The following is a 125,452-nucleotide window of genomic DNA, read 5'->3' as shown; positions in this document are numbered from 1 at the left end:
AGCACCTGTGAAGTGTGATCAAGGCTCTAGAAAAGGTCTTAAACAATTGCACCGCATCGATGCATCCCCAGCTGCCCTAAGCATGCCAATTTACCAGACATTGCCTTCCTTCCACTTTAGTATGGTGTAATATGCTCTGCATCCATCCAGCTCCACAGGTCCCAGATAAAGTGTGGTTTTAAAGAACCTAACTAACAATTTCAATTGCATCGAAAAGCAAAACAAAACCCAAAGAAGAACATACAACAGCTGTGTGTTGTGCTGTTGGGTACCCAATTCACTCTGCAGGATTCTTCTGCACTAATTGAATTAAATTCTGCACTAATTGAAGCTTCTAAATGGTCTTCCAAGGTAGCACCACAAGTAGATTATTGCAGTAATCTAGCTGCAGGTTAAAAAGGGATCCCATTAAAAATAAGTTGTGACCTCAGTCCAATTCCTAATAGGCGTTCATATTGCCAAAGAAATCCTTTTGGGGAGTCTCTTCAGAAGATTGACCCAGAATTTTTTAGATTTAAAACAAGGTTGAGACAGGCTGGGTGAAATTCAATCCCCATTGAAGTTCATGGAAGTTCAGCCATTGTCAGGAATGTGAGAAGAATACATTGCTGCTGCCCTGACTGTATGTAACCTGTTCCTGGTCACCAGTGGTCAGTCTTTCACCTTTCACAAACACTTTATATTTAATTTAAAAAAAAATTAAACTTCTTAGTTGAGTGTCCATGTGCCACAAGCTGTACCTTTAGAAGGCAAACAGCGAGAAACTGAGAGTACACTAGAAATTATCTCCAGAACACCCTCGACCTCATTGGAAGCTGACCAAATGAGAATGAAGCAGGATTATCTTCTTCCAATTTGGCAAGGCTCTATATTTTATGAACAAACATATATAAGAGCATCTTCGAAGTTTGACTCTTATCTTGTTTTGCCTCCTCTGTAGGATTTTTTTCCACTGCTTGCCTTTGACTCTTCTGTTGCATCTGGACTAGCTGAATGGCCAAAAAGGTTGCAAGGTTTATGGTAAATCATGACTTTTGTTCCTGCTGACCATATGTGTGGGTAAGTAATGACTTTATCGCCTCAGAATTCTCTGCTGGTTTCAATAATCACCTGTCTCCCATTAAAATTACCTTCCTCTGCAGCATACAGGGTGGGTCACGAGATTATCTGGGTATATCTCACTTAATTTGCTCCCTGACATTGCAAGGACCTTGGGCATTGTTGCACCTCAGTGTCTCCTATTCTCTGCCTGCTGCACATAAGAGTTTATTGTCGTATGATTTGTAATACTTTAGTCTAATTTTGGTTGTTGGGTTTAGTGTGTGTGTGTGCTGAGTGATATTGGTGGTCTGTGATATACAGGAGGTCAGACTAGATGATCCTTTCTGGACTTAAACTCTATGACTAAAATGGCTGCTGTGAGGATCACACTATCACACAAAACTTTAACTCCAGCTTCATATTTCCTGCTGAGAAAACAGCACATAATACAGTGCACGGATGCATGGCTGCCTGACAGACATGGATATTGATTTTTTTGAAGTCAGAGTTAAGATTTCATGATATAAGACAATCATGAAGAATGCAGCATATTCATTGTGTTGCTGTGTTGAAGGTGTATGTATAGAGCAGTTGAAGTCTATCACTGAAAGTGAGGAAGTGAAGGTATGGTAAAGAAGAATACTAAACTGAATACTTTCTTGCTTTTAAGGGGTTGTGAGGTAGGGCTGTTCTTCTTATGCAGCCTTGACTGTTTTTTAACTAAAATTTTTCTTTGCAGAATATATATTGATGAACAGTAAGCATTGGTGTGGCACCTCAGGCAAAAAGAAGAGGTGAACACAAGAGATTAAAAATGATGTTTTTTTATATTAAAAAGTTGACACCTCTCTGCAAAATTTCAAAAGGAACATTAGCCTTTATTCACAATCCAATTCATAGATTTTTTTTTCAGCTAGAAAGAGCCAAATCTTGATGCCAGTTGACAAAGCAGTAAGGGTTATATAAATCCTCCGTTTCTGTAAACCTGTTGCATATTAGTCTGACCAGCTCTGAAGAATTCTCAGAAGGGGCAATGAGATATGAAACTCAGCTTCTCACTTATGTCTCATCTCCTCCAGGCGTGACAAAGACTTAAACCATTTTTATAAATTTATTTGCAAGATGGCCTATGCTACCAAACTTCTTAGTAATTTTTTTTAATGGAGAGATTATTTTTCTTTTTTTTTCTTTTATTGCTATCGAATGCACAATCTGAATGAAGATATTAGCCCCTGACGTTAATGGCCTTTCCTCATAGCGATCAAATGAGGTTCACAAAAGGGAGACTTACATCAAACTACATTTGAAAAATTGTTCATGTCATTCATCAAGTTCAAATGACAGATCACAATCACAGGATAATTGATCTATCAATGGACGCAAAACATGCATTCAATGAAAGTAATCACCTTTGGCAAAGATCAAATGGAAAATCTCAGACTCAAATGTGTAAATTTCAGAAAGTTACAAGCATGTTGACTATGATCAATTGTTGTCCATATCCACCCTGATGGAGGTGTGGGGGTATACCTGGCCTTAGCATCTCCCTGCAGGAGGTCCCATGAGCCTACTACACCTTGCCCCAGGAAGCAGTGAAATAACAGGAAAGGAGCAATGAAAGTGTATCCTTCAGGCCTGCCTAGTGAGGTCTCATGGAAGCAACCAATCAGAGCTCAGCAGGCTCAGATAGAAGGAACTGCAGGGCCTTAGCTGACTGGGACCAGAAGGGCAAGAAAGGGTGGTCCTCTCTGGCCACAGGGCTTGAGGAGTAGCCAGAGTTTTTTTTCTGGCTGCATTTGCTTAAGCTGGGTTTGCAGGGAGAGAGAACCTAAGAAACTTAACCCTTAGCTAGGGGTGAAGTTAAAAAGGGCCAGGTAGGAAGAGGTTCAGGGAAGAAGCAGCAATGAACTGAAATTGAGAAGTGCATACTACTTGCAGAACTGCGAAACGCAGGTCTAGACCCACCCAAGACTGAAGGCCCGCCCCCTCATCTAAGGGGGAGGAACCTTTAAGCCCAGGCTGCAATTAAGTACGAGGCACAACGAAGGAAAAATCAGGTACAGGAATGAGGTCAAAGGTTGAAAATCAGGGAACCAGAAGGGGATACCAATCAGAGAAACCCGGACTGCTCCCACCATTCCTCAATGATGTCTTAAGGACTCAGTAGACACTGACCAGAGGAACTCTGCCTGCAGATATGAACAAACAAGGGAATGGAAATAGGCCCCACTGTTGCAGAGTACCTCCTTCACCCTGACCAGCTGCATCCTCCTGGAGTGATGGGTAGCCATCTTGGCCAGCATTGAGCCAAGGAGGTTCCATGACTTTGTGGGCCATAGATGGAGTGAGCAAGAATTAGGCGATATAGGGAAAATTGTAGCCAGAACCTCAGTAAGAGTTTCTGGAGGAGCTGGAAGAGGGGCTACAGCCTGATATACTCTCTGTAGATGTGTACCAGAGTCTCCCTCTCATCACAAAAGGGAGAGGTTTCAGGGAGTTCATGAACTTCACCAGTTACATGTCTTTGCTCATGGCTCCATGGAGGAGCTGCCAACTAATAATCCCAGCAGACTGTGGAATCAGACTAGAGTACAGACCGGCCCACCAGTGTTCCTCAGCCTCTGCAGGTCACAAGTCCCACCACTTGGTGTTGGGATGGGACACAAGGGCAAGGAAATGGGTAGTATGAAGCACGAGCATGTACAGATGTTTTCAGGATGAGGTGTGGAGGCACACCAGCTGGATGTCATTCAGTCAGCTCCAGTGGTGTGTTGGGAGTGGCTAGGGAGGCACACAGGACAGGAGCCTGATGTTGAGTTGTGGAGGGCCAGTGATGAGAGGTGGGAAGGGAGCACCCTCCTGTTGGACCTGCTCAAGGAAAGTGAGATAAGCAGGAGGCAAAGCTGCCCTCACCTTCTGAAGCACACAACAGGAGATGTGCAGGATGAGCAGCCCCATGTGCTGGCCAAGCTCTATGGGGTTCACTCAGTCCCTCCGATCATAGTCTAGAAGGTCTCTGAGTCTGGCTCACCCTTGGGTGCCCTAATGGAGACATGCCACTTACACGTGAAGATGGGGGTTGTGCAGCTAGGGCTCCGTGAGGAGGTCTTCTCCTTTGGAGGTCACTACAGACCTGGTTGCTGAAACGAGCTTCCAAGTCCTGAGGGGGTCCTGGTAAAAGACCAGCAGCTCACAGAGGTCTCAGGGAAGACCTCTCACATAGAGAAAAAAGAGCTGCCCATTGCATTAGAGCCCTTGGAGGCAGTAGCGGAAGGCATGCGCCAGCATGCTCCATGCCAGACTACCTGCATTGTGAAGGAGTCTCTGCAGGGCCTAAAGGTGGAAGATGTGGAGCTGGCTGTGGATGCAGACCAGGCTCTGTCCACCCTCCCCCAATAGGATCAGGACACCCACAGCAACCCAATGCAGCCCCAGCCAGAAAAATTCCAGGATCATCCTCTGGAGACTAGCCAGGTATCTGAGGGTCAAGGTGCTGAACTGGTGCCACAGCATGAACAGGACTAGCTGATTGAACACCAGGGTTCTCCTCCAAAGGGAAAGAGGCAGTGCATAGCTGCTGTTTATAGGGCCCTCTGGGTGGGAACCTGGAGTAATGAGCCCAGGTTGCCCTACCGACCACAGGTAAAATGGTATAAAACCCAAGATGGGGACAGGCCTTATTTTGGAGCCTGATCAAAGGGCCAAATTTAAAGGACCCAGAGCCTAGGCTGAAAACCCGAGCAAGGGCAAATATTGTTAGGTATTGGACTCCTTACTTCAGAAGGGGTTCATTTGGACTTTGTGACTCAGCCACAGTGCAAAGCCACTGAAGACCCACCAAAGTCAACAGGTAGCCTGCAGGGGTGAGAAAAGGACTGCAGTACCACACTCAGTCACTAGGACATGCTCAAATGGTGTGTCTCTCATTACAGTAGGACAAGAAGTAATGGGCTTAATCCGCAGAAAGGGAGATTTAGGCTAGATATTAGGAAAAACTTTCTAACAATTAAGGTAGATAAGCTCTTGTATTGGCTTCCAAGGAAGGTGGTGGAATCTCTAGCTTTTTGCAGGTTTTTAAGAACAAGTTGGACAAAAACCTGTCAGGGATGGTCTAGGTTTATTTGGTCCTGCCTCAGCACAGGGGCTAAACTTGATGACTTCTAAGGGTCTCTTCCAGCCCTACTTTTATATGAATCTGTGTCAATTAAGGGGTGAGCTATAAAGAAGTCTATTTTGCAAACATAACTATAGTGGTTGTTACCAGCATGAATGGTCTAATACACATGTTAGTAAATTAATTGGTACATTTTACTGTAATGTTACTAATTTGGTAACAAAATATTTCAGTACGGAGAAAAAGTTTATTTTATCACTGCTTTTTTTTTATATAGCATAAAACATAGGTGGACAGGTAAATGAATAACCATGTAACGACCCACATTTTAACTGTTGCAGATAGATCTTATTTGTGGCTTACAGTATCCAAATCAATTTCTCCAAATATGTATTTAATGCTCTTCAGTGCATGCTCCTTATTAGATGATCCATGAACTGCATTGCGCAAAATATCTTGTGCAAATTGAGCTCTAAGTGAATCAGGAGAGGACTCTTTTGCAATGTCTGGATTTGTTGGACCCATTAATTGCCTCCACTCCTCCACAGCATTTTCTTTAGTTAGGATCATTATCATTGATGGACCCCTGTAAAAGATATAGAAAAATCACACGTATTACTAGAGCTTTGCAAATACAGAACACACCATATCACTGAACTCTTTACTGAGTAGTTTGCCAAATTTAACTCCTGGGGGGGAAAACAGTGTTCCTTATTTATCGCAGGAAGGGAGCATGTTTGGCTTTGGAGATGGGTGAAAATTAGTTTTAAGGATGAGTGGATGAATACTGTCAAAAATCTCCAATATATAATGTTATAGGTTTAACAAGATAGTCACATTTCCCTCATATGCCTCTGTGGTTCTGCATTTGAAAGGTCACCTGGAGAAATGAATAGCAAAAGATTGGGGATGCAGAAAGAGTGAAGATGGGAAAGTGGTTTTCTATTGGAAGAGGCACACATTTAAAATAAGATTTGGATTCCTAATACCCTTTGAACAGAAAAAGCCTCATTTACTGTTTATCCAAGTGGAAGACAATGGCCTTAAACACTTTCAGTGGTTAGATAGTTAGCCTATTTTCCCATTATGCTTCTTTAAGAGGCCTGCACTGTAGGTCAGTTCCTAATCCCAAATCCTCTCTAAAGCATATTCTGGAGAGAGGAGCATCTCCACCTTACCTTTCCGCTAGGTTTGCTTAGTTCAAGTGTTCCAACCCTTTAACATTCCATGGTTAAGATGTCTCATGGTGGGCTGGATTACTGGGAAACTCAAATCTTGAACTACGGACTCTATTGAACTGGAATAAAGTTGTTTGGATGGAAGCTATTTGTTCTGAGGTACTAGTAATCCAGTTATGAATGTTGATACAGACAGACAGTTTCGACAGAAGCTGCACTGAGCATTTAGAAGCCAGTTGGCTTGTTAAGGGAGGCCTGGGGTTTGATTTTTAATCTCTTTTACAATGGTATAATTTAGAAGTAACTCCACTGAAGTCAATGGAGTTCCACCTGTGCAAAACTGGTGGAAGGGAGATCAAAATCAGGCTCTTGGATACCTAACCTATGGATATTAGCTGCTGGCATAGCTACAAATAAATTGATGGTTACAACTGTATGATGAAAAAGTTAGCTGAATATCAGAAAGTGCTGGGTGTTTTCTTGCTTTTGGTGATACTGATACATGGAACAATCAATCATATAAAAGAGAACTGGGAATAAGTGAATAGAGATATGCAGTTACTATGCAAAACAAACTCTCAAAAATTCATCTCTAGTTTCAAACAGGGCAAGAATCACTATAACTATAAATATAAGTGAGTCCTTTTGGGGGAGGCAGGGGAAAGACATAACTCTCCTGTGCTTGGCAGTAGAGGAGAAGTCAAGGAGCTGGTAACTCATTCCATTATCAGAAGAAGAAATGGAAACAAATCCCTAAAGAGAGACAAATTCCATATATCAGGGGATATATTGTTTAGTGGACACTAATGTAGGCACTGTAGCAGTTTGGCACAACATGAAACAAAATACACTTTTGATTCATTTTAGGACAATGTAATCCACCCCAAAACTCAAGCCTGAAGATGACATTTAAAACTATTAGGCCTGTACAGTAATTGCAACATTCTGAAGTTTTTTCTTTGATTATGTATTAGGCTTGTCATGACAAACTAGGATTCACATTTAACTTTGAATGTGACTATAAGAAAGGTTACTCACCTGATGCAGTAACTGGTGTTCTTTGAGATGTGTGTCCCTGTGGATGCTCCACTTTAGGTGTCGTCATGTCCCATGACCTTGATCAGAGATCTCCTCAGCAGTACTTGTTTGGGCCACGCGCGCACAGCTCTTCTCTTGCAGCACCGTTGGCACATCTTCTATCGCACGCATGGCCCAACCCCCTCAGACCTTCTCCACTACAGAGTCCACGGTCAGAACTTCAAAGTAGAGGGGAGGACAGAGGGTAGTGGAGCACCCACAGAGACATACATCTTGTAGAACACCAGAAGAGTAGCCCTTTCTTCTACTTCGAGTGATATCCCTGTGGTTGCTCCACTTTAGGTGACTGTAGAGCAGTACCCTGTATAGGAAGAGGGACTTCGGAATTAATTGTTTTGTACAGATGACAGTACTGTTAGTCCTAGTGAGGCATCCTTGTCCGATGCCTGATCAATAAAATAATGTTTTATAAAGGTATGAGCTGATGCCCATGTTGCAGCCTTGCATAGGTCTGTTAAAGGAACATCATTCAAGAAGGCTACAGAAGTGGATATTGCTCTTGTGGAATGAGTTCTGGTCCAGAGGGAATCTGTAAGCCTTTTTGTTCGTAGCATAAGTCAATGCATATTGAAATTCACTTAGATAGTCTTTGGATGGAGATGGCCTTGCCCTTCGAGTGCTCCGCTAGTGACATGAACAATTTGTCTGATTTTCTAAATGGTTTCATTCTCTCCAGGTAGAAAGCTATGGCCCTTCTGACGTCCAAAGTTTGTAGTTCCACCTCCTGTGGATTGGAATGCGGTTTCGGATAAAAGTTAGGTAGGTGTATGGATTGGTTAATATGGAAATCCTATCTTTGGTAGGAATTTAGGGTGTGGTCTAAGGGTGTTTTTATCTTTGTGAAATATCGTGTAGGAGGATAAGCCATCAGCGCACTAATCTCTCCTACTTGTTGGGCTGATGTAATAGCAACCAGAAATGAAACCTTCATGGACGTGTGGAGAAACGAACATGTTGCTAGAGGCTCAAATGGTGGTCTAGTAATGGCTCTGAGTACTAAACTTAAATCCCATGATGGTGTGGGGGCACAAATGACTGGAAACACTCTCTGTAACCCCGCTAAAAAATCTTTTTACTGTTGGGTGAAAGAATACTGTCGTATCGGTTATTTTGTTGTGGAAAACGGTGATTGCTGATAGATGTACTCTTACGGAACTAATTATAACCCTGATTTCTTTAGTTCCATTATATATTTGAGAATCATCGGAATAAAAGAAGATGACGCATCAATTCGTCACTCTTTACACGATGATTGGAATCTACGCCATTTCTGCAGGTAAGTCTTTCTTATTAGCTTTCTGCTGTTTAATAATATCTGTCTCACCTGTTCAGAGCATTGCAATTCTTCGGGACAGAACCACTTATTAGCCATGCTGTGAGGTGAAGTTTTCATATCTCTGGGTGATAAATTTGGCCCGCATCATGATAGGGGAGATTGTGTCTCCCGGGAAGCATGATCGGTTTGTGTATTGTCATGCTCAGGAGATCTGAGAAGCATGTTTGTCTCGGCCAGGCTGGTGTTATCATTATCATGGTTGTCTTGTTGGCCTTGATTTTTTGCATAGTCTTGTGTATTACTGTTATGGGTGGAAACACTTATAGTAGTCCCTCACCCCAGTTGAGTATGAAAGCATCTTCCATCGATCCTGGAGCAGAAAAGGTGGCATTTGCAATTCTGTTTCATGGCAAAGAGCTCTATCGTTGGATGTCCCCATTGGTGGGTGGAAAATTTCTTTGATGACTTCGTTGTTCAATTCCCACTCATGATTTCATGCTAAATGTCTGCTTGGATTGTCTGTAATGATGTTTTGTTTGCCAGGCAGGTATGCCGCCAATATGTTGATATTGTGTTTTATACACCAATTCCATAGTCTCATTGATTCGCTGCATAGGGAGTGGGATCTTGCTTCCCTCCCCAGTGGTTTATGTAGAACATGCATGCTATATTGTCAGTCATGATCTTTATTGATTTGTTCCTTATGTGCAGTAGAAAGTGTCAGCGAACGTTGAACACTGCCTGAAGTTCTAATATGTTTATGTGAAGGTAAGTTTCTGATTCTGACCATCTGCCCTGAATTGTGTATTCCTGCATGTGAGCTCCACATCTTAGGAGTGAGGCATCGGTGGTGATCATAATCGATGGTGGCTTCTGGGAAAAATTAATTTCTGTCATATTGTTTTCCTGAGTCCACCATATCAGAGAGTCCTTTACCATGTTTGGTATTGTTAAGACTCTCTTCAGGCTGTGTCTGTTCGGTCTGTATACTGAAGCGAGCCACCCTTGGAGACATTGCATGTGTAGACATGCATGACGCACTATGAACATTGTAGCTGACATGTGACCCAAAAGCTGTAGGGCTACATGCGCTGTTACAGTATGGCTGTTCCTTATTAATGATATCAGGTCCGTAATAATGTTGAACCTTGGCGTCGATAGTGATGCCCTCGCTATTGTTGAGTCCAAGGCTGCTCCTATAAATTCCAGATGTTGAGTTGGATTTAAAGTGGACTTTTCTATGTTTATCCTTAGTCCGAGTTTTTGAAATATTTTTATGGCTTGATTGGTACCTTGTTTGGCTAGGTTTTGGGTAGATGCCTTTATCAGACAGACAGTCATCCAAGTATGGGAAGATGGTAATTCCCTGTCTCCTTAAATGTGCCGCTACCACTGCAAGCACTTTGGAGAACACTCTCACTGCTGTGGAAAGGCCAAATGGTACAATTCTGTATAAGTTGTGGTTGCCAGAGAGTGTAAATCTTAGGAAACACCTGTGCGCCAAGTGGATAGTAATATGAAAATATGCGTCTTGTACATCGAGGGCTGAGAACCAGTCCCCTCTTTGCAGTGCCGGTATTATTGTCGTTAGAGTGACCATTTTGAATTTTTGTCTTCTCACAAATTTGTTTAATGCCCTGAGGTCTAATATGGGTCTCCATCCCCCACTCCTTTTTTATACTATGAAATAGTGGGACTAGAATCTTTCCCTACATGCTGAGGCGGTACATGTTCTATTGCCCCTGTTTGTAGAAGATGTTCTATTTCTTGTAGCAATACTTGCATGTGAGATGAGTCCTTGAAAAGGGACAGGAAAGGTGGGTGGGGGGAATGGATATGAATGGGATGGTGTAACCTGAGTTGATTAGTTCCAAAACCCATTTGGATGGAACGGTCTTAAGCAGAATTTGAAATTTTTCTTTAGTGAGGCTGGCACTGCATGCTGAATGGTGTTTCTCAAACCCTTGACCAGCTTCTCAAAACTGTTGCTTAGATGGTGTAGGTTGAGAAGTGGTAGATGAATGTTATGGTTGTCTGCATCGTGATCTTTGTCTTCCCCTTTGAGGTTCGTACTGTTTATACTGGGGTTGGAAAGGATATCTGCGAGTGTAGGGCTGAAACCTGTGTTAGTTTCTTTTTATTCCAGGTGTATATATGCCCAGTGTTCACCCTGGAACCTTTCACTGAGTGGAGGACTTCATCCGTCTTCTCAGCAAAAAACTGTGTTTTGTCAAAGGGCAGGTCTTGTATTTTTGTCTGCAGCTCCCTCGGAAGACCTGCGGAATGAAGCCAGGCAGCCCTACACATGACGATGGCTGTGGCTATTGTCCTAGGCGCGGTATCTGCCACGTCTAAAGCGGCCTGCAGGAATGTCCGTGCTGCAAGTTGTCCTTCATTAATCAGTTTTTTAAACTGATCTCTTTTAGTGTCTGGGATGTCATTGGTAAATTGTGACAACTTCTCATAAATGTTGTGATCATAATTAAATAGGAGTGCTGCATAATTAGAGACCCTCATTAACAAAGTAGAGGAGGGGCAAACCATGGTAGAACATAGCAGGGATATGGCTTGTGTTCCCTATGGTAGGCATAATCAGGAGGTGGTAGTGAGGGTCTGGTAGGGGAGGAGTGCTCAGATGAGAATTGAGCTTCCTCTGCATCACTATCATCAGCACTGAGGGAGAGTATTGGTGAAAACGCCTCATCATGTGCAAAATGTATTGGAGACTCCGGGGTGCCTTCTGATCTTGGAGATGAAGACTGCACAGGTTGTATGTGATGTTATTTGCAGCTCCTTTTGCCTGAAGGTGCCAGGGTCAGTGCCATAGTTTCCATTGGTTCCACGGTGGTAGTCAGTGCCAAAGACGGAACTGCATCAGAGGTAGGCACAGTGAATGGTGCGTCACTAACTGTCGGTGCCACTGTCAGTGCCTTCCAGATCATCGGTGCCGTGGTTGGTACCTTACTGGCTATCGTTGCTTCAGCCTGCATATTATCTATTGCCTGTGCCGTGACCAGTATCAGTGTCAGTGTTGGTGCTGATGTGTCTTTTGGCACCATACTTTTCTTCAGTGCTGCTGAGTCTGACAGTCTCAAAGTCGCCGTTCACTGTTCGTCAGGCGGTTTCTGCACCGTGTTTTTTATGTGGTGCCGTATTGGAGGACGACAGGTTTTGAAAGTCGTTCAACGTCTCACCAGGATGTTTTCAATCCTTAAGTGGCACTGACTGAGTTGTACCTGAGGATCCTTTTGCCTCTTTAGTATTGGGTTTGGGGGACAGCCTCTTAAGTGGACACTTTCTTTTCGCCGCAGAGCTAGAAGTAGGGGAAGAAACCCTCTTCTTTGGTGTTTGTTCTGGTTCAGGCTTGTCTGTTCCCAGGTCAGATGAGGGTCTGAGGGATTTTTCCATTAGAATTAGCTTCAACCTCAGGTCTCTGTCCCTCCTGGCCCTTGCTTTGAGATTTTTGCAGTGTGTACACTTCTGTGGTACATGGGTTTTGCCCAAGCAGTGTACGACAGAGTGAGTGTCCATCGGACACTGGAATAGCCTCTCTACAAAGGTATACCTCTTAAAACCAGGGTAACCTGGCATGTCTTATTACTATAAGCTCCGCTACTCAGAGAAAAGAAATATATATATATATATATATATATATATATTTTTTTTTAAACCAGTAAGTAACTAACTGACTAAATTAAACTTAACTATGACTAAACTATGCTAATAATTAATTCTAAAAACTGTCAACGACGAAAACATTTCTGACTGCTGGTAACACTCCATCTTGGCCCATGGACGGTTGAGAAGGAACTGAAGGGGTCAGGCCGCATGTGCGATACAAGACGCGCCAATGGTGCTGCGAGACAAGAGCTGCACAAAAGCAGCCCAAGCAAGTACTACTGAGAAGATCTCCGATCGAGGCCGCAGGATGCGACGACAGCTACAGTGGAGCACCCACAAGGACATCACTCGAAGAAGAATATGAAGGATTATAGAAAGCATGTATGCAATATGGTATTTAAGTGGCTTCTGTTTAAAAATGTATTTCAAAGTGTTTTGTTTAAGACAATGGAGTTGTCCGATGCAGCTGCGCCACTGTAGTGCTTAAATGAAGATGCTCCCACTCTTCCGTGTAGTTGCTCCAGCTCCGCAAGAGGAGGTAGCTATATCGATGGGAGAAGCTCCCCTGCCAACATAGTGCTGTCTACACCAGGAGTTAGGTTGGTATAACTACATTGCTCAGGGGTGTGGATTTTTCACACCCTGGAGTGATGTAATTATACTGATTTAAGTCTGTAGTGTAGACCTAGCCCTAGTCTGACCTCCTGCATAACACAGGACAAAGAACCTCACCCAATAACTTTTGCCTCAAGCTCATAATTTCTGTTTGAGCTATAGCTATGCTAATGTGTAACAGGGAGAAGAATTTGGTTCAAAGTCAAAGTCAATTTTAAAAAAAAGTGGGGGAGGAGCACAAGATATTGCCCAGGATTCTCTCTTTTTGAGGAACAAATCCAAAGAGGTGGTCACAATTCAGTTTGGTAGAATTCATAGTTTCTGTAAGTCAAAGAGTTTTGCAGGACTTGTAAACTCACTGCCTAATAAAGAAAAGATGCTGTATGCTAAAAAGGTAACAAATATTTAGGTTCCTTTTATAAAAATTTTTAAAATCCCCTACATTTGACACAGAAAATGACAAAAGTGCAGAATTCCAACAGTCTACTTAAGTTCAGCAAAAATGTTTTTCCTTCTCTATACATTCAAAGTTATAACTGCTACATTTACATGGCACAATATTGCAAAATCAGGCACTTACTCAGACATATAATTTACTAACTGATCAAAAAACGGTTTTCCTTCATGAGCCTTATAAAACTGTGTTGCCATTTCATGGGTGAAATTTGTTTCTTTCATCTGTGACACAATAAAGCCAGCTTTTGTAACCTTCTGCATAATGTCATCTAGGAGAAAAAAAAATTGGTCTTAATTTTTAAAAGTATTAAACACCTGTAGAAATGACAGTCTTGAAAAATCCCAGAAATTGCTAGATATGTTTTTTTGAAAATTCATGTAATTATGACTATTAACATGCTATTTATAATATGGAACAATTAGGAGTGATATCTTGAATAGATCAAGATTCCTTAAAAACCTGCAACAAGTCATTCTCTAATACATTTCCATAAAGGTGACATAAAAAGTATGAATACTATCAACAATAACAAAAAAAAATCATCCCATTATCTCTAATTGGACTGTTGAATGTGAAATCACACACTAGCTGGCCGAGTAAGATCAAACTGCATAGTTTCAAGAAAGGAAAAGAGAGATTCATAAAAACGGGACATATAAAAATCAAAATAACTACTACAGCTATTACTATAAAACAGAGAATATTTCTAGTAGTGGGGGTTCTAGATGAAGAGGTAAAACCACTGGCAGTAACAAGCTTAGAAAGACGACTCCAAATTTCATTTTATGGCTATGGGGGTTTTACCCTGCCTTTGATATGGCTTCCTCTTTCTCTATATCTCATAGTAAAACATTAACTCATCCCATCTCCGTGGCCTGTGAGAGGAAGGAACCATAGGCAATTTTGGCTAGTGAAATGTCTGTTGTGAGGCAGCTTCAAGAATTACTTCATGCCTATAAGGTGCTTTTTAAGTGTAGCAAATGCATTTAAGAAAACCAAAAAGAATTTATCTGATATGACTTATTGCAAATTGTATATTGTTAATATTTTGCAGGATTGAGGTCCAGTTATTTTGGAATGAGATCCACGGGCTTGGTCTGCATATTGTAGAATGTTTACCTTTATGTTCCAGAAGAGCAGTGGGTTTGATAACTGCCAAAGTGTGTTCCATAGGGAAGAAGAACTTAAGTTCCTTTTCAGCTTCACCAGGTGAAGCACTGCCATGTAACTGATTGAGAGGTACACTGTCTACTGCATACTCTGAACGTAAACTAACAATGATTAAAACAACAAGGTAGTTCAATGAGGTGACATTTTCATGCATAAGTATTAGAATCCTTATCCCTATGGATTTCCTAAATTAATGTTTATTCTGAGGACACTGGAAAAACAAAAGATACTTACAAAACTTTTGAAATGAATAGGTATGTTCTAAACTAATCATTTCAGCTTTCAGTGGGATTTGTGAGTTTTTTCAAGCACTTTTGAAAATTCCACTCTTGACTGCTGCCACCAATGAATATTCAACTACTTCAGAATGTTCCTGCCTCCTGTTTAGCTATGTGATACTAATGCTACTAATGCTATGAGCTAGGGATGTGATTCTCTGCTCATGTACACATACTTAGGCTAGTTCTCATCAAGTTAGCACAAATATAAATAGCAGCATACCAAGGGTAGCAGCAGCAGGGGCACGACTGAGCCATGCCGAGTACAAATCCTCCTGAAACTGGTGGGAGGCCTCTGTTGCTGCTACCCACGCTACCACAGCTACTCTGCTATTTATACTCGTGCTAGCCCGATAAAAACTAGTGTGAGTATGTGTACATGAGCAGGGAATCACACTCTTTACTTGTGGTATAGACGTAACCTAAGACACTGGACTTGGAAGATTAACTGCATTTTTACCTACTTTTAGCTATAAATATTCCTTACTGCAATCTTTTAACTATTCACTAACTCCCATTACACCCAATAACTAATAATAGGTATTTCTAAATGACAAGCAATAACATGGCTATAGATATCAAATACTGTGATAGAATGTCTTAATACCACAACAGTTACTTAAAACAATGTTACAAACACTATCTTAAGTAACATCATAATTTATAAGATATTTACAAGAAATTAGTGTATCAGAAAAAGAAATTGAGCTATAAATAAAATACTATGCTTACAGAAAAGTACCCAAATTTCAGTTAGCTAAAACATAGGACACTTTTCAAGGAGGAGAATAAGTAAAACAGAAAACAATTTCAAGCAGATATATCATCAACAAGAGTAATATATAATCAATGAACAGTTCACTCACATAGAAAATAATTAGCTGCCAGCTGTGTAAATCACAGAAATAAATCAAACTGATCATTAAGACTCAAGAGATCCCTCTCTTCTCTTCAACATCTCCCAAACACTGTTCTTTTTTAAACTGAATTTTCAGCTATGTTTACTAGCCACATGTTTTTTTTAAATCCAGTTGACCCTGTATGTACTACATTATATAATCAAAGAAATCATAAAAGCTTTTAGGAGCATATATAACTTTTCAGATGATAGCACTATAGTTAAATGGTTTATAATGTGGTTTAAATTTAGATGTAGATTATGGATGTATATTGTAGATTATGAATAATGTATAGCTATTACAAATACTACCTGGTTGGACTTTTCTCTTTAGCCTCTTCAAGAGTCTTTGGGCCTAGTAAATCTCTCCAGTGTTGAACAGCATTCTCTCGTATTAAAGCAAGTGCAAGAGTTGGACCACTGTTAAATGAGATGACTGGTATTAAAAAGCAATTGAAAAAAATCCTAAAATATCTGTGATTTGTTAAAAGAATTTGATTAAATTCAGTGTAGCCAGGGAAAAATAGTCTTGATATTGGAGAAATTTTAAATCCAGTATACATTTAAATAGCTGAAGTTCTGGTGATTTTTTTTTAATTTTTTGTGGGCAAGGTATTGGGTGAAAGTAATTTAAATACAAAACTACTGAACAGGGGGATGCCATAGACTTACAGATCAGGAGTGAAATCCTAGTCTCATGAAGTCAATGGGAGTCTTCAGTGGAGCCAGGATTTCCTCCCAGATCAGGACCATAGACCAGGGTTTCCTCCCAGATCAGGACCATAGCGTTGTGCGGATCTTGGGGAGAAGTATCTTGGACAAACTCTTTAGAACTGAGGTTCTCAAACTTTTTTTGGTAGGACCTCCTTTAAAAATATTTCAGGCTATGATGGCCCTCCCCCCCACCAAAAAAGTGAGGACCCCCCCATGCCATGCCACTCTTACTTCTGTGCTGGTGTTGGGTTGATGCTGCTCTCAGAGCTGGGCATCTGGCCAGTGGCTCTTTCATCACCCAGCTCTTAAGGGCATGGGCTGTCAGCCCCACTCATTTCTGACAACCAGAGCCTCGGCATGCGTGGGGTCTAACAGTTCGCGACATCCCCCCCCATAATAACCTGGTGACCCCCAGAGGCCATACAAACCCGAGTTTGAGAACCCCTGCTTTAGAAATTGTAATTGTTTCTGCCTGAAATGATTGTTGTCATTCTGCTTGAAGAAAAATTTTCAGTGCAGTGACAGCCATGCCTACTTACCATATTCTGTTGACAAGAGAGAAGGATGAGTGATATTTGTCAGATATTTGGGAAAAAATAAGAGTGAGTGGGGGAGGGTTACTGTGCTGAATTACAAAAATCATTATTATTTTTCATATACCATTGATAAAAAATTTTGTTTTTTTTCAAATACTGTTTTTGCCATGACTTACTTTCTTGGGACATAATTATACCTCAAATCTATAGTGAAATTCAGAAACATAACTATTCTTAAAGTCTGGAGCTAGTTAGCTACAGTGGGTGTGCTCATTCCTTGAGTGAATTCTATCACAGGATAGCCAATTTCTGGAAGGTCTGTCTGATGTACCTGTAAATGTTCTCATTATCCATAAAACTCATTTCTCTCCTACTGAACTCCTGGACACAGCGGTATCTTGTGGCAATGAGTTATACAAGTTAATTATGCATTGTGTAAAATATTGCTTCTATTTCTAAGTTCAAACTTGTTGCCTTTCAATTAATGTACCTTGTCATATGTTCTAGAAGGGTTGGGAAAAAATCTTCATTTTCATGCTCCTTGTAAAACTGATGTGCTTGTTCTTCAGTCAGAACTATTTCTTTTTGCATTGCTATTGTAAAGCCATCATCCTTAATCCTTTTCAGAATAGAATCTACATATAAAACGTTGAAATAGTACTGCATTGTCATCATTTTGTTCATTTTATACTGGTTGTATTTCCATATTTTAGTTTTTCCAGTGATATCATTATAAAGCTTTCCAAAAGCGTTAACTTGTTCACTTTGGAATATGAAAATTATAATTCATAGCAACTGTCAGACGGGTCCAAAAGCCATTGCTCGAATGCTCAGAGAAATGATTTTGGCCTTTTTAAAATCAGCCTTAAGGAAGAAATGTCAGAGAAGTCTCATTTAATTTGATTTAGCTCTATCTTTGCACCACGTTCTGAAGATGTCACTGACTAATATATAGGAAAGGTAGACTGCTTAGCTGTATGTAGCATGCATCACAGTTAAAACTCTTCTACACACATACCCTCTCGAGAGCAAAGCATAACCAACAAGCAGCCTGAACCAATTCATCATGAGGACTCCAAAGTCATGAGTTTGAAGAAGGTGGATTTAGGTACCTAATTTTAGACATTCAAGTTTGATACCTGCTGCTATTTTATTTTATTTATATATTTATTTAAAGGAAAGTATCATGGATTTCTCAGTTGTAACTGATTTTCATTTGTTGTTGTTTGTTTTTAACAGAACCTCATTTTTTTTTACCTGTAACTGTTTTGCTAATGCCGGAGCTGTTAGGGCATAGTGTAGCTCATAGTATATCTGATAACACTATCCTAGATCAGAATGATTGTTCACTGCTACAATATCAAAAGTCATCCTTATCTGAGAGACACTCATATTGGGCTCCTAACTCTCAGACAAAGGTGGCTGGTAATATGTATATAAATAAGTTACAAATATCATTTACAGAAACTTTATCCAGTCAAATGGGTGTTAGTCATTGGGAGTGTCAATGAATTTGCTAATGGCAATACAATGTTAATATTGTAGCACTGATCACTGAAGGTGGCATGTAAAAAGGCAACGCAGTCTCAGCTGACCTCCACTCAATCAGAGAATCACAAAAATACTTAGAATAAGTGGGGGAAAATTGGGTTGAGACTGTGGATCTGCCAAGTCAATAAACTTGAGGAACTACAACTGCTATCAAGTAACCATTTTTTTCCACTTATGAAATGTCAATACAGATTCTCACTTTGAAATGAGCATTTTTACAGCTCCCAAAAAGGAGGGCCCAGGAGTACAAATAGAAGGCATAATTATGACTGAGTTCTATGTGACTATTCTTGTAAGTAAGCACTATTTGACATGAGCAAAGATGGCAGAATCAAGCCCTATATAAGGACTTCAGAACTGCTTTCCCAGAACAAGCATGAGACCTAGATGTCAAATCAAGAGAGTAATGGCATGTACATGTAAGAAGAGTGCTCCAAGTAATAATTTTTCAAATCTGTGTAATAGACATTATTCAAGCTAGACATAGATGCTGACTTGGACCTGGCAGAGAGTGCTCAACCACTCCATAATGATACCACTAAATTGTTTTAGCAGACAGTATAATCCATTTAAATATGTTTTAAATTCAATTAGACCCTCTTATTGACTTTTCTAGAAACCATAATTATATCCCAGAAAGGGGATCTATAGAGGCAATTTTTGAAGAACCGATCTAGGAAATAAAATGATATTCACAGAAAAGTATGAAAAGACAGAACAGAATGAATACATGGTATTTTTCTGATATACAGTTCTGTCAACTTAGAGCACAGAAAATAATTTCAAAACAGCATGATCTACTGCACAGAATGCTGGACTTCTGGCTTCTGTTCCTGGCTCTAGTACTGGCCTGCTGGATGACCTTGGACAAATCAATTCACATCTCAGTTTCTCCATCTGTCAAATGGGGATAATGATACTTTTCAAAGCACCTTGAAGTGTATTGAAGAAAAGTGCTAGATGATAACTAGGTATTATTATTAATGAAAAGATGCCAGGATTTTTAAAATCCAAAATATAAGACTTTCTTTGTGTACTGTAGATGAAAAATGTAATTATTATCACTTACTTCTTCTTTCCTTTAATAGAGAAGGTCTAATTAAGGCCAATGTTTTTTCAATATTTTGGCCGGTCTTCTTTTTACCAAAATCTGGGAAAAAGAAAGCAAGTTGCCTGCTAGCCTCTTCTACGCTGTCTTCCACATCACATAAATTTAACATATTCTCAGTTTCCAAAACTTCTTGCAAGCTAATAAGAGACAAATAATACGTCTAAATTAATGTATCCTTTATTTTAATTAATTTACTATTTTACACAAATGAATCAATAATTGACTTGATGAAAACATATATTGAATGCTTTAGTAAAACATATAATAGAATGCCAGTTACTTTATGATTCTGCATTCCAACAAAAATCAGTATTGTCCTTTCCTAATAGTAGCAATCTAACCAAGTGTTAGTTAATTGCTATATCATACCAAAAAGGTTGTTAAAAGGAGGAGGGAGGTAAATTGTTCTCATTAACCTCCAGTGGCGTACTGAGGGGGGGAGGCAGGCCCCCGGCACTGGTCTGCAGGGGGGCTCCGGGCCGGCCCCTCACAACACACAGGAGGAAGGGGGGGTGCAGGAGGCTTGCCCCGCTCCCTGCGCATCATGAAAGGCCAGACTGGCACCCCCCCAGCAGGTAAGTGTGGGGAGTGGGGTGGAGCCAAGCCTGCATTTGTACCCCCCCCCAAGCCTCATGCCCCCCCCCCTTCTGCAGGTACAGACCCCCTCTCCCCAGGGCAGCTGGGGGGTGGTGCAGGAACCCCTCCTGCCCTGCATGGGGGGGCATGAGGCCTGGGGAGCATAAATGTAGGCTTGGGCCATGGGAGCTGGAGACCCTCGGTATGTCACTGTTAACCTCTGAGATAGGACAAGAAGCAGTGGACTTAAATTGCAGCAAGGGAAATTTAGATTGGGACATTAGGAAAAACATCCTGTCAGGGTAGTTAAGCACTGGAATAAATTGCCTAGTGAGGTTGTGGAATCTCCACCATTGGAGATTTTTAAGAGCAGGTTAGACAAACACCTGTTAGGGATGGTCTAGATAATGCTTGGTCCTTGCATTTGTGCAGGGGACTGGACTAGATGACCTCTTGAAGTCCCTTCCAGTCCTACGATTCTATGATAACTACTGTGCAAGAGAAATCTCAGTCATAAAATGTTTGTTTCCACTTGTCTGCCTTTGAATAGACTCTGTGCATTTCACTGGACAAAAATTAACACTGACAATGACAGTTTATAAAGAAGACTTGATAATGGGATCATGCTTTATATATCTAAAAGCATGACCTTTGAAAACACAGCACTATACAAATTCTTTGAAAAAGAAATAATTTTTATTGTGACATGTTTATAATTGTGAGGATCACCCAGTTACCTATATGTGATCACTCTAATATTATGTCATACAAAATTCATCCAGGGAAAGCTGTAAATCAAAAAGACAAATGATAATGACTTGTTCTTTTTTTAACAATATCTTTACATTCATGTCAGTGCTGGGTCATAAATTAGACTGAATTGAATCAGTGCAGGTACTTATAACTAGACTGTAATAGGACAGTGCAGGCTGCACCAACCTTTAGTGTGTGCAGCCCTCTTTGCAGGCCAGTTCAGGGGGAGCAGATTTATGGCCCCTACTTGCCCTCTTCCTTAGGAATACACTGATGGGACAGTTCCTGCACTTCCACAAGTGCTGGGACTGCACTTGTGATGGTAGGTTGTGTGGGCCACACATGGTGAGGGAGACTCTTTGCTTACTCTGTGCACCTGCATAGCTGTGCATATAAGGGCATGTGACGATATGGCTCTCAATATTTTGTATTAGTCATGTAAATGCATAAAACATAAGTGTCATTTGAATTTTTCCAGTTACCGGTTTGGCTTTTCAGGCTGAGGCTCTCCAGCTACATACTCAGCTGATTCACTTAGTTCTTTCCATTGAGGAACAGCATCAGTTACTTCCTTTGGTTTAGAAACTATCAGAATATGGGATGGTCCACCAGTCATGAATGTAACAAAATCTTCAAAATCAGGCTAAAAAACACAATTTCTCACATATATATACTACAAAGAGAACTGTTTGACCTCATCAGCAGAAATCAAACTATACATGTGCTGCATAACTTGCTTTCATCCTGCTATGGTATTTACACTCACCTTACAAAATTCTATTAAATATATTATAAGAACTTGTGATAAGTTCATTTTAGCTCAGGTGAGAAAATAGTATTATAAAATATGTCCCAGCCTTTGCAATAAATAGAAGATCTTGAGATAATTGAAATTATTGTACTACATACAACTTGTGTGTCACAAGTTCTCCCAACCTAAAGTACCAATAACTCAGAGATGAGATCAAATGCGATGCATGCAGTATGTTGGACTGAGGCACATGATGTAAAGCAATAAAATATATTGCATTTTCTGACATGATTTTTAAAGTTCTGTAAATTAGGCAAGTAGTCTATGACTGCATTCCTGATTTTCGGAACGTTCTTGGACACTTACTTTCTTTCCGTTCTTTTTTCCCCTTTAGTCTTGGTCTTCATCCACATAAAGAAACACTTTCATGGGAAGCAACCTCCCCATGTCTCCATAGCTTGGAGTCACTTTTCCACTAGTGCTGGAATTTTCTTCATTTCCTCTAAGCCAACCATTTATTTAATTGCAAATATTTCTTTAAAGCTTTATTCTTTCCTTTAACGTATGACTAAGTCGGTCCCCTGTCAACATCTCCCGTCTCTTAACTTGCATAATATATTTCTCCTTTCATACTAACAGGTTAATAAGCAAGAATATTTTATTTGTATTTTACTGTTTTTAATTTGTAGTTTTTCTCTTTTTGTATTCTGATTAATCTCTATACATTATTTTACTTTGCTGATTTTACTAATATATTGTAAGGACACTCAATTCTACAGTAATTTTTTCTTGCTGTAAAACATTTTGGACTATGGTAGTTTGCATGATAGATATATAAAAAGAAATTAAATGAAAGTGAATAGATAAATATATTTGGTACAATACAATACATGAAGTGTGACTCTACACTGAAAAGTGACTGCAAAAAAAAAAAGCATTAATGGGTTCCATGTTTACTATCTCAGTGATTTCAAGAGTTAATTTGCTCCATCAAAAAAAGTTTTATCTAACTGCAAGTCCTACACAAACAACCTGGTATCTGAAAGTCAAGCTGTGTTCTTTCTGGTTCATTCAACATCCCCATTACAAAGATTCTGCAGGCCAAAATCTGCTCTTAACTAAACCTAAGAAACTCTGTTATCTTCAAATTCTGTTTTCAGTTACATTTATGTAATCTCATCATTTTCAATAGGATTGCACAGTTGTAAATATATAAATACTCTAAAAACCAACGATACATACATATTGCTGTTGTTATTTAGAGCAGCAGTTCTCAACCTTTTTTTCCTGAGTACCACTCGGGAAAAAAAGAGGGGGGGACTTTCGGCGGCGGCGGGGTTTTGCGGCAGCGGCGGGGGGGGGGCTTTCGGTGGCAGCGGATTACATGGGGGGAACAATGCCCTCCGCCGAAATCCTTCCGCCGTTTGCCCCTTTTTGGCGGCAGAGTTTCCCAGCGGTGGGTGGGTGGGCACTTCCAGTGGTGGATTCGGTGGCGCGATACGGGTTGTGTACCACCCAGCCTTCTGCGAAGTACCACTGATTTAGAGTATTTACCTTATGTTATTCTGACTATACCACTGTTGGCTAATGAGTTGGTTGTGTTAGGGAAAATGAACCTCTGGTGCTTCAATATGTAGCAAGGATTGTATGCTATTCCACTGCTATTAAATACAACATTGGAACACCATCAACCACAGGCATCATACAGGAGCTGGACTAGAGAACCAACAGCAAAGAAGGTGAGACAATCTTTTCATTTATTTTCTTTCTGTGTCAAATAATTTTTATTAACTGAAATCAGTTACATTTTATAAAAAGTTTTACAACCCACATAAATGATTATTATCAATATAGCCACCTATATTTGTGTAGCCTTTTTACCTGTTCTGTATTGCGACTGTAGAACTCTCTAACTTGCTCCTCAGTTAATGTCTTCTCTTCTTCTGCCGTAATGCCAAAGCCTGCTTCTGTAATCTTCAGTTCCAGATCAGCCATCGGATTCAGCAGCATTTGAGGGAGACATATACCAAATCACCAACATTACTTTGTTTACGTATTTTTGCCATGATTCTAAAAAATGACCAATTTTTGTGCAGAATCTTAAATTTGAGGTAATCTGAAGTATCACAAATATGGTAACGTTTTTGTTCAACTAAATTTTCAGCTTTCCAAAGCACTGCACTGAGTTCAAGTGTGTGACTCCCATTAAAATAAAGAAAAACCAGGTTACTTACCAGGAACTGATGTTCTTCGAGATGTGTTGCTCATGTCCATTCTATAATAGGTGAGTGCACGCCACTGTGCACGGTTCCTGGAACTTTTTTCCCCTTAGGAGATTCTGTAGGGCTGGCTCTGGTGACCCCTGGAGTCCCGCGCACATGCCACGGTATATGAGGCACTGCCGACCCTATGCCCCCTCAGTCCCTTCTTTCTGCCAACTCCAGCAGCAGGGACCGGGGGTGGGTTGTGGAATGGTCATGAGCAACACATCTCGAAGAACATCAGTTACTGGTAAGTAACCTTGTTTTCTTCTTCGAGTGATTGCTCATGTCCATTCCACTATTGGCGACTAACAAGCAATACCTTGGAGGTGGGTAGGAGTTACTGGTGAGCTGCCCTCAGCATGGCTCTGCCAAATCCCGTGTCCTCTTTCGCCTGCTGGACGATGGCGTACTGGGATGTGAAGGTATGCACCGACGACCACGTGGCGGCTGGCACTTTTTCCGGCAAGGTTGTAGACGAGGCTTGAGTTCTGGTTGAGTGCGCTGTGATGGTTCCCGGAAGCAGCACTCTCGCCTGCTTGTAGCAGAACTTGATGCATGATGTAATCCACGAGGAGATGCGCTGGGTGGAGACAGGTAAGCCAGTCAGCCACTGCGACGAAGAGCTGCGTCGATTTCCGGAATGGCTTTGTACGCTCGATGTAGAAGGCCAGGGCTCGTCTCAGGACCAGCGAATGCCATCTCCTCTTCTCCTCTGAACCGTGCAGTTTGGGAAAAAACACGGGGAGAAAAATATCTTGTTTACAATGAAATTGGGAAACCACTTTGGGCAGGGAGGCTGGATGCAGCCTCAACTGCACCTTATCCTTATAAAATACTGTATAAGGGGGCTCCAAGGTCAAGGCCCTAATTTCGGAGACCCTCCTGGCTGAGGTAATGGCCACCAGGAAGGCTACCTTCCATGAAAGCAAGAACAGAGGGCATGAAGCCATGGCTTCAAAGGGGGGCCCCGTGAGTCTCGAGAGGACAAGATTGAGATCCCAAGGAGGCACCGGGTCACGGATCTGTGGATAAAGCCACTTCACACCCTTGAAGAATCTGACCGACATGAAATGGGAGAACAGGGATCTCCCCTCTAGCAGCTGGTGGAAGGCCAAAATGGCCATCAAGTGAACCCTCAACGAAGCCAGCACCAGACCCTGGAGCTTTAGCTGGAGCAGGTACTACAGGACCGCCTGTATAAGCAAAAGCCTGGGCGGAATACCCTGGGACTCCACCCAACATGTAAACCACCTCCACTTAGCCCGATACATGACCTGTGTAGAAAGTTTACTGCTGCCAAGCAGGACTAGTTGGACCTGCACCGACCAGGCTCTCTCTCCCTCCGTCAGCCACAGAGCCTCCAGGCCCTGAGGTGCAGAGTCTCAAGGTCTGGGTGCAACAGGCGACCATGTTCCTGGGAGGGAAAGTCGTGCCATCTCGGGAGCTTCAGGGGCGGGTTGATCGAAAGGTCCAGCAGCATGCTGAACCAATGCTGTCTCGGCCAGGCTGGAGCGATGAGTATAACATCCGCCCTGTCCCTCTTTATTTTCAGCAGGACCTTGGACAGGAGTGGAATAGGCGGAAACGCGTACATGAGGGTCCCCATCAAGTTGATCAGGAACGCGTCAGAAATCAACCCAGTCTTGTGACCCCGGAGTGAGCAGAACCTCGGACACTTGGTGTTCCAGGCTGACACGAATAAGTCCAGTTGGGGAACACCCCACTTCTGGAAGATCGTAGTCACGACCTCCAGGTGCAATGACCAGTTGTGGCGGGGTAGAAACGACCTGCTGAGGCAATCTGCCTTGTTGTTCCTCACTCCCAGGAGGTGAGAGGCAGTCAGGTGGAAATCGTGCCTCACGGCAAAGTCCCACAGACAGGCAGCTTTCTCGCAAAGAGCCGAAGAGAGCGCTCTCCCCTGCCTCTTTATAGAAAACATAGCTGCAGTGTTGTCCGTCAGCACCTGCACCACTCTGCCTGTCAGGAATCGGAGGAACACCCTGCACGGTAGGCGAATAGCCCTCAGCTCCTTCACGTTGATGTATAGGTGCCTCTCCTCCCCCGACCAGATCCCCTGAGTTCTTAGTTTGGCACTGATGTGGGCTCCCCATCCCACATCTGAGGTGTCGGAGATGAGGGTGACCAACGGGACCAGTTCTCTGAATGGAACGCCCTTCAACAATGTCCTGGGAGACCTCCACAGACTAGGGAGGCTAGGATGGGTGGGGGAACTGTGACCACCCGATCCAGTGGGTGTCTGCTCGGCACATATACCAAGGCCAACCACGCCTGAAGCGGTCTGAGCCTCAGGCGAGCTAGGTCTCACCATGTACATGCAGGCTGCCACGTGGCCTAACAGCTGTAGGCAGTGCCTGGCTGTTGTCATGGGGCATCGGTGCAGCTGGAAGATGATAGAGACCATCACCTCGAAAAGTGGCTGAGGCAGGAAGGCTCTGGCCTGGGAGGCCCCAATGAATTCTATATGTTGCACTGGAATTGGTGTGGACTTCTGCTCTTTTAGGAGCAATCCCAGCCTGCTGCACGTGGAGCAAGTGAGGGTCATGCTCTCCTGCACTTGGGACCTGGACCTGCCCCTGATCAGCCAATCATCCAGGAAAGGGAAGATTTGCACACCCTTTCGTCTCAGGTGGGCCACCACTACCGCCAGGCATTTGGTGAACATCCTTGGAGCCGAAGATAGGCCAAAGGGTAGGGCTGTAAATTGGTAGTGTGAGCTAGCCATCATGAAACGGAGGAACCACCTGTGGCTGGTGAGGACGGACACATGAAAGTATGCGTCCTTGAGGTTGAGGGCGGCACACCAATCTCCTGGATTCAGGGAAGGGATTATGGAGGCTAGGGAAACCATGCGAAATCTGAGTCGTTTGACATATTTGTTTAGACAATGCAGGTCTAAAATGGGTCTCAGACCCCACTTTGCCTTAGGGATGAGGAAGTACCTCCAATAGAACCCTTCCCCCTTCTGCCTTGAAGGACCATATCCACCGCTGCTATGTTGAGGAGGGTGTCCACCTCCTGCAAGAGGAGTTGCTTGTGAGAGGGGTACCTGAAGAGGGACGGAGGAGGGGTTGTTGGGGGGGGGGGAGGGGTAGAAGTAAACTGTAGGGCGTAGCCCCCTGAGACTATCCCGAGGACCCAATGGTCCGACGTGATCTTTGCCCATTTGCGATAGAAGGGCCTTAACCTGTTTAGGAAGGGGTGGGGCAAATCCAGGACAGCAGTAGGGACGCCACCCTCGGGCGCACCATTAAAACTGCCTCCTGTGATTGCCAGACCCCCTGTGGGGCTCCTACTGGGGGACTGATTTCATCTTCTAAACCCCTTAATTCTGTCCCTATTTCTGTAGGGTTGAAAAGGCCTATGCGGAGGCCTGGGTTGCTGCTGCGCCTGGGGCCGTGACAGCCGCCTGGAAGCCTGGGGCGTGTAGAGGCCCAGGGGGCGAAGCGTGGCCCTGGAGTCCTTCAGACCATGCAGCTTCGCATCGGTCTGATCGGAGAATAGGGCCGACCCATCGAAGGGGAGGTCCTGGATTGATTGCTGCACCTCCTGGGACAGGCCCGAGGATTGCAGCCATGAGCACCTTCTCATGGAGATGCTGGAGGCTATGGCCCTACCCGCCGAGTCAGCAGCATCACTGGACGTCTGGAGCTCTGCCCTAGCCACTGTGATTCCTTCGTCCAGGATGATGGTAAAGTCTGCGGCCTGGTCCTGGGGCAGGGCCTCAGCAAACTGCCTGAGGGAGTCCCATGAGTTAAAATTATATCTCCTCAGGAAGGCCTGATGGTTGGCAATCCTGAACTGCACAGCTGCCATGGAATAAATTTTTGTCCCAAACAAATCCAGCTTTTTGTTGTCTTTGTTCTTGGGAGCAGATCCTGGCTGACCTTGACTGTCCCAATTGTTGGCCACATCTACCACCAGGGTTCCCAGGGCCGGGTGAGTGAACAAATACCCGAACCCTTCGGCCGGGACATAATACTTTTTCTCGGCCACCCTTGATGTACGGGCGACCGCGGAAGGGGTTTGCCACAGGGCCTTTACAATTTTGAGGACCCTATCGTGGACTGGTAGGGCCACTCTTGCTGGGGCAGCCGTCGCCAGCACATTGGAGAGGGTATCATCGGCTTCCTCTAACTCCTTCACCTCCAGCCTAAGTTAAAGGCCACCCTCTTGAGCAGCTCCTGGTGCGCCCTGAAATCCTCCAGTGGTGCCATGTGGTCCCAGGAGACTGCCTCATCTGGTGAGGAGGAAGAGGACTGCTGAGGCGCGTCCTGCGGGTGCTCCCCCATCTGACGAAGGGATGCGCCGGTAGAGGGTCCCTCCATGGGACTCGTCCGAGGAGTGGTGTCTATGGGCATTCTTCTGTGCCGGAGGCACAGACTGAACCTCCGATGACAGGATGGATTGGGGCCCTGGTCCCATCTGGATTCCCCATGGGGCCCAATAAAGCCATTGTTGTGACCACTGCCCCTGGGGCCAGCCTGGGGCTGATTGTGCCACCTATTGTGATGCCTTGTGGGCACGTCGGCTGTCCCAACCTGGAGCAACTGCTGGGGGAGCGTCCTTGCTCTACCCCTGGTGGCCATCTGGTGGGAGATATTCCTCCCCGTCCCAGGGATCTCCACAGCCCTTCAGGGGGACCCAACGCGGGCTTGCCCCGTCACACCAGACCCTTCTCCCTCAGTGGATGGAGGTGGCGTAGGCAAGGCCAACAAGGCTCTTGCCTCCTGAAAAGCCTCTGTTGTCGACAGCATCAGCAAGGGCACTCTCCCACTCCCAGGAGTCGGGGGAGGCTCCCTGTGCGGAGATGCAGGCTCCGGAGAAGACTTAACGGGCCGAGCTCAGTGCATCTCCACACTCAACCCTGCCTGTACCAATGGCGCAGGGTAGTGTCCTTGTTCCGTGCGCTGTTTCTTCTTTTTTGGCACTGGGGATGTTGCTCGGTGCCGAGTTGTGGCGGCAGTGCACTCTGCACCGAAGTTACACTTGGTGCCAAGGTGGAGCGGAATGGCTTGGACTCCGGGAAGAGTGCTGCCTCCATGAGGGCTTTTAACTGGATCTTTCTGTCCTTTAGAGTCCTCGGTTTAAAAGCCCTGCAGCTCTTGCATTTATCTTTCCTGTCCTCTTCCCCCCAGGCACTTAAGGCACCAGTGGGGTTGCTGAGTGGGAAAGCCTTCCCGCAGAAGGCACACGGCTTAAATGCAGGCAACTGGGGCATGGCCCGGCCGCTCTAAGTCCCTCAGGGGCTTCTTATCTAACTACACTTAACACTACTTAACAACTACTTAAGACTAACTATAGTACTTTGAATAACAAAGAGTTCAAAGAAGGGGAATAGTACTTGCAGAGAGCAAGTCTAGTTCCAGCAACCGTCACGGGTGGAAAGAAGGAGCTGAGAAGGCGTAGGGCCGGCAGTGCCTCATATACCGCGGCATGTGCACGGGACTCCAGGGGGCACCAGAGCCAGCCCTACGGGATCTGCTAAGGGGAAAAAAGTTTTGGGACCCGTGCATGGTGGTGTACACTCATCTATGGTGGAATAGACATGAGCAATCACTCGAAGAAGAACTTTTGTTACACATTATGCAACTCAATATATATATTTTATTACATACATACTAGTGACTATTGTGAGACATGTTTTACTATTATTGATTCCAGTAGTGCAAATAAAGCAAAGCTATGGGAAGGCAGCACATAATCATTCCTAATGACTGATGGTAAAAAACTTTATTATGCAGCAGTCAGTCATGTCCTTGTAAAGTATTTGCACATACCTAGGAAAGATTGCTCTACCACCATTACAAAGCAAATATTAAGTTTTTATTATACTGTATTTGGTCTTTGGTTTTACTATATAAGTATTTATTTTAATGTATTTGCTTTTTATTTTTGGTATGTAGAAATAACGTATTTTTTAAAATTTCCACTAGCATGGTAGAAATTTTTATACATAGAGTAGCTATACGTTGATAAGATATCTCTCTCTCTCATCGTGTGTACTCCCTGTATAGCATACGCTATATTTGTGTGTGTCCACAAATCAACATCTCTGGAACTGAAATGAGCATTACTCCAATATTACATTCAGGAGGCAGAAATGATGTCTCCTTCACTGTGTTTAACTTAATGTAGTGTCTGCCTATGCATCTAAATCATTACCTGTATATATTCTGTGACTTTACTTTCCCACTGTATATGTATGGGTTTATGCATGTCTTCGTGCACACACACACACATGTAAATAACTGGCTAATTTGAGCTGGTTTATTTGTATGTCTAGAATTTTGAAAGATACTACTGTGGCAAAGAAAATATTTTCCACACCTGTAAAATTATTTTCTCTGATTCATCTAAACTATCCCAGAATTGATGGTTAACTCTTACTCCTGCCATCAAATGCAGAAAAAATAAGAAACTGTTGGCAGGATTTGTAAGCAACTTATAATGCTTCAGTTGGAATACTTATATATCAATCAATGATCTGCATAGTATACTTCAGTACATACCTCTTCTAGTAACACAAGACGTTAAACAGTGTCAACTTGAAAATCGTATTGCTTCAGCCATAACCAGTTTACATTTGTCAATTTTACAGGATAAATATTAACAGATCTGGCTGTAGAATTTTGTCCTAAATTAATATCCAATTATATTCCCATCTCACTATCTTGGCACTTAATCAAACACAATGGTTGGGGGGTTTTAAAGTTTTGTTTACCTTTTGTTTAATTTCTTCTACTCTTCCACCTGCAACTGCATCAGGTTTTATAATTGCAACCGTGTATATGACTCCTATAGGAAAAGGAAGAATACATACATATATTTATAAATATATTTACTGAAATATATATTCAGAATAATTTACTTTCTGTACTTACCACCTGAGTTCTCTACATTCTTCCGTTTAATAGATTACTAATTTTGGATTCTGCTCATCATGACATGGGGTCCTGGGAACCAATAGCAGTAGAGGTTCAAATGTGGATTATAAACCTCTGTACATGAATCACACACTGAGATGCAATTCCTTTTCCCAACTGCTAAGACCTTAATACTACAGATTTGAAGGCAGAGATATGGGAGAATGAGTGTATATATATGAAGTAGATCCATTAAGAGAAAGGAAAGCAACTTATCTGTAAGTGGAGTTCCCCTGTACAATACAGATCTGCCTCATCAGACTCACATACCTCAGCACTGCAAATCCTGGAATCATTTACAACTATAAATGCTGGGGCAGCACTAATACTTGTTTATGGAGTTCAACATTCAAAACAAGGTTATAAAGAGCTCATGGTCCCAACCACTAACAGTTCCATTCTGTCATTTGTAATGGAAAGGACTCTGAAAAAAGTCAGGAAAGAAGGCAGATAAGTAAGAATCTGCAGAGGCAAGATACTTGCATAACACCATTTAGAGGTAAATAGACTTCTTTTTTTTAAGCTTTAATTTTATGTTTTAGGTTAACAGTTAATGGTCTGACCCAGAGTCTGCACTTGGAAAAGTCTGTCCATTGGATCTCCAGCACTAGATCTCCAGCACTGCTGTATCATGACATAGTCAATAAGGTTCTTTGTCATGCTATCATGTGACTTCCATGTATATAAATATCAAGAAAATTATAAAGAGAGTAATAACATGAAAGGTATGTTCACAGTGGTCAGACTTCTTAACAAAAGGTTTTTCCCATGATCAAATATTATAAAAGATGATGATGGCAGAGTCATCACTGAAGGTGATGATATTAAATGCAGGTGGAGAGATTACTGTGCCAGTATGCAGTCTCCGCATAATACAGGATGACAGAAAACAATATGAAGCCAGAGCCGGAGCCATCAATCCTGCGAGAGGAAATGGTGCATGTTATTATGAAAATGAAGGCTGTGAAAGCACCAGAGGTAGATAATGAGCTTGAATAATTGTTAAAACAATTGGCGAACGTGGCACTGATCTTATGTGGAAAACTTATAACGATGTCTGGATGACTAGAAGTTGGCCGGAGGACTGAATGAAGGGAATTTTTCTTCCTTACCAAAGAAGGGAAATATTACAGAGTGTAGTAAATATCATACCATCTCTTCGACATTGTACACAAGCACAGTTCTGCCCTACATAATCTAGGATCCCATGAAAGCAAGGATAGAAGCAGAACTATCACCACAACAAGCTGGTTTCAAAGAGGGTTAAGGCACAGGTAACTGAATAGTGAACATTCATCACATCATTGAAAAATGCAGATACAATCACCCACAGATCATATGCTTCATTGACAACACAAAAACATTTGATATGGTCCGACAGGACCATCTTTGGTGGATACTAGCAGACATGAGGATTCCAAAGCATCTTACTGAGCTACTGCATGTCTCTACCACCACCACTAGACCACAGTGCATACAGCAGTAGATGAGTGGTTTTCCACTGGGCAGGGTGTGAGACAGTGGTGTATTTTGAACCCAAGCCTCTAACATATGCACAGAATTTGTTACGAGACAAGTGTTGGAAGGTTTTGGCAAAGTGGAAGGAGCTAGGATTTACACTGGTAGACCTCTCTTAATCAATCTCAGACATCGTGGTGACACAACACTCTCTGTTACAACCACCAATGCAGTGCAACAAATGTTTGGGTCTGTAACAAAAACAGGATGCAAGAGGACAACACAATTAACAGACAAGTTGTAGAGTATATTTAGGATCTATGTCTCTAGCCCAGGAGGCTGCTCCAAAGAAATCAGAAGAAAAACTAGGAATGGCTTGCTCAGCTATGGCGTCGTTTGAGAAAAACTGTGGCATTTTGAAATGTAAGAATATGTAACTGGTGAAATGCTTAATTTTTTCCAGAGTGGTTTATTAATGTGAATGGTGGAAAGATAATGTTTCTGACCAGAAGAAAACTGAAGTTTTGGAAATGTGATACTAGTGAAGACTTTTGTGTACCTCTTCAGCATTTGCCTTTTGTCCATGTTAGAAATGTTAGTGGAGAGAAGCAGACCCTGGTGTCAGAAATCAACAGATGCAAACTTAGTACTTTGGTCACATTGGGCATAACGATGGAAATAATTTTGAGAAAGTGGTTATGGAAGAAATGGTGGAGGGTCATTGTAGTATGGAATGACCAGTGAGGAGGATGGTCATGTGACAGGATGGTATGTGACAGATCACTGGAAGGTTAGCTGCTGAGTGCTCAAAGTTAACAATGGATCGTGAAAGCTTCAAAAAGTTCTGCTATCTTGTCATTGATATTCAGATATGAATAAATGGATTTACTTAACTGCCTTCTTCGAGATTTGCCTTTGCAGAATCCTATTTTTGGAAGAATGACAAACATTTACAGCCCTCCGAGCTAGGGCTGAGGAGTGATACATTTAACAGAGATTGAAAAATACTACCTTCCCGAAACAAACAACTGCCCCAATTCTTCCATGAAAGCTTTGAAGCTGCATTTCAAACATGTTGTTTCAATGCTTCAATGAAGAGAAGCTGAATAGAGGTGCTAAAGGGCTGGAAATATTGTATCACTGTTGTTAGTCTATAAATTGCCTTTTTCCCTGATCTGTTTTGCTTTTTGCTGATACAGTGGGCTCCCAGATAGTTGGCCTGCAACTGCTTGGATTGCAGATGGTTTCTAATTTGATGTTCTTCTTTCCTCTTTTAAGTCTTGTAAACCCAGGGATCTGGTAGTTTTACTCATCTCTTAATTTCTCTATTGGGTCACCAGGAGTTAGGACAAGTCTGTGCTCTAAATACATGAGCAGTCATTCTAGCTTGCATTTCTTGTGTAAGGCCAGATGTACAAAACCACATGTGAACATCTCAAAAAAGCAATGCAGCTACAGATCTTGCAGTTGCTGCACTCATAGCATATTTGGTGGCATTTTGTCCTTCACATGTACCACTAACAAAACAAGACTTCTTTCTGAGAGACTCTGGATAATGCTGTATGCCAAACAGGGCTCTCATTTGTTCCCCAATGAAATTCATACTCTTAGGCCTTTAAAAGATGCACAGCTTTTAGGTGCCATGTCATTCTTGGTCACCAGAGTTTACCATAACTATTTTGTTCTCCCTTCTTGTTGAGCAGTTATAGATGCTAGATTAGGTTAGAAGACAATTCAAAATTTAAACTACACCCTTTGCTACAGAAATTGAGAACTCCATGATGTTAAATCTTCATACAGTTTGATCCAGATCTCAGACATAATATAAATAATTAATAATGATAATGTAAGCATATCTGTTATTAATTTGACCACTTTACAATATTCATAGGCACCTGCAGCTGATAATTTCTACATTAATGTAATTTGCTGTTACAGTGTGATTTCTTGATTGTCTATAAGACAAAAGTGGCCTCCAATTTGACTCTTTCCTCAATAATCGTTCATGTTACCAAGTGAATCAAAGGAAAGTCTTATGACTGGATATATATAATCCTATAACCAAATAACTAACAAGTTACTTGTTTGTTTTTCCTTCATACTAGTAATTTTAAAATAATTAATATATCATTTACCTTCAAGTTGGCTTACTTCAATATATACCTCTGATGTTTTCTCTTCTAAAAACACAAGCTCTTGTACCTAAGAAAATCACAGTTTTCATGTTGTTTTTCTGATTAAATTATACAGTCAGTGTAAAGTTAATATTGAGGCAGTGTAGGCCAGTGGATAGCCCTCTGGAAATTATGAGACCTGGGTTCCATTCCTGGCTGTACCAGTGACCTTGAGCAAGTCACTCCTCTGTTCTTTCTCTGCTTCCCCTCCCTGCAAAACTCCCTGCCACGTTAACTTAGTGCAAAATAATGCAACATCAACTTTTCACATGCTTCTTTTTCTGCTTCTAAACGTTTTTGCAGATTTTGTGGAATTTTGTGCCAGCTCGGACCTGCAAATCTTCTCTGAAATTGTGGGGAAATGCCAACACTTTTATGCTTTACAATATGAAAAAATCCCTCAATACATTATTTTTAAAGAAACATAAATATGGGCATAACTGTAGAAATTTCCAACCTATTTCTCTGCTAAATGTAGAATATAAAGTAAACACCAGATATTCTAGCAATCCAACTAAATTATTTAATCTCAGTTATTCCCAAAGTTCAAGTGGGTTTTGAAACAGGCAGGCTTGCTGCTGCTAACACAAGAAAAATAATTGATTTTAAGTCACCAAGCTCAGCTACCAGTTATCTCTTCAGCATTTTAATCTCTAGAAACTAATAATACATTTGATAGGGCATAATGCTATCTCATCGCAGTACTAAGACAATTTAGGTTTGGTTTAATTTTTCTTAATTGGGTTGTAGTTCATTACAATTTCTCTTTTGCATCTAGACAGATAAATGGAATTCTTTGATCTGAATTGCAGCTGGAAAGAGGCATGAGGTAAGAATTGTTCCCTCTCCCTTACTTATTTTATCTTTTGAACCCTTAGTAAAATAAATAAGAAAAAGATCCAGCATTGAAAGTATAAAAATAAATAAAGTGATAAATACAAAATTAGTTTTTATGCTGGTGATATTTGTTAGTGAAGGATCCCTCTTCTACATGCAGATCAATTTGTAAAATTACCAGTATCATTTGGATAAGTACCACTTAATGAAAGTGGCCAGATACATGCCAATTCACAGTAAAGATGGTGTCCGCAAAAATAAAAATGAATTATGAACAGTAAAAGAAATAAAAAACCACCACCACGTGCATAGAAAGAGACCATGCAAATGTAATAAAAATATTGCATTTAAACTTGATAAGAAAACAGTTGTCTAATGAGTACCTCAGGGCGTTCTATTTCCCCTGCTAAAATTTTCCTCTCTTCTTCTATTAGCTCTATTACGTTCTTATTGAGAAGTGGTGCATTTGCACCTCTCACTATTGCTATAATTTTTCCATCCTGTAAAAAATAAATGATAAAATAACATTCTCAGTAAGATCTACTAATTTAGTTTTGCACATTTAATTGACTTCTAATACAATCAATTTTTCACTAGCAATAGACAGTTACCATGATACTGTGTTCTAAAGCTAAAGGTTGTAGCAATGTATCACTGCAGATAGACTGATTTGCAAAACAGGTGATGAATCAAAAACACAGAGCTGAAATTAGTGGTATCAAAGAAAATTGACTGTTATTCCCATTATTCATTATTGCTCATCAGAGCTCTTATCTCAAAAGTTTCAGAGAGTTTACATTTTGGAACCTGGCATTTTGTTATCGAAGGGGCTTGAACTGAGATGGAGTTCAATGGCAAATTCAAGGGATGAGTAAAGGCATTTAGAGCATTTCATCTTCACCATTTCAAATATAGCTTAGTTGGGTGACAACCTAAAATTATCATCCAGCTGTTCAACAGCGTCCTACATGAAATGAGTTGGTGGTCTCAGTCAAGTTCCAATTGAACACTTGTCTACTTTGCACAGGCCATTGTCACAATTAGCAATGACTGGACTGTTACCTGTGTTGGCATCTCTGCAAAGCCTAGCAGTTGAATGGGTATACAGCAGTGGTCCTCAAACTGTGGGGCACAGAGGAATGTTCAGGGGGGCGCATGCAGACCCTGCACCAGCTTCAGCGCCACTCAATCCTGCTCTGCCCCAGCCCTGCTCTACCCCCCGTTTTATTGGAGACCACAAGCATTTTGCTCAATTAGGGACCGCAGAATCTGGCCCTCAATAAACAGTGCAATAGAATGTCCAGGGCTAGCAATCAGACACCTTGCACAAATTCACTTACAATTAATTTACTTAAAATTCAAAAGAAATTTGAAGAAAAGAATTTAGAAGGCCTGATTCTTATTTACACTAAAATCTCTTTACACTGTACTAGCTATATAAATGGGCCTTAAGGCATGTGTAAACATAATTTATATTCACATTAAGGCCAATTTACATTGCCAGAATCGTGGAAAAGAACCCTAAATATAAATGAGAATCAAGCCTAAATTCTCTTTCTCTCTCTTCTCTGTCCTTGTTTCCATCTTTTCCCATTCCCCCCTCCCCATTTTTGACTACTCTTGATTTTTGGTTGATCTCTCCTTCCTTTGTGGTTTGAACCCAAGTTAACGACAAAACTTCCATTTATTTCACTGCTACCGAATTAGATTTTTCGTGCTTTCACTTCCTATCCTCGTTTCCAGGTTTTCTCCCTCCACTGTTTGCCTCTCCTCATCTCAGTCCTAGTTTCTCCATTTCCCCACAGCTTCCTTTACTACCCTCCCTGTTGTTCTCTACTCTTCTGCTCATTGCTCCACCACATATGTGCATGAGCAGCACATAAGAACAGCCATACTGGGTCAGACCAATGGTCCACCTAGCCATGTATCCTGTCTTCCGACAGTGGCCAATGCCAAGTGCTTCAGAGGGAATGAAGAGCACAGATAATCATTAAGTGATCTATCCCTTGTTGCCCATTCCCAGCTTCTGGCAAACAGAAGCTAGGGACACTTCAGAGCATGGTTTTGCATTGCTGCCCATCCTGGCTAATAGCCATTGATGAACCTATCCTCTATGAACTTATCTAGCTCTTTTTTGAACCATGTTATAGTCTTCACATCCTCTAGCAAGGAGTTCCACAGGTTGACTGTGCGTGGTATGAAGAAATACTTCCTTTTGTTTGCTTTAGACCTACTGCCTATTAATTTCATTTGGTGACCCCTAGTTTTTGTGTAATGAGAAGGAATAAATAAACTTCCTTATTTACTTTCTCCACATCATCATGATTTTATAGACCTCTATTACATCCCCCCTTAGTCATCTCTTTTCCAAGATGAAAAGTCCCAGTCTTATTAATCTCTCCTCATCTGGAAGCTATTCCATAACCCTAATAATTTTAGTTGCTCTTTTCTATACCTTTTCCAATTCCAACATATCTTTTTTGAGGTGGGGTGAACAGATCTGATTGCAGTATTCAAGCTGTGGGCATACCATGGATTTATAAAGAGGCAATATGATATTTTTCTGTCTTATTATCTAGCCCTTTCCTAATGATTCCCAACATTCCGTTAGCTTTTTTGACTGCAGCTGTACACTGAATGGGTGTTTTCAGAGAACTATCCACAATGACTCCAAGATCTCTTTCTTGAGTGGTAACAGCTAATTTAGACCCCATCATTTTATATGTATAGTTGGGATTATGTTTTCCAATGTGCATTACTTTGCATTTATCAACAATGAATTTCATCTGCCATTTAGTTGCCTACTCAGCCGGTTTTGTGAGATCCCTTTGTAACTCTTCACAGTCTGCTTTGGACTTAATTATCTTGAGTAGTTTTGTATCATCTGCAAATTTTGCCACCACACTGTTTACCCCTGATTACAGTGAAACTGGCTAGATTTTTGTGAAATCCAAAATGCTGTTAATTTCATTTGGCTGCATTCATATAGAGTGGAGCAGACCTATTATCAGTCCCCTAAATGCACCCTGGTTATTATCTCCTAGCTGCTGGAATCCAAATCTCAAAACTTCCTAGTAGAAAAAAACACTTGCCTGCAGAGTTAGCAACCATGCCTGGCATAATGTACTGTAGTATAATGGAGTATTTTCTTCTCCTGTTAGGAAAAGTATTGTGCTAATACTCTTTCTTCTCTGCATGCCAAGAACATATAAAATGTGATTCACTGTTAAAATGGCTAGTATGTACAATATGCAACAATATCCTATACACTAAAACTTTAAAGCTGTACTTCATGCTTGTACAACTTTACATTTATTTTCAATATACTGAAAAAGTAAAACAAAAATAGACAGCATGAAAATAAAAGCTGATAACATATGTTGCACTTACAACACAAAAGAGAAAAACAGGTTCACATTTGTCTCTAAATGTCTGCAGGGTCACAATGTTGTCAGCCTCTGCCTAAAATAAGGGCAAATAGATTATGATAGATAGACAGACAGACAGACAGACAGAACTTTTACATAATAATTCTCAAACCGTGGTTTTGTGGACCACTAGCAGTCCTTAGAACACTTGCTGGCGGTCAATCTTGTTTGTCACATGGGGCAGGCTTTCCTTCTTGTTTACAGCTGCTAAATCACATTAAATATTTTATCCTAATATTGGTTTTTGATGCAAGTAATAGCTGTAGTTGACATTGCAATGTCATAAGATCACACATAGGAAGGGAGATGATCCATGGAATTATTAATGGGAAGGAAAGTAGTTCTTTTGCATCAACTCTTTGGTAAGATGTGGTCCACACTATATAAAGATTTAAGAACCCTGTGTAATAGAATGTATTAACAGTAACTTCTTATTTTATGAATGTATTTTACATATACAATAAAGCAAAACCAAGAACCATTTGATCTAACACTGGTAAATGATATTTGACAAGGTTTTATTACAGTATTTATTTTAAAATAATTTGATCACAAGCACTATATTATTGTTCAATTTATCAATGATAGAGGTACTAATTAAAGGGAGACCTGAATGGAAATGAATTGAGTGCTTACACTTCTGGACCAGCAGAGTCCTGAATTAATACAATCACTCTTGGGCAAAAGCTATGACATTAATGGTACAGTAGAACAACCCATATAATAAGATTGCAGATGTATACATTTCAATATGCTGGCAGAAATAAATTATGGATGTCAAAGTAAGTGCACATGAAGGGACAGCAGACAGATGTATGAAAACAGATGGTTTTAACCAAACTTGATCTTATCTTATTTTAAAAGCTAAGCAGGGATGCAAATAGCCTGGTCAGTAGAGGTATGGCTGAAAAGCTGGGATCTGATTCTGACCTCAAAAAGGTTTTGCACTGGTATAATCTCATGGACTTCAATGGTATGAGATTACAATCGGCTGTTTGGTGTTTTGAGCTTGTTGCTATGTTTTGTATATAAACTTACACATACCTCTCTATGTATTATTTTATTTTAAAAGCTTTCAATATTTGATATATATGGAGTTGGATCCTTAGAATCTGAGTTTAATAGGAAGAGATCTGTATGCAAAAGATCTGTAGGCTAAAAACCATGCTGACTTGTCTGTTGACATAATAGTAGTGCTCTGCATTTGTATGTTGGAGACCTACAATGATTCCCCATTAAAAGATCATTTGCCAACAGTCACCCGATAGTGGTATCTGCAATTAGATAATGGTTATTGCCATAGGCAGAACTAGTTGCTTCAGTCATCTTGCTCTCTGAGGCTTCAGAGAATGCAACAAAACAATTTGCAACAAATATTATAAGCTTGATAGTTCAACATCTGGATGGGAGCTCAGAATGAATCAGTGAAACACATATCTTTAGTGCATTAGATTGTAGCTGCCATTTTATCCTGCTCTTTTGGTTGAACTTTTTCTCAAAAACATTATTATTTTTTAATCTGTTTTTCAACTTTCCCCTATTTGTTTCTTATTAAATATAACATAGGAAATTATATGGAAAAACGACAAAAAGAAGAAGTTATTGATCTGATTTTCAGAGTTGCTGAGCTCCCACGACTCCTCAGTGGGAACTGTAGGTGTTTAGTATCTTTGAAAGCCAGGCTACATGGTTATGCAATGTTAAGACTTGGATTTTTAAACATGCAAGTTAGTATATTCAGAGATAAGGTTCCTCCAGTAACCTCACCTCTATCCCATAGTATATATGCATTATAAGGGAGTCCATCATTACACTATTGTCTAGTACATGTTTTCCATATTTAACTTGTTTGATTCTAGCTTATCCCTTCTCTTATTATAGATACTTCCCTATCCATTACAAACTTGGATCTTCCTTTTTTAAGGAGACATGCAGAAAAAGAGACAAGAAAGCCAAATTCACTACTGACTTTACTGGTACTTACATACTATGGTGAGAGGTACCCCATAAGTAGATAGATAAAGAAATAAATTTGGCACTGAAGTTCTAAATAGAAAGTACATCCTTACCACAGCAAAATGCAAAAGGTCATCTTCACCATACTCATTTTTTAGTTTTCTGAATAAATTTACCACAGCTTTGCAAGGCCCACACCAAGCTTGATAAACGTCTATTACTGAAAATATACAAAATTAGAATGAATCTCATCTGTTTCATATAGATTATAAAATAAACCATTTTGGTGTATAGGGGCAGTCCTGGAGTGGCATTGGCATACATATATTTCTAAATCTATTGCTGTTCTCTTTTTCTTCTGAAAACTTTAATTTTTGGTATTATCTCTTTCACAAATTAGGTTTCAACTTAAATATCTTAATTTGTAAGACTATCTATTTATTTAGTGGTGGGGTATGCAGACATCTAAATTTCTCCTTCCTCTATCCATTTATCTCGGTTGCTTTTCCTTTCCAATACCCAGTTAGGTCTCTCTCCCTCCCTTGGCCCTTTCATTGGTTGTCTCTTTCCATGCCCTGCTCCCTCTTTTTTGGGTTGTTTCCCTCCTTCTTAAGATCATGTATGCAGTCTCTCGCTCTCTCAACCTTACTCAAAACCCATTGGTTCTTTCTCTTGTTCCCCTACTCACCTCACCCACTCTCTCTTCTCCCTCTTTAGACAGCATTCCCTAGTAAATTTAACAGATATTGATGCTAGCTTACATACGGAAGTAGCAAAAAACTGAGGGGAGTGGAGAAAATACACAGTATAGTATGTACACTCTTGAAAGCACACAATTTATAACATAATTGATTTTCTTATGCCAGATACAACTGTGCATGAATAGGAGCATAAAACTCATTTTGCTGATTTGTTCAATTTTACAGGGTTATTGAAAAAATTGACCTATCAGAGCTTTCATCTACCCTTTCCCAGATGAAGTCATTTCAGAATGTTCTTTTCTAAGTGCCCATGCATGATATCCAGTGTGGTCTAAATTCACTGTTTTGCAAGAGGTATGTGAAAGGCACTCATCACTAAAGAACCCTTTGGGGTTTGAATTGCATGGGGTCTTTGTATCTTTTGGGCGATTGGAATGATAAACATTGTGACAATTTCAAAATGGCCAATGTGGGAGGCACAGTTGGGTGTTATTTGGAGGAAGGGCCATGAGATCTGAGCTCACATGGAATAATTTGCCAAGAACTCCTCACATACTAGAGGTGGTATGAAGTGCCAGTGTCCACAAATCCAGACTTTAGGCCAGCGCAGCAGCTGTGGAGAGGCTGCACTGAAGCACTGTGTTTCCCCCCCCAGTTAGAAATACAAATTTCAAATCCTTCAAGTCTTCATGCTGAATATACACACAGGCTATATTTACTTAGGCTTTATGTAGACTTCTAGAACTCTTTGTTTTGAGGGACAAGCTGCAGGATGTGGCAATTAGATAAAGTGTGTGCACAGTAAAAAGTAACTTGGCAGGAAGGGGTCACAAAAATAAAAAGATTGATAAAAATGTACACACAGTTCAGTAAGTGAGATTAATAGAAAAAATAATAGTACCTGTTACACCTTTAGTCAGCAACATTTCATCCCATTGACTTTGGTTGGTTATTATTGCCTGAGATAAAACAAACCCAGAATTTAATATTTCTAAAAATGTCAATGTCTATTGAACCCTAGAATTATTCAGGTAACAAACAACATTTATACCTGTAGCTGAATTTCTTTCTTCTTTCCTGCCATTTTCCTGTGATTACATGAAACACAGCAAAATATAAAACACTTCTAAAAGATACTGTTGTTGCTCTGTAAGTTTAGTTCCATATAAATTGTGGCTTGGGGAACTGATTTACACAAAATGCTTTTTCCATACAGTAGTGTTCTGTGGGCCAGATCTTCAGCTGGTTTAGATCAGCATAGCTCCATTAAAGTCAATGGGGTTAGGTCCATTATACCAGCTGAGGATCTATCCCTAAGTATAGCCTACTTCACTAGAGCTAAACTGATTGGCACCAACTAAGGATCTTATCTGGACATTCATTATTTATTTAAAGAATTAGGTATAGTACAGGAAGCCACATTACAAAATTCACAGTTTCAACATATTGTGGTCTTCGTGACATTTCAGTCCCCTTGTCATTGTATCTCCCATTGCTCTACTGAGACTGCCTACAAGGACACTTGATGGAATGAAAGTTGCTGTGATATGAACATATTTTCACAAAATACTGGAGTAAGAGCTTCAACTCAAAGGGCATCAAATCAAACCTTCTGACATATATTTAGCCTAATGACTTCTCATTACCAGTCTACTAACTAAACTATCCAGACCTGGCCTTTTCCTCATTCTAATGTTAATATGTATCCTTATTCTTTGCAGATGATTTTTTACAGATATCTGAATAGTAAACTTAACTTGGTTTATTTATTAGTGAGGTTCTCAGTTAAGTTTCAATTTCTTTTCAATTAATGGATGAGAGCCTTTTCCAGACCATGATGTACTATACCATTTTTGTTTCTTTTACATTTGAAATAAAGTTTTTAGGTACAAAGCCACTGTTTTGAGGGAGAAAATAGGTATCAACATTTTAACTTCAATTTTAAAACTAAAGAGGAATGAATATCTGCCTGGACAGGTAGTGAGATACAAAAGATTTCACTTTCAGGCCACTGATTCAGATTAGTTGTTTCTGTCTCATGGCAGTTGGGAGACCTACATGAAATGAGCTGGTGGGCCCAGTCCATTTTCTAGTGGATAAGAGTCCACTTGACAAAATCACCACATGATTGTCATTCTTGTTGACAGTATCCTCACAGAAGTCTAACAGTGAATGTGTATGCATGCTGAACTGTCCTGTCACTTCTATGGTCAGTCTCTTCAGATCAGGAGAGAGGCATATTGGCTGATGAAAGAAATTTTGTCCTCTTGCTTGTCTGTGCTGGTACCTGTTCTGTGGAAAAGAGAACTTCACTTTCCAGGGGTGTCAGCCTGGAACTTTTCACCTAAAAAAAAGATTAATTAAAATTAAAAAAGTAAAACAAAGTATAGGGTTTATTCAAAAAAATTCAAATCTGGAACTGGGACAGCACCATTGGCATGTAGCAATATATTTGTATTTAGGTATTTTACCTCCCTCTTTAAACTATCTCAAATAGCTTAGGAGGGATGGTACATAAGAAACTGCCAGGTCATGACATGCTTTATAAATTTCCCAATATTAGTAACTGGTATTCAACAGATTTGGTCTCTTGCTTGTCAGCCCCTACCACAGAGATCAGGAAAATCACACTCTTACAACACTAACATTAATTGCTCCGTAACACATTACACACACACAATAGCACCACGTCTGTATTCCCCAACTCAAAACACATGCTGTTACATATTCCCAGATTGCAATGTACACAGTCTGCTACCACACACAAACACATACACACTGACTGGCACATTATGCAAAGGAAACCCAGTGCTGATATGACATGAATACACACAATTTCCTTTACACATGCAGATACACAAAATGTCAAGTCACAAAGCCAACACAACACGTTCCTACACTAACACACAATAATATCCTGACAAAACATACCATGTGACCAACAAATTCTCCCTCTGAGACACCCCAGCAAGGAGACCCACAATACCCTAAAATCCAATCATTCTTCTAGGTACAACATGCATTGCTGCACACATCCTCTCACCAACACAAACAACACATCAACACACACACATGCTCAACATCACACATCCATTGACAAATTCACATGCAGACAACATTCTGACACATAATAATGCACCCATCCACTCAGTGTCCTCAGCATGCACTGACGGATAAATCACCACGCACACATCCACAACCACCCACACACATCCATGCACATGCCCACACACCTGGGGACTGATACACACACACTGGTACACACATCCATACACCTCTGCACACATGCTGTTGACACACACCTTTATACACACATACACAAAACGACTCTAAGCAGACTTAGGGTCCCAAAAAGCTCTATGTGCCCCTCATTTAGCATTCCTCCTCCCAGTGTTGTGTTGAGATATTTTTTGGTTTGTGGAAATAACGCAATTAGTGTTTTAGAGGGTGGCTTGAAGGGATCAAAAAATGTTCCTCCTTACGCCCCCCAATAGGCCAACATCACTTTTGTGTGCACATGCAGACACAGCGACACCTTGTGCTGCACGCACGTCATGCTCTGACACACACAACACTGACGTGCTCCTGCACACACCCATGCCACAGACACACATTAGTGACACTGACACACACCCGCGCACACACTTGCACCACGGACGCACACCTGCACGCACACGTGCAACAGGCACGCACACAGAGGCAGCAACGTCATCCCTTGCACAGCCGGGGCACACACTCATGCACACACTGAGCACTGTCGGGGGTCGGCGGACGCTGCACTGTGGCGCACGCGCACGGCCGAGCCTGCCCCCCACGGCTGCTGCGGCCGTGCTACTGATTGATGGATGGACTGACGGACGGCCAGAGCCAGACCGCCCTGTCCCCCCGGCCTTCGCAGGGCGGGGTGGGCTCACCAACGGGCCGCCGCCCAACCACAGGCAGAGACTGGACAACGTTCCAAAACCGTTGGTCGTAATTGACTGCTCCACAATCCAATCCAATCCCGTCCCGCCCGGCCCATGCTCCGCCCACTCCTCCACCGGCCTTCGCTCTTCAAGTGTGGAGGGAGGGGGGAGGGGGAGTGCGGCTCGTCCAGAGCAAAGCGCGTGCGCGACACTGATAAATTCCACGCACAGGGGTGGGCTCGTGAGTGGGTTCACGCGCTATTAGGGAAAGGGAGTCGGCTGTGGATGGGAGGGAGCATGGGCGCGGCGCGCGCGAGGGGGTGCAGCGTGCTGTGATCTGGTCTCCCCTGCCTCTCTCCAGCCGGGGGGGGGGGGGGGGGGAGGCTGACTAATCCGAATTCGTCCGTTCCTGATTCTCTTACGTTTTATTGCTGAGTGTCTGGTGCTGGAGTGTAGTTTGGAAGGGAGAATGGGGAAGCCTGGCGGTGCAAAGGATTTTGAAAAGAGGGAGAGATAGTAGGACATGATTTACCTCCTACTGTTCCTTGGCTCATGCTTCTCAGGGGGAAAACTTCCTTATGCGGGTTGCTTGTGTTAGCCTCTGGATAAATGCTCTCTAATAAGACTCACCCCTCCCTACACACACCTTTGCATTGTCTAGGCTTTTGCAGCAAAATAGCCTGTGTCTCTAGCATTGTGGAGGGAAGCTCTTACCCCTGGCGTGGGACCTACAGACTGCAGTCTCTGTTTCGTTCCTGTAGCCCTAGAGGTATGCAGGGTCCTTGACACAGCTTTCAGCTATGAAACAGGAAAATGGCCAGTGCTCAAAATTCAGCTGGGTAATTAAAAGGCATAGATTAAGGTCCTAGCCATAGAAAATGGTTTTTGCTCAGAAGAAGGGGATGGAGAGGGGGAAAAGCAGTTGCTCATTAAACACCTCCTGACAGCCAGCCTACAGTTTTGGATTAGTTATCAAGTCCTAAGCTGTGCAGAGATGTTAGAATTCTAGTTCTCCTTATGCAACTCACAGCATTAACTGGGATCCTGATGTTATCTGGCACCAATGAAAGAATCTTTAGGTGTTGAGTTCACCTTGCTCCTTATTCTTTTCTGTGACATCCAAGGTTTAGTTAATAAAGCCCCCATTCTTATAGCTGCTGTACCAACTAAAACACTTCTGGAAAAGAGTGGTAACTGATGCAACTATGAAAAGCATATGTGGACCTAGATCTGAGAGACCACTAAACACGAGAAGAGTATTTTCCTTCTGCATATACTAGTCACTTATATTGTAACTACATACGTAGTGTGTGATGTACAGAAAATAGAAGGCTTTGCTCATAGTCTGATCCTGATCCACAAGACATTTTGGCTTAAGTTAGAGGAAAGTTGTTTGCATAGTTTATCAAAACAAAGAAATTAATAAAGAACTTAATCCTTTTTCAGTACAGCAGGAACCTTTTATGTTTGAGTGACTCCCAAAGGTTACTCTAATTGGTCTTCTTGAAAACAAAGAATTAATACACTAGAAATCACTCTTACAGAACACATAATCATGTAACCTAAAACTAGTTTAAAACAAAAGGATAACTACATCACAAATCTAATGATGTGAAAACAAGTATCTCTAATCATCTTGGGGAGGGAGTAATATACACAAGACAATTCCCATATATTGAAAACTGGGCCTATATTATTTTATTGCCCTAGTACTTAGGACCCCTAATGTATTACCCCAGAAACAGATTTAAGGTATCCCCAAAATAGCTCACCCACTAACCAATCTGTTTTCCTAAGGTATGGGTTTCCAAAGTGGCTAAGGAAATACCTGCAGGACATGGACACAGCTTTCTGATCAATGATTGACACAAAGACAGTGTTCTTTCCAAAACAAGGCACCTCTTTATTGGTGCAAATCATAATTCTTAACACAATAATAATCTAGAATACAAATCCCTTATAACAAGTTAAAGAGCATTCTAAATTGCAATAACATACAGTTGAAATGATTCTAAGTGGTCGCACAGTCTGTCACAGGCTACTGACAGCAATTTCTAAACACTAAATTTTATACATTTTTCACTATCAAGACACGTACATCTTTATTAATTCACACATATACATTAGTGCTATACTGTACTATACTACAATTATAAATGACAAGCTTATTCTATCTGCTGACACAGGACTCCTGATGCTGCTGTTTTTGGTTTTTTTTCCTGGTTACTGCTGCTGCTTTCTCACTTGCTGTTGTCTCCGCTGTGCTCTGTCTTTCTCTATCATGTCCGCTCCCTTTCTTCACTGTTTGCTCTCCACTCTGCATCTTCTAACATTGTCTGCGCACTGGCACACTAACCTTTATGCTGTCCTGTTAGAATTTTTTAGATGTTTTTGCTAATGCAGGTGCTCAGTACCAACATTCCATGTGTGCTCATGGCCAGTTCTGTTTTTAGCCTTCAAGCTTTGTTTACCTCAGTTATAATCTGTGGACCTTTCCCCTACTTTGGTTGTTTACCTCATCTGACCTTTCCCTTACCTTTGAAATATCATGTGACCTGCAGCTTCCAATGGTGGAATGACTCTTGCTTATTCAAAATGGAGGTCAGGAATGCAAAATGGAGTTTGGGGAATAACTCTGTTATCAAATCATGAACCAGGACCTCACTGTGCTAAGTGTCTATCTTGTAACTCCTCTCATTCAGGAGAAGTTTTGTATGTTTTCATAAATCAGCATGTTCTTGATGGAGACTTTTCACATACAAGTCAGGTAATCCATGGAGAAAGGACACAAATTCTGAAATTATAGCAAGTGGGCTTTGAGGCTCAAAAATGACAAAAAATGTCCAAAGGCTGGATTCTCTACATATAAATATATTACTAAAGAATTGCTGTATTGATTGCTCTGAATGAATTGGCTAAACCTCAGTATTCATAGTTCTGCTTTACAACAGCATATCAGATTGCAGAAGTAAATTTGCCTTTCAACAAGCACATAAAGTCATAGATGAAGATTGCAGAGCAAGGAAAGGTCACCAAGTGGGCAAAAAATAGCACTGTTTTTCAATATGAGCTGTAGCTATTTTTATAATTTAGTAGGGCCCTATGAAATCCATTTTATTGTGGATTTTCAGATTTTATTATTTTCTGATTTTTCATTTAAAAAAAATCCATCTTTGTTTTTTAATCAAAATTGTTTGCTACATTGACAACAATTAAGTAGCCTTGCTATAAATGCATTAAAAAGTTCAGAATTGGATTGCAATCGGAAAAATTAATCTTACAAAAATCATACAATTTAAACAAAACACCTTGAAGATTTACAGTATATGGTAAAAGTAACACATTTTAAATAACTTTTTAAAGGAACACTTGGTAATATGACCAAACTGACATTGCTGAACAGTAACACAAGAAGTCCACAGAAGTAAGAGCCTCTTACAGTTTCAATTTAACTGAATTCATATTTGAATTGAAAAATAAAAAAAATACACTAAGCAAGCAGGTATGCTGAATTTTTACTCCAAGAACAGATATAGGATACCCCCAGAATAGCTCAACTATTGGCCCTTTCCAGGTTTCCCAGGGGTTTCTTTTAAGATAGCCTATTGACCTATTAATCTGTTCCTGCAAGGTAAAAGGAGGCCTGCCGTAGAGGAACTACTTGGGTTTTCTAGGGTTACTGTCTAGAAACTCCCTAGAATAGCTTAGACCAGTTACTTCTGGGAGGACAGGACATGGACAACAGCCTTCCGATAAAATTGATAGACACACAGGCAGTATTTTTCCAAAACAAAGTATCTTTTATTTAGTGTAAATAATACTTCCTGATTCAATGATCTAAAGTTTAAATACTAAACCTTTTTACTGGCACAGTCCTTGAGTACAGGCTAAAAGTACCTGAACCATGATAACATAAAGTTAGAGCAATGCTAAATGGTTACACACTGCATGTGGTGATCAGTCACCTGCAATTCACTGACAGTAATTCTTATACCTTAGACTCTATTCATGTAAAGTAACATAACATTCGTAATGCATACATACATCTTTATTAACTCAGATACACATATATCCTATTATTATTCTATAATTACAACTATGCTGTGCTTGTATATAAGCCAATGTCATAAATACATTACTTTGTAATGCTTCCATTGTTTGCAATATAGCTAGGTGTTCTGATTCTTGTAATTTTTTTCCAACCAGGAAGTAAAATGGCTACCAGATGATGACTAGTACATATCTCATTTAGAGATGATTTGGACAAAGCTCCCAAATGTTGCCCTGCTGCATTTAACTTATTAGCCAGCACTTCTACATCTGTACTATTTAATACTCCAAGACCTGTTCCTGCTCCTCCTAGAGCTGTATCTACCAAACTTCTTTTTACCTTTTTAGTAGGGGTTTTTGGTAAGAGTTAGGACTCCACCCATCTCTTCCATAATATAAATAGAGGTTCAATGTCACATAGCAGTTGTATGGATGAAATGTTCATGGAAACTAAGTCTACCACTCCTTTCTTTAGGGACTAGATGGTCATGTGCTAATTTGGCCACAATTTGAGACCCACTGGACTACGGTTTTCTGATTTGCTTCTCAATCTCCTAATGACTTTCTTCAGACCACTTCCTCTCTCTGAACAGCCACACTTCTTGCATTTAAAAAAAAAAACTGTCTTGAAGGGAAAACCTTGGAATGAGGTAACACTGAATCTACTGGTTCATCCCTAATGCAAGAGGGTGGGACTTGTCACTTGCTGTATTTTTGTGTGTTTAAAAAATTGTAAAGCATCTGTACTCCACTCCCCAAAATACCCAGCAACAAAAAGTAAACTCAGATGAATAGGAAGGGTCAAACAGCTAATGTATGGTGATGCACTGGGCCACTGGGACAGAATACATAGTCTATTAATCCAGCAATGAAATGATAGGCAGATCACTAATTTGAGTTCACTTTCACTGTGGTCCTCCAATGTAAGTAAATGAGCCTCATTCTCATGATACTGTAAGGTGTCTGTCTGTTCCAGGGCAGTCATTGAAGGATGGCACAGATCTTGCTCTAGGAAGCATATGGAATTCACTAATGGATGTAAGACTAGATGACCTAGTGCCAAAAATATCTCCTCTAGGCTGTCCTTATTATATACTTCTATGATCTGTTCTTCCCATTACAGCATTCACTGGCAGTAACATCCTCCTGTATGGTGTAAAGATGTAGTAGCCAATGCCTTGTCTCTTTAAATGACATCCTCTCCACCATCCCTGTGGAGAGGCAGGTGTACTTTCTGTTCTGACTATGATGGCAATACTAAAAAGGTACTCAAACCTCCACTGGATGGTGGATAGAATAAGTGTGAGAGCCAGCTGATAGAGCTAGTCATACATCCATTTCAGTGGCCGATAATGCAGAAGTAGTCAATTTTTTTTTGTCAAGGTCCAAATTTCTTGGTGACAGTATAGTCAAAGTCCAGACTCCAGAGAAACATTTTTTCACACTGTAAGTGCCCCTGTTCAACAAACACATACCAATGCTGTGTAATAAACTCAGGGCCTATTGCTTATATTTTTAGTGGAGAAAATGAAAAATAAAATCAAACCATTGTATAACCTAAAAATAACCTTCAAGAAAGATGTAGTAAATTACATCTGAGACTTTGAGTCAGTATATAGATAAAATGTCAAATAGACGCAAATATTAGCATTAAAACACTTTCAGAGAACTGTTTTAAGTTTTGAATTTGTTTTCAGGATATAAAGGTTTTGTCAAATGAAATTATTGTAGGCATATAACCCCCTGATTACCTCCCACCCAGCTCCCCTCCCCAAATCCCCTGATGATCCCCACTCCCCATAGGGTTACCATATTTCAAGTTCCCAAAGAGAAGACACTGCTGGGGAGGGGATACTGGAGGGGGTTTTGGGAGGATGCTGGTGGAGGTACCTGCAGCCTCAGTTTTGAGGTGGGGGGCAGTGTCATTCCCTGTCACAATGCAGGCCCAGGACACAGCCCTGCAGGCTTCTTCCCCTCCTTAGGGCAGGAAACTGGGGCCTGGTTCCGTCATCCCTCCAGGCCAAGCTCTGAGGCCCCACGGCAGGACAGGCATCCCGGCAGAGAGCTGCGTGGCAGCTTCGCTTACCTGGTTGGCTGGACGGCCCAGCTCCCCCCAACCTCCTGATCACCCACCAGCTCCCCACCCACCTTACCCATCTGGAGAGGCTCCCACCGCTTCACTCACTGAGCCCAGATGTCAGTGCCTGCTCATTCGCCCACATGTCCCACTCGCCCCATCCAAGGACGGAGCTGGTAGGGCTGTGGCTGCACAAGCAGCTGCCTGGGGATACACTGTGCCCTGCAGCTCAGCTCAGCAGCATGCCTCCTGCTGTTACCCTATATCTGTTTGAGGGGTATCCCAGAATAGCTCACCTATTGCCCCCTCCTGGGTTTACCCAGGATGTCCTTTGGATTAGCCTACCTATTCATTACTCTGTTTCTATGAGGTAAAAGTGGTCCATTCCCTTGGGAAATACTTGGGCTTACCAGGGCTTTCCCCTTTTGGGAACTCCTCAGAATAGCTTGGGCCCGTTACCCCTGGAGGATACAGATACAGCACTCCAATAAAATGATTGACATACAGGCAGTATGCTTTCAAAACAAAGCAAATTTTTATTGATGCAGAATAATAATCAATACAATAATAATCAAAACACAAATCCCTTACATCACAAATCTTTAGATACAGATTAACAAGTATCTGAACCACAATGCCATGCAGTTGGATTAATACTAAATGGCTGTGTTCTGCAAATGGTGATCAGCCATCTGCAGTTGCTGACAGCAGTTTTTATCTACTTTAACTTTATATATTAACATAACAAACATAATACATAAACACATCTCTATTAACTCAAAGGGATGGCTGAGGTTTATGACACTACTTTTTATCCTATTGGTAACATATTATAACCTCATATGCGTAAATTGAGGTTTTGCTTGATCTAGTTAACTTTTTTTTCAAGTTGCAGGATGAGTATTAAACAAATTGTGAGCCTAAATATAAGGTGTAGAATTTGTTATTTTGAATTATATATTTAAATGAATACATTATGGAATTAAATTAATTATTATATGAAACATCCAAAGAAACACAAAGAAAGAAAACACCTAAAGTATCAAGTAGGCTAATTAAACACCTAATCATGATTCATATGTAATCTAAAGACAAGAAACAAACTGATATATAAGATGTAACTGAATCCGACCAACAAAGTTAAAATATACAATAATAAAAAAAGTATTTTAAAAGATTTTTAAAAAATACTCACATAATATCTGAATGCGGAAGGGGTCCTAAAATGCAACTCTTCTGGATTTTTTTGCCGCAAAATTATCGATTCTATCTTCAAAGTTCAATGACCTTGCAAAATCATGCTCAATAGCAAAAAGAGCAAGACCATTAAGTCTTTTTTGTCCAATTGTTGTTCTTTGTAGGCTTTTGAGTTATTTCATTTTGCTAAAAGATCTTTTGGCTTCAGAAACAGTGACAGGAATGATATAGAAGATCCGCAGAGCTACAATGACATTAGGAAAAATTTAAGTTCATGAATTTTATTTAACAGCTGTATTGGTTTGAGAAGTGCACTTCCAAAGTTTGCCGTATACGTTGTGTTCAGGTATTACTCTTCATCGATGATTTCCGTGGATACATACTTGTCATATTCTCTGCAGAAAGAAGAACACAAGTTTTCAGTTTGAGTATTAGTGAATTCCAAATATAACCACAAAAAGCTGAAATAATTATTATGACATGCCATGAAAAATTGCTATGTTCCCCCGATTACACAGTCAAGAAGCCTGTAAAAAACACTGACTTTATAATCTCTCTTCATTCTCTTCTCCCAGTTGGACTTCTGGAGTTTCATTGTGAAACAGCTTTCTCTTTTTTGTGCGTTTCTCAGGGATTTCAGTTTTGGTTGACAGGTCTGTTGACATGGCTTTGGCTGCATGCTTGGCTTCTGCTTGAAGAGTTTCCCACTTATCAATGTTTTGTACTTTGACATTAAGAGTTGTCGCTCTTGATTGAAAAACCTTATTGTGTTGATCTATGGCAACCAAAATTTTGAGCCATATTGTTGCCATCAAAGTACATTTAAATGACTATACATAGTGATAAAATACCCTTCAGCTCTGTTTTGAACTCAGAAGACAGATTTAATTTCTGGCGCTCCTTAAGTGCATGTTTTATTAGTGGCTAATGTTTTGCAATTGGTTTCCATGCAAGATGACCATCTAGTCTGAGACAGATTATGCAATGAGCAACCAATCTTTGCAATATCTCCCACCCTTGAGGGCTGTGAGCAAAAACGATTTTAGAGTTTTTTTTGTATGATCCCAAAAAATGTGATTACATCATCAGAGCACTCTGCTGCTTTTGAGCCACACAAATTTAAACTATGAGCTTCACAATTAGAAAATTTGGCGAGAGGATTAATTTCAGTAATAATGGCTTCAGCACCATTATATTTGCAAGCCATATTCAAACCATTGTTGTTCCCCTGACCCCTGCAGTCTTGCAATGGGATATTGTGTTTTTCCAGTCCAGTTATAATGAGGTTAGCAATATCTTATCTAGTTTTTTTGTTGAGGTCAACAAACTCCAGAAATCGTTCTTTGATAGCAAAACCTGTGTTGTTGTCTAAAATGTATTTTAGGATGACTGTAGTTTGCTCTGTGTGAGAAGAATCAGGGCTAGCATGGACAAGCACAGCAAAATATTTAGATTGTCGTCTTTCTAATATTTCTTGAACTACTTTTGTGAAGCATGCCTGGATAAACTCATTCTGATTGTCTGCAGAAAGATAATGAGCTTGAAGTCATTTTCCATCATCTTGAGATTGCTTCACTTTATTTACATGACCCTGAAGAACTTGATTGTATTTGGCAAGCAATTCAACAATTCCAAGAAAATTACCGTTATCGCAGTCTCTAGTTTTGTTTGATGTTCCCCTGAAAGCAAGTCATCTCCCACACAGGAACAAAATCACTGACAGAATTCGGTTAAGCAAATCTCTCTAGTACTTCACTTTAACTTCTATTTCTTTGTCTAGCTGTGAATTTATATCAGTTCCTTGGGCAAGTCTTCTCTCTAAATCTCACCATTTCAGATAACATTGCTTGTGATGATCACTGACTTCATAAGTAGCCAATTTATCATACAATTTGCACCATGACAGTTCCTTTTTCCAGCCATTGTCACTTGCCAAAACTGATTTGCAAGAAGCAGCGTTTGAACTGAATAATCAATAAGGGAAACAAAAAAACGATTCTGCACTTTCACTCCACACAAGCCAATTGCTGTCAGAAACCTCTCTGTTTGGGTTTTTTTGGTTTGATTTTAATACAGAAATTGGAAACTTTCTTTTTCCGTCATCAGGAAATGCATCTTGGATGGGTAGCTGGTCCTTTCTGATCAACAGTTTTGATCAGAATTGCACATAGTGCAGTATTTAATAACAGTCCAATATCAAATCCACATCCTTCATTCTCTTGGAGTGCAATATTACTTTCAGCAGTTCTTGTTTTTTCAGTCTCGTTTGTAACGAGTGTTTCTTCCCATGCAAGAACACTAGTTTGGACTGTTTCTGTACTGTAATCACATGTTTTAACAGAATCATCACAGACTCTTTCATCACAGGCTTGCTCTGAACTAGTAGGCCTAGTACTTGCTGTAGTGACTAGCGGTTCTGCCTGATCTTTAGGCCTAACCCCACAATCAAACAAACTACGACTACCCTTCTTCTTTTTTCAAGTCGGGCTTCTTTGTCTTGTTTTTCTCTGTTTCTGAGCTATAGACTTATGTTTGTACATCATAATGAACAGTAAGGACCAATTCAAAATACCACTGTGACGTTCTCTTCTGCAATCTGGACTGGTGATAACTGTGTTGCCCCAATCCCTCACTCCAGGCACTTGCTCCCACTGTTTGAACTCCCTACTCCTGGGTCAGCCCATGCATAGCCTCCTGCAAGCAAGCAGTCCCTGATTTAGTGAATGAGTGATTTTGGCCAGCCAGTCATGGGATTATGCAATAGCATGACCCAGCCAACACCCCCAGCCCCAGATGCATCCCTGGAAACTTCCATCTTGCAATGTTCAGTGCTGCCTACTGGACTCTACAAGCTCATGTGTCTTTCAGTTTATCAAAGCAATTGATATGCACCAGCTCTGTCACTTTAACAAAATCTCTACGCACATCCAAACCACATGCACTGCTTTAGACAAAATAAACAATTAAGTTTATTAAGTACAGAAAGATTTTAAATGATTATAAGCCAGAGGAATATAGGTCAGATTTGATCAGGAAGAAATAAAAGCAAATCACATTCTAAACTAAACGTAACACTTCAGTAGCCTTACAGTCTTTAGATGGTTCTCACCACAGGCTGGTTGGTTAGCCTCCAACCAGGCTCTCCCCCTATGGACAGTCTTGATGGATTGCAAGAGAGAGCTCCTGTGAGCAAAATGTCCCCCCTATTTTAAATGTCTCCGTGCCCCTCTCTGGGGCCTTAAGGCCCCCCCCCCACTTCAGGGTCAGGTGACCAACAGTATTCCTGCCTGGTCTTCTCCATGTCTGGAGTCAAGGATCATCACCTTATCAGATGCTTAGGTTAGTCCATTGTTCCTGGAAGAGCCTGATTGTTTTATGCATGCCTTTAGTGAGGCCTGAACTATTGCTGCTTTTACTGTTTGCCTAGATCAGCCATAAAACATGTGAGACACACATTTGGGAATATTACATTGCAGAGCTTGCAAGAAACATACTACTATAACAACAATGTTCAGCATGTCATGAGCATTCCAAAAACCCCTTACATGACACACTTTGGATTAAACAATACACAGTTACACTATAAGAGTGAACATGAATGATACACAATCACACCATAAGCATGTACTTGGGATGCAGTGTATCACAACCACACTCCACATTTCAGTTGAGACATTACACACTTACTCAGGCTGCTGTTGCTGATGCTCCACCAGACTGCACAGTCAGACCAGCAGGGTACAGCTGCGCTCTAGCAAACTGTTACTGTCACAATGAGGGACGGTGCTCCGTATAGACCAACAGCAAGAAACCGGATTTCTTTCTATCTTAATTCTTATTAGAAAAGTACATGACTATCACATCTACCCGGGCCTTTTTAAATTGCCAATCCCTTGGGCAATTGACCCCTTTTGCCCCCCACTGTTGGCCAGCCTGCTCTCACATAACAGGTTCATCACTGTGCAGCTGACGAGAACAGATCTTGAGACAGTAAACATGTCTGTGATACTGTATAAAATGGCTAGTTACAGTAATGCAGTCACCATTGTTACTTTATACAAGATTTATTGCAATTTTGTAAGTCGTGTAAGGTATCAATGTAAGGTATGTTAAATATGATAATCCTCTTCATATGCGTGTATCATCTTTGTATCTGAAGTTATAAATATTGGTTATATACTTGTATCTTAAACATATGTTGTATTCCTGGGTGATATCCCCCGATAGGTTTACATCAGGGCTAGACAGCCCATTAAGGGCACTCTATTCTCACAATGGGCCTGTGAAGAAACTCATCCGATCCAGTAGGTCTTCCTGAGGATGCCTCAGACAGCAAGGAATCAATGGCCACCTCTATGATTCAGCAAAACAGGTAGGGGCATATGATATGTTCATGTGACCCTGGACTCCATTTTGGGCCATTAACTTACCATACACAGGGGCTGTGGGCTTTGTTTGGGACAGAAAATTTCCATGCACATGGCAAAGTCGGCCCTCAAGAAAAAATATTATCTGACATCATTTTTTCAAAGACAGCATGTCTCTTTGAGCTTACTTCAATGAATGTTTGTAGAACCTGGAGAATTCTGAAAGCACTTCAGACAAACAGAATGCAGGAAACCATGTCCACTATGCACAGATTTAATGTGAGCATAGCATTGAACATAGTAAGTGACAGGAATTTCACTAAGTATCTTTGTGGTCACACCTTTATGGGGTCCTCTCATGCTGGCTGCATCCTAGCATTGACCTCTTAGAGCTGAAATATCAAGTCCCCCGACTGATGATGTATTCTTGATCATGTGGCAAGTGAAGCACCATGTGCCTATATCATCTTGTAGAGAAGCCAGTAAACTGCCCTTGTATTTCAAATGACTGGTTTACATAATGTACTATGCGAGCAACTTGTTTGTGTTTTGACAGATCCATTGTTTCATCTGCAATGATGGAAAACACTCCTGCTTTTTTGACTTCAGTTATGATTGAATCTAGCATTTGTGAAACCATTTCATTCTGACATGAGCAGTGTAGGTAGGTGAAGTGCTTCTCTCTGTTAACCATAAATCATTGAATCAGTTTGTTGTCAATACTACACAGTTTCATCCACAGTTCCTGCAAATTGCCTTGATTTGTGGAATCCATTCCCTCATCATGTCCCCTCAAAGGTATACCCTGGTGAGTGCAAAATAAAGTACTCTCTATTACAGTTTCTAAATATGCTTGGTTGTCCTCTGCTATTTTTTTCTTTTGACTGTCAAGCTGGGATGCAACACTCCCTGTTTTACAGAACTGCGGCCTACCCTTCCATTTAGCAGCAGCTTCCAAATGGGATTCACACTTCAAATGTTCACGAAATCTTTCATTAGCTTTCTTCCATATTTTAAAACTAGTAATTCAAAATGCCAGTTCACTATTTGGCCCATTGCCAAATGCTTGACAATAAAAGCAGAAAGCTTTGTCATCACAAATACTGTATTCAAGCCTCTTATACTCATTATACCACACTTGGCTGAATTTTCTTGTTTTGTTCCCACAGGCACTGGGGAACAAAATCAATTACTAGCTGATACGGGTCTTCTTTGATATATTCTAAAGCTGCATCTAGTCCAAAGCAAAGGTTTCTTATCAAAAACTGCACTAATCGCTGTATGAATGTTTGAATTGGAATTCAGAGTATCGTAACTCTCATTGCTGTACAACATTATTCTAGCCACTGATAGACTTGGAAAATTGTAAGTTAAGTTGAAAGTTTCTGTTTACCCTAACTAACTTACCTTTCCAATGATAAGTATCACAGGCTAAGCACAGGCTTCCTCACCTGAATGCCCCAAAGGCTACAGTAAAGAAGGCAATAAACAAGAGGCATTTCATCCCATTCGCGCTGATCTCCTGTAGTGTCGGGCGCATTGTAAAATCCCAGAAAATTACTTTGCATGTTAAGGATTTTACTGCAGGTTACATGAAAACTGCTCACATATATTTATATTGGTTGTTCCAACTGCAGTCAATCCAAAGAATGGACTTTCTAGGGCTTGTAACACTATTTCCCAATGAATTGAATCAGCAAAAGTTCAGTAGTCTCATTGTGAATAGTGTCAGACATCCAGGTGTCCCATCTGTGTAGCCATTCTCTAGCAGTGGGTTCAGTGTGTGTCCATTCTAGCATTAGCTTCCAGAGTACTCCATCACGATTACTATGGCTTCTAAAAGGCAATCCTGGATGACCAAGGAACTTGATGGACTCAACATTTGCAACACAGTTCTTGGAGTGTTTTGTTTTTTGGCAACATGAGCTGACAGAAGAGCATTATTGGGTGTACAAACCAGCCTGGCAAGCTTTTTCACAGTTTCAGTGCGAAAGTGTGATCTTTCATGCTCCCTAAATTTTTCAGAAGGTTTCTTCCAGTTTGAACAGCCATCCCTAACAAAAACAAATTCATAGCTGTCATTGGCAAGTCTTTTCTGAGTTACTTTTAAACAGGTGAAGCAAAGAACATGATCACTTGCCTTTATATAATGTAGCCTTGACCATTTTTCAGACAAACCAGACTTACACAGTTGGGTGAATTTTTCTGTCCCAAAGCACCTTGTAGGAAAATTATAGTCTGTTCGCTGAAAAGGCTGATCCTGTGGATCCTGTGTGGCTGCAGTCTCTGCTTGAGGCAAACTGCTGCTGGGAATCACAGGATCCGCAGGAATCAGGAGACTTGTATTGTTTGAATTACTGCTCAAACAAAGTGAGCAGAATTTGTGATGAGCAGATTTTAGTTGGTGGTTCAGCTGAGACATTTACAAAAAAGACAGATACTCTTTTTTGTGACATTTTTTAATGACTACATATGGCATATACGCCATAAATTTACACTTCAACTGCTGTCTGACTCTCAGCCTTGTGATCTTCAAATCTCCCGTGCCGCCCTCCCCTGCTGTGGCAGACAGCATTGATTTGGTTGGTCTATTATCCCCTGTTTATGAATGTTAAAAAACAATATGAAAAAGCGCAATTCCCGCTCACATCACATGGGTGCAGCAGAGCTCCAGGAGTCTCAAGAATCACAAAATAGTGCTAGCTGTGTTCTGACAGCAACAGTAAACTTTTCAAAGTGAAACCTGGGGGCACTGCAGCAGCTGCTGCACTCCTTGTTCCCATGCCTTTGTCTCCAGTTGCAGTACCTGCTTACCTGAAGAACTGAAATTGCAAATTCTGAGGGTTTGATCAAGTGTCTTGTTAGAAGTAGGAAGAATGGTCCAGTGGTTAGATTAGTCCTTAATCTAGGACTTGCAAGAGCCAGGTTCAATTCCCTGCTCAATCAGAGACTTCTTGCATGACCTTGGGCAGGTCACATAGCTTCTCAGTTCCCTCTCTAAAATGGGGAGAATAGCTCTTCCCTACTGCAGAAGGGTGTTGTGAGGCTGAATACACTGAAGATTGTGAGGTATTTGGATATTACAGTAATGGAGGCAATGTAATGACCTTTTTATTATTGGGGACATGTCTACTGAGTAGTATTCACTCATTTTCAATCACTATGTGACCTTCCTGTTCACCTCGCAGCCCCCTTCGCCAACTCATTACTATTTACAGTGAAAGTTTGAGGCTTAAAGAAGTCAAATAATTCTTTAATCAGAACATATGAGAAAATATTCTCAATATTTTCAGAAGGTTTTTTGGTACTAAAATGTTACCAGCATCCATGAACTGATGTGTTTGAATTTTTCAGTCACATCTTAAAATCTCTAGCTGTATCTCGCCTTTTCTTGCAGTGAGAAGTCAAGGTAGTCATTGGAAGTCGGACTCCAAATAGGGCAAAAGACTTCTCACCACTTGCTATCAGCCATTATGTAGGGAAGTTTGTCCTTGTGTGCATTAAAATTGCAACATTTTGTACATGGACAAGAAGTGTAAGAGAATTGTTTAGGGAAAGTATGTACAGCTGCCTTGGCAACTCCAACATATCTCTTTAGAATGAGAAATCTGGACAATTCTATCTACTCACCAGTGTGTGAAAATGCATCTGCCAGGCAGATTGATTGGAAAGGCTCCTAGAATGGACATAAGTGCAGTTTTGAAAATGTTCTAATTTTGTGCATATGGGATAGGCGTCTATCTTGGATGGAGCAATGCAGAGGATTTTTTGAAAATCCCACCTTTTGAAATTCTTTATTAAATTTCATCCATCAGTGTACAAATGGATGCATTCAATATGCTTGATAATTTAATTGCAAATGATTAATCAGATTAATGCGCTATAGTAAAGTTTAACTTGTGCCCATTTTTCTTGTATGACTGAAGATCATAGAAATGTAGGACTGGAAGGGACCTTGACAGATCATTTAATCCATCCCCCTGTCCTGAGGCATGACCAAGACCATCCCTTGCAGGTGTTTGTCTAAACTGCTCTTAAAAACTTTCAATGATGGGGATTCCATAACCTCCCTTGGAAGACTATTCCATTACTTAGCTATCCTTATAGTTAGAAAGCTTTTCCTAAAATATGACCTAAATCTCCCTTGCTACAGATTAAGTCCATTACTTCTTGTCCTAACTTCAGTGGACATGGAAAACAATTGACCAACATCCTCTTTTTAACAGTTTTTAACATTTTTTAAGACTGTTACCTGGTGCCCCCTCAGTCTTTTCTCACGACTAAACATGCCCGGTTTTTCGACCTTTCCTCAGATGTCAGGTTTTCTAAACCTATTATCACATTTGTTGCTCTCCTTTGGACTCTCCAATTTGTCCACATCTTTTTTGAAGTGTGGCACCCAAAATTTGATGCAGTACTCCAGCTGAGGCCTCATCAGTGCTGAGCAGAGTGGGACAATTTACTTCCCATGTCCTACATAGAACCACTCCTGTTAATATACCGCAGAATAATATTAACCTTTTTTGCAATTGCATCACATTATTGACTCATATTCAATTTGTGATCCACTATATCATCCAGATTCTTTTTAGCAGGACTACTGCCTAGACAGTTATTCCCCATTTTGTTTCCTAAATGTAGTACATTACATTTCATTTTCCTTCCTAAATGTAGCACATTGCACTTGTCGTTATTGAATTTCATCTTGTGGAATTCAAACCAGTTCTCCAATTTGTTAATATTGTTTTGAATTCTAATCCTGTCCTCCAAAGTGCTTGCAAGCCCGTCAAGCTTGGTGTCATCAACAAATGTTATAACATGCTCTCCACTCCATTATTGAAGTCATTAATGAAAATACTGCATAGCCATACCCCTAGGACAAGCCCCTATGGCACTCCACTAGACCTGTCCTCCCAGTTTAAGAGTGAACCATTGATAATTACTCTTTGAATATGTTTTTAACCAGTTGTACACGCACTTTACAGTAATGCTATCTAGACCATATTTCCCTAATTTGTTTATGAGAATGTCATGTGAGACTGTGTCAAAAGCTTTACTAAAATCAAGATACATCATGTCCACTGCTTCCTCTTTATCCACTAGGCCAGTAACCCTGTGAAAGAAGGAAATTAGGTTGATTTAGCATGGTATGTTTTTGACAAATCCATATTGGCTGTTACGTATTACCGTTACCTTCCTAGTGCTTACAAATTGATTGTTTAATAATTTGTTCCAGTATCTTTCCAGGTGTCAAAGTTAGGCTGACTGATCTAAATTTCTTGGTCCTCTCTGTTCCCCTTTTTAAAGACAGGTACTGTATTTGCACTTCTGCAGCCCTCTGGGACCTCACCCATCCACCATGATGAATCAATAATGTCAGACTTTTCCCCGCATATGTAGATTTTGATAGTCTGTAAACCATTTGATTTAATTAAATCAAATGAATGTTCTGCACATTATCAAGTTCCCTAATCAACGTTCCCAACCTTCAGTCCATAAAGGTTAAAAACACTCTAAGATGTATCAATCCCTGTATGTATCCTGTCACATGCAGAGAATTGTTTACAACTGTTCCTTGAGACAAGTACATGTTTTTGTTTTGTAATATATCATCCTTTCTGGATTGTACATCACAGTGATCGGTAGAAGTTAGAACATTTGTAGAGACATTCTTCAGTTTCCAGATAGCCCAGTCACTTTAGGTATATTACTCCACATTTAAAACTGTCTGATCTGCCACTTAATTTCAAACAGATATCTAAAATTCATTGCAACAGGGTGTTGAGGGCAAAAGCTTAGCAAAATTCAAAGATGGATAGGATGTTTATATGGATAACAAGAATATCCAGAGTTGTTATGAAGGCTAAAGAAATGTTTTGGAACGGACACTTAAACTTCATGCTTCAGAGTTTGCCATTCTCAAACTGTTAGGTAATAGGATAAGACTTTGAAGTGGACAGATTCAGGGCCAGCCTTCGGGAAAAACGGCACCATGGGCAAACTTGTATTTTGGCACCCTTTCTTTAAGTATGTAGTAGTATTAGCAAAAGTTTCAGAAATAAAACTGTAATATCAAAAGGTTTTTATAATTTACTAAAAAAAATACAAAAGAGGAAATGACAATTCAATTAAATTCAATTTTATTCAAATAATAAATGTTGTCACAAAAATAACATAGCTATGTTGTTACTATTACACAGATAAACTAAACATTAAATTAAACACTAAACTAATAAACAACAATAACAAATAAAAATACTTTGTTTGCCAAGATTCCAAGACTCAGAAGGTGACTCTGCATGCCTTTGCTGCTGCAAACTGATATTGCTTGTGACTGGTCTATATTTTGAGCCACAGCATTCTCGATAGACAGGATGGCCACCGAAGATAGCCTGTCATTACCTATGGTCAATTGCAAATATGTGTTTGAGTTTCAACTTTGAGAAGCTCCGTTCACTACTCGCCACTGATGTGGATTTGATTAACAGGATCCTGAGTGTTTGGGATATTGCAATGAAGTTAATTGCTGTAAATAAATTGTAGAACTTCTTGAGGAGCATTAGTCTGTTGGAAGCAGACTTCGGAGATAGCTAAGTTCTTCACAGAGGTTGATGCTGTTAATGTCAAAGCTCTCTCCATATGTCAGTTTACAATGAAGGTCCCTACAGTGCTTCATCAAAATTTCTTTGTCAGGGAGTCTCATCACATTACATAGAAAGCCCCCAAATCACATGTTGATTAATTTGCACAAACCGTTCTTCCATGGACACCTTCACTGTGTCTATAAGCTGATTGAAAAATTCAGTTTTGAACTTGACTTCAGGATTGTTAAGTGTTTCATCCTCACATTTGTACTGAATTGGCACTTTTTACAACAAATTTGTAGGGCTGGTTTAAACACTAGGTCAACACCAAGATTTTCAGCTATTTCCTTAGCTGTTGTCAGATTTCCTTCATACCCGACTTTCCTGTAGTTTACAATATAGTGACAATAGGCATTTATTAAGTTTGTGGATGCAACAGTGTCAAAGTTTTCCTTGCTTTGCATGTTTTCACTCACCACATTGACTTGAAAAAGGGTATCATACCACACCACAATGGAGACAAGAAACTTGAATTTGGTTAGTTGACATGCCAGAGTTAGTTCTTCATGATGGATACCAGCATCTGCTTGCTCTGATTCAGCCAATGCGATGAGGGCATGGTGGACTTCAGCTATGTGGTATTTAATAGCTTTAACACTGTTATTCTGCACTCCTAGTGTGTTTCGCATAGTGGCTTCACAGTGACATTGACATGATCTGTGAGAATCTTCCAACAATGAACAGAGGCAGAGAACAGTAGATCCTTTGCAGAATGCCGAAGAGGGACATGGACTTTGTGGAAGATGTTACACCATCCATGAGATTGAGCAAGTGGTATCCACATAGAACGAAAAACACTCTTTGGTTTTGATGAAGGATTCTCGCCTATACAACCTTGTTTTTCCCCTTCATGTTTGCATCATTGTCATAATCCTGTCCTTGGCAGTTTTGGATATTTATGTCACATTACTTTAGAATAGTAAGTATAGTATCAGTTAGTCCTTCCCCTGTGGACTGGTTCACTGTTTTAAAACCAATAAGCTACTCCTGAATGGTCATTTTGCCATCTGAAGTGTCAAGAAACTTAACAGTGAAAGACATCTTTTCAGAATGGTTAACATCTGGAGTGCAGTCCAATATCATGGAGTAGTACGTGACACTACACCAAACCCAGGAAGTTCCCTTTGTTTGCCGCAAAGAGCTTGTCAGATGAATGTTGGAAAGCCATGCTATTTTAAGAAAGATAAAATGTTAATGTTATGAGCTTCTTTATAACTTTCTCCCAGTATTTTGTATATTGTTTAATCACATGTTGAAACTCCATGTCGATGCAAATATCCTGTTTTATCCTTTTGCTTTGCTTCGACCCAAGTTCGGTAGGAATTGAAATGACTAAGCGACTTTTCATGATGCACGAGAATCTGATATATGCTTCCTATTATTCGACCCCTCAAATGCTAGGGATGATACTGGATTCAAGTCAAAGAACTTGCAGCAGAAACAGAAAACCTTATCAATGGAATCTGAGTAAAGCAGCCAGTGCTGCTTCAGACCTTTGCTATTTTCAAGATTTCTGTATAAAAGTGTCATAGAAAAATGGTGATTCTGCTCATCCAGAGGAAAATCCAAGTCCTTTACTTTTGGTGGACCATTGGTCACTAGTGTTACTTTGAAATTTTGACCCAAGATACCCCTAAATTGGCCTACTTGTATTAACAGACCAATCACAAGCCTTGTCTTTATCAGTGGGTAACAGGAGGTGACTCTCCCAGGGGATTTGCAAGGGTTTACCAGAGATTTCCCTTTAGATTATTGGAAAACTCCCAAGAACTGACTGCCTTTGTCTACCCTCAGGATGACACAAATACAGCCTTCTTTTTGAAGGATTGACACTCAGACAGTAATTTTGAAAGCAAAATCTCTCTATTAAATGCTAATTTTAATACAGTTGAGTTCCAAAATCAAAATGTAAGACAATGTAATAAGCAGCATAGGTCACATAATACAATGCAGGGCCCCATAAGTCATGTAAAACAATGCTGCACAGCATAAATCACATGAACATAGTATTATGTAACATAAATCATATAAATACATTATAACATTCATTGTATCACATAATACAATATAGCACAATAACTTCGTTAAACATTGTATAACACAATGCAACATTAAGGCAATATAACAAATGGTGGCATTCTACATGGAATGGTCAATCACATGTAGAATGGGAGTGCAGGTGGGTGGCAGGTTCCCTTACTTAAACTTTAAGATTATATTACATACACACCCAATCTTCCATCTTTATTATCTCATTTATTCACATTCATTCCTTATAAGCATTAATAAGAGAATTATTGTACTTTCTTCTTTTCTGCTTTCCTCCCCCTCATACATCTAAGGTCCTTCTGCTCTGTCGGTGATTTCAGGAGAGGCTCTTTTAGTCATCTCTACTTCTTCAGTCTTCTCCTGATTCTTTTCTGCTTTCTTCTCTGCTCCTTCTCACCGCTTTGCTGTTTTCGCTTCCTGCTCCAATGCACTTGCTCAGGCCTGTCAGATGCCTGTTTTGACCTTTTCTGGTTGGCTGCTGTTTCAATCCTTTCCGTTAGCATATCTGTTCTACCAATCAGTTCTAAGATGCTCTGATTGATTACCTTTACAGACCAATCACAGTTTCTAAGCTCATGCTTGTCCTGATTGAGAAACTGCATTTTTATCTGACTGATCCCTCCTTCTAAGTATTTAGAATTACATTTATTTGGAATGACCCCAGCCTACCTGTTGGCTATTTGGTCAAATTGTTTCTAGGGCCACCATTTTGGTTTTCTCACCTATAATCCTTGTGGCCACCATTTTGGATTTCTAGCCGCAATCCCTCAAAACTATCTTTAATATTAATTCTAAAAATTGTTTACTAAAAGATTACATTAAGTAATTATATATTTATGGCCCTCTCAACTTTATGGTTCACTGCCACCATCTCAAGTATGTTAATTAGAACATGCCAAAATTATTATCTTTTCCCCTGCCTCAGCTGAGTGACAGGGAGCTGTTTATGGTGCTGAACTCTTACACAGGCTGTAACAGCTAAAAAAAAAAGTTTGTATCAAGTCCCCTCCTTGTTGGATGATATACTTATTTATCAACCCAACACTTGTAATTTGTTGGTGAGTTCAACGGATATTTGGTTTTGTCCAGTATTGGCTCAAGGCTCCCTTATAGGAAATACTTCTTCCTACTGGCACAATTCCTCAATATCAGGTAGCATAAAATTGAAATCACAGCCAATCATTGAGGTTATGTTACAAAAATATTGGTTTTCATGAGGGTCTTAAGTTATGTTAAACAAATGATTAACTTCTAGGAATTTACACCAACTTCTAATACAGACACATTTGTTTCCTATATATACAGCCACAGATCCATTAAATGGAAAAGGATCTAATTGATGACATTTCCCACTTTCTGTATTTAAACAAATATCAAATAGCTGTATTGCATTATTATTACATATATATCCAATCCATACAAGCTTCAGTCTCCACTGTTTTCCATACAGAAGTTTGTTTTATGGCCCATAGTTTGTGTTCTATTGGGTCCGTTATACTACTGTTGACGTTTAGTCCTAATGCCACAATAAGGGATATCAATGTATTGAGTGTTAGACATCATGACTATGTAGATGGAGAACTGATGTAATTATACCTCATGTAAAATTCACCATTTTCCACCAAGAATACAGCTTTTGCTCAGAAGTACTAGCATGTTTCCATATTATACTTCTTATTTCTAATGGTAGAATTCCACTCATTCCATCTCTTCTGATGTCTTTCACCACATCATTTGTCTATGTCTATGTCTATGTTTTATTTGTATGCAAGCTAATGCCATAGATACATTACTTTGTAACACCTCTACTGTTTGTAATATAGCTAGTTGATCTGCTTCTTGTAATCTTTCCCAGCCAAGAAGTAAGATAGCTATTAGATGATGGCTAGTGCTTATCTTATTTAGAGATGTTTTCAGGGTTTTGGATAAAGCTCCCAAGAGTTGTCCTACTGCAATTAGTTTGTTAGCACTTCTACATCTATGCTATTCAGCACTCCCAGGCTTGTTCCAGCTCCTCCTAGAGCTGTATCTACCAAACTTCTTTTTACCTTTCTGTAAAAAGGGGCTTTTGGTAAGAGTTGGGTCTCCACCTATCTCTTCCATCCTATAAACAGAGGCTCAGTGTATCTGGCACATTGTGGTTGTATGGATGAAATGTTTGTGGAAGTTAAATCTATCGCTACTTTCTGTAATGACTAAGTGGGATCTATCATTAGCCGTCTTTTAACATCTTCTTTTACTGTATATGGACCAATATTAATTTGTTCTCATTTGGATACCCATAATATAGTAAAGATATTATTGAAATTTTTAGGGCCAACAATCTTCCATGTCCCATTTCCATTTTTCCTTGGTACATTTAGATGATTCATACACCAATATGAAAATAAAACTTGGCCTGGATTATTTTCTTGGCACCCACAGTATTGTCCCACTAATAGTTTATCCCAAGATACCTGCAAATTTAACTCATTTTTTGATACAACCTTTTGCTGAGGTATGCAATGAACCATTATCCTAGCATACAGTCCTTGTGGATCAACAATATAAAATATAGCATCACTTATTTTAACATCATTATGAGCCCATCTTATTAGTATGGTTTCCCTATCTTCCTTTGTTCCTTAATTACCTATTTATTAAACATTCATGACAACGAACAATTTTATTATAATTCTATTTGTATTCTCTGAATTTGTGCTTTTATATCCTAAAACTAATATCCCAGAAGACTTGATTTCTGAAATCAATTGCCTACCTTAATTGACTGATTACATCCATTGTCAGTATGCCACATCCATTATCTCCCAGAGGCATGATTCCAAACTGTATATTTTCTACTACTCTTCCTATTTCTGCTGTTACCGTGATAGTTAGAGGAATCAGGCTCTGGATGCCATGTAACCAGTAACTGGCTAAAAGATAGGAAACAAAGGGTAGGAATAAATGGTCAGTTTTTCAGAATGGAGAGAGGTAAATAGTGGTGTTCCCCAGGGATCTGTCTCAGGATCAATACTGTTCAACATAATCATAAATGAACTGGAAACGGGTAAACAGTGAGGTGGCAAAATTTGCAGATGATACAAAACTACTCAAAATAGTTAAGTCCAAAGCAGACTGTGAAGAGTTACAAAGGGATCTCACAAAGCTGGGTGACTAGGCAACAAAATGTCAGATGAAATTCAATGTTGATAAATGCAAAGTAATGCACAGTGGAAAACATAATCCCAACTATACATATAAAATGATGGGGTCTCAGAAAGAGATCTTGGAGTCATTGTGGATAGTTCTATGAAAACATCCACTCAGTGTGCAGCAGCAGTAAAAAAAACTAACAGAATGTTAGAAAGGGCTAGATAATAAGATGGAAAATATCATATTGCCTCTTTATAAAGCCATGGTACGTCCACATTTTGAATACTGCATGCAGATCTGGTATCCCCATTTCAAAAAAGATATATTGGAATTGGAAAAGGTACAGTAAAGGGCAACTAAAATGATTAGGGATATGGAATATCTTCCATATGAGGAGAGATTAATAAGACTGGGACTTTTTATCTTGGAAAAGAGATGACTAAGGGGGGGATATGATAGAGGTCTATAAAATCATGACTGGTGTGGAGAAAGTAAATAAGGAAGTGTTATTTATTCCTTCTCATAACACAAAAACTAAGAGGTCACCAAATTAAATGAAAAGGCAGTAGTTTTAAAACAAACAAAAGGAAATATTTCTTCACACATCGCACAGTCAACTTGTGGAACTCCTTGCCAGAGGATATTGCGAAGGCCAAGACTATAACAGGATTAAAAAAAGAACTAGATAAATACATGGAGGATAGGTCCATCAATGGCTATGAGCCAGGATAGGCAGGGATTGCTGTTTGCTAGAAACTGGGAATGGGCGACAGGGGATGGATCATTTGATGATTACCTGTTCTGTTCATTCCCTCTGAAGCACCTGGATACTGGGCTAGATGGACCATTGTTCAGACCCATTATGGATGTTCTTATGTTCATCCTGGTGATTTGATGTAATTCCTGGATCACATAGAGCGTCAGATTAAAATTCTCCAATGTATTGATTATTGCTCAGGTTGACCTCCCCTGTTGACACACATCATTTGGCTGATGTTACCACCATCAATGTTCACATCTATCAGTGGTCAGCTATAATTGTCTGTAACTATCTGTGCTATAATTGGGGACTCCTGCTGTTGCTGTACTATCTGTGCAGGATCTTCTTTGGCCTGCCATTGGTTCCAAGAGTTCTTCTACTTCCTCTACAGAAAGTTATGGCAACTCCTCATTCCACTGCCTTTTTCTTTCCTCCTGCTGCATTCTTTTCTTATTTTTCCTCTTTCTTTTATCTGTTCTCGTTTTTGTTTTTTGTTTGTTTTATTCCCTCTCTCTTCTCTATCAGAATAAAGAAAAATAACCAGTGTTACTATGCTTACTATTTATATTCCACATTATGTACAATTTCAAGATTTTATGTAGAGAAGTTTGTTCAATCTATTGCCCACAAAACATTGTTGACAGGAACAATTAAACAACGTAGCTGTTTAACGATATCCATTCTGGTGACACCATATCCATTTTCACCTATTTTCATGATGCCAAACATAATATAATTTATTCTTTGTCTTCCTATGTCAATTGATAATGGAATACTAAGCGAAACCAGCCTTCAATCCCATGGACTCCTCTGATGCTCTTTGTGTCTAAAGTAACATATTGCATTACGTGTGCTGTGTTGTCCAACACATTTAATATAGATATGGTTGCTCCTGTATCTACATAGCACAGGGGTGGGCAACCCGCGGCTCGCGAGCTGTGTGCAGCTCTTTGCTTATATAAATACGGCTCGCGAGCCGCAAGCAGCTCTTTGCATGCGGCTTTTTGTGGCTCTTTGAGACTGTAAATGAAATTGACCAGCTGCCGCCGAAATTGATGCATCAGCATGAATTTTCGGAGGAGGGTAAGAGATGTGTGGCTCTTTGTGATATCTACATCTATTTTTTGACTCTTCATCTCTGACTGGTTGGCCACCCATGACATAGCAGATCTGTCTGATTTTTCCTCCATCCATAATAATTTCTACTAAATGTCTTGAATTTCCATGTTCAAATAACCTTGCTATCATTTCTGGTTGTTCTAGTTTTACATTTGAGTTATCTTTGTCTACTATTGACACAAATTCCTCTTCATCTTTTTCAGTCAGCTCAGAGAGAATCTCATACCACCCTTTCCCTGCTCTTCTTCTTGCTGCATCTATTTTTTTCTTCCCTATCAACAAAACGATAGAGAGATAATATTACCAATTATTCTAATTTTTCTTCATTAATTCTCCTTTCCACCTTTTCAATTGCGATGAATGGAACCATTTTGCTACTTTTCTTTTCCCTTGACGAATGTCTAATTTATACACTGTAGGACTGACTTTATTTACTATTCTTACTGATCCTATCCATATTGGGCTGAGCACATAACCTTTTTCTCTCATATGCTTGTACATACCCACAAAAATGGCAAATAGGTGATATGGTTATAGGATCAGTTCCATTTTCTTATCTATTTTGATATTTGCCTCGTGCGATTGCTACTTGCTTATGTATAGTGGCAATGGATTTTAACAACTGTTGCATCCATTGATCTGTTAGTACAGGTGTTCTCAAACTGGGGGTTCTCAGGGGATCATGAGATTATTATGGTGGGGTCGCAAGTTGTCAGCCCTTGTGCATGACAATAAAGATGTCATGGCATAGGGTGGGGGGGTCATCACTTTTGTGGGGATGTTGAGGTGTAATGGTTTGGTCCAGACATTTTCAGTTAATGGTTTGTTCCAGAGAATAGCGTTATGCGTAGAATCATTGATGTCGAGTGCAGTTCTGTAGGGACATGTGCACTCAAAGTTAGTGACAGGTGCAAAGCCGGTAGGGTGGTTTGCAAAACCCAAAATGGCGGGAAGTAGGAAAGATTTCTATTGGTTGCTGAGAGTTGTACTTAAGCCCAAGACAGACTGTGAGAGAGCACTGTTCATTCTAGTGACAGCACAGTAGCACGTGTACGAGAGATCATCGGACTGCATCCAGAAGTATTCAGACTTATCTGTTCCTGGTTTCCAGTGTTCCCATCGGAGAGGTCCTGAGTTCCCGATCCTTCCTGCACTCTTTTTCGGTTTCAACCATCCACCAAGTCCTGTCAAAGAAGCGGTGGTGACGTGTTAATTTATTTGTTACTTACCCTTCCATGGTTTTGTGTTCTTGAAGGGATCTGACTTCAAGCCTCTTTGTAACCCAACTCCCGAGCTCTGTTATTTGTGTAATATCTAATTAGTTTATAATAAATGTTAATGGTTCACTCCCTTTGTGTAGTAATTGAACTTGACCCTGGTGACATACAGGATGGGACAGGAGGGGGGAAGGAAATCCTGCCAAGGGAGGGAGTTCTTGGACTAGGGACTTCTCTTTCCTTTATAGAACAGAGGGAATTGATCCAACTTGTCAACAAGGCGGTCATCACAGCCTGAAATATTTTCAAAGTGGGTCCAAGCAAAAAAAAGTTTGAGAACCCCTGTGTTAGTACCTTAGGTGGTAACCCATCTGAGAGCATCCCAATTACCCACCACTGTTAAGGCAATCTCATATCTCATCCAGTCCTGACTTTAAATGGAGTTACCCCATGTAACACTACTGTCCCTCTAATGGCCATTAATATTAGAGGATGTTTCTGGTCCCAGTCCTAACTCTGCTGGTTCACTACTTTCCTTAGAACTGTCTTAATTGTTCTACTTGTCCCAAACTTTGGGGATATCCAGCTATATGCCCTTTCATAATTTCTCCTATAAAGTATGGTCCTTGATCTGAATCAGTTTCCTTGGGAATATCTCATCTAGTGATTACGTGATCTATCGACACTTTAGCTGTAGTTAGGGCTGTATTATTTCTTGTAGGGATTGCTTCTACCCATTTTGTAAAAGGATCCACTATCACTAAACAATATTGATTCCCTTTTGCAGTTTTTGCAAATGGACCAATATAATCAATTTGTAACCTGGCCCAGGGACCTTTGGTGTCCAAGCGGTTCCTTTACTTTCTTAATATCTGCATTGTTAGCTGCATAGGGTAAGCAATTGTTCACATACTGTTCTATATCTGTTCTTATACTTGGCCACCATCCTACAGTTTGCAGTCTATTTTGGGTTTTATCTATGCCTTTGTCCATTATCATGAATCAAAGCTATCATCTCTGATCTAACCTCAGCTGGGACAACCCATACAGACATATTATTTTCTGTTTTAGTAGCTAATACTAATCCCATTTCATTTTGCCAAATCTTCCATCCTTGATGCTTTTCCTTCTATACTAATATATTTATCTAGGGATCATTTTCCTGTAATGCTACTAGATCAGTTTGTTCTACTTTTTCTTTTTCTACTTTAGCTATTGGGACTGGTTGGAATTGTGGTTGCCATACTATTCCCTCTTTGGCTCCTTTTTTTTGCCTGTTCATCTGCATTGTTGTTCCACTGAGCTTCTTCAGTATTTTCCCTAGGACTTTCACTTAGCTCAACAAAGAATGCAGCCAGTATTAATGGGTAAAGTCCCATAGATACAATAATTTTTCAGCATGTGTGATGGGTTTACCATCTGCTGACTTCATTCCTCTCTTTTCCCTTTGAGGTACCCAGTCCACTATGGCTCATAATACTCATTTGGAGTCTGTGTAGCCAGTTTCATTTACTGGGGTATTTTCCAGTGCCACAGCTACAATTTCAGCTGCTTGTGCTGAATGTGGCAAGCATTGTCCCTTTAGAACCTTTTCATCAGATATCTTAGCTGCAGCATATCCAGTGTATGGCTTAACTTCTTCATAGTACTTTGATCCATCTACAAATCAAATTACATCTACCTTTCCTATTGTTTCCTTTAGTATTGCTCCATGTAGAAATAATACTGTTTCCTCTGGGGGAATTTCTGGTAGAGGGCATTCATGCTGTTCTCCTTCAATTATAAGACTGGGGGATAACACTAGGACTTTTTTCATTCTTACATTTTTATTTAACAAGGTTAATGTGTGTTTGGCTAATCAAGGACTAGATACATGGCCGTCATTAGTTTTTCCCATTACAACATACTTTACTGGTGAATGGGATGTTTTACTGGTGAATAGGGATAGTCCTGCTAGATATTCCCAGTACTGCAGAACCCATACTAATGCTAGTACCTCTTTTTCGCATGGAGTGAAGCCTTGTTCTACTCCATTTAGAATTCTAGAAGCATATGCCATTGGCCGAAGGCCTGTGCCATGGTCCTGGCTGAGGACTGCACTCAGGCCAGTATTGGTGTTAGCTAACTGAAGCACAAAAGGCAGTACTATTTTTGGATAAGCCTAGGCTGGGGCTTGCACTAATGTTTGCTTGAGCTGTGTTAAGGCTTTCTGCTGTTCCAGTCCCCATTCCCAATTATTACCCTTCTTTAGTAATTTGTATAATGGGAAGAGTTGCTCTGCATAATTCTCAATAAAATCCCTGGAGATCTTCATCATTCCTAAAAATGATCTAAGCGTGGATCTATATTCAGGGTTGGCAGTGTTTGCCGCTGTTCTACTCTTTATTTGTCTAGTGACCAATCTTCATGTCCTAAGATTATTCCTAAATAATTCACTTGCTGTTGGCATATTTGAACCTTTCCTGGACTCACCTTAAACCCTGTTTCTTTTATTTTCTGTAGACCCTGATCTAACACTTCTAGGTTTTCTTCTCTAGTTTTTGTGCTAATAAGAATGTCAGCTACATATGATATGATGCTATATTTATTGGGCATATTATTCCACATTTTAATCACATGCATATGACAAATAGCAGGGCTGTTATGGAAACCTTATGGAGTCCTGGTAAATGCATGTTCTGTCCCTGAAATGTAAATGCAAATTTGTACCAAGAACTGCAGTGTAAGGATATAGCAAAGGATTCATTAGCCAAGTCCAGAACTGTAAACCCTGAGCTCCTCTCATTATAGATGCTATAACTTCGGGATACTTGGCCACCACTGGGGCAGTCAGAGGAGTTACCTTGTTGAGCGGCCTGAAATCAATGGTCAACCTCCAGGTCTTACCTTCTGCTTTCAGGACAGGCCAAATGGCTGCATTATTCATACTTTGTTGTTCTACTATAACTCCTTGGTCTACCAATCCCTGTATAACTTGTTCTAAACCAGCTGCTGCTTCTTTAGGGTATTTATACTGCTTTTGGGGTAAGGGATCAGGTCCAGTAATTAGAACTCTGCCTCAATTTTCCCACGTTCTACTTTGTTAGTAGCCCAAACTTCCATGTGCTTCTGTGCTATTTCTAATACCTCTCTGGGCCAATAAGGCCATTCTGTCTGTTTGGCAGCTTTAAGAGTGGCCAATCTATATCCTGCTTCAATGGTTATTCGCTGCTCTACAACATTGGCTTCATTTAGAGGCATTATCCAGAATACTTTATTTACTAAATCTGTTATTATTTGAAGACTTCCTAAAACATCTATTCCTATTATCTATTCCAAGTTCATTAGGCCACATTGTCCTATTCCATGCTTCCTTCCTAACTGAAAGCAAATTGGAAAGCTTAATAGTACTCTACTTTCTGCTTAATTGAATCCCTGAATTTCCTTGTGATCTTTTTCCTAGTACTGATTAAAGAAAAAGTGGCACCTGTATCTACTAACATATTTTGTCCAAATACTCCCGTACTAAATACTACATATACTGCGGGTCTCCCCCAATCATGTTTTAAATGTGACACTAGGTCATCATGATATTTTGCTGACACTGGACATATAGGGAGCGCTCGGCCTCCCTATGCTGAATGCTTCAAGTTTGGAGGAACCAAAGGCATGCTCCTCTCATGATTTGCTAATTTCTGCAGTAATTCTTTAGTAGTTAGTCCATGAATTTGGTCCTTAGTTTTGTATTTTAATAATTGTCCTCAGAGCCAATTCCTTACTGGATCTGGAGCAATTTGTTGACCATTTTGGCGAGGGTTATAATTTTTCCTATCTTTTTCTTTATTTTGTTCCTCTTTGCCTTGTTTTTATTCTCTGATTCCCTTTTCCCTGAGAACCATTATTGGAGAAGGTCACTGCTGATACTTTATCTGATTTTTTTCTTTCGGTCAGGAATGTATCTCATACAATCTTTTTGCCTTTTATTTCACATAAAGCGGTAATTTCAGTGTAATCAGAGACCACGTGGCTTTACTGAAGTATTAATTAATTAGGACTCAAGAATTAATGCCCTTTTAAATGGTGTGACAGCATATATTATTCTATTTAGCTGGGTCAGCCCTGAATGATTATATATTAGTTTTTTCCTAGATATGTATAGTTCTGGTCTTTTCCTAAACTGTTGTTTTTCTCTAAAGAACCATACAATTGTGTTTTCATTAAGGAAGAAGAATCTTAATACTCATCCTATAATATTCCCATCTCTTTGTCTTCCATCCTGGATTTCATAAGGAAGTCCAGCAAAATCTTCTGAATTTATGCATTCTTTTATCGAGGCTGACAAATTTCCTCCTGTTAGTCCGGGCATCCCTGATGATTTAGCCATCCATCCAATTACTGTATTCCTGTGTAAAGGGTCTATAGACTTTACTAAGGTTCTCATTTGTTCTGGAGCATATGGCCTTTCTTCTATTTGCTGTTTTCATCCTCCCTGGTTTCTATCTGCAGTGGTTTTAATGACTATAGTGGTTATTATTGGTGCCATGGGAGGTGGTCTCTGTAACTCTTCTAATTCTTTCCTTAATGGACCATAAAGTCCTGAGGGGAATTCTTTGGAACACTTATGATAAGGGGAATCTAAATTCTCATTATCAGATTCTATTTCTTTGCTATTCCATTGGCTATTACCAGATTTCACCACTGCTATTATTCCTCTGTTAGCTCTTAATTCCTCCTTTAATGCACCTATTTGCCTTTTACATGCTAAATGGTTTACTTCCCCTTTCTCTCTTGCATCTGAGAATACCACTCTCATTGCAGCTTGCCTATCTATTGCTTTTTGTTTCTATTCTTTAACTTCTGGGGTTAATTTTCCTTGTTCTAGTACTCTCTTATCTAGTTCCTTTTATGAAGCAATAACGTGAGTGGTTTGGGTTAGCATAGTTGCTCTTAATGTTTCATCCTCTGCCTTTAGACTGTCCAGATCCTTATTCCTTTTCTCTTTTAATTCTTGTATCTCTACCATTAACTTCTCTATTTCAAAATCCAAAACTCTTGCTGCCATTTGTAACTCTTGGAAAGCAGCTTGCTTTGTCTCCTTTTTGCTGGGTTTTCCAGAGAATTCCTTTCTTCTTAGGTTGAATCCATTGCTCCCATTGCCTACATAGTTGCTGGTAAGCACCAGGCCCAATTAACGCGCCTTCCTTCTAAGGACCACGTTTTATCTTTTTAGGAAATGGGCTAGTGGATTTTGTTAATGTTGTTTCTAAAGTGCCATCATGATCCAGTGTCCCTTTTGCTATCATGTTTTATTTTTACCTTAATTTATTAGTTATACAGAAACTTAGGCTTTAACCCTTAATCCTTACCTTTTTAACTTACAAAACTACACTTAATTGCACTTATCATGATCCTGATCCTGACCAAAACTATTTACCGGGGCATGACAACCCCTGCATTGGGGTATGACGGCCGAAACTTATGAACAGACTGACCTTGATCACACACTGAATTGTGATGACCCCCCTGTGTTCGTGTATGACAGCCCAAACTAATGTTACCAAGCAGAGCTCTACTTATCTTTAATGCACTACTAACCTCTTCTTATAACAATGTTTAATGCAAGTTTTGATTTAGAATCCATAAAATAACATTTTGCTGCTTTGTGTCAATTGTCTTTCAGTCCACTGGGTGCATTATACCCTCTGAAAGGCCTCAAATAGCGCTTCGAGCCCACTCAGGGACACCATGATTCTTACCCCAAAATTTGGCCCAAGACACCCCAACAGTGGCCTAATTACATCAGTAGACCATTCATTAGCTTTGTCTGTATCAGTGGGTAACAAGAAGTGGCTTGCCCTAGGGGAATTGCAAGGATTTACCAGGGGTTTCCCTTGGATCATTGGAAAACTCTCCAGAACCAAATGACTCAGTTTACCCTTGGGAGGACATGGATACAGCCTTCCAATTGAAGGATCGACAGCCAGGCTACAATTTCTTCAAAAACAAAATATTCTTTATTTATTACTAATTTTCAATACAAATGGATGCTAAAATCATCATGCAACACAATATAGGCCATAGGCATAGGCCACACAACAACATAAGTCATATAACCCAATGCAGCACAACACAAATCATATAAACACAGTGTAGCGTAGCATAAATCATAAAGATGCAGTGTAATACTCATTGCACAACATCACACAATATAACACAAATCCCTTCGATACATTGTAATCAAATGTCTAGTATAACAACACTATACAATAAAACTACATGTGGTGATCAATCATATATAGAATATAAGCGGCAGGTTCTCTAGTTAAAAACTCTAACATCATATTTATTCATTCCCAATCATTCAGCTTTATTATCGCAATTGTACACATTATTTCCTTCCATTTGTACAGGCATGACTAATTGCCCTTTCCTGGTTACTGTATGCAGCCAGTCTGCATCCAAGTCATATAAACAAAATTTAAAATAGGGTATTAAACCTAGCTCATACGTATTTATTAAAATTTTAAAATCAATATATATTTCAGAGGACAGGTAAAACAGTAGCCAATGGAGACAGTAGTACAGACAACTAATGTCCCATTGTTAAAATTAAGATCTGGAGATGATAAAAGATGTAATAAATATTCATAGGATACATGGACTGGGTTTCCAGAATCACTACTTGTCACTGTACAAGGCCAGCATATCGACAGTGGCATATATTTCAAGCCTACATCAATTTTCTTTAAAGTGCTTGCATCTCTCCATTTCCAGAAGCTTTAATAAATCATCATTATCTTCACTCTATTTACCACATGCCCCAATTACGAACCCAAAGACGTGTATGCTCTTGCCTCCAGAGATCTTCTTAATCTCTTCTTCCAGTTTGGAGTGGTACTCCACCTTCTCCCTGTGGGCCCTTCCAAACTGTCAGAATTATCTTCCTAGAGAACTGTGGCATCTACTACAGCAGCAATACCATCTTGTACGAAAATAACATCTGGTTTCCGTACATTCCCTTCTCTGTTCCTAAGATGTGGCTCCACCAATGCCCTCCAACCTAATTTAGTTGCTTTATCAATTAAAACTTTCAATATTGTATTACGTTTTTTTAATACAGGTTTCTTTGGTTTTAAAGCATTCTCTTTCACTCTAGCTAATGTCTCCCTTTTGGGATATATATTCACTCTCATTTATAGCTCAGCAATTAATAGAAGAAGACTTGGATAAACAAGGTCACTTTAAAAATGAATTGCTAATAATATCATTCTTAAAATAATTAATACCCATCCCTTAACACTTTGTCATTCCACCTAGAAAATTCTTCATCCCTCCATCTCTTAGGATTGGGGGTAGCAGAACTATAAACTTGAATCTTATCCACCAGCTTTGCTCCTTCATAAGTAAAGGATAAGTCTAAGCTATTATTTCTTGATACTATATGTCTCCTCCACTTTCAAATTAGCATATTTGGAATCTGTACACTGAATTTTGTCATCACTAACCCTTCATCTCTAACTCTAGCATAAAACAACCCATCCATTGTAAGCTGCGGAAGGCGTAAAATATTCTTAACAACCTTCCTCACCAAAACATCCAATTCACTTAAAATACAAAAAGAGGACTCAATTAAAAGCAAATTATAAAAAAGTCTAGGTAAAATAGATACTTTTAAAATTGCCAAAACATAGGCCAGTTTGAGGGGGGGTTCTACAAAGACCATAGCCCCATTCAGTCAATTTAACCCCTAGGGATTTATCCTCCACCTCATTCAAGGGTCGATTCTTGCCCCCAAGTATCTTTCAACTTGACCTGATTGCACATAGTCAATAACCTCACTTCCTAACTTCCAATTCTCTTTTTAATTGAACACATAAGTCTTGTGTTTCAGTAAAATATTAAACCTTTTGTCTTCCTAACATTAACCTGCAAACCAGTATTCATAAAAAATTGATTTAAAATCTCAAGATTATTAATCATCCCCTGATAAGAATTACTTAAAACTGCCATCTCATCAACAAAAGCCAATGTCGTGATCTTATTTCTCTGAAACATAAAACTAGACTCCACAGATTCTAATTTAGTTAAAATAGCAATATTAAATAAAATAAGAGATAAGGGATCCTCTTATTTAACTCCACTACATATTAAAATGGACCCTGTACGCTCATCACCTACCCATACGTTTGTTATACAATTAGTATGCAAATCCTTAATAATTTCAATTAACTGTTCACTAATCCCAAATATTTTAAGGTCATGTATAATGGGCCATGACCAATAGAATCAAATGCTTTAGCCTAATCAACATACACAATGGCAATTTCATTCCATTTCTCTTTGCTCCCTTAATCTAATTATCTAAAATGGAAATAGTTTCCTCACATCCAGGAGCAGAGATAAAACCCTTTTGTCTATTATATATCTTTACTGCACTAGTCAATCACTTAGCTAAGAATTTTTAATATATTCTAATCCATACTGATCCAATAGTTAAAGTTCTCCAAGAAGAGAATTTAATTAATTCTGCTGTATCTTGGACCTTGGAGATTAAAATAGTTTTATTTTCCTTAAAATAATCAGGGATTTGCATATTTAAAAACCAAATATTAAACTTTTTTTTGATACTGTGAGAGTCCAAATTTAAAAAGTCCCAAAGATCATTAAACATTACCCTATCGGATCCAGGACGCTGGTTTTTGAATGGCTTGCAATGCATCCCTAACTTCATCATAGATATTGGATTTATTAATAAAATATTATCATCCCGCTCCTTTACTGGAGTCCATCCGGCTGTGCTGCCATGGCCAACCTTGTGCATAATACCACTCAATCTCAACCAGAGGGATACTACATTTGGCTTTATCCAGTTCTCCCACAATTATCCGCACCAATCTTTTCCAATCTTTGTCAAACAACCATTGATAAAATTTGTATCAGACCTTTTTTGTGGCATATCTTCTAGCTGATACAGACTGATTGTATCTTTAATCCTTCTGCTTCTCGTCCTGTTCTCATTATCTTCCTCCTGTTCCTAAATCTGTCTACCTGCATCAGCATCTATCAATAATTTACATAATTCCTCAATCATAATCATCCAATAGAAGCAGTCTGAGATTTACTGAACTGCTGTTCTATTTCCTCTAAACTACTTAACAACTACTCAACATTTCTCCCTTGTCTGCAAAATGCAGACACCCTATCAACCACTGGATGATCCTTCAGAGGTTGTATCTTTTCCATAGGAGGTGGTACTTCTAATATACAACCAGTAACTCCCTCACTATTTAAAACACTAGTTTCCATATATTTCCTAACCATCTTTTTAGCCAGACCTCTTCTCTTATCTGAAATTTGTTTATTAGTTTTAGTCTGTAATTCACTTTCAATACATTTACTAATATTCCATTTTCCAGCATGTTTACTCTTTAGCTAAAGGAGTTCAGTTTCTTGTTCTGTCCACTCATGAGAATGAATAGACTTACCCACAACCCTACTTTCTTTCGTTTGCTCATTTCTAGCTGTTGGGATTCTTATGCCTAGTATGTTGACTTAATCCTGATCTAGTGTGGAAGGTAGACCCATAGAGTAAACAGGTGTAACCCCTCTCCAAGCTGGCCACCTCTCTGGGCACACACTTATTATGAAATGTTATGAAAATGGGAATGTTTGCCACTTTTTTTGCATATGACTCTAATAGTCAAACTCTTGTGAACCACATTAATGTGCATAGCCCATTTACTAAAGGTCGCTAATATCTAAGGACATATTGGACAATTATAGCACTCTGCGGGATATTCTAGGTAAAATATCCCATCCTTCTGTGAACTGCTATTCTGTCTATTGTCCATAATGTTAAAAGCAGTAGATAAATTAATATTAAAACATCCAGTCTCAATAAAATACAGATCTTCAAATGACTCTAAATACTTACTATAAAAACTAGGCTTAAAATTATCCTAATCTAAATTGCTAAAAGGGCTATTAGTAAAAACCAACATTAAAAACACTAAATCAACATCTCTCATCTGGTCCTCATCTATCCAGCCTAATTCCTCCAGTACAGCATCATCTCCCTAAGGGAGATCATGAATACCTCTTTGTGAGGTATTCACTCCTGTGTAAACTCCTTATGCATAGGTCCCATGACCTGAATTAGTCCCCTGATATATTTAACACTGCTAGCCGGGTCATCAAAGCCAGCAGTGGGGGTGTTGTTAACCTGGTCCAGCACTACTCCAGTATGAATATCTATATACGATTTCTCTATAATTAAGAGATGTAACCCTTCACAGGGGGAATCTATCCCTTGCCAGGGGGAGGCTACACTTACCAAGGGAGCAGATATTTAATCGAGCTGCCCTCCCCAATCCTCCCCCCCCCGAAAAAGGGGGGGATGCCCTCTGCTATTCTCCTGGCAATCCACACAAATTACCAACTCTCACCATGAGGAGGTGGCGGTAGGACTTGCCATCCAGAGGCTTTCCTCAATGAGGTGTCCCTGCTATCTTAAAACCAAGTCCTAACAGGAGGGTGGAAGGAGGTCTCAGTTCTTGGAAAAGATGCCCCCTCACGGCTTGCCTCACGCCATTCTCTTCCGCACTAATTACCCAGTCCACCTCAGCCCTCAGGTATTCAAAGGGAAGGGACTCAACCCCTCCCGGCTGCCTGGACTTGACAAATGGACAAGGTCCAGAGATGCATGAATGGTCTTAAGAGAATAATGCTTACTTCTTTAAAATCTCTTTGGTTCCCTCTGACTCATTTTAGGGTCCTTCTGATCTGTCTAGTGATTTCAGCTCTTTTAATGTCTTCTGCCTTCTTTTCTTAATCTCCATTCTTCCTCTGCTGCCTGCTTCCTGCTCTCTATTCTTCTCCTTGACCATTCTGACACACATCACACTCTTCAACCTCTCCGCACTCACTTTAAACCTGCCAGATGTCATCCATATATACATATTTTGACCCTTTCTGATTGGCTGCTTTTCAAATCCTTTGTCATTAGCATACTCATTCTGCCAATCAGCTTTAAGCTGTTCTGCATACTCATGATGGACCTGGTTGAGAACTTGTGCTTTTACCTGACTGAACCCTCCCTTGAGGTATTTGGAGTGATCTTTATTTCACTTCTGTCTACCTCGTCGCTATTGGTCAAATCATTCTAAGGCCACCATTTTGATTTTCTCAGGTAAAATAGCTGCAGACACCATCTTGGATTTTTAGCCACAACCACTTAAAACTATCATTATTTGTTACTTACTGAAACCCTTAAAATTATAATTAATTATATTTTATGTACACCCCAACATTGATTCACTGTCACCACTCTAATTATGCTAATTAGAACATGTTAAAATCACACTCTTTCTCCTTGTTTCAGCTGTATAACAGGAAGCTGTTCTTGGTGCTGAATTCCTTACATGGAATAGAGCAGTTGAAAAATCTCTTGTATCATATTGAATAAAGTGGGCAGGTAGCCAGATCAGGAGGGGTCCAATATAAAGTGTTGTGAGAAGGAGTGTTAAAGGGAATCATACCTATGGTGGCCATATTTCCCAAGGGAAAACAGGACACCGCATGGGGCTAGCCCTCCCTTCCCCACCACACGGTGCTGACCCAAGCTGCTCACCCGAGCTCCCTGTCCCCCACGTGGGGCTGGTGTTGTTGCTCGCTCAAACCCTGCCTGCCCCCTGTGTGAGGCTAGGGCTGGTGTCACTGCTCACCTGAGCCCTGTCTGCTCCCTGCCTGAGCCCTGCCTCCCCCCGATTGGGGCTGGCATCACGTTCGCCCCCTCGCCCTGCACGTTCCTCCACATTATGGCCAGGACAGTCCCTTTTTTAAGTCCTGTCCTGTCCGTCCTAATTTTTTTTTTTTGACAAAAGTGGCCATTTGTCCCTTTTACTCTTGCCAACTGATCAACTGACAAATGCCCACTTTTGCAAAAAAAAAAAAAAAATTAGGATGGACAGGACGGGGCTTAAAAAAGGGACTGTCCCGGCCAAAATGGGACGTATGGTCACCCTAATCGTACCCCCTGTGAATCAGATCACTTATGCCCTTTAAAAGAGAAGGAAAAGGCAATGAGTGGTTTATAAGTGAAAAATTGCACCTCTGAGAGGTGGAAGGAGTTGGACAGGTTGTGCTAAAAGGGACATATCTGAAATAAAATGGTGTTCATCTCCTCTGGGTCTGAAAAATGCACCAAGTCTGACTTGGTCCTTTTCCAAAATTGCACCCACCCAACCTAGTATAGAAAAATGTATTTACATCAGTGATTTTCAAACTTTTTGAGCTGAGCCCCCTCTCCCACCCTTTGAGTCACCATATTTGTCATTCCCCCCAACCCAGACAAAAATAAACACATGCAAAAGTATGCTTGATAGCCTACTCATAAACCTAAGAGAAACCTTAGAACTTTAATTAAATTGCCTACACCTGTAAGTTTCAAATACACAGATACTTAATGTGAAGGGTGTGCCTGTTTCTCTGCAGACAGTTTATCAGTTTGTGTGGCGGTTTTTGAAATTCTGAGATTCTCCTCCACTTCCAGTCTCGAATTGTACTTTGTCTTTAGCATAGCCAGTGCAGAGAATCCAATGAATAAGATGAACCAAATAAACGTCCACAAAGATGATGAACCAAACTGTAAAAGAGCTTTGATTGCACACCTTGACAAAACAAAATATTCTGAGCCAACTTGCAACCAAAAATTTCCCAAAGACTGTTTTTTAAATTGAATTTCTAATGTCCTATCACTCTGAAGTTCAATCAGCTTCTCCTGAATGTCATTTGAGAGATGGGACAAGGTCACTGCCTCAGCTAGCAAAGGTTAGATAATCCAGTTCTCCAGGGATGCATTTCCTTCGGGAAAATATTTATCCAGACTGGCTCTGAGAGAAGTCAAGTGATTCTTGATTAGTTCCACAACACTCAATAGTTCAGATTCTGTTTCCTCTATAGCATCAGTTAACAATGGGAATGAAATGCTTAAACCAGTTTCGATCTTTGTTTTCCAGAGATCTAGCTTTTCTTCAATGCTGTTATTTTGGTTTTCAAGGTCAAAAATAGTACTTTCTCCTTACAATGAAACATTTAGAGGATTCAGTTTGTCAGAAATATCAGCAAGGTAAGCCAAAAGCACAAGCCAGAGGGGATCACACAGTATGTCTGCATTGCTTACATCAAACTCCAAAAGAAAAAGTCAAACTTTATATCTCAGTTCATAAACATGTTGCAACACTTTCCCCTGGATGGGCACCCAACTTCCATGTGAAATAACAAAGTGTCATGCTCTCCTCCCATTTCTGCACAAAGCATTGCAAAGAGATGTGCCTTTGTGGCCCATGTCTTGATAAAGTTCATGATTTTAGTAGCAGAACTCAGAACATCTGTAAGTTCCCGATCGAAGTTTCAAGTTGCAAAGGCTTCGCGGTGTATCATACAAAGAGTCCACAATATATGTGGAGCAATTTCAAACTCTTTGGCTTTCAAGCCTGCCCTACCTCCAGACATAGAAGGAGCTCCATCCATGCAGATTCCGATGCAGGCTTGCCACTTCAACTTTTGAGAAGTTAGGAAGACAGTTCAGACCCAGTTGCACACATCTTAATTGGCTTGCAGAACAAAATATCTTCCAATACTGATGTTTTGTGACAGTACCGAACGTAAGCAATTAAATAAGCTTCTTTTGATATATCTGTTGTTTCATCCTGTTGGATTGCAAATAATCTGGATTGCAATCAAGAGATCAGCTGTGCCTTGATATTTTCTGATATGTCAGAGATTCAGCGACCAACTGTGCTATCTGACACTAGGATCATTTTTAACTTCTCTGCCGCACTGTCACCAACCATTGTCCTACAAATGTCAATTGCAGCTGGGAGAATCATTATTTCCCCAGTTGTGTAAAGGTTTTTATTCTTGTGGTATGCAATTTGATATGATTTGATATAAATCCCTGGCAGGGGTCAATACCACATTTTTCATTGTGTTTTTTTAAATAATTTCTTGTTGCTTTCATGCAAAAAAAACTTTGCTCTTTTCTACCATGTTTTGTTTCTAAATGGCATCTTAATTTTTTTGGCTTCAGGCTATCGTTTGCTAAAGTTATGGCACATACTACACATTGAGGCCTAATTTCTCCATTAACTGCAATGGAAGTGAAACCAAAATCCAATGCTTGATCATATTTTCTTGGTTTTGTAGATTTTTTCCCTCTGTATCAGCTTTAGACATTTCAGCTTCTGGCTTTTGTTTTGGAACGCTACCATCTTTTGGCAATAAGTTCTGATCCGTTTCTCACCACACAATGCTGAGAAAAAAATATCAAACTCACCAGCAGAATAAGCACTGCACAACTGCTTGTTGTAAGGACAGCATATGATATTAAACAGGAAAGGGAAAAATAGCTGTTGCTATAGAAACGATTGGCAGTTGGAGAGGCTCCCTTTGTCAGCCCCTGGCGGCTGGTGGTGGCACTTCCTCTGTCAGCCCCACACAACTAATTGTGGGGTTTCTCGATCTCAGCCCAGGGGCGGTGGAGGCTCCTGCTGTGAGCCCTGCTGAGAAGGGGGCTCCCGCTGTGAGCAAGGGGTGGCAGGGCTTCTTGCTCTCAGCCCAGGGATGGTGGGGGCCTCCCTGCTCTTAGCCCCAAGGTGGCGGAGGCTCCTGCACCTCCTCAACATTCCTCCATGCTCTCCTCCCCCCCATAGGGCATGCTGCACACTTTGAAGACTTCTGTTTACATTGAGGAGCGCCCCGATCAGTCCTTTCAGAATCAGTTTCATTGGAATTCCACCTCCGCACAAGTAGTGAAGACTACCTGCATTTAAACACCTTTCTCTACGCTGTCTGCTGTAAGACTGAAAAGATAGGACAGACAGCGAGAATGGGGTAGAGGAACACAGGTGAATTATCTAGTGTCCTCTACTTTCAGCTAACTAGACATCCTGCTGGGTGATGGTCTTGACTAAAGCAACAACTGTTCTCCCTACAAAGCTATTCTAGAAGCTGTCCTCTGTGACAATAAGGTGACTTGCTCTACACAATTTACAAGTGGGCATTTTGACAGGAACATTGCAGGACAGCTCTAAATGAAAGAATGGAATGCCCAGTACAGGTTTTCCTGACAGGGATGCCTTTACAGCATGGGGCAAAACACTGGGCTTGCTGAGGCTTACACGATGCCACTTTTCTGAGAAAACTAAGCTGATGCACTGCAAATATATCTTCTCTTTAATGAGCAGGGATGGCAGCTGCCATTATGAACTTCACATTTTTCATCATTCCTCTTTGTTAAGAGGGTGAAAGTTTAGCCCAGAGCAAGGCTGGGCCATGCTGGGATCCTGGTGACAGCCAATGCCAAATATCCCATTGAACACGTGGGGATAAAAATTTTGAATACCAGCTGACTGTCACATTAGCAACCAAGAAAATCTTTTCTTGAGACAGCTGTCCAAGCTGGTCATCCTAGGACATTGTGGACAATGTTGCTTTTATTGGTGTACATGGCAATCCCTTCAACTTTAAATATTATGATACTAATTTTTGTGGTGCTGTATATGGATGATGAACTAGTTCTGCCAAAATTTTGCAACTGGACTTTGAGGCTGGAAACTGCATGAGAGAATACAGGCAGTGGGTACAGGATAAAGATAAGCTATTTATCAGCTGGCAGGAATTTACTCTATTTATTCTATTTGCCTTTGACCGACCCCTGATCATTATTCACTGATTAAAAATGGAAGTCGAAGTGTTGAAAGCTGTTTTGTTAGAGCTTCACCTATGACAGCCAACATGATTGTATATGGTGTTTTTTGACATGATTGAAATTAACCAGTGAAGAAACATCCTGTTTGACTACATGCGAAAATGAACATCATGCAGTTGCATTGAATTCACAGAAAAAATCCCTATACAAGAGATTCTTGGATGTTTTCCAGTGACTGGCTACATGTAGCTAATATGGCTCAAAGATCCGTAGGACTTGTGGTCAATACACACCTCCAAACCCAGCCTGGTGAACACACTCTTGTCCTTTATCTGGGAGAGAATGGTTAAGGAGAATTTTTTTTATTTCTAACGTCACAGACTGGACAGCCTTCTTTCCCAAAACTACTGAGATATATAAATAAAAATACTAAAGTTGCATTTCAGCAGAAACAAATACAAGACCCACTTGTGGTTACTTATGGCTATTGCTGTGTTTTTCCAGTGTCATTGCTGTAAAGGGTAGCTTTTGAACACTTTTGGAAATTATATTCTGATGATTTATTGGAGAATGATCAAATTGTGCAGTTTGTAAAATATGTGAGCCTCAACCATTCAAAAGAACTGTTTAAACAGCCCCAGACATGTTTATTGTAAAGCTTTTACAGTATACCTAAAGTTTTTAAACAAATACTTTGGTTTTTTACATAAACAGTTGAGTCTGTAAACATATTAAAGTATATAGTTTTTATTAAAAATCACACACTCAGCCAATGGATTCACTTAAACAATTTGTCCTTTTTACATGGAGACTGGTGTTTTCCTCCTGCCCCTCCCAAAAGGGCAGCTTTCAGGTGCTCCAAAAGTTCTGTTTATGGGGTTTCTGATGACTGTAGAGGGAACAGTTAGTTTGGCCATGCTATCATAAAGACGTCCCAGCTCTTAGGTAATACTGGTTAGAAATGGCATGACTGTGTAACACTGTGGACCAGATCCAAAGTTTTACAACCTGTCACAATCAATCCTCTGTAGACAAATGACACTTTATCATCCCCAGTAGCTGTTTTGTGCTGATTCAACTGGTTTAATAGTGGGTCAGTTTTTTTCTCATAATGTCCAGTAACTCTTGTTTGGGATCCTTTGGAGTTTCTGATGCAGCGACAGCTGGGTTTAACAGTCTGGTAGAAATAACTTAATTTTGCCCTCTTCCAGTTCACTTTGTCTGTTAAAAGTGAAGCTGAAGTACTGCTACATAATGCTTATCCTCGTCATATTCAGATAAATCTGGTTGTTGAAATATGTCTTTCAGCTCAATGTCTAAAGCATGTGACACACTGGTTCTGATAGTCTCTTCCTGACTAGAAGGTGCCTACAATTATTCCGGTTGCAGTCTGGACACCAGATACACTTTTTCAGCATATTTCATGATTTATTGATTAGTTAGAAACCCTGAATGATAGAACTTAAAGGACTAATAACTCCTGTTTAGTTTAAGAAGTCTTATTGCTCAGGTTTTATGAGATGCCCCACCTTATGTGCAAAGAAGGGGACCTTGCCTTACAGAATCAGCCCTGACTCTCAGAAATAGCGCTGCACTCAAAATATTTTTCCTCTGCTGGGGCTAGATATGACAAATAGTTTTAAAGGGTCAGATTAGATCACATCTGATTTAGATTGTTGGCAAATGTGTGAGTCAGGTTTGAAAATCACCTCCTCTTTTAGGGACTCTGTGTTTGCTTCAAAGTATACCCAGTGGGCCTTTTGAGTGGGAAAAGGTTGGCACAAAATCTATAAGCCTTAGGGGAGTTTGTATTGTTGTGAACTGTGTGAAACCTTGTTATGGGTTAAATTAAAACCTTGTTCAAACTGATGTGTGAACACGCTCTTTGTAACCCCCCAAAATGGATTTTGGGACACCCTATACTAACCTGCCTATCTCCCCCTTAGTCTGTTCTTCCCAAGATCTGAGTTTCCAGGGTTCTTAAGGAAATACTAAAGGACATGGACATAACCTTCCAATAAAGTGATTGACACAGGCAGTTTGCTTTCCAAAACAAAATATCTTTTTATTAATGTAGCTAATGATCCCTAATATAGTATAGTCCAAAATCCTAAACAAGGCACAAAATCCCTGACACAAATCCCTTATTGCAAATTTAAAGAGCATTCTATATAATTTAAAGTATTCCTAGCAAAGCACTTTGTTACAAGAGGCCTGTTTGCAACAAATCATCGATAACATTTCTTGAATTGCTTTAAAGTTTACATTGGTAAGTTGCAATTAACAGAATTTTATGCATCCTTATAAACACACAAACACACACATGCTAATCCTATATACTATCTTAGACTATACTTACACTAGGCTATAATTAAAAAATAGCAGGCTTACTTTATAAATCCGTTTTTATCCCTTTTAAATCAGTTGCTGCCTCTGCTGCCCCTCAGCTCTGATCAGTCAGCTTCGCTCTGGTCAGGCAGCTTTGCTCCGCTCCAGTCTTCTTCTCTATCTCTCTCTGTAGCAGTTCCCCTTCATCCGTCCTGTCCCGACTGGTGTCTCTCCTTTTCCAGTCAAAAATCTGCCTGCTGGCAGCTGGCTTTTTATGCTGCACTCTGGCTCTCTCCTAATACATTTTTCAATTCTTAGAAGCAAATACCTCATTCACACTAGCTCAGTATTAATCATTATTCAGAGCTATGATTGACAGCTCTGACCTTTAGAACAAATTATGATCGGTATGGGTGGGCTGTGACTAGTCAGCTAACTGACCTTTCTCTCCCCACGTGCTGCACATGCTCTGTAGCTACCAATTTTACTCATGCTCACTGCTGCTGTTTTACCTCACAGTTATGATTCTGTTGATCCCTATACACACACACACTTGGTCTGTTGCCAAGTCACGATCTTGGAAATTCTGGGCTTTCTACCAATCAACTCAGCTTGTCATTCCCTCTTAGTATGGAGCATTCTTAAGATCTGCAGCATCCATTTTAGGGTGAAGTAGCTCCTGCTTATTCAGAATAGAAATCAACCAGACAAAAATGGAGGCTGGAGAATTTCTTTACTAACACCTTCACTTAAGATAGTTGTAAGAAACCACGTCTAACCTGTAAGGGGCCACATCTAAAACAAGTGCTAATAGAATCTGTCTAACAAGCTCCAGGGTGGAAGGTTCCACTGGTATTGTGACCAGGTGTGTGGGGGTGTGAGAGAAACACACAGAAAATTCTGGCATATGGCTTCTAATGGCACAAACAATGAATTAGTTGCTGGATAAGCGGTGTAGCCACTATCACAATAGCATCATCCGAAGATGTAAAGCACGTCCATCCACCACCATCAAGATAATAAAGAGGGTAGCCGATAGCCAGATGGTGTGCTGTTTGTTCTTGCGCTTCACAGGGGCAGGATGGGGAGCTCAGGGAACTCCAGCAGTACAGCTGTACGTTAAACCAACTGTGACCACATGTCCTATTGTAATGAAGGATCTGGGGATCATATAGTTGGTCTGAGGTGGATGCGAGAGCTGATCTGGAGAAAGGAGGAGACGCAGATCTGAGTTGCCTTTCTGCCAATAAATGTGCCATTGATCCAAAATATAGTCCTGCACCACTGTTGCTGCTGTTCCTTAGAAAGATCGTATCTGATATGCTGTCTGAGAGGCTCAACTATTTCAGAAAAGGGACATCTTGACTTTAGCTGACATTTCTCATTTAAACTGAGATGAAATTATGAAGTAACTGTCTTGATAATTGGATGTATGCCGTAATGCAGTGAGATGTGAAGGCAGGGCCCTGATCTCTGCGGGAGCAATGCCAGCAAGGGCCAGAAGGTTGCGGGTCACACCAGTGATGATAAGAAGGGCAGGGTTGATTCTTGAGTTCAACTTGCCACAGCGATGACTGAGCCCCATGCTGCTGCACAGGATTTGGCAGGTGCAATAATTAGGGCATTGATAGATGTCCATGAGATTGCAATGCTAGTACCCCATGAGTTGCCGGCAAGTATGCAGAGGAGTGTGATTCTTGACTACATTTAATGCATGTCTTCTTGACATGCATTGTTGAAAAGACAGAGGGAGGTCAAGCTTTGTCCCCAAATAGGTAAGGTATGGCTCGAAAAATGATTGGTTGATTGTTCAAAAGGACTTGCAGCTGTCGATGAGTTAATTGGTTGGTGAGATGGAAATAAGATGTCTTTAGTGCATTTAGTTTAAGTTACCACTTCAAATAAATACTTGGTCAAGATGTCAAGGACATAAGACAGGCAGGAAAATTAAAAACAGATCATACAGAAATTGATAACAAACAAGAACAGAGAAAGAGAGGCAGAGGCAAAAAAAAAAAAAAAGGGAATCCAATCAATAGCCTGTGAGCACTGTGTGATCCTGGGGGAAAAAATAAAGAGAGCTTTTGGGTCTGTTGGCTAAAGAGGCTTGGAAGTTAACCTAAGAAACTGCTCCTTTTGTTCTTGGTTCCTCCTGTGTTTGGAGAAGCAGTCCTTGTAAATAAACAAGACTGCATCAAAGAGAAGCAGATTCCATCAACTTTTACTTCCAACTGGAACATCCTCAGGGACCCAAAATTTGACTAGATGCTTGGGTCAAAAAGAGGCATGGTATTTAAGTCATCAAGAAGTAACCCTGAGGGTTTTTTGGTCACATCCTCAAAGACTTCTGAAAAGAAATGGACTTTCTTGGGGGTACTTTTGCCAGGCCATAATGGGGATCTGCAGCTTGTTTTGCAGGTTTCTAAAAAGCACTGCAAACATTATTTAAATGTATTGTTTTATTATCTTTTACCCTGATAAAAAGGAGCCTTCCTGTTGCACACAGAGAAGTGTCTGTAATGTGAGTTCCAAGAAAATAATCTTTATCAAAGACCTCTTCCTCCCACAGGTTCTTTCCCTCGCCTGTATCTAATCACCAGGGAGAAGGAATGTGTTAATCAGACTAATAAAACAGTATGTAAGTGTATAAACAAATGGAAGTTTTATTAATAACGTCTCCCAGGTTTACCAAAAAGTCTTTAAAGCCAAGGGCCCCAATACCACATAAACAAAACCCAGGGGGGTAGTGAACAAGTGAAAGGAAAAAAATCAATACATCACCATCCCCAAAATGGAATAGGATCAACTCAGAGTCTGGTCAGGATCAGGTTGGAAACAGGAACAGGATCTCAGGAACCACCAGGAATGATGAGGAAGGGACAGGAACCAAAACTGTCTCTTTCAGGATCTTCTCATGCTCTGCTGCACTGTTGCCACCATAAAGGACAGCCTTTTGCTCAGGCTCTTCAAAGTCTTAAGTATTTTCCTGAATCATCCAATAAGGTGACTCCATTTTTCCTGAGCCTCTGCACTCCACACTAAAGGCCTGCACACAGCCCTCTACTGTTTTGGCACCGCCCCCTATATCTTTTTCACATTACAATAAGGATGGGGTTTCTAACATTTTAACAAAATTACAGTGTACACTCCTGTCAGAACAGAACATGAAGTACTGCTGGCCTAGCTGAATAATCATCTTCCCTTGGAGAATAAGTCAGTATTTGCTGATGTGTTTTCCTGGCCTGGTGCTGCACCTTGAAGATATAAGATTGTAGAGACAGGTACCATCTCCTTATCTGCTGGTTGGTATTTTTCATAGCACATAGCCATTGTAGGAGGGGCATGTTGTGTGACAAGGATAAAAAAAATTCACTAGGAAGTAATTGTGATAGATATTACAAGAACTGGCATATTGTGGGACTATTGTATCCTCTTTATATATGTTAACTGTAGCTGTGAGCCAGGGATTGTATGATGGCTAGTTGTGGAAGCTTACTGAGCTGCATCCAGTAACTAAAATCATTGGGGGGTCCTTACTGCACAGGTAAACAACTCCAAAGAAGTACAACCTCCTGGGGGTATTGCATATACTGGTTCAGATCAGGCTCAAGAAGCCCAGCAGATAAAGATCAGGCTTTATACCAAAAGTCCTATCTTAAACTGACTGAAGGGCCCTCATTTTGATCCAACAAATTGACATGAGCCCTTAACCAAGGGGCCAAGCTCTACTTGACATTCTGGAAGGACTCAAAAATGCCAGGATCACCATAGGAAAGATGAGGGATCTTTGATAAGCTAAAGTATGCATTTATACCTTTTGTTGTGTTAATATGTTTTCTTGAACCCTTTTGTCCTATGTACTAGTGACTAGACAGCTTTTACAGAGCAAACCACTGTCATTGTCCGACTATACCGAAAGAAGGACAGGAGACACTTGATATGGTTTTAATCAGGCTGCAATTTTATTATTAGATGTCCAGGACTACTTGGCAGATAAAAGTGTACACTGCAGGTAACTCCATGTTCATTTAGTATCTACCTGGGGGCTTCTGTCAGCCCCTTTCTTTTTCTATCCCGACCCCTCAGCCAACCCATTGCTGGCGCCTTATCATCCCCTCCTCAAATAAGGGTTAAGGTGGGCTATAAGAAAGTGGGGATTGTCTCCCTGACCGTACCAATCATAAGAGCACTCTTTTAACCAACACCTCCTTTTAAAATCCTGTACCACAGTGGTTCTCAACTGGGGATTTGTGGCTCCCTGGGGGGCCATTGTTTCCTGCAGCTGCAGCTGATTGGTTTCTCTCAGCTGATGGATCCCACCCCCACCACTTCGCAGCGCAGCATGTTGGGCTCACACTGCCAAACCTGAACCCCTTCTTTGGGGAGCAGCTAGGGCTGTGCTTCACGGAGAGGGAACTGACCCCCTTGTTGCCAGAGTAGTAGAAAGGACAGAAGAGAGGACAGGCTGCATGGTTGTTTCTTGGGGAGGAGCTACATGCAGCTGTTGGAGGTAAGAACCAAACTGCACTAAGTGCCTCTGCAATCTGGACTGGTGTATCGCTGTGTCACCCCGCTCCCTCACTCCTCAAGCCTGTCTTGCACTTGCTCTGCTGTGTGAATACCCCACTTCAGGGTCCGCCCACGCACAGCCTCCTTCAAGCAAGCAGCTCTTATCTTGGTGAGTGAGTGCTTCTGGCCAGCCACTCATGGGATTATGCAATGGAATGGCCCCAGCAAACATCCCCAGTCCCAGATGCAACCCTAGGAACTGCCATCTTACAGAGTTCAGTGCTGCCCTCTGGACTCTGCAAGCTCATGTGTCTGTCAATTTATCAAAGCAATTGATAGGCACCAACTGTCACTTTATATGAAGTCTCTACACACACCCAAACCACATGCCCTGCTTTAGATAAAACAAACAAATGTAAGAAGTACAGAAAGATTTTAAATGATTATAAGACAGAGGAAGGCAGGTCAGATTTAATAAGAAGTAAACAGCAAATCGCATCCTAAACTAAACTTAACGCTTTCAGCAACCTTACAGTCTTAGATGGTTCTCACTACAGGCTGGTTGGTCGGCCTCCAACCAGGCTCTGCCCTGTGGTCAATGCTTCAGTTGCTTGATGTTGTTCGTAGCTGGGTTGCAAGAGAGAGACAGAGCGCAAGCAGCCAAAATGTCCCCCCTTTTCAAATGTCCTTTTGCCCCGCTCTGGGGCCTCACCCACTCCTTCAGGTTCAGGTGATTCTCAGTATTCCTGCACAGTCTTCTCTACGTCCTGAGTCAATGAGCATCCCCTTATCAGATGCTTAGGCTAGTCCATTGTTCCTGGAAGAGCTGGGTTATTTTATGCATGCCTTAGTTAGGCATGAACTACCTCTTTGCTTTTAGTGTTTGCCTAGATTTGCCTCATGACATGTGAGACATATATTTGGGAATATTACATGGCTGAGCTTCATAACTATACATATGAGATTGCAAGAAACATTCTACTATAACAATAATGTTCAGTATGTCATGAGCATTCCAAAAACACCTTACCTGACATACTTCGCATTAAACAATACACAGTTACACTATAAGGGTGAACATGAATGATACACAATCACATCATGAGGGTGTACATGGGGTGCATTGTGTTCACACCAGCTTTCCTGGTTCTGCTATTGCATGAAATCATGAAAAAAACCCTCTCTAATAGCTTGGCCATATGTGCAGAACCAATGCTCTCCACGCTATACTGACAATATTATATGCCAAGGCTTCATAGTCTTAGCGGCATCCACTCGGTTTCCGCGCTAGCTTCTGGTGCCAGCTTCTGAAATCCGTCCATCTAAAAATGATACGAGGCACCTGCTATGCCATTATCAACCCTGGGCACGTTACCCTGATAACAGATGTAGGGTATCCCACATAATAGCTCACTTATTGCCCCTTTCTGGGTTTGCCAAGGGTTCCCTTTAAAATAGTCATTCTGTCTGCTAATCTGTTTCTATGAGATACAAAGGGCCTGTTTATTGAGGAACTGCTTGGATTTACCAGGGATTTTCCCTTTTGGAAACTCCCCTAGAACAGTTTGGACCTAATTACCCTAGAGGACTTGGATACAGCCTTTTGATAAAATGATGGACACACTCAGGCAGCATTCTTTCCAAAAAACAAAGTACCTCTTTAGTGGTGCAGATCACAATTTCTAATACCTCACAAATCCCTTTCAGCACAAATGCAAGTTAAAGCACACAAACCGCAATGTCATGCAGTTGGAACAGGGCTAAATGGCTGGGTTCTGCATACGGTGATTAGTTGTCTGTAGTCACTGACAGTGTTTTTATACATTCTAAACTTTATATATGTAAATTACCATAACATACACAATACATACACACACCTTTATTAACTCAAACATAAGTATGTATATACACTAGCACTGTTACTATCCTATATAACTAGTAGGCTTACAGTCTCTCTGATAGGTTCTTTCCCTCTGATCTGTCAGGGTTTCTTCTTCTCTGTCTGGTGCGGCTCACCAGTGATCATGGATTTGGTTTTCTTCACCTTTTAACCTTCTTGCCCTGTTCCTTCATCTAACCCTGACCAATCTATCAACCTTCTCCCTCCCTCTCTCAGAATCTCTCCTGGCATGCTGCCTTTTATACAGTTTTCCCAGCCATCAGACCCTTTCTCAGCATGCTCACATTCCGTTCATTCAAATCGTTTCATTGTTTATTTTTCAATCCTTTCTTTATCCTCCAAGCATAATTGTTGGAACCATAGCTATCAGTCAATCATTGTTTACCACCTTTGAGTATTATGTCTACTGAATATTTTGGTCTGTGTCCTTTAGCCCATATTTATACTGAGTGTGATTAACTGACTGACTTAGGTGACCTTTAGCCTATATTTGTACTGAGCATGTTCATACACTATAAGGTCAGAAGGGACCATTATGATCATCTAGTCTGATATCCTACACAATACAGGCCACGGAACTTCACCCACCCACTCCTGTAATAGACTCCTAATCTAAGACTGAGATATTGAAGTTCCCAAATAATTATTTAAAGACTTAAAGTACAGAAAATCGATCAGCAAGTGGCCTGTGTCCCATGCTGCAGAGGAAGGTGAAAAACCCCCCAGGGCCTATGCCAATCTGCCGGGGGGAGAAATTCCTTCCTGACCCCAAACATGGCGATCAGTTAAACCCTGAGCATGTGGGCAAGACTCACCAGCCGGGCAACCAGAAAGAATTATCTGTAGTAAGTCAGAACCCCCCCCATCTAACATCCCATCACAAGTCATTAGGCATATTTACTGCTAGTAGTCAAAGATGAGTCCCATCATATCATCTCTTCCATAAACTAGCTGGCTTCAAGACTAAGCTTGATAAGGTTTCTTGCCCACACTGCTCCCCTTGGAAGGCTGTTCCAGAACTTCACTCCCCTGATGGGTAGAAACCTTCATCTAATTTAAAATCTAAATATCCCGATGGCCAGTTTATATCCATTTGTTCTTGCGTCCACATTGGTGCTGAACTTAAATAACTCCTCTCCCTTCCTGGTATTTATCCCTCTGATGTATTAATAGAGAGCAATCATATCTCCCCTCAGCTTTATTTTACTTAAGCTAAAGAAGCCAAGCTTTTTGAGTCTCCTCTCATAAAGTAAGTTTTCCATTCCTCAGATCATCCTAGTAGCCCTTCTCTGCACTTGTTCCAATTTAAATTCATCTTTCTTAAACATGGGAGACCAGAACTGCACACAGTATTCCAGATGAGGTCTGACCAATGCCTTGTATAACGGTACTAACACCTCCCTCTCTCTATTGGAAATACCTCGCCTGATGCATCCTAGGATTGCATTAGCTTACAACCATGTTGTATTTTGTCCTAATTACCATTAACTTCGATGTCCTTAACTACTTTTTCTTCTAAAATTTTTTCCAAAACTTTGCATACTACTGAGGTCTAACTAACAGGGTTGTAGTTACCTGGGTCGCTTTTTCTCCCTTTGAAGAGAAGGCTTTTTTTTTTTGTTCAGCGTCTTTAGTAGGATGCCAACATTCCACAAACAATTATCTCAACTTTACAGTGCACATGTTCACATTGTAATTGTCAATTCACTTAACTCAGTGTCATGATCTGCTGTTACCACCTTATTTCTTTGCCAGTTTAGTTTTTCTTCAGGTAATTTTTTCCTCTACTCTCAGCTAATGATGGCAAGGTAATGTTTCAGTGCTGTGCTTAAGTAAGCCCTCTAGAGTGTAAGTAAAAATCTTGTTGCTGTCCGGTTTACTTGGCAGGCCTCAACTAAAACCAGATTCAATTTATGAGCCATGCAGTGTGTATGTATATAGCAGTGGGGTGATCTTGCAGCATTTTTTGCTGTACTCCACTTACATGACCTATCATGACAGTGGCCCCATCATAACACTGTGCTACAACCAGCAAGTTTGCAGTCCCCGATGCTTGTAAGAACTGCATAATGTTGTGATAGATGGTGTCACCATCCCCTTGCTCAGAGTGATCAACAAAGCCTAGAAGTCGTTCCTTTATTTCCAGATTTTCTGTGTATCTCACAAAGACTGTCAATTTTCCTCGTTTAAAACCATGTGCTTCGTCAACAAGAACAGTAAGAAACCCATTCTCCTGAATTTTCTGAATGATATTACTTTTCACAATATCAGCAGCAATTTGTAAGAGCTCATTTCGAGTTGCATGGTTTGTGAGATTGAAAGAGCCCCTCATTTTTTTTGTGAGTGCTTCATCATACTTTGAAAACAAATTGCATAAATTCCAGAAAGTTTCCACAATTTGCTGTTTCTTCTCTTTCATCGTGCCCACATAGTGCAATTTATTGGTTGAACTGAAAGTTACTCAGGCTCTATCACAGGAGAGCCCCTGTGTAGATCTCTCCTGAAAGACCTGGGAACACTCCTTTATACTCCCCTGCAAGTGGCCATGTGATTCAGTTTTTTTAATCCTTCCCTGCTGGATCTGATAATCCTCTCTACAATTACCAGTACCAACAGCTGTCTTTATAATGATTGACCCTGAAAGGGGCAGACTGTGCCCTGTTACAGTTCCAAAGGCCTTCTTTCATGTACTAGATCAAAGTCAAGAGAGACCTGGCCATATTTGCCGTATCTGAGCAGAGGCTGCATTGCTCAGCAGAGTACTTTGCGCAATGTACTAGTGGAGGAAGAAAAGAGGGAAGTTGCCAAATTGTGAATTGGTCAACTTAAATAAGTTCTAGAAATGTGTAATACCTTTTATAACATCAGCTGGTGGCAGAATTACTGTAGCTGGTGCCTGTTTACACAGACACAAGAGAAAACCGCTTAAGTTCATTCTGCAGTTCCAGAGCCCCATATCTGAACTACTCATTGAGTGACACTGTTTAGTTGTAATATGGTGTCCTCCCAGCAGTGTCAGATTACATAAACTTTGATATATTCAATCGACCAATCTAACTGAAAACCTTGAAAGGCTTTGAGCTAGTACATTGCTGGAAAAATAACTCCTCTTCCCTTAAATCTCAAACATCAAGCCACTAGTTCTAATACATTTGTGATTGTTTTACTAATTAATATCAAAGTATCTTCCCAGACTCCTTTCTTATTACTGTGGGCACTTGTTGCCACAGTGATTCTAGATGCCAACCTTACATCTGACAGTTGTGCGGTTTCTATGGAAATGTGTTACCAACAGAAGATTACCATGACCTCTCACTGTATGGAAACAGAAGGAACAGATTCATCAGGAGGAAAGGAAGACCTTTCCTTACACTCAAGCATTGCTTTTTTGAGTAGTAGCAGATTTTAATAAAAATGTTAGTGCTTTGTAGCTAATGGAGTTACATTCTTGTTGCCAAGTGCTTACAAAGAAGCTAGTTAAGAATAATACTTTGCACTTTTCCATTGGGAACTGAAAGTACTTTACAAAGCATTTTTATTTCAGGTGTACAGAGATGGTAACCAAGGCTATTAAATAACAGCACTCCTACTCTAAGCGAAAGAATATTAATCTAGATATTATTATTATTACTGTCAAATTGTCAATAAGCCCACCAGTAAGAAGCCGGTGGTAGGGCCTAGGATCATCCACCGCTGTCCTGTCCTGTCCTGTTGTGTGGCCTCTTTATGATTTGTTACTCTAATAGGGGTCTGGGAAAATGAAAGGCAGATACATGGAAAGAGGAAGTGGTAGGGGACTTATCCAAGGTCTCACACATGGTTTCAATAGGAGAGCTGTAAACAGTCGATGATCAGTCACATGCTCTTACCACAGCTGTTGCTATACCTAGTTCTGCAGCTAGGTCACATAAAAACTATTATGGGGGAAGCTACTAAGTTAAGTTTTCCAAAGTAGAATACTGTATAAGGTGTTTTGTAAATGTAAAGAGGAACTTCTACAACCATTTTTACAGCAAAGGGGTTTAAAGAGGCTACAGCAGGGTATGCTGGCCCTCTAGAAAGCCCTCTGGGTACAGCAGGCAAACTTCAGATTAGCCTCTGTTGGGGTTCAGAAATAACTCACTCACCTCCAGAGTCTTTAAATGATATTTCTCTTCTCTAAGGGTCCAGTTTATTTAGTTCATACAGCTTCTTCAATAGATATGTCTTTTAGGGCCAGGGGTCTTCGCCCTCCTTCCTGGGCCTGTGAGGCTTTTAGGCTTGGCTTTTCTGGCCCACATGTTCTTCCCTCAGGTCTGGGAATCTTTCCAGTCCTCCTCCTCCTCCTTGGAGCTGGGGTTTTCTGTGCGGCTTCTCCCTCCTTGGGACACAAGGGCCACAGCTGCCCTTGTTGGGATGTTTTACTTACCTCAAGCCAGCTGGGCTTTCAGTCAACTTTTCCTTCAGCTGGCCCTTGTCTCCAATTAACCCCCAGGGGCTCAGTGGTTAGCAGGCAGCCATCTCCTGCTGATGTCTCTCTGGTCTGGGGGAAGAGACAGCCTCTTCCACAGAACTGTCTCTAGTTAGATGGGAGGGAGATGAGACTTGTCTGGCCCTCTCTAGACGCTCCTGATCCTTGGCCATTAAAGGAATAGCAGCCCAGGTTTTCCCCAAACACAGACTATTCCCCCAGGATCATTTTCTCTCCCCACCTATCTACCTTTTATTTTCCTAGACCCCTATTAGGATAACAAACCTTAAAGGGGCCACACCATAGGACAATGGTGGATGATCCTACGTCCTACCACCCTTAAGGGACAGACCAGCTGCTTGCTGGTGGACTTATTGATAATTTGAGAGCAATAATAATAATAATAATTAATTAATTAATACCTAGGACAATACTTTTTTGCTCAGACTAGGAGTGCTGTTATCTAATAGCTGTCTGAAGCATGGTGTTCATGATGGAATTTTTATGCAAGTTCAGAACTTAATGCAAAGAGGGACAGCAAAGGAAAAGATATTCAGCAAATTGACATTCTTTCCTTCAGTATGTTTGATTTTTTTTTTTCTTCCCAGCATTTATTAATTGTGAGTTTATTATAAGTGAGATGGCTAGATGATCTACAGTTGCATATGTTAGGTTAATAAGTAAATCATAAAACACAATTACCCCCCAAATTACTCAACAAAATTGACTCAACTCTTAAAAGCATGATGGGACAGGAAATTTGGGGTGAGTGGAAGAGAGGCAGATAAAGACTGAATGTGAGCGAGTCATTTCTGAGAGACCTTTACTGACAGAAGTTGTAAGTTAGCTTGTCAGGGACAGGGACTGAGTTAATGGACTACCCGCACAGGGTTAATGTGGTAGAGGGGTGAAGCTCAGAGTATAGCGACAACATGGATAGCTAGATAGGGAGGGGCAGAAAGCACTTAGGGCCAGGAGACAGAGAGAGAGCTGGTTTAGGGGTGGGGGGGGGGTCACTCTGTTAACCCTGTGAACAGTTATTTAGGGTGAGGGATCTTTGTTCTGGACGCATCTATCAACGGCATACGTATAAACGACAGACGCAGATGGTCCTTCCAAAACAAATGGGGTAATTTATTGAATGACAACTCAACAAAAGCACGAGGGTCTAGATAGAGGGGTTGAACCCCGGACCCAAGTACCCAAAACACAACCCGAAGGCAACTTAACCCCGCCCCAAGAGTCTTTTTGTGGCTTGATGTTACACGCTCACGGTATTTCTTCGCCCCTCCTGGCGTTGATGGTACGATCTGGTCACGTCTGCTTCAGTCCCAGGTCCGATGCTCTGGTCTCGTCTGCTTCAGTCCCAGGTCCGATGTCGTCTGCTTCGATTCCAGGTCCGAAGAGGCCTACCCACAATAACCACAACGAGTATCCCCACACAGACTGTCACTAGAATGGACAGCCCCCGTCATTAGGTGCTCTGGACTTATATAGTTTTTGGCCGATGGCTAGGGATCCAATCATAGGGCTGGGATTTTCCCGCTCTGAGAGGGTGTGCACACGGCACTATCCTTTGCACTCAGTACTATAAGCTTGTGCACACGGCACCATAGGCTTATGCACACGGCACTTCATAGCCAGCCCTGGTCTCCGATTGGCTAGAGAGATGTTACTGGGCAGACTAGACCAACTGTCTTAGCTGACCTTTTCACCTAGGTCCCCTTGATGGACAGGGACCTGCTAAGAAAGGTGTTTCCCGCTCTTTTCCAACTGTCACTAGGCAGAATAAAGAACTTGGCTTTGTGCCAAGTGACAGTTTCTGACAGTTGCCACAGCAGGGGACAAAACCTTGTAAAAACTCCATTTTGTTAAATGATCTTTATCGACTATACCAAACTATGTACACAACCATACATGTCCCTAGGGTGATTATAGACCTACAACTCATGAATGGAGGAAGAACTGGGGATCATGCATGATCTTCCTGGTCACCAATATACTTTAGAATGAATCTCTCTGTGACCTCAGCTCAAACCTTTGAACTCTTTACACTATCGTATCTTTCTGTGACAGCTGTGAGAAAAGGAACTGAAAGGTTAGAGTCTCTGATTTTGGCTTCCACTCCCTTTTCCACTCACTCTCTTAATCACTGCAGCTACAGTAATCAAAGCTTTTAACTAGTAGTTAGAATAAAGGAGTGGCACCTATGACAGATCACAGATTCTGAATTTGGCTCAGCCACTCGCTCTGCAAACCAGAGACTGTAGAGTGGTCCAACTGCAAAACGCACAAGTTGGGAAGGGGGAACATGAGAGTGCAAAGGTAGTTTGAGGTCACCTTTGTAGTTCCTCTCTTTTGTTGCACTCTGCATTTGCACACTGATTTCCATGGACTGGGAAAGAATAATGTGCACGGCTTACACTGGGCTATTGTTACCACAGAGACGCAAAGTCACATCTAGAGATCCACATAGTGCATTGGAGCCCTGGCCACACAACTTTTCCTAGCTATGCTGTACACAGGATGGTGAGTTCTGTAAGAACCCCTGCATTAGATCTATACCATCAGAGGATAACCTTTACACTAGGCCAACTCTGCTGTCTTTGTGGCTAGGATGTACTGGAAAGGAGTCAGACTGCCTGGACAGATCAGGCCCCATGTGCGATGCTCGACTTCATTCAACTCAGCTGGAAAATTAGGGACTTTAGTTTTTTTAAAGAAGGCTACTTGAACTATTCTGGGTAAATGAATCATAAATCAGAGCTCTGAGTGAGAAGGTACAAGATCATACATCATATGAATGCTTATTTATTTGGTTTTCTACACCGACAACACTTTTTACCTCAGCCTTCCCCTTTTCATTTAATTTCATTTCCCAGCAGCTTGTGTGCGAAATGTAGCTGATATGAAACAGTCCAAGAGGGCACAGAATTAGAACCAGAAACATTTGCAGGGAGGAATGGTCCTACAGACTTGTCTGGCTGGATTTGGTAATTGCAAATACATACATTCAGAAGAGGGAAAGCATCTCATAACTTGTGTCAGTGGAGGACACAAGCCCCAAATCAATTAATTTTAATAAGTGAGATCATGAATAATCAATTGTAAGGTAATACTCAGTGAGTGCATTGTGAGACAGCACAGATACCACAGTCCTTCTGGACTTCAGAATGCAGAGACCTCGGAAGACTCTGAACCCCTGGACACTGCAGAGACCTAAGTCATGGAAACTTAAAGATGCAAATGAAAAAACCTTCAAACAAGGAGTAATGCATAGACTTCCTGATGACACACAAGAATGTGTGGAGGGCAGCTAGTTCAAACTAAAGTCAGCTTTGCTGGAAATTGACATGAAATCCTAGGAGTGATGAAACCAGTGCAAAAAGGAGAAGGGAGACTTGTACTGAAATCCTCAAGTTCAAGAATTTGTTGAGGGGGAAAGAAAAAGTAAAGCAGGTATGATCTGTCCGTGCCTAGGGTAGACCACCAGAAAATGCAAAAGGCAGGGCAGGCTGCAAAAGGAGAGCTGACTTTCCCAGAACTGGTGGCTAACACTGCAGTAAATTCACCAACCAGTCACAAATAGTGCTTATGATTGCCCCCACTGGTTATCAAGAAGCTAAAACAAAAAATACACAGCCCCCTTCACTGCATTTCAGTCTCTGGCTCCCAGTCAACAATAAGGTCTCGTAAAAAGTTATTAAAACTCTATGCTCTTTACCAAAAAGGTTTTCCTGACCCCAAAGGATCAGCCACAGTACCAAGCCAATATAATTTTGGATCTTACCCAAAATACCATGCTGCCAGCCAATCCTTTAGTAACTAAAACTAAAGGTTTATTATAAAAGGAAAGAAACAAACAAGGTGAGAGGTGTAATATGATTAAAGCAATCAGATACATACAAGGGATTTGAAAGTCCATATGTATCAGGTTTTCAGGAGAATTGTGGAGTTTGCAGGCTTGTATAGTCCCTCTGGTGTACATCTAGTACATGGATGAGTCTCAGCCCTTTGTTTCACAGCTTCAGTTACAGATGAGTTGATCCAGAGGTAGGAAGCAGGAATGAAGACTTAAGACAATTTGGATGTGGTGCAAATGCCTTTTATAGTCTCTGCCTAGATTGCCATGTGGCCTGTTTCAAACACAAGTCCTCAGCACATGGCATGAGAGAGAGTCCCCTGTCCCCTGTCCATAGGGCATGTTCTTACATATCCTAGTGACTCATCAGGTGTAGTCCTGTCTCTTCTCTTCCTGGGCTCATTGAACCTGTGAGTTTCCTTGATGGGCCATTAAGCAGCTTATTGCTGCTGCCATCCTGTCTGAGTTGTCACCCAGAAAGACAGCACAAGTTGAAATGTAGATATGCCTGTTGAGCAGGGGATCAATTCAGATCAGTTCATGTGCCCACAGCTGGGCACCCAGTGACCAGGCCACTGAAGACCAAAAAGTCAATATCTTCAATGCAGAGCTATTGTTTATTGACAAGCAGATACCACAGACAAATAGAAAGGACTATACAATGCCTCTCCTTAGTAAGCCTCAATTTCCCAAGCATAAACCCTCACCCCAGATTCTCCATTACATGCCTCCACATGGAGACACCAGGTTAACTAGCCATTGACTGACCATGACCATTGGTCTTCCACATCAGCATAGCTGCTTACACAGGATCTGGACAAACATTTGTGACACACATATTGATGCCAAGTGCAAGTTTGGCCTTTTCAGTGATTTTTCACAATCTAGTGCTATGAGGCCCTGCTCCCAGAATCCTCTAGCACTCAAGCTCACCAAACTTGTCCATTGTGATACTCTACAGTGATCCAGCACCATCCCAACACAGTGGGGCGTCAACTCAGATTCCCATGGACAAGAACTTATTTACTATAAAAAGGAAACAGATCCTTTTTTGGGAAAACCTGGACTTAGACTCAGATGTCCAGGAGGTGTGTGTTGAATCTGCGATGGCACTCACCACCAGATACTAAGATTTTGGTAGTGGGACCCGAGCCCGTCGAGTCTTCTCCGGTGCCTGCATCTCCAAGCAGGGAGCCTCCCCCGACTCCTGGGAGTGGGAGAGTGCCCCTGCCAACACCGTCAACACCACAGGCTTTTCAGGCGGCAGGAATCTTGTTGGCCTTGCCTACGCCACCTCTGCCCCCCCTCCGCCAAGGGAGAAGGGGCCAGTGTCCCGGGGCAAGCCTGCTTGGGTCCCCCTGAAGGGTGGTGGAGATCCCCAGTGCAAGGAGGAAGATCTCCCGTCAGACGGCCACCGGGGATAGAGTGAGGACACTCCCCCAGCAGTCGCTCCAGGTGGGCGTCGTCAAGCCGGCCTGCTTCGAATCAGGATGCAGAGTCTCCCTCTCGGCACTGACGTCAGTCCCCAGCACCGGAGGCAGAGCAGGCCAAGAGGCGGCACCAGTCGATGTCCGCCAGGTGGTGCTTGGACAGCTCTTTTTCCAGATCCCTGGCACTGAGGAGTTCGCCTGCACCGAGGTGGCGAAGAACCTGGTCGCCATTGGAGGAGCCGGCACCGTGCAGTCCCCCATGCGGAACCCGGTTGCCGGAGTCTGGATCAGCACAGCAGAGTTTGGAGCAGCACTGGTCTTGATCACAAAGGGGCATGTGTCACTGCAAGTCTTTGGTACCAAGATGCCACTCCAGTACTGAGAGCTCTTCGGAGCATGCCTCCACTCACTGGCACCGCTCATGGCGATGGAGGCGGTCCTTGTTCTCCACATTGGAGGTGTCAAGAGGACGGTACCCGGCACGGCATGGCTTCCGGGACTGAGGATGGGCACGGCACCACCAGTCTAGTGTCTCAGGGTCCTACAGGGACAGCCGACGCCCCCACAAGGCATCACAGCAGGTGGCGCAGTCAGCGCAAGGTTGGCCCCAGGGACAATGGCCACAGCAATGGCCTTATTGGGCCCCATGGGGCATTCAGATGGGACTGGGGCCCCAATCCACCCTGTCATCAGGGGTTCAGTCCATGCTACCAGTACAGGAGAAGGCCCGTAGTCACCATTCCTCGGACAAGGAGTCGGACCCCATGGAGGGACCCTCTACAGGTGCATCCCTTCGTCAGGTGGGGGAGCACCCACAGGATGCACCTTGGCAGTCCTCTTCCTCCTCACCGGAAGAGGCAGTCTCCCAGGCCACATGGCACCACTGGAGGATTTCAGGGCGCACAGGAGCTGCTCGAGAGGGTGGCCTCCAAGTTGGGCCTGGAGCTGAAGGAGTTAGAGGAGGCCGATTATACCCTCTTCAATGTGCTGGCGGCAGTGCCCCAGCAAGAGTGGCCCTACCAGTCCACAATAGGGTCCTCAAACTTGTAAAGGCCCTGTGGCAAACCCCTTCCTCGGTTGCCCCTACGTCAAGGGTGGCCGAGAAAAAGTATTATGTCCCAGCCGAAGGGTTCGAGTATTTGTTCACTCACCTGGCCCCAGGAACCCTGGTGGTAGACGCAGCCAACCAGCAGGTCAGGCAAGGTCGGCTAGGTTCCACTCCCAAGAACAAAGACAACAAAAAGCTGGACTTGTTTGGGAGAAAGGTTTATTCCATGGCAGCCCTGCAGTTCAGGATTGCCAACCATCAGGCCCTCCTGGGTAGATATAATTTTAACTTGTGGGACTCCCTCAGGCAGTTTGCTGAGGCTTTGCCCCAGGACCAGGCCACAGACTTCACCACCATCGTGGACGAAGGAATCATGGTAGCTAGGGCAGCGCTCCAAATTTCCAGTGACACTGCTGACTCGGTGGGTAGGGCCATAGCCTCTGCCATTGCCATGAGAAGGTGCTTGTGGCTGCAATCCTCAGGCCTGTCCCAGGAGTGCAGCAATCAATTCAGGACCTCCCCTTTGATGGGTAGGCCCTATTCTCTGATCAGACCAATGCGAAGCTGCATGGTCTGAAGGACTCCAGGGACACACTTCGCCCCCTGGGCCTCTACACGCCCCAGGCTTCCAGGCGGCTGTCACGGCCCCAGGCGCAGCAGCATCCAAGGCTTCCGCCTAGGCCCTTTCAACCCTACAGAAATAGGGACAGAAATGGGGGTTTAGAAGAAGAAATCAGCCTCCTGGCCCCCGAGGGGGTTGGGCAATTGTAGGAGACAGTTTTTATGGTGCGCCCGAGGGTGGTGCCCCTACTGCTCTCCTGGATCCGCCCCACCCCTTCCTAAACAGGTTAAGGCCCTTCTATCGCAAATGGGCAAAGATCACGTCGGACTGTTGGGTCCTTGGAATAATCTCAAGGGGCTATGCCATACAGTTTACTTCTACACCCCCCAACAACCCTCCCCATACATTCCTCTTCAGGGACCCCTCTCACGAGCAACTCCTCTTGCAGGAAGTGGACACCCTCCTCAACGTAGGAGCATTGGATATGGTCCCTCCAGGCAGAAGAGGGAAGGGGTTTTATTCAAGGTACTTCCTCATCTTCAAGGCGAAGAGGGATCTGAGACCCATAGTAGACCTGCATCATCTAAACAAATATGTCAAACGACTCAGATTTCACATGGTTTCCCTAGCCTCCATAATCCCTTCCCTGGATCCAGGAGACTGGTATGCCGCCCTCGACCTCAAGGACGCATACTTTAATGTGTCCGTCCTCACCAGCCACAGGTGGTTCCTCCGTTTCATGATGGCTAGCTCACACTACCAATTTACAGCCTACCCTTTGGCCTGTCTTCGGCTCCAAGAGTGTTCATCAAATGCCTGGCGGTAGTGACGGCCAACCTGAGGCGAAAGGGTGTGCAAATCTTCCCTTCCCTAAATGATTGGCTGATCAGAGGCAGGTCCAGGTCCCAAGTGCAGGAGAGCATGACCCTCACTTGCTCCACATGCAGCAGGATGGGACTGCTCATAAACAAGCAGAAGTCCACACCAACCCCAGTGCAACATATAGAATTCATTGGGGCCACCTTGGATGCCTCCCAGGCCAGAGCCTTCCTGCCTCAGCCACGTTTCGAGGCGATGGTCTCTATTATCTCCCAGCTGCACCAATGCCCCACAACAACAGCCAGGCACTGCCTAGAGCTGTTAGGCCACATGGCGGCCTGCACGTATGTAGTGAGACTAGCTCGCCTGTGGCTCAGACCACTTCAGGCGTGGTTGGCCTTGGTATATGTGCCGAGTAGACACCCACTGGATCGGGTGGTCACAGTTCCTCTGCCTGTCCTAGACTCCCTAGTCTGGTGGAGGTCTCCCAGGGCAGTGTTGAAGGGCATTCCATTCAGGGAACTGGTCCCGTTGGTCACCCTAATCTCTGACGCCTCAGATGTGGGATAGGGAGCCCACATTAGCGCCAACCTGAGCACTCAGGGGCTCTGATCGGGGGAGGAGAGACCCCTGCACATCAACGTGAAGGAGCTGAGGGCCATCCGCCTAGCATGCAGGGTGTTCATCTGATTCCTGACAGTCAGAGTGGTAGTGGTGCAGGTGCTGACCTGTTTTACATAAACAGGCAGGTGGGGGCTCGTTCCTCAGCCCTCCGCGAGGAAGCTATCCGTCTGTGGAACTTTGCCGTGAATCACATTTTCCACCTGACTGCCTCTCACCTCCCGGGAGTCAGGAACGATGAGGCGGATCGCCTCAGCAGGTCGTTTCTACCCCGCCATGACTGGTCGTTGCACCCGGAGGTAGTGACTACAATCTTCCAGAAGTGGGGTGTTCCCCATCTGGACCTATTCATGTTGGCCTGGAACGCGAAGTGCCCGAGAGTCTGCTCACTCCAGAGTCGCGAGACTGGGTCGATTTCCAATGCGTTCCTCATCAACTGGACAGGGACCCTCATGTATGCGTTCCCGCACATTCCGCTCCTGCTTAAGGTCCTGCTGAAAATAAAGAGGGACCGGGTGGACGTTATACTCATCGCTCCAGCCTGACCGAGACAGCACTGGTTCAGTATGCTGCTGGACCTTCCCATCGCCCTGTCCATGGAGCTCCCGAGATGGCATGACTTTCTCTCCCAGGACCATGGTCGCCTGTTGCACCCAGACCTTGAGACTCTGCACCTCACAGTCTGGAGGCTCTGTGGCTGACGGAGGGAGAGAGAGCTTGCTCGGTGCAGGTCCAACAAGTCCTGCTGGGCAGCAGGAAACCTTCTACACAGGTCATTTATCAGGCTACGTGGAAACGGTTTACCTCTTGGGCAGAGTCCCGGGGCATTCCGCCCAGCCTCTTGCCTGTGCAGCCGATCCTGGAGTACCTGCTCCAGCTAAAGCTCCAGTGTCTGGCGCTGGCCGTGTTGAAGGTTCACTTGATGGGTATTTCAGCCTTCCATCAGCCGCTAGACGGGAGATCCCTGTTTTCCCATCCCATGTCTGTTAGGTTCCTCAAGGGGGTGGAGAGGCTTTATCCACAGGTCTGCGACCCGGTGCCTCCCTGGGATCTCAACCTGGTTCTCTCGAGACTCATGGCGCCCCCCTTTGAACCCATGGCTTCATGTCCTTTGCTCATGCTTTCATGGAAGGTAGCCTTCCTGGTAGCCATTACCTCAGCTAGAAGGGTCTCTGAGATTAAGGCCTTGACCTTGGAGCCCCCATATACAGTATTTTATAAGGATAAGGTGCAGTTGAGGCCGCATCCAACCTTCCTACCCAAGGTGGTTTCCCAATTTCATTGTAACCAAGATATTTTTCTCCCCGTGTTTTCTCCCAAACCACATGGTTCAGAGGAGAGGAGATGGCATTTGCTGGACATAAGACGAGCCCTGGCCTTTTACATTGAGCGTACAAAGCTGTTCTGGAAATCGACGCAGCTCTTTGTCACAGTGGCTGACCGGATGAAAGGCTCACCTGTCTCCACCCAGCGCATCTCCTCATGGATTACATCATGCATCAAGTTCTGCTACGAGCAGGCGAAGGTGCCGCTTCCGAGAACCATCACAGCGCACTCAACCAGAGCTCAAGCCTTGTCTACAGCATTCCTGGAGAGAGTGCCCCTGCAGGACATCTGCAAAGCCGCCACCTGGTCGTCGGTGCATACCTTCACATCCTATTATGCCATCCTCCAGCAGGCAAGAGAGGATGCAAGATTCAGCAGAGCTGTGCTGAGGGCAGCTCACTGGTAACTCCTACTCACCTCAGGTATTACTTGTTAGTCATCTATAGTGGAATGGACATGAGCAATCACTCGAAGAAGAAAACAAGGTTACTTACCAGTAACTGATGCGAGATGTGTTGCTCATGTCCATTCCACAACCCACACCCCGTCCCCGCTGCCGGAGTTGGCAGAAAGAAGGGACTGAGGGGGCATAGGGCCGGCAGTGCCTCATATACCGCAACATGTGCGCGGGACTCCAGGGGGTGCTGGAGCCGGCCTTATGGGATCTGCTAGGGGGAAAAAAGTTCCAGGAACCATGCACAGTGGCGTGCACTCATCTATAGTGGAATGGACATGAGCAACACATCTCGAAGAACATCAGTTACTGTTAAGTAACCTTGTTTTTTATACTCCACTCTGTCTCTGCCTGCTCCTTGTACAACCATCCAATACACAAACCACAATCTTTCCTCAAATTCCCCAGGGGTCTCATTTGACTTCTGCCTTGTTTGTGCCAACAAATTCATGCCGTTATCACTTCCTAGTGCCACGATCAAGAGAAAGGGTCAAGTCTGTTCCCACTCAAGAGTCCATCTCAAGTGCTGGCAACCTTCCCCATATTCCCGGAATAGTTCAGTGTACCTGTTTTGTCACAGCTTCCTCAGTACACAACCATTCAACATCACAGCCTGATATATCTTCTTCAGCCACTTAATTACCTCCTCTGGTCTACCAAATTGTGGAAGGGGACCTACATCTCTGGCTGCATTGGTCAAGTCAGTGAAACTCAGAGGAGCGTTTGTAATGAGTGTGGTTTGTTAAAATTGACCATGATTATTTGGATCAAGTGTCTGTACAGTTTTAGTCACAATAGGCTCCACAAGAAAAGGTCACTGTGGATACTGCCAAGTCTCTATATTTGGATCATACCATGTTTCTACTTCTTGTTCTACACTTCCCACAGCATTTGTCGCTCAGACGTTTACTGTCCCTATAGTATCATCTCTAATCCATCCACATTTTTTAGGGTTTTCAAAGTTTGTACAAGTACATCTTTCATTTCACAACACACTCTCTATAAATCAGTACACATTGCATCCTTGTTACAATATTTCAGTTTCAAATATTTTCTTCTGAGTGGGTTTTAACCGACTCCGAGACTAGAACCAATTGCGCTCTTAATTGTTCTAGTTTTGTTCTCATCTCTTCCTCCTTTTTCTGTCACAAAATAGACAGGTCCTTTACTTGATTTTTGTTTCTTACATTCGACTTTTAGGGATGACATCATGTCCTGAAAGGCTGTCTCCAATAAATACAGTCCTTATATTATAGCTGTCTTTAGTTTTATCTCCATTAATTCCTTTATTGTTAATAAAGTCCATTTTTAGGACTTGGGTTCCCACTAACCAGGAATCTCCTGTTCCACATATTTCCATAGCCTTTAACAGTCCTCCACCATGATTTGCTACATAGTTTTCTACCCAAGTGCTAAAAGTTATTAGTATGGTCCTAAATCCTAAACAGTCCTAAAACAAGGGATGGTTGGATCTGGTCATGATTGGAATAATCTGCTCAATTGAGATGCCGTATCTGTTGGACTGGTTCTTTATAATAAGGATATGAGTTGACAATATAGTGAAAATATCTTTATTCCCATAGGTTGATTGACTTTTTATTAAGGGAAATACATCCTGTATGCCAAATGTAATGTAACTACAAACCCCTACTGCAATCACGCTTCCTTAATACTATAAGCAACGGCCTGTTACTTACAGCAGAGCCAGAAGGAGGAAACACCATATTATCCAGGTGTCCTGTTGTCTTGGCTATCCAATGGACCCTCTGAACTAAAACGTGTTATGCAAATCTCCCTTTTACATCCTCTAAGTAAATGCCCGCTGCATTTATGTCTGTCAGTTCTTCACTTATCTTAGACCCTATGTCTTGCAGTGGTTGCAAGACTTCCTGTTATAGTGGTTTCGTTTAGCTTAGCCTACTTTGTGGTTTTGACTGACAGAAAAACAACCCCTTTGAGCCTTATAAAACAGTTGTACTTTTCCCAGTAACAGCGAAGCTAATTATGATTAATTCTACCTAACGGTTACCTACCTTATTATTTTATATTAAGTGCCATTTTGCATTATCTATCCTTCAGAAGTGAGGGAAGAGGACTCACTATATAGGATATCACAGGCAAAGAGCTTAGAAGAGTGAAAGAATTTAAATAACTAGGATGAATGGTTGCTGATGACTGTGTTTTCCTTAGTAATGCCCAGCCCTGTATTAAAACTGCATAATATAAATGGCAGGAGCTGACCCCAGGTCTCTGTGAGGAAAAATAATGCCAATAAATTTAGGTCAAATTACAGTTGTAGACACATTATCTTAATCTACAGAACAGAGATTTGGCTAGCCACATGAAAAAAAATCCATATGCTCTCCACCATATAAATGTAGATGATGAGATGGACAAGTTGGGTGAGATAATTGTCATGCGGGCTGACTTGAGAGGGGGGGCAGTTAGTATATTGTGTGACATCAGCATGGCAGAATCATAATAATCCATGTGGGATATGCCATGCCAGGTGTGGTTAGGAAGGTTATGATATGCTAAGTAAGAGAATATTACTTATTTCCATGTGTAATATGTGAAAGGGAAGTTATAGATGTATTTGAGATGTCTGTGTTTCAATTGTGCTGCCTGGGCAACACCCCAGATAGGAAGGCTGCAGAACAATGGCCAGCGTAATGGCCCATTAAGGCCTTCCCAGGTGCGAGGGGCCCAGAGAAAGAAGCCAGCATCACCAATGAGTCACCAGAACCTGCTTACGTGACTGGACCCCAGGCACACCTGAAGAGTCACCAGGATTGGCCCATATGACTCTGGACTCCATTTTAGCTCCAGCAAAGTTCACAGGCCACATGGCGGAAAGACAGAGGATATATAAGATCAAGCCAGAGAAACCATTTTGTCTTTGTTCCTGTCCAGTCTGCAGACATACACCTATCTCTGGATCAATTCATCTTGCAGCTGAACCGAAGGACTCAGACCCATCCAGGTACTGGATGTGAACCAGAGGAAACTATCCAAGCCTGCAAATCTACATTTCTTCCAGAAACCTGAAGTATATGGACTCTTAATCATTTGTATATCTGTGATTTACTTTAACCCTTTAACATTTCTCTCATGGTTTATTTCTTTCTTTTTACAATAAACCTTTAGTTTAGATACTAAAGGATTGGCTTACAGCGTGGTATTTTAGGTAAGATCCAAACTTATATTGAACTGGTGCTGTGGCTGACCCTTTGGGGTCAGAGGGAACCTTTTTAGCAAAGAGCAGAGAGTTTGAGTAACTGGTCTCTTTGCTGGGCCTGGTGCTGATTTGGGAGCCTGGAGCTGAAATGCAGTGAAGGGGGCTGTGGGCATTTGTGGACTGGCTTCGTGATATCCAGCGTGGAGTAATCAGAAGCAGTTCGTGGCTGGTTGGGAAGCCGGGCTTCAGTGTCACCCACCAGCGTGAGGAGAATCCGCTCTCCTTTTGCAGCCTGGCCTGACCTTGGCATTATCAGGTGGCTACCCTGGGCACGGGTCGTATCACAATAATATCTTTTATTGGACCAAATTCTGTTGGTGAGAGACAAGCTTTCAAGCTTACACAGAGCTCTTCTTCATGTCTGGGACATTAACTCGTGCTATGTCTACACTACAACCTATGTCAGCATAACTTATGTCACTCAGGGGTGTGAATAAACCACTCCAAGTGACATAAGTTACACCAATATAAGCACTCATGTGCTTCTCCTCCCAACATAGCTTCTGCCATTCGCAGAGGTAGTTTTATTATGCCAATGAAAGAGCTCTCTCCCATTGGCATGGAGCATCTTCACCAGACATGCTGCAGCAGGACAACTGCATCAGTGCAGCTGTGCTACAGCAGCGCTGTATGTGTAGACCTCAGAGTATCACAGATAAATGCAAAATGGAACAGGTTGTTTAGCATAAATAGTTAACACATATTTAAAGGGAATATTCAATGTGAAGTGGCCTGTTAACAACCCTCCACTGATAGGGAGGAAACGGGGGCATACCAAGGGTCTCCAGCACCAGGGGCCCAAGCCTACATTTGTGCCCCCCCTCGCCTCACATCTGCCCTGTGCAGGGCAGGCGGGGTCCCGTCACCGCCCCCCAACTGCCCCAGGGAGGGGTATGTCTGTACCTGGGGGGGGGAGGAAGCATAAACCACAGGCGGGGCACAAATGTAGGTTTGGCTCCGCCACCTCCTTCCTGCAGCAGAAGAGGTGGGCACCACGCGTGGATAAGTGCAGGGCGCCAGGCTAGTCCTTCACGACGGGCGGAGGGTGCAGGAGGCTGAGGGGTGGCTGCTCCCACTTTCGCTCCTGCACCCTCCTGCATGCATTGTGAAGGGCCAGCCCAGCCCCCACAAAGCTGGCAGGGTGAAGCCACCCCTCCCCATTCAAGCCAGTGCAGGGCTGTGGGGCTAGAGCAGTGGGTAAGTGTGTGTGGGGGGGTGTTCACCGGGCCAGCCTTTTGCAAGGGGTAGGGGGTGCTGGAGGCTCTTAAGGGCACCCCTCAGCACCTCCCCCCCCCATGCATCATGAAGAGCCAGCCCAGACCCCCTCCCCAGATCAGGGGGATGAGGCCCCCCCCATCCAAGCCGACACCGGGCTGCGGGGCTGCCGCTGCAGCGGAAGAGGTGGGCACCATATGGCAGGTAAGTGCGGGGAGGTGGGAGGCAGTGGAGCCAAGCCTACATTTGCACTCCCCCGCACTTCACGCCCCTCCCCCCCACAGGTATGTACTGTGGAGCGTGTTAATCATTGTAGCAGTGGATATATGTCTACAGGTTTTGCATTTGTTGTTCTTGGAGTGTCTGGGGTTGCTTTGAGTTGGTGTGTGGAGAGCTGCTTCTGATGATAAGCTTGGAGAGATTGGGGGGTTGTGTGAAGGTCAGAAGAGAGGGTTCAGGAAAGATTTCTTTCAGGATAGCGTCCCCATTGAGCATGGGTTAAAGTTGTTTGATGATACTCTATATAGGTTCTAGTGTGGGGTGGTAGAGATGATGAGATAGTCAAATAGTTTGACATATCATGATAGGAAATGAAACAAGGTCGTAAGGGGCCTTATGCAGGTTGCTCCAACTGAAGACAAATTGAGAGCCGCTAGACTATGTTGATATGGGCATATCAGTGGAGACTGGAGAGTTCTATCTGTGGGATGGGTCATGCAGTGCCATGGTTAGATGGAAGACAACCAAGGGGGAGATCAAAGTCTCGGTATGTGGACCAGGTATCAACGGCTATCAGAGAGACCAATCTACATGGTAGTGTGGCATATGCTCATAAGTTTTGGAAGAAGGCTATAAAAGTCTCCAACCCCAAATGAGGAATTAATTAGCAAGAAAGAGGAGGAAGAAGAAAAAGAACTAGTCCTCAGAAAGAAAAGTTTAAATAACAAAAAGTATGCATGCTTATTATCTTACCTAAAGTTTAGCATTTCCCTCAAGACTTACATAGGCCTGACTTAGCCCATGGTCTTCCCCCAACCCCATTCTGGGGACTGGGTTACAGTCTGCTTCTCTACAGACCCTGCCTATCCCCTGTCTTCATCATGGCTGCCCTTTTAACAGTTCTAAAGTTCTTTGTTTAAGGTTTCCTGCCTGAATGGCCCATCTCCCAAGCTGGAGGTGTTTTGCTCAATTTGGACAGAGACAAAAGGCCAAAGGCCTAGACACCTGTATTATCAATTAAGCAGTGGTGATCAGGCTATCTAAAGTCATTGATTAGATGACTACAAATGTGCCAGACTACCGAAAGTTAACTTAACATTTAGTTATTCTTTGGCAAGCCACACAATAATCATGGAATACACAGAGGGTCACATAATAGTTATAAAAATATTACAGGTGCCTTCAGTGTTTTTTAAAATAGGTAAACACGCATCCACAAATCAGCCTGTCTGCATGATGTGCATCCTAGGGGATTAAGGGAAATATTTAGGGCCAGATTCTGCCACGTGTATTCACATTGAGTAGTACTTTACCCAAGAACGAGTCCCACTGAAATCAACAGGATTACTCAAAGTCAGATTCTAATACCTTGAAAAACACTGGGTAGTCCCCTAATTTCACGAGCAATCCCACTGACATGGGTCTACTTGTGGACTACGGGACTACTCAGTGTAAGTGTGGTAGAATCTGACTCTTAACAAACCTACTGTGTCTCTGACAATTGTCTTTAGAACTTAAAGACAAGTGAAAGAAGAATGAACCTTGCAATTACCATTTCTTAACCCCATCTGTCTCTGTTTTAAAAACCAAACAGACAGCACAACTAATAAGGAGGGAAACGCTAAAGCCAGAATTTTCAGAAGCTTATAGGCAGTTCAAAAGGAGCATTGGGGGTCTCTGGATGGACATTCTTTTTTCAAAAATAGGGAGTAAGTGGCCCCAATGGATGGGAGGGTATGTTTTGGGTGTGTGGCAGAAGGCGGGTGTTAAGGGCAAGGCCGCTCATTTGGGATTCTCAAAATCAGACAGAGCCTTTTCTTGCTGTTCAGAGGCAAACTTCACTCAGGTGAAGCTTACCCCTCTCACCCCATGGCCACTCACTGGCTCCTTCAAATACAGATCCTGTTGCATTCTGATGACAAGTACCACCAACAAACTGCAGAACCAGAATGCAAAAGACAGGGACTTGCAACATGTACTATGGCACTCCTGGGAGAGGACTGCATGGGGAACAATCTGATCTAGAGCTGGAGGATTCAGTGGAGAAAGTGACAGAATGTGGTCTGCCTCAAAGGGGCTGCATCAGAGGTAGGCCCCAACCATATGCTTTGTTGTCATGTCATTGATTTTAAATATATAAGTGAGGGAGAGGAGGAATAAGGGAAGAGAAGACAGAAGTCCCCAGGATCAGGTGCTGTTATTAACCACTGAAGGCTATTAACCAGTGAAGTCTTATCCCCAGCGACACAAGAGACCAACAAGAAATATGATAGGAATGTAGGGGGAAAGGAGGAAGGAAGGCTATGTAGCAATAAATGTATGTACATCCATTCCCCATGTGCCCACATCTACGTAGAGCTGATTAAAACAATTTCCATTTACTTAAATTATTCCAGTATCACTTTGAATTGCATCTGCAACCTGAGAAACACAGCATCCAGCATTGGAAACCAACAATACAACTTAGCAGCATTAAGCAAAACCAGTCATCAGAGAGATGATTTACTTTTGTTTTTTGGAGGCTGATCAAATACATCCCTTGTGGCAGGGTTGCTGTTCTCTTGCTACTATGAAAGGACCAGATCATCTGAGCCTGCATTACAACTCCAGTACCCATGGTCAGAGCCCCAGAATCAGCAGTAGATGCTATCCTGCCCTAGAAATGACATTGAGCAAATGTCTGAAACTCTTGACCCTTTCAGCTGTCTATATTTAAATGAACAATTAGCATATTTAAATGAGGAGGGTAAGAGCAGGCTTAGGGGAGGATAGCACAACAAATAAAAAGCTGGTATAGATGTGCTGAGAAGGAAAAGGGGGTTGGACCCACCTATTTAATTCAAGCCTTGCTCCCAATCCACTGGTGCCATTTTCCCCCTCTTTGGGCATAGCTCATTTCCTTGTTAATTCAAAAACACTATTGTAAAACACATAAGGGAAAAAGGCAACTTTTTTTTTTTTTTGGTCTCTAGTATCAAGTATCAGAGGAAGGTGTAAAACCTTCAGAATGGACAATTCTGCAATAAAGTGCTCCAGGAAAATTCTTCCTAATCTTTGGCCATTTAGAGGTTTTCTCTGTTGATATAACATCCTCCACATGAGCTAATTGTGAGAGCAGATTTATTGGATAAAGTGAGCTATTGTAACTGAGAAACTCTTCTGAGTAAATGAGAAGAGCTGAATACTTCGATAGTGAGCAAAGAGAATTCTTGATGAATTTAGCATTGCTGCAATGCCAATATACTTAGGCAACTTCAAAGATTAGAGGAATACTTATGCATCATGACGTATCAACCCTTAGAATAGAAAATGAGAACCAAAAACTTCTGTCCCCTAGTGGGCTACAAAAGCATGAAAATTATACAAATCCAAATACCATTGCCCTTATAGGAAAAAGTCAGTAGTCCTTGTTGTTCAGTAAACTCCTTTGTAGTTTTCTTATTTCCAGGAAGAGCCAAAATCCGCACATCAAGATTTGCTGTACCAGTAGTTCATAGTTTAATGGGCTATTCCTGCTATGAAACATAACATATCCAAGCAGCACAGTGCCGTGAAAGCTAAGAAAATTTCATTGTATAGGAATAGGTTATTGTCATCATCCGCTGGAAAATTCTGGATGTAGTATATTCTGAATACATGATGAGGTATAAAGCAGACTACTATTACCAAGATGAAAAAAAAACTCTTCATCTGAGCCCTGAATTCCACATGTGAGTTCATGTCAGGCCAATACTTCATTACCAACTGAAAGATTACAGCTAATTGGATTATGGAGAGTGCAGAGACTGTTGCCACCATAATACCAATCAAGGAGTAGTTTGCTATCACCATACCCTGCTCCTGAATATCTCTGTGGAACTGAAAGCATTTAGAATGGTTATAACTTTTAGAGATGCCATAATAAGACAAAAAAATAGGGGAGATAACCAAAATCATCACGAACCAGACAGCAGCAATCCAGGTTGTAGTGTAGCACCTCTTAAATTCCTGTCTCAAGAGGCGTATTATAATAATAGCTACATAGAAAATGAAAGTGATGTACATGTGGGCATAGATCATGGCACTAAACATTTTGCAGGTGAGCCATCCGAATTTCCATTCAGATAAAATGTAATAGGCAAGGCGGAAAGGAAGGCTGAGTAAGAGAATGGAATGTACCGCCATGAGATTGATGATAATGATGGTCATCACAGTTTGTATATTCCTTTGAAACAAGTGACGGGACATCACAATGATTCCAACAATGCCTCCTGCCATAGTGACACTATATAGTCCTATCAAAATCAAATGCAGTCTCTCCAAGTTTTGCGGGAGTGTTCCATTTGAGGGAATAGTATGTTGTGCTGAGCTTGTGTTAAACATCTCCAAAGTTTTCTTTTCTTTTCTTTTCTTTTCAAGGCTACCTAAAAATACAACAATGGAATATGCATTTTAAAGTCTGTGTTTAACCTGTGCTCACTTTATGGTTACTCTTATTTTTTTTAATTATATAAAGAATGTCACAAATTCATGAAATAACATTTACTGGATTGTGATGAAAATGGTGCACTCTACATAAGTGTATAATCTTATGAATATAAAAACACACAGTCCTGCTATATAGCACACATTGGATCACACATGTTATTTTTATAGTGGCTGCATAATAAGAAGCTTTTTGTACATGAACTTAGATCCATTTCTTTCTTTTCTTATTTCCCTCCAGATACCTGAATAGTTGGAACAGCCAAGATAGTATCTGGTCATCATTTTAAAAAGCTACAACAAAAACCCTGTTATTATGTAAGTTAAATTTGAAGATGGAAACCGTGGTTGGAATATGTAAACATGTTTGTGTGTATGATGTGGACAACTCTCCATTATTAAGTAGACTGAGACCACCATTTTACTTTCACTTAGGCTACTGAAGAACCATGAGATGGTAACATCTTTCAATCACTAGATTCCTAGGCTGAATTAGAACCAGTGACCCAGAGGTAAATGGCTCCATATCGCATTACCTTATCCTTTCATTCTTCTATCTACAGAATTTCACCTAAATCCTCTATTTTGGGGGGGTGGGACTAGTTATGAACTATTATAGGACCAAATTTCTAAAAGGTATAGGTCCACTTGCACATGCTTAATATAAATGTATGTGTACAGCTGCATTCATAGTTATTGCAGTTATGCACACAAATAGGTAGACTTCAAACTACATATTCTCATGCACAGTTACTCAGTTTGCACATATGAATACAATAACTGCATACAAATTGTGTGTATGCATGTATTGTACATAAAATCCCACCTCTTCTTAAAAATATGAGCCTTAAAGTAAAATAAACCTTATAACAATGGTTTACAGATTAGAATAGCAGATTGGTCTCAGCTTTTTATTGCTCAGGAACTTGGTTTCAATAATGTAGTTTAATTAGCAATTTTTAGATATATTCCTGCTAATCTATATAATATCCTATCTCAGTGGTTTTCAACCTTTTTTCATTTGCAGACCCCTAAAAATGTTGAATGGAGGTGTGGTCTCCTTTGGAAATCTTAGACATAGTCTACAGACCCCCAGGGGTCCATGGATCACAGTTGAAAACCACTGTTTTATGTTAATGACAACTTTTCGTGGACCCCCTTAGACATAGTCTGTAGACTCTCAGGGGTCTGTGGACCACAGACTGAAAACCATTATCCTATCTCATAGCATATTTTCTGCTTCAGTGTTATAAATATGGAGCTTTAGGTTCTTTCTCTTTTACCTGACTTGTTTCGATTTCTGTTGTGTACTAAATGCTTTCAGATACACTCTAAACCTTTACTAAAAACTAGTTCAAGCATTTTTGGAACACAGAAAGTAATAAACAGATAAACTCTCAATACTATATTGAATAAGTTACAGTCCAGACTCAGAGAAAAGACTTCCCTTTCACTCCTTTTAAATATACATTTAAAAATCATTAAACTTGCAGAACTGACAACTTTGATATACAGTACACTAAAAAAGAATATGAATGTTTCTTTCACAAACGTTAATAACTCTGCATTTTCATTCTTAACTTAAATTCATGTTCCAGTATATATGATTTAATATTTCAGTAGGAGCTTTGAACAGGTAAAAATTTTGTGTTGTTATAAACTGGATAATTAGAGCATTGCGTATCTGCAGTTTCAGTGCTTTTCAGAAGTTTATTGCATTATTCAGGAATAATATTGTCATTGTTTATTGTAATTTGTAACTAAAATTCAAAGAAGAAACAAATGTTACCTCTTAATACATTATTATCCTGATTTCCTTTCTTCCTTCCCTATTTCACACATTGCATGGTACATTGCATTCACTCCCGATGTGAAGAGAAAGCAACATGTATTACTAGCCTTCTTGTAGGCATAGCTCTGTCTACCCACATACAGGAAGGAGTTACTCATTTTATTTTCCTAACCTCACAATAAGAACTAAAAGTTTCCAGAATGCCAGAAAGTAGCATTTTGTGTGAACTTGTGAGAGGTACAGGTCTGAGTGGGCTCTAGCTGCCCAGGAGTTGGCTAGTGTTTTTCAAGTTAAATGGTATAGCAGGGTAATCTGCCCCTTTAAAAACTAGGGAGTCCGGTGCCAGCAAATCCTCTTTGATTATCATACTCAGCTGCGAAGGTGTGCATTAGAGAGAGACAGAGAGAGATGTTGCCTATAAAAGGTCTGATAAGGCTCAGTTGAGGGAGGCTGTGGGAAGGAGGTTGGCTCTTGTAAGTCACCCTGGAGCAGAGAGAGGTGCAGAGTTGGAAAGACCTGACAACCTGCTTTGGTTGTGAGCTTCGTGGTACTTTATGGGATTTTGTTTGAATTAGTAAATCTGTGCCCTGCAGAAAGGGCTTGAAAGGCTTGGGGTGTGGTGTCAGTCCTTTGGGCTGGTAGGACAGGCTGGCCTGATTACAGATGGATAGAAACTTGCTAAGATGTTTGACTCATTGGGTAACCTATTGTGGGTTACTAGATTTTGTTACTGACCAAGTAAGTGAACAAAATGTAATAATAAAGCAGAGGATTCTGCATCACAAATGTTATTCTTTTGCAGTTTTTAGTTTAGTTTTTAATAATTTATTATAGTATCACTGTAGCCGGGAGGGGTGGTCCCCCTCTGAGGAGGACCCAGAGAGGGAGCCAGACCCACCCTGGCTGACAGAAGACTGCCCCAGGGAAACACCTGACCGGAAGCCAGGGGGCGGGACTAGGCCTTTAAAGGCCCCAGGGGCCCCACCTGACCGGAAGCAGGGGGCGGAGCTAGGCCTTTAAGAGTCAGGCCGGCGAGCTCAGTTGGCGGCCGAAAGGGGAGGACGCGTCTCCTCCGGAGCTCCTAGCCAAGGCTGGGCCGGGGAGCCGGGCTGAGAGGGAGTGGCCGGCCTTAAACCCAGCCTGGGGATTGGCGGAGGCCTCCCTCAGGTACCCTACAGCCTGGGAGTTGGAGGGACCACCAGAGACCCCCACGGCCTGGGAGCTGGAAGAAGGCCCGTCGGGGCTCCCTGAGGACTACGAGCCTGAAGAGAACCACCCGGGGCCTGGGAGCTGGAGGCGGATCTGCCAGAGCAGTGCCGAGCCTGGGACCCCGAGGACCTACCGGCCCTGCCCGAGGCCTGGGGACCGCAGGACCTGGAGGAGCTACCCTTCAAGGATGAGCCCATGGAGCTCCCGGAGCTGCTGCCCGTGGACGAGGAGGGCCTAGCAGGTCTACCGAACCCCAGCGACCCAGAGGAGGCAGGTACCAGGGGTTTCGGGGAGGAAGAAGCTCAGGGATCACCACACGTTAGTGGCTAAGTCAGGGGCAACCTGGGCGGCGTGTTGCGGCAGGAGCCCCGCCGCCCCAGTGGCAAACGCTGTTGCCACTGCCAGGGCCCTGGGCTGGGACGCAGTGGAGACGGGCGGGCCTGCGTCCCCCTCCCCCCTTCCCTATCCTCCGTGAGGAAGCCTTCCCCGCCGTGCCGTTCCCAAGAGCGGCTTGCTCACCTGCCAGCCCTGCCTGGGGGCCTGGCCGTAGACTGCTTGCCTCGCCAGCCCTGCCTGGGGGCCTGGCCGTAGACTGCTTGCCTCGCCAGCCCTGCCTGGGGGCCTGGCTGTAGACTGCTTCCCCTGCAAAGAGGCACAAGACTGCTCCTGGTGGGAGGTAGCCGGGAGGGGTGGTCCCCCTCTGAGGAGAGCCAGAGAGGGGAAAACCCGGACGCTGCTCCCTGGTTCCAGGGGCACGTCCACAATCACTTATTAAGTCAGTAAATTATCTGTAGTATGTTCTGTAAGAATAATGAGGTCCTTGGCAGAACTAATAAGAAACCTGACTACAGCCCCCCTATTCAAAATGTGAGAAGAGAATAGCATTGTTTATTGTGAAATCAGATATCTACATTAGTGAAGAGTGAATTAGAAAAGTTCTACTGTAAAACAAAACTGACAGATGGCTAGTGGTGGATGAAGGATGAATCTGGGCCACAGGCACAAACACTGACCCAAAGCACAGAGTTTTTCATGTATCTCACTGCAAATGGTAAGGTATTGAGCCAGGCCCCTTCTAGAGGCTTCGGCATTTCCCTGGAAAAGGCAATTTCTTGATTAACTTCTACCTCAGTGTAGATTTTAATTTTGTTGATGGCAAAATTCTGGGTTGTACATCACAGTTCAGAGGAATGTACTAATTGAAGAGGAAGGAATAACATGAAAGTTTGGTGTGCAACAACATAAGAACAATAAGCAGTAACAGATATGACAGCAACACTTGCATCCCTCTGCCTATTGTGCAATCACTTAATTCTTTGGAATGAGAAGACATCTTATCTCCCTCCTGTGAGACAACCACCCTTCCTATTAAGTAATACTACCAAGAAGAGTAAAAAAGTCAAGGAAGAAAAGTCACATGGCAGTTGAATAAATTTTGTCGTGCTTTTTAAATTTAGGATCACATTCTGATCTTGGAAACACATGTGCATGGGTTCCATATTTAAATTACAATAACACCCATGTATTAATCTAAAATAAGAACTTGGCCTCTACAATGTAGTAAGTGTGCTCTTGTTACACTCCTAGACAATGGTATTGTTTCGAGCAGGAGTATTTTATTCACATTCTTGCAAAAATCAAGACCTTCACAGCAGCCTGCCCAGACTCTGTGTTACTCCTCTAATACCACATATGCCTTAATTTCTATTTGGAAAAGTCCTATTACTCTTTAGGGGCTATTGGAATTAAATAGATTACAATAACAGAGGACGCTGTGTTCCATTGTGACCAGGAAAAGAAACAAAGACGTCAGAATCATGAAAAGAAAAAGATGGCTGTTTTGTATGGGAGGCAGCAGCCTGCGAGCTGGCCTCGGGGCATGTAATCCAAGGAGCAATCCCAAAAGGTTTGTGGAAGCAGCAGTTTTAGACTGAGGCTGAGAATGAGAGGAGGCCAGCAGAGAGGCTGTATATAGCCACCAGATGGGGTTACAAGAGATGTATAATTGCCAAAGACTCAGCAGAGCAAACACCGCAGAGGAAAACAGGTGCCTGAATCAGTGCCCTGGGAAACTGAGCCAACAGCAGATGAACAAGAGCAGGGAACAAGTTTACGGGAGAAGCTTCACCTAGTGATGCTGTGCAAGTACCTGGGGTCTTGTACTCAGCCACAGGATCTGAAGTGCCACATAGGGAACATAAACCACCAAATAGCAATACAGAAGGGAGATGCCATGGCAGGGCTCCTAGTGTGGCCATTAGGTGATACCCAGAACTCCAGAGACAGAGCCAACCCAGG

General features: G+C 41.7%; 2 protein-coding genes and 1 long non-coding RNA gene across 4 annotated transcripts; 1 reads left to right on the top strand and 2 right to left on the bottom strand.

Annotated features, from left to right (window-relative positions):
• Positions 1-5,450: 5,450 nt before the first annotated feature.
• On the bottom strand, positions 5,451-43,807 carry NME8 (NME/NM23 family member 8). Its single transcript, XM_067562451.1, has 17 exons — positions 43,788-43,807; positions 42,552-42,588; positions 42,402-42,459; positions 40,913-41,019; positions 38,806-38,877; positions 35,799-35,915; positions 34,540-34,606; positions 33,299-33,304; positions 30,745-30,815; positions 23,620-23,712; positions 21,470-21,630; positions 19,617-19,795; positions 17,487-17,631; positions 16,059-16,166; positions 14,520-14,671; positions 13,524-13,668; positions 5,451-5,741 (listed from the first exon to the last, which is right to left on the bottom strand). Exons 2-17 carry the CDS (start codon positions 42,582-42,584, stop codon positions 5,504-5,506), a joined length of 1,752 nt encoding a protein of 583 aa, XP_067418552.1. The 5' UTR covers positions 42,585-42,588; positions 43,788-43,807; the 3' UTR covers positions 5,451-5,503.
• Positions 8,683-92,679, top strand: LOC137162580 (uncharacterized). 2 transcript variants are annotated; one of them, XR_010922415.1, is made up of 3 exons: positions 8,683-8,707; positions 35,357-35,407; positions 92,606-92,679. It is a non-coding gene; the product is annotated as an uncharacterized lncRNA (long non-coding RNA). The 2 variants fall into 2 exon arrangements; XR_010922416.1 differs by lacking the exon at positions 92,606-92,679 and adding an exon at positions 40,725-41,006 and having other exon boundaries at positions 8,693-8,707.
• Positions 92,680-119,187: 26,508 nt separating this feature from the next.
• Positions 119,188-120,164, bottom strand: LOC137162577 (probable G-protein coupled receptor 141). Its single transcript, XM_067562450.1, has one exon. The coding sequence runs from the start codon at positions 120,049-120,051 to the stop codon at positions 119,188-119,190; it is 864 nt and encodes a 287-aa protein (XP_067418551.1). The 5' UTR covers positions 120,052-120,164.
• Between the last annotated feature and the right edge of the window lie 5,288 nt (positions 120,165-125,452).

Source organism: Emydura macquarii, unplaced genomic scaffold (assembly GCF_026122565.2).
Source record: "Emydura macquarii macquarii isolate MOO-44397 ecotype Brisbane River unplaced genomic scaffold, CSIRO-AGI_Emac_v2 contig_2432, whole genome shotgun sequence".
NCBI lineage: Eukaryota > Metazoa > Chordata > Testudines > Chelidae > Emydura > Emydura macquarii.
This window is presented reverse-complemented; position numbering and strand designations above follow the sequence as displayed.

Coding starts and splice junctions, on each gene's coding strand:
- LOC137162577 (XM_067562450.1), bottom strand. CDS start 120,051: ATGTTTAACACAAGCTCAGCACAACATACTATTCCCTCAAATGGAACA.
- NME8 (XM_067562451.1), bottom strand. CDS start 42,584: ATGGCAGGAAAGAAGAAAGAAATTCAGCTACAG. Junction 23,713..30,744: donor TAGAAGAAATTAAACAAAAG/GTAAACAAAACT, acceptor CTGGAACTGAAG/ATTACAGAAGCAGGCTTTGG. Junction 16,167..17,486: donor CTTCTAGAACATATGACAAG/GTACATTAATTG, acceptor CTCATTTAACAG/TGGTCCAACTCTTGCACTTG.